General features: G+C 31.1%; 15 protein-coding genes, 2 long non-coding RNA genes, 2 other non-coding genes and 2 pseudogenes across 29 annotated transcripts; 11 read left to right on the forward strand and 10 right to left on the reverse strand.

The window, feature by feature from the left end:
- Positions 1-2,568: 2,568 nt before the first annotated feature.
- Positions 2,569-4,414, reverse strand: LOC107935141 (aldehyde oxidase GLOX). Its single transcript, XM_016867695.2, has one exon. It carries the CDS (start codon positions 4,389-4,391, stop codon positions 2,745-2,747), a length of 1,647 nt encoding a protein of 548 aa, XP_016723184.2. The 5' UTR covers positions 4,392-4,414; the 3' UTR covers positions 2,569-2,744.
- Positions 4,415-7,658: 3,244 nt separating this feature from the next.
- Positions 7,659-13,996, forward strand: LOC107935127 (aldehyde oxidase GLOX-like; annotated as a pseudogene).
- Positions 9,898-11,012, reverse strand: LOC121206421 (uncharacterized). The gene is made up of 2 exons (XR_005901472.1): positions 10,927-11,012; positions 9,898-10,105 (listed from the first exon to the last, which is right to left on the reverse strand). It is a non-coding gene; the product is annotated as an uncharacterized lncRNA (long non-coding RNA).
- A 350-nt stretch (positions 13,997-14,346) lies between the features above and the next one.
- Positions 14,347-16,819, forward strand: LOC107935157 (alanine--tRNA ligase). The gene is made up of 8 exons (XM_016867717.2): positions 14,347-14,641; positions 14,754-14,900; positions 14,983-15,095; positions 15,724-15,816; positions 15,944-16,046; positions 16,131-16,205; positions 16,341-16,436; positions 16,644-16,819. The coding sequence occupies exons 1-8, from the start codon at positions 14,555-14,557 to the stop codon at positions 16,701-16,703; spliced, it is 774 nt and encodes a 257-aa protein (XP_016723206.2). The 5' UTR covers positions 14,347-14,554; the 3' UTR covers positions 16,704-16,819.
- An 898-nt stretch (positions 16,820-17,717) lies between these two features.
- On the forward strand, positions 17,718-20,589 carry LOC107935156 (probable protein phosphatase 2C 40). Of its 3 annotated transcripts, none has more exons than XM_016867715.2 (5): positions 17,718-17,999; positions 18,204-18,253; positions 18,781-19,877; positions 19,951-20,215; positions 20,278-20,589. In XM_016867715.2, the coding sequence occupies exons 3-5, from the start codon at positions 18,789-18,791 to the stop codon at positions 20,403-20,405; spliced, it is 1,482 nt and encodes a 493-aa protein (XP_016723204.2). In that variant the 5' UTR covers positions 17,718-17,999; positions 18,204-18,253; positions 18,781-18,788; the 3' UTR covers positions 20,406-20,589. The 3 variants fall into 3 exon arrangements, with proteins under 3 accessions (XP_016723204.2, XP_016723203.2, XP_016723201.2); XM_016867714.2 differs by having other exon boundaries at positions 18,207-18,253; XM_016867712.2 differs by lacking the exon at positions 18,204-18,253 and adding an exon at positions 18,305-18,528.
- Positions 20,590-21,322: 733 nt separating this feature from the next.
- On the reverse strand, positions 21,323-23,341 carry LOC107935131 (uncharacterized). 2 transcript variants are annotated; one of them, XM_016867685.2, is made up of 7 exons: positions 23,116-23,341; positions 22,944-22,982; positions 22,771-22,824; positions 22,611-22,664; positions 21,932-21,985; positions 21,678-21,749; positions 21,323-21,544 (listed from the first exon to the last, which is right to left on the reverse strand). In XM_016867685.2, exons 1-7 carry the CDS (start codon positions 23,167-23,169, stop codon positions 21,428-21,430), a joined length of 444 nt encoding a protein of 147 aa, XP_016723174.2. In that variant the 5' UTR covers positions 23,170-23,341; the 3' UTR covers positions 21,323-21,427. The 2 variants fall into 2 exon arrangements, with proteins under 2 accessions (XP_016723174.2, XP_016723175.2); XM_016867686.2 differs by having other exon boundaries at positions 21,323-21,554; positions 23,116-23,316.
- Positions 23,342-24,973: 1,632 nt separating this feature from the next.
- On the forward strand, positions 24,974-27,552 carry LOC107935114 (vesicle-associated membrane protein 724). Its single transcript, XM_016867668.2, has 5 exons — positions 24,974-25,340; positions 26,461-26,602; positions 26,701-26,821; positions 27,055-27,117; positions 27,195-27,552. The coding sequence occupies exons 1-5, from the start codon at positions 25,151-25,153 to the stop codon at positions 27,342-27,344; spliced, it is 666 nt and encodes a 221-aa protein (XP_016723157.2). The 5' UTR covers positions 24,974-25,150; the 3' UTR covers positions 27,345-27,552.
- A 1,978-nt stretch (positions 27,553-29,530) lies between these two features.
- LOC107935134 (flowering-promoting factor 1-like protein 3) lies at positions 29,531-30,333 on the reverse strand. The gene has a single exon (XM_016867688.2). It carries the CDS (start codon positions 30,035-30,037, stop codon positions 29,696-29,698), a length of 342 nt encoding a protein of 113 aa, XP_016723177.1. The 5' UTR covers positions 30,038-30,333; the 3' UTR covers positions 29,531-29,695.
- Positions 30,334-39,841: 9,508 nt separating this feature from the next.
- On the forward strand, positions 39,842-39,912 carry TRNAG-CCC (transfer RNA glycine (anticodon CCC)). The gene has a single exon. It is a non-coding gene; the product is annotated as a tRNA-Gly (tRNA).
- Positions 39,913-40,647: 735 nt separating this feature from the next.
- On the reverse strand, positions 40,648-41,960 carry LOC107935138 (flavonol sulfotransferase-like). Its single transcript, XM_016867692.2, has 2 exons — positions 41,528-41,960; positions 40,648-41,372 (listed from the first exon to the last, which is right to left on the reverse strand). The coding sequence occupies exons 1-2, from the start codon at positions 41,937-41,939 to the stop codon at positions 40,753-40,755; spliced, it is 1,032 nt and encodes a 343-aa protein (XP_016723181.2). The 5' UTR covers positions 41,940-41,960; the 3' UTR covers positions 40,648-40,752.
- A 1,249-nt stretch (positions 41,961-43,209) lies between these two features.
- Positions 43,210-44,507, reverse strand: LOC107935158 (protein SRC2). Its single transcript, XM_041077344.1, has one exon. The coding sequence runs from the start codon at positions 44,193-44,195 to the stop codon at positions 43,329-43,331; it is 867 nt and encodes a 288-aa protein (XP_040933278.1). The 5' UTR covers positions 44,196-44,507; the 3' UTR covers positions 43,210-43,328.
- Positions 44,508-51,080: 6,573 nt separating this feature from the next.
- Positions 51,081-51,686, forward strand: LOC107935145 (nuclear transcription factor Y subunit B-5). Its single transcript, XM_016867700.2, has one exon. It carries the CDS (start codon positions 51,083-51,085, stop codon positions 51,512-51,514), a length of 432 nt encoding a protein of 143 aa, XP_016723189.1. The 5' UTR covers positions 51,081-51,082; the 3' UTR covers positions 51,515-51,686.
- A 13,128-nt stretch (positions 51,687-64,814) lies between these two features.
- LOC107935107 (sucrose nonfermenting 4-like protein) lies at positions 64,815-68,500 on the forward strand. The gene is made up of 13 exons (XM_016867664.2): positions 64,815-65,349; positions 65,457-65,544; positions 65,629-65,799; positions 65,881-66,015; positions 66,106-66,165; positions 66,306-66,395; positions 66,507-66,641; positions 66,749-66,887; positions 66,968-67,141; positions 67,240-67,303; positions 67,403-67,469; positions 68,009-68,123; positions 68,231-68,500. The coding sequence occupies exons 1-13, from the start codon at positions 65,219-65,221 to the stop codon at positions 68,320-68,322; spliced, it is 1,461 nt and encodes a 486-aa protein (XP_016723153.1). The 5' UTR covers positions 64,815-65,218; the 3' UTR covers positions 68,323-68,500.
- Positions 68,501-69,250: 750 nt separating this feature from the next.
- On the forward strand, positions 69,251-71,785 carry LOC107935111 (uncharacterized). Of its 4 annotated transcripts, XR_005901475.1 has the most exons (4): positions 69,251-69,813; positions 70,064-70,650; positions 71,243-71,365; positions 71,533-71,785. XR_005901475.1 is itself a non-coding variant. In XM_041077346.1 (3 exons), the coding sequence occupies exons 1-2, from the start codon at positions 69,447-69,449 to the stop codon at positions 70,630-70,632; spliced, it is 936 nt and encodes a 311-aa protein (XP_040933280.1). In that variant the 5' UTR covers positions 69,251-69,446; the 3' UTR covers positions 70,633-70,650; positions 71,243-71,785. The 4 variants fall into 4 exon arrangements, 2 of the variants coding, with proteins under 2 accessions (XP_040933280.1, XP_040933279.1); XM_041077346.1 differs by having other exon boundaries at positions 71,243-71,785; XM_041077345.1 differs by lacking the exon at positions 71,243-71,365.
- A 1,194-nt stretch (positions 71,786-72,979) lies between these two features.
- On the reverse strand, positions 72,980-74,047 carry LOC107935142 (ethylene-responsive transcription factor ERF086). Its single transcript, XM_016867698.2, has one exon. The coding sequence runs from the start codon at positions 73,937-73,939 to the stop codon at positions 73,100-73,102; it is 840 nt and encodes a 279-aa protein (XP_016723187.2). The 5' UTR covers positions 73,940-74,047; the 3' UTR covers positions 72,980-73,099.
- Positions 74,048-84,291: 10,244 nt separating this feature from the next.
- On the reverse strand, positions 84,292-87,206 carry LOC107935106 (serine/threonine-protein kinase-like protein ACR4; annotated as a pseudogene).
- Positions 87,207-89,300: 2,094 nt separating this feature from the next.
- Positions 89,301-90,926, forward strand: LOC107935099 (probable serine/threonine-protein phosphatase 2A regulatory subunit B'' subunit TON2). Its single transcript, XM_016867659.2, has 2 exons — positions 89,301-89,540; positions 90,529-90,926. The coding sequence occupies exons 1-2, from the start codon at positions 89,398-89,400 to the stop codon at positions 90,629-90,631; spliced, it is 246 nt and encodes an 81-aa protein (XP_016723148.1). The 5' UTR covers positions 89,301-89,397; the 3' UTR covers positions 90,632-90,926.
- On the forward strand, positions 90,320-90,439 carry LOC121206945 (small nucleolar RNA snoR104). The gene has a single exon (XR_005902115.1). It is a non-coding gene; the product is annotated as a small nucleolar RNA snoR104 (small nucleolar RNA).
- A 130-nt stretch (positions 90,927-91,056) lies between the features above and the next one.
- LOC107935098 (acyl-CoA-binding domain-containing protein 6) lies at positions 91,057-95,923 on the reverse strand. Of its 5 annotated transcripts, none has more exons than XM_041077347.1 (16): positions 95,774-95,923; positions 95,443-95,521; positions 95,223-95,304; positions 95,002-95,142; positions 94,730-94,912; positions 94,450-94,516; positions 94,290-94,351; positions 94,075-94,214; positions 93,855-93,981; positions 93,659-93,773; positions 93,144-93,232; positions 92,903-92,986; positions 92,505-92,825; positions 91,532-92,047; positions 91,404-91,463; positions 91,057-91,317 (listed from the first exon to the last, which is right to left on the reverse strand). In XM_041077347.1, the coding sequence occupies exons 2-16, from the start codon at positions 95,484-95,486 to the stop codon at positions 91,237-91,239; spliced, it is 2,112 nt and encodes a 703-aa protein (XP_040933281.1). In that variant the 5' UTR covers positions 95,487-95,521; positions 95,774-95,923; the 3' UTR covers positions 91,057-91,236. The 5 variants fall into 5 exon arrangements, with proteins under 5 accessions (XP_040933281.1, XP_016723144.1, XP_016723145.1 ...); XM_016867655.2 differs by having other exon boundaries at positions 94,290-94,354; XM_016867656.2 differs by having other exon boundaries at positions 94,290-94,354; positions 95,651-95,777.
- Positions 95,924-103,137: 7,214 nt separating this feature from the next.
- Positions 103,138-103,696, forward strand: LOC107935140 (monothiol glutaredoxin-S10). Its single transcript, XM_016867694.2, has one exon. It carries the CDS (start codon positions 103,231-103,233, stop codon positions 103,537-103,539), a length of 309 nt encoding a protein of 102 aa, XP_016723183.1. The 5' UTR covers positions 103,138-103,230; the 3' UTR covers positions 103,540-103,696.
- A 13,920-nt stretch (positions 103,697-117,616) lies between these two features.
- LOC121206426 (uncharacterized) lies at positions 117,617-119,576 on the reverse strand. The gene is made up of 3 exons (XR_005901478.1): positions 119,543-119,576; positions 119,014-119,096; positions 117,617-117,701 (listed from the first exon to the last, which is right to left on the reverse strand). It is a non-coding gene; the product is annotated as an uncharacterized lncRNA (long non-coding RNA).
- Positions 119,577-127,928: the final 8,352 nt, after the last annotated feature.

Raw genomic sequence — 127,928 nt, forward strand, 5'->3', positions numbered from 1 at the left:
TAATTGCAATCGACACATTGTTGACAAAATCATATAAATAAATAAAGGACGTGCAAATGAAAAATAAAATAAAATATTAATGGATTAGATATATTCATGTATTCAGTCCGTGGTATTGAGTTGAAAAAACAATATTAATTATAATTATTATATATAGTAATAAATAATGAACATTCCAAGATTCTATCTATTGAATAAGACTATATTTCTCATCAAACATTCTTTTGCTTATAATCGCTTTTCCTCACGTTTATATATATATATATATAAACACGAGGGATTAATATTTAAAAATTAATTATGCTTTTCTCAATCAAATTTTTTTATTCATGGGAGTTCAATGTATGTTCATAGTTTGTTGCCATCGACACATAGTTGACAAAATTATATATATAAAAAAAAATAAAGGACGTGCAAATGAAAAATAAAATGTAGGAAATAGTGGCTCATAAATAATTAAAATGTTTGGGAATATTGCTACTCAATATTCTTTTGTATTTTCTTGTTTTAAAATATTCCGACATATCTCATCTACTAGCAAGGTGTATATATTAGTAGTTTGTTGATGATGCTCAAATTAGTATATTTTAATTTGGTACAATATAAACAAAAAAAAATTAATCGTAAATGCATGAATTTAAATTTATATAAGTTTTGTTTTGTGATTTGTATTTAGAAATCTCTTTAAATAGATTACTAATGTTAATGAAAGGAAATAAGAGATTAGAGCATTCCAAGATTCTATGCATTGAATGAGCTAAGAGTTTGACTCTCTCTATTTCTCACCTTATATATTTAAAATTAATTATGTTTCTCAACCTAATTATTTAAAACATAAAATTATTAAGTGTAGGTGGATCAACCTAATTATTTAAAACATAGAATTATTAAGTGTAGGTGGATCAAGAAGTAAATTATAAGTGTTTGAAGGCCAAAAGGCAATTATCTTTACAATAATTTATAATCCTATATATATAAACACGAGTTTGAATTAATGAAAATACTTTTTTTTCTATCATATTACTAAATTTACATTATAATAAAAGTTATGATAATTATATATTTAAAAATAATTATAATTTTATTTATAATTATTGATTAAAATGTTGGGCTAATTTTATTGATGTAAAATAGAATTATTTCTTGATAGAGTTCCAAACATCTTAATTACCACTTAATTATTAGTAGAGTTTAATTATGCTAATTAGTTATTATTTTGAATAATGTTACTTTGTATTAATCACATAAAGTAATGTTAAATATGTTAGAAATGTTTTGTTTCTGATTTCAAAAATTTTCTATTTTAATATGTTAGAATTATTATTGGATAAAGTTCTAAGTATCTTAATTAACACTTAATTAATATTAGAGTTTAATTATGTTAATTCTTGAACTTGGAATTTTGGTAAGATGTGATGATATAGTACTTTGAGATTGTCCTATATCATCATCGGAAAAAAAATTATTTTTTATTCAGGTGATGAAGTGACACAATCTATGAGTGCCACACCATCATATCTTAATCAAATTCAAGTTTAGGGACCAAATTGGGGAAAAATGTCTAATTTAGAGACTAATATGGACTAAAAAAAGTTGAAATTCCAATGTGAAAAAAGTTGTCATGCTTAGGGACTAAATGTTGTTTTATCCCTTTGAAACAATACTCTTATAATAAATACAACAATTAATAATTAAAATCAACAAATGGTTAGATGTAATGGTAAGGCATATTATATTTTCAAGGGAAGAATTTAGGTTTAAACCTTAAAAACAACTTTGTTGGGAGAGGTATCCAAAAATCCCGAATATAGACTGTGAAACAAATATACATAATACAAAATAATAATAATAATAATACAAACATGTGAAGGACCTTGGTTGCCCTCTGCTCCGCAATCGATTAATCACCAAAAAATATAATTTTGATTTATTTTATGACTTTAATCAGCAAGTGTAGGATTAATGAAGTTGGCTAAGTTATTATTTATATTAGAGATAAAAGTAATATTTAATATTTAAATTTGATAACTTTTTAATTTTTTTTAAATCCACATTGGTATTGATATTTAGTATTATTTTTAATTTCATCCTTAAATTTGAGCTTTCGTGAGGTAGAATTTTGAGATTATATAAATAAAGTTATCATTCAACCTTTGATTGCTTCTGCAAGGATGGGAGCTTTCAACCTTAAATACGCAAAACTGAGTCCCATAATAGTTTTGATTAATAGAAAGAGTGTGATTCTTTTTTATTTTATTCTTTAAAAGAATTTAAATTATCCATATAGCCCTAATAGTATATTAATATTGTTTTATAAATTTAGCTTATTTATCTTTTTTTTTTCAATCGAGTCTATATTCAATTAATATAAAATTGTGAATTGAAAAAAAATTAATTTCTCATTATGTTTCCGTTTATTTTCATTATTTTTTTAAATATATCTTTCATGTTTTTTGGATTTTTAAATATTTTTATTTATAATTTTAAACTATTTAAAAAAAATTAATGCAATTGATTTGTTTATAATAGCAAAGCGACTAAAAAAAATTAAAGACAACGAAATCCAGCTTTATTGAACCACCTTACGATCATCAAATCTTTTAAATACATACAAAGCACCATGTGTTTTGGGCTTACAAGTGAACTTGGATCGAATATCCCTTATAAGCACAAATCACAAACCTTATTTTTGCAAATTTTAATGAATGTTTGTGTGTATCTATATATTCATGTTTCTTTTATTATTAGTACAACCTGACCCAAATGCCTTGACTAGGAATGCCTTGATGAACCACAAACAATAGATAAAATCCCGACGGCGCTACATTTCCCGACCGAGGCGTCGTCGCCTCCATGTTGTACGTCGAGTTACCCACCGCTGTCACTTTGTCGTTCCCAAGAACAAGCAACCTTTGATTCATTGAGAACGAATGCGTGTTGAAAGCTGGTACAAACATTGTTACTGACATCGAGTTTTCATCCACTTTGTCGCCATTAATCACCACTTGGATTGTATATTTCTTCCGGTATCGAATCCCTGACATCGACTTAGGTGCAATGATGGTTGGTCGTAGGTTGTCAAATTTAGCATCCAAATATGCTGGCGAGAATGCCTCTAAGCTTAGTTCGCTCGGAAAAAGCACACCGGTGAAGTTGTAAAACGCATGGGGATTGCTTCCACCGACTAAAACTCTTCCGTCACGAAGTAATGTCGCTGTGGAATGGTACATACGAGGGATGGTGGTTGGGTTTTGAACCTCGAACCGTGAGTTAATATCGTTGTCGGGTTGGTACAAGACCGGACTCAAAACAGGGTCCCGACCTTGTTCCCATCCTGCCGTCCCAGACCTTGCGCCGTTGATAAGCAAGACATTGCCGTTTGGAAGCAATATCATGTCACCCATGACTCTAGCTAAAGGCATAGTCTCCATGACCCATTCTGGATTCGGGTCAGTTATTTTGATCCTAGCACATGTATCCAAAGCAGCCAAGAAAGTACCTTTTAAAGATTGAAGGTAGGATCCTTTAGGAGCACCACCACATACTAGAACTTCAGCTTCAATGGCTGCAGCTTTCAAGTTCTTTAATGGAAGCAAAACGGCCGAACCAGTGCTCGGATAGCTTCGAGGTTCGCCGCCAGGGATCATCGGATACTTTTTGACAACAATGTTGTTCACATAATCGAACAAAATAGCTCGATTGTTGGCGAAAATGAATAAGTTTCCATCAACGTTGAGGAAAATAAATGGGTAAAGATTGTTCTCGATTCCTTTGTCATTAGTTTCTGACAAGAAAGGCAAGTTAATCTTATTAGCGACGATGTTTTTAGGGATGAACTCATAGTTAAACTGTCCTCGACCACCAACGATGATTTGTCTCCCATCAGGTAATAAATGATTACTTGCATACCATCTTTTGGCCGTCAATCCATTTGGTATTTCATTCCAATCGCATGTCCTGCATGGGCTGAAAACCCTGACCCGACGTTCGCCGTCGTTGAAACCGCCGGTTTGGAACAAGTTACCATCGGGCATGACGGCACCTGAAGAGCACCAAACATCGGTTTGGACCATAAGAGCTCGAAATTTATTGGCAAAAACATCGTACTCTACCGAATGAGCAGTGCAGTCCACTTGGAGTGCCGTGTCGGTTGGGTCATTGCGGCATTTCCCGTTTGGTAACGATAGATTCGATGGTCCAAAATCGGTTCTATCAAACATTACCACACGGTCATTCCTAAGGAGTTGCATGTGCATGGCGGAGATTCCGATACTTTTTTGTAAGAGTTGCCAACTGCCATCAGCGGCGAAAGTGAGGGTATGGTGGCTGGGCAATGATGCAAAGAGAAGCTGAAGAAAAATGATTGAGAAAACAAATGAAAGAGATGCCATTTTTGCTTTGATAGGGTATTGTAATTTTTTGGCTGATAATGAATTGTGTTTCAATTTGATCCTATTTATAAGTGCTTTGTGAAGGTGGGAATGCCATTTAAAAAAAAAATCAATTGAAGTTTTATGTTTGACATTATGATATGATTAGATTCTTTTCATATAAAAAAACAATAATTTTGAGCTACACTTTTTTTTACGTAGTAATTTGAATGAGTTGGTGGTTAAAATTTTTGTGTTTAGTATGAGTTTGTATCATATTATTCTCGTCTTTATTTTTAATATTGTATAAAAAAATTATTTCTTTTATTTTTTAGATTATTAAATTAGATTATAATAATATTTTTGATGTGCAATTCATAGTATGATTTTTTTGTCCAATTTATTTTTGAATTTAAACAGCTTCCCATGTTTTGAAAGTTTGAACATGATATTGTGTTAAATTATATAAAATATGTAATGGGAATTTAGATCTCAAATAATTAAGTTTTTATAATTGTCGAAAAATAAAGAAATAAAATTATGATAATTATTATATAATAAATTTATGCGATTTAATTACTTATTGTGGATCAAATGTATTAGGGATTTGGGACATGAACCTTCTCAATTCTTAGTTTCTCATAAATAATTGCCCTCCGCATATTGCTCACAAATTAATTAAATAAACAAAAGACGTGCAAATGAAAATGATAAAGAAAACTCCAGTATTCGTGGTTCATGAATAATTAAAATGTTTGATGATATATTGGTACTCAATATTCTCTTATATATTTTTTGTTTATAATATTCAGACTAACAATATTTATTTATTTATTTTTTTTAATGTCTTTCTCTCATCTGTTTATTCTTGATCGAACTATATCAAATTAAAAGAATAAAAACACTATAACAATAATTAAACATCAATATCTATTGAATATCAAATTTATAAAATTAAATTCTTAAAAATAAAAATATAATAACTAAATTTTAAATTTATAAATAATAATATATTTTAACCTTTTTCTATTTTAAAATCTTGTTTTTGTCCTTTTTACCTAATTCATGATATTAATTCAAACCCAGTTTTATAAATAGTGTAGATTAATTATTAATGAAACAAAATAAGAGTTAAGGACATTCCAAGATTCTTTAAATTGAATGAGATAAGGGTTTGACTTTGTAGTTCTGACCGTTTTCCTCACGTTGGTTGTCTCCCACAAGTTTGGGTTTCTGGAATGCAGAATGTTAAAAATATCAATCCGGTCCTTCTTCATTTTGAAATTGCATCAATTGGTTTGTCTAAAAAAATTTGGAACAATTTAAATTCTTATCAATTTCACAATTGACGATAATTAAACATAACATTAATGTTTTCCATATAAGTTTAACTAATATAATAACAAATCTCAATATTTATATATTTTGTGTAAATATTGACGACATGTGAAAATATTTATATATAAACCAAATGGGACTTAAAATGGAATATATGTGACTTTTAAAAGTGAAATTTAAATACTCTAGTGATCATGTACCAAAACATTTTCCATATATATTCATGTTTTGTGATGAATAATTTAAAATTAATTATTTTTGTCAACCGAAATATTAAAAAGATAAACCAACCAAATGAAAAATATTCTTAAAGAGATTAAGTTATGGAGTTTGATAAATATTGTTGAATGGGAACTGAATTTAAACTTTTAAAATTGTATATATTATCTTTATCATCATTAGAAGTCAAATTCTAATGAGATGTCGGATTAAAATGTTATAATTGAAAACAGACTAAATAAACTAATTAAATCAAATATAAAAACAGATTAAACCTATAAATTAAAAGAATTCAGTTTTTCGATTCAGTTCATTTTGGCTTACAATTTTTTTGCACACCCCTACAAATTAGTCTCTAAAATTGTCAATTATTCCAAGGTTTGAACTTTACAATTGTTTCCATATTAAGACTGAAATTTAAGGTTTTAAAAAAATAAAAGAGTAACTTATACTAAAAAAATTTAAACCTTAATATAAAAATAATCGCAAGGTTTAAACTAAAAAATTTATTTAATTTTGGGTACATCTACTCAATTCATCAGCAATTGACTTAATATCTTCATGGAATATTTATTTGGTTGGTTTATCAACTAAAATTCTATGTTTTAAATATTTGGGTTGAAAAAAATAATTAATTTTAAACATTAATCCCCTAATCATGTTATATTTTGTGAGAAAAATGGAGAGGGAAGCAAAAGAATGTTTGGTGAGAAATAGAGGGTCAAACTCTTATCTCATTCAATGCATAGAATCTTGGAATGTTGTAATCTCTTATTTTGTTTCACTAACGTTATATATTATTTATTCATCATTATATTTAATATTTAATATTTTTAAAGTACATTATTACAACTATAATTCCAATACAAATTATAAATAATTCGTGTTTTGTGTATTGAAATTGGAACCATAACTAAACAAAAGTTAACGTATTGAAAACTAAAATATATTTAAATTTATCTTGGAATAAAATCTAGATTGTATTTAAAAAAAAACTTCCAAATTAATATTTTAATCCCAACATATAATTAACCGTGTTTGATATAAAGTAAAATCATTATAATATAAATATTAAACCTTAAATTTAAATATGAAAAATTATATATATATACCTTACATGGGACACATATGAAAGTATATTATTTGTTGTCCCGATAATTTAGAACAAGAAAATACAAAAGAATATTGAGTAACCAATAATACATTTTTTTCCCTGGCACGTCGTTTATTTATTTTTATGATTTTGTCAACAATGTGTCGATTGCAATTATTTATGACAAACCATCGACAAAACATTGAACTTCAATCCACCCAATTTCTTAAGAAATTCCTTAATATTCTTAACCCTTTTAATTTTTTGATAAAATTGAGTGATTATCCGTCAGCATAATTTAATTATAATTTTCATGATTTTATTTCATAAATACATTACATTATATATTTTATAATATTATATAGTGTGGATTACGCAAAGGATCCCAAGATTTTGGATTTATGCACTGACCAACTCATATAACAAACAATGGACAACACAAGATTATGATAATTTAATTTAATAATCCAAAAAATAACGGACATGTTAATTAAAATGATTATATGAAAGGAATCTATCATATCATAATGCCAAATATAAAAACTTATATTAAAATTTTTCAAAATGGCTTTCCAACCTTCACAAAGCACTTATAAATAGGAATAGACTGAAATACATTTCATCATCAGCCAAAAAATTACAATACCCCATCAAAGCAAAAATGGTAGCTCCTTCATTCATCTTTTCTATCATTCTTCTTCTTCTTCAGCTTCTCTTTGCATCACTGCCCCACCATCGCACCTTCACTTCTGCCGCTGACGGTAGTTGGCAACTCTTGCAAAAAAGCATCGGAATCTCCGCCATGCACATGCAACTCCTTAGGAATGACCGTGTGATTATGTTTGATAGAACCGATTTCGGACCATCTAATTTGTCACTACCAACAGGGAAATGTCGCAATGACCCGACCGACACTGTTCTCCAAGTGGACTGCACAGCTCATTCAGTCGAGTATGATGTTTTCGCTAATAAATTTCGTGCTCTTACTGTCCAAACTGATGTTTGGTGTTCTTCGGGTGCTATCATGCCCAACGGTAATTTGTTCCAAACCGGCGGTTTCAACGACGGTGAACGTCGGGTCAGGGTTTTCAACCCATGCAGGACGTGCGATTGGAATGAAATACCAAATGGATTGACAGCTAAAAGGTGGTATGCAAGTAACCATATATTGCCCGACGGGAGACAAATCATTGTCGGTGGTCGAGGACAGTTTAACTATGAGTTCATCCCTAAAAACATTGTCGCTAATAAGATCAATTTGCCTTTCCTGTCAGAAACTAACGATAATTTGCTGTCCGAATTTTTTAGAACAAGAAAATACAAAAGAATATTGATTGACCAATATTCCCAAACATTTTAATTATTTATGCAGACGTCGTTTATTTTTTAAATTATAAAATTTTGTCAACAGTGTGTCGATGGCAATTATTTATGACAAACTATCAACCAACATTGAAGTTGGATAAAAGAAAATTTTGAACCAATTTCTTAAGAAATTCCTAAAATTAAATAGCATGTCGTGATTTTATTTCATAAATGTACATTACAAGTATGAATTATGCATACATCTCAACAATTTTTATTTATCCACTAATAATACATCCAAGAATTATTTATATAATAAACAATGAGAATAAAAGATTATGATAATTTAAAATTTAAAACAATGACTGTTTAAATTTTTTTTATTTGAAAAGAATGTCAAACATAAAAATTTCAATTAAAATTTAGAAAAATGGCATTCCCTCCTTCCCAAACCACTTATAAATAACACCGAATTTAAACATATTTGATCATCAGCCAAAGTAAAACAATACCCCATCAAAGTTAAAATGGCAGTTCATTTATTTTCTCAACCCTTTTTCTTCAACTTCTCTTTGCATCATTGCCTAGCCACCGTACCCTTACCTTTACTGCCGATGACAGTTGGCAAATCTTGCAAAAAAGTATCGGAATCTCCGCCATGCACGTGCAACTTCTTAGGAACGATCGTGTGATAATGTTCGATAGAACCAATTTTGGACCGTAGAATCTATCGTTACCGAACGGGAAATGCTGCAATGACCCGGCGGACATGGCTCTCCAAGTGGATTGCACTACTCATTCAGTAGAGTACGATATTTTTGCCAATAAATATCGGGCTCTCTGTAACGCCCCCATGCTCGAGACCGTCGCCAGAGTCTAGCTTGAGGTGTTACCGAACATAATTTATCGAATTAAGAACTTCGAATCATTAATTTCTACATTCACAGCTTTCTAGCTACCTGCGTTACAGTTACAAGAAAAATCATATCTCGAGTTAAAAAACTCGAAATCAAGATCCGTAAATTTTCCTTAAATCTAGCCTCATATATATATTTACTAATTTTTTTCTAGAATTTTTGGTTGGGCCAATTAATACAGTTTATTAGTTAAAGTTACCCCTGTTTCAGGACTTGACTGGACTGACCTCTGTTTACTACGAACCATATTTCTCTTTGTGAAAAGTTTATATGACTATGACATTTATTTATTACGAAACTAGACTCAATAAGGATTCCAATAATATAAAATACACCACCTAATTATTTTTGTACAATTTATGGTAAATTTCTAAAGTTGGAACAGGGGATCTAGAAATCGCTCTGGCCCTGTTTCACTAAAATTCAAATATCTTATAACATACAATTCCTTTACTTGTTTCATTTGTTTTATATGAAACTAGACATACTAGGCTTCAATTTCATATTTAATCCATCACCAAATTCAATTTCTATGATTTTAGTAAATTTTCAAACTCATGTCAGTGTTGCCGCAATATTCTGTTTATGGCAAATTTCATCTTTTCATGAGTTTTTATGATCTAGATAACATATTAAACTTCCATGACATCAAACATGATCCAACTTAGCATTTTCCATGACTTATCATTATTAAGCATTTTCTCAGCCAAATCATGGCCATATCACAAAATTATTTACACAAAATAGGTGTATTGCTATACATGCCATACTTAAGTTTTACAAGCCGTTTACCAAAAAGAGTCCTTCGGATAGTGTGATCGAATCTCCGACCGGTCCCAATTCTTAAGCCGGCTTGTTCAAAACTACAGTGAATGAAAAGGAGGGAGTAAGCATAAATGCTTAGTAAGTCATATGCAAATAACAAGTAACATAACAATACAATTATACCAAACAACCTTAGCATGGTATCACCAAAACATATATCACATTTCTAAACATCATTAATCATCTTACCACCTTATCGTTGTTGTATCTATTTTCAACCCGAAGGTTAAGTACATACCTGTCCAAAGTGTCAATTTCACAATACTTACCAATACATCACCTGCATCTTAAGTGTTCTTCCATTTCACTAGAAATTTTACCCGTTGAACACATCGGAGTATAACTCGGATACATGGATAATTTGCACATAAGTGCCACATTTGTAGCCAAGCTACCATGTAACCCGCCCATAAGTGAACTCGGACTCAACTCAACGAGCTCGGGGGTTCGCATCCATAAGTGAACTCGGACTCAACTCAACGAGTTCTGATGCCTAGTTACATCTCACGAACTCGGACTCAACTCAACGAGTTCGGACATTTCACATCCATAAGTGAACTCGGACTCAACTCAATGAGTTCGGATGTTCAACCGTCCTAGTGACATGTCACTTGTATCCTAATCTATTCCTAAGGTTCAAACGGGATTTTCCTCGAACACATCTCCTTGCCATCTTCCGTAAAATACCGAAACCAATACTCGGTAGCACTTTATATTTAACAAATAATACACTTAATTTGCATTTTATTCGAAAATAACCACAAAGCATATATTTCATGATAAAAATCAGCATATCATATATTTAACATTAATAACTTAAAAATAACAATTATGCTACCTTATTTACACATGAACTTACCTCGGTACAAAATTTTAACAATCGAGCCTATTCCTCGTAAACTTTGTTTTTTCCTCGATCACGACTTGAATCTCGTTTCTCTTGATCTATAATACCAAATTAATCTTATTTAATACATACATTCATTAAAACAGTACTTAATACGAACTTTGGAAAAATTACCATTTTGCCCCTAAACTTTTGCATAATTACACTTTTTCCCCTAGGCTCGGGAATTAAACTTCATCCCTTATTATTATGTTTTATGACATTCTGATCATTTTTCCCTTCTATGGCAACATCAAATTCTCACTCTAACATGTATTTATGACTACTAAATATTTTTACCGATTAAGCCTTTTTACTCGTTTTTACTCAAAACCGAATAGCAAAAGTTGTCTAACAAAATTTAAAACCTCATATTCTATCATAAAACACCAAAATACACAAATTTCACCTATGGGTATTTTTCCAAATATGAACCATAGGTTGAATTATTGTTAACATAAGCCAAATCGAGCTACCGGGATTTCAAAAACATAAAAATCATTAAAAACGGGGTTTGAAATCACTTACTATGAAATTTGAAAGTTGAAGAAACCCCAGCTATGGAGGAGAGAAAAAATCAGCAGAACAATATGGAGAAGATGATCATTTTGGGTTATTTTTCCTATTTTTATTTCATTTAATATCCAAATAACAAAAATGCCCTTACTACTAAACTTTCCAAAAATTCCTTCCATGTCTTAATTTTGTCCATGAACTTAAAATTGGTCAAATTACCATTTAAGACCTCCTAATTAATATTTCAAAGCAATTTCATACTAAAAACTTCTAGAATGCAAGTTTTACAACTTATTCGATTTAGTCCCTAACTTTAAATTAAACTCGTTATGCCAAAAATTTCTTCACAAAATTTTCACACAATTATGCAATCATATCATAAACCTCAAAATAATTATAAAATAATTATTTCTATCTCGGATTTATGGTCACAAAACCACTATTCCGATTTGGCCTTAATTCGGGATATTACACTCTCACGGTCCAAACCGATGTTTGGTGCTCTTCAGGTGCCATCACGCCCGATGGTAACTTGTTCCAAACCGGCGGTTTCAACGATGGTGAACGTCGGGTCAGGATTTTTAGCCCATGCAGGACATGTGATTGGAATGAAATACCAAATGGATTGACGGCCAAAAGATGGTATGCAAGTAACCATATATTACCCGACAGAAGACAAATCATTGTTGGTGGTCGAGGACAATTTAACTACGAGTTCATCCCTAAAAACATCGTCGCTAATAAGATCAACTTGCCTTTCTTATCGGAAACTAACGACAAAGGAATCGAGAACAATCTTTACCCCTTTGTTTTCCTCAACGTCGATGGAAACTTGTTTATTTTCGCCAACAATCGAGCTATTTTGTTCGATTATGTGAACAACATTGTTGTCAAAAAGTATCCTATGATCCCCGGTGGCGAACCTCGAAGCTATCCACGCAATGGTTCGGTCGTTTTGCTTCCATTAAAGAACTTGAAAGCTGCAACCATTGAAGCTGAAGTTCTAGTATGTGGTGGTGCTCCTAAAGGATCCTACATTCAATCTTTAAAATGTACTTTCATGGCTGCCTTGAATACATGCGCTCGGATTAAAATAACCGACCCGAATCCAGAATGGGTCATGGAGACTATGCCTTTAGCTAGAGTCATGGGTGACATGATAGTGCTTCCAAACGGTAACATTTTGCTCATCAATGGCGCTAGTTCCGGGACGGCAGGATGTGTAATGACCCGAATTTTACCGATACTGAAAAAGTGTAATTTCGGATCTCTGTTTATGAAAAATGGATTCGAAAATATTTATTAAAAATATTTACGAAGTAAAATGAGTGGTTAATTAGAGTTTAATTAAGTAAATTTAACTTAATTAAGAGTGATTAGGAAAAATGATTAAGTTGAATGAAGTGTAAAAGTTTAATTACAGAATTAAAAAAGATAAGGGGTACTAAATAGGAAATTAAGCCTATTCTAAAGAATGAGGCGCAAAACTTATTATTTTATTATATTACAAATTAAATTAATTATATTATTATATTTTGAAATAAGTTAAGAAAAGACAAATGTATGGTGCATATGGATAGGGTGACATGTGTAATATTAATATACATACAATTGTAAAATACATGTATATTTACTTATCATATAAGTATATTATTAAATTATATATTAGTATTAAGTAAAAGATATTTATCATGACATGTAAATATGTGATTATCTTTAATACGTTGATACAAGGAAATTAAGTAAATTGAGACGAGTAATAAATTCATGTAAAACATATCGAGAAAAATAAGTATGTTAAGAGACAATATGTTTGATTTTAATTAGTTCTAAATATGATCGTTAGATGAAATGAAATATCTGATAAATAAATCGGTAACTCCGGTAATGCTCCGTAACTCTATTCCGGTGACGGATTCAGGTTAGGGGCGTTACAGGATGGGAACAAGGTCGGGACCCAGTTTTGAGTCCGGTCTTATACCAACCTGATAACAATATCGGCTCACGGTTCGAGCTTCAAAACCCGACCACCATCCCTCATATGTACCATTCCACGGCAGCTTTACTTCGTGACGGAAGAGTTTTAGTAGGCGGAAGCAATCCCCACGCGTTTTACAACTTCACCGGCGTACTTTTTTCGACCGAACTAAGCTTAGAGGCATTCTCGCCGGCATACTTGGACTCTAAATTCAACGAGCTGCGACCAACTATCATTGCTCCTAAGTCGATGTCAGGGATCCGATACCAGAAGAAATATACGATCGAAGTGGTGCTTAACAACGACAAAGTGGATGAAAGTTCGGTGTCGGTGACAATGTTTGCACCAGCTTTCAACATGCATTCGTTCTCCATGAATCAAAGGTTGCTTGTTCTCGAGAACGAAAAAGTGACAGTGGTGGATAACTCGATGTACAATGTCGAAGCGACCACACCGCGATCACGGAATATAACACCGTCAGGATTTTATCTATTATTTATGGTTCATCAAGACATTTCAAGTCAAGGCATTTGGGTCAGGTTGCATTAAAATTAAAAGAAACATGAAAAAAAATTACAAACATTCATTAAATTTTCCAAAAGTAAGGTCTGTGATTTGTGCCAGAGGGGTTGATTGATCCAAGTTCACTTGTAAGACCAGAAAAAAAAAAGAATGTTGGTGCTCTATATGTTTTTAAAGGATTTGATGATGTAATCAATATGTAAATTTTTTATATTATTCTTCAAAAATATAAAGATGGTTCAATAAAAAAGGAATTTGTTGTTATTAATATTAATTAAAAATTGGATAAATAATAGAGTGTTGAATCCGATCCCTATCATGTACACGTGGTATGCACTGTCACCTCTTTTTTAATACAGTAAAGAGCCAAAAACAATGGGCAAATGACCAACGGGGCCACCACCAATATTGAAATTTAAAAGGACAGTGCGGTTCGATGACCAATGAACAAATTGACTAGAAACGCTATAGTACCGGTGAGGCCGTCGATCAAATTATAAAACTTTAGCTCCTTCGTCTTGGAAGACCAAGAATTTTAAAACGAGGTTGACTCAGCGGGAAGGAATACAGTGAAGGTGGGCTGCCATGAAACTCACGAAACCAACAAAGCTCGAATTCTATGATCAAATGTTGAAGCTTCAATCCAAAGCCATACTCGTTCATTACTTCAAGGTCACTTCTTTACCCGATTTCCACTCTGGGTTTTTGTTTTTTTTTTTCCCATGCATTGATGAGAATAGATCTTTTCCCTCTTTTTCGATTATGGGGTGGTTGTTTTTTTCAGGGCGATGATGGAAGGAAAGCTTTGATTTTAGATAACACAATTTTCCATCCACAAGGTGGTGGTCAACCTTCTGATACTGGTTTCATTTGTGTTACTGATTCGAACGTTAGATTTTGCGTGCAAGATGTTCGATCAAAAGACGGAGTGGTAAATTTACTTGTATAAAGTTTACAACATTAATTTTTTTTCCTTTTTTTTAAGGAATAGATTTGTGGTTTTTTTTTTTCAGGTGTTCCATTATGGAGTTGCTGAGGATTCTAGTATGGAAAATGAATTAGAGCAAGGAAAAGGAAAAGAAGTGATTTTTCAAGTGGATGAGTCACGGCGGAGGCTGAATTCTAGGTATCTGGTATTCAAATTTATGTGATTTTGAAGGTTGCTTTGTGTATATAATTTCAAACTTGCTATGAGTTACGGTTTTCGTTGAGGGATTTTCGACTATTTCGGGATAATTTTATAGACCCTTCAACGGGCCAATATTGTTCCTGGTCGAGTTGGGATTGTCTCCCGATTCTGTTGAGAGCCCGAGTCAATGGCAGGGTTAACAAAGTGGGAGCGCCTCCTCGAATCAAACCGTGTCTGCACGACTACAACATGAGCTTCCCTGTGTTTCATGTTTTTACTATTTATTAGAAATCAAACAACTAGATTATGTAGTGGCACTGGCTTAATTGTCTGGCTACGTTACTCCAAAAACTCGTTATTTTTCCTTGAGGTACCGAAACATGCTTAGGCATAGGAGTAAGATCCTTCAAATATATGAAAAAACGTAGAGAAACATTGAGCATACCTCTGTTAAACATGTATTCATATCCAACACATTACCCCTAAGTCCGAGCTACATGGTTGTCTGTGACAGATTTCTGGAAGTTCTATTTTCGGTATAAAAGTTCATAAAATATTAATCATTTCTTGAGATTTGCTGGTTCAAGTTCATTTTTGGGGGGCATAAACTACTGTTGTTGAGCAGGCTGCACTCAGCTGGGCATTTGCTTGATGTTTGCATGAGAAATGTTGGTGTGGGGCATTTGGAGCCTGGGAAAGGCTATCACTTTCCGGATGGGTATGCATTTCGTGCCAGCATTTGCAAATTAATTAATAGCAGAACTGCTATGAGCATCTTTCTGCTGAATCTTGCATTTCTGCTTAGAACTAGCATTCATGAAGTTTGTTTTTATTTCTTTTTCCAGGCCCTTTGTGGAATATAAGGGTACTGTTCCACTGAACGAATTGCAAAACAAGCAAAGGGAAATAGAGATAGAAGTTAATGCCTTGATATCGGAAGGAGGGAAAGTAAGTATCGTTTAGATTAGATCTGCTTTGTGAATTTTAGTTACAATGCGGAGCGTTTTGTAAGTTCGTCCCCATTTCTTTCAGGTTTACGCCACGGTACTACCATATCAAGAAGCTGCTGAGCTATGTGGTGGTTCTCTTCCTGATTACATTCACCCGGTAAGTGGCGGTTATAAAGCTTACTTTTGGACTACATTTGTGTCAAGCACCGGCAATGACTGGAAATCCCATGGAAATTCGGAATTGGATTCTTTTCGGTTGCTAACGGTAGCCTTATTTTCTCGTCCCGTCCAGGGAAGCAATCCTCGTATCATAAAGTTAGGGGACAACCCCGGTTGCCCTTGTGGTGGCACCCATGTTTCCGATATTTCAGAGATCTTAAGTATGAAGGTATACATCATCAATTTGCTTCACTTAGAAAATGATAATTTGATTGATGATCCCCATGTTAGTGAGTGCCAGATATAGGTATGTGTCAGGCACTTGTATGCTCGGTTTTTTCATATGTTTGGAGAATCATGCCCTCTCGTACCCATATCCGAATATCTGGTAGATACGAGTGCTCAATTCCATTGATATGTTTGATTTATGTTGCAGGTCTCTAAAATTCGCACTAAGAAGGGAATGACAAAAGTGTTCTACACCATTGGCACCTAATATAAACGGCATGAAATGCTTTGGTTGGGTAAAAGTACCATGGAAGCTCTTATACGAATATCAGATTGTATTTTACTCTCTTTATTCAATAAATGGACAAATTAATCTTTACACGATATGCAATCTGACTTCTAGTACAAAAATTCTTATAGTATTTTTACTGCTTTTATTGATAAAAGTATTATTGCATATATCAAATGATGTATATCTCTACCATGAAGTTGGAACCGTAAAACAATCATTTCACTAATAACAGGAGATTTTATGTTCTGTTCGGGTAATAGGCTGCTTGTTTCTGAATATTAAAGTTGGAAAAATGTCTTGGTCCATTCACTTTATTTCTCTGCAACTGTAAGGCCAAATTGAAATGTTCACTTTAGGGCTAACCCTCGGTTGGATTTTTGGTTTTTAATTGAATCCTTTGAAAAATAAAGAAAATATAAATTACAAAAGAAAGTAAAAGAAATTACCTAACAATGAAAATGAATAAATCAAAAGTAGATGAAGTTTTAAATTTAATCTTTGAATATTTGGTTTTTAGTCTAGAAACTTGTCTAATTTTAAAACTAATTTAAACAAAAGAAAAATTAAAATGTTATTTTATATCTGTTTGTGTCGACGAGAGCTAACAAGTTGCCTGTCTCTCCAATGACTCAAAGAGACAGTGAAAGTTTGATCTTCCCAAGAGGTATTTTTGCTACGAATTTGGTATTTGAATATTATTTGTATTAGTGCTCTGAGTTATGAAATTATGCAAATTCAGTTACAATAAAAATGGGAATTTTCCGAAATGATGAAGAGATAACAAATGAATTTATTCATTTCTAGCATTAAATGTTCAAGCAGTAAGAATAAGAGGGGATTGGTTTTTTTTAGAGATAAATTTACTGAGAAAATCTTTTGTCAACTAAGCAAAAAGATTTATATCTCAGAACACGGTCAACTATAGAATGATTTTGAATGCTAGTAAACAAGTGGCTATTTATATACATACATATATACAAACCCAAAGAAAATGACGGCAATGGAGTTCAAATGGGACTCTGAAAAACGACACGGTAAATAGTGAATCTGACACGGGAAAAAAATGAAAGGCTAAAACCAGATTCCTCCAAAATTTAGCAGACACCCTTTCTTTCTTAACCATCCAATTGTTTCAGATTCTCCATTAAAGCTCCTTCTTTTTGCCTTGCTTTCCCCAAAGTTCACACCTTTGTTCACTGCCCCTGTTGATACTTATGGTCTTTTTTCTGGGTTTTGTGAACTTCTTCTTCTCTTTTAGATCATAAAACTGAGGTGGGTTTTTTCTTCTTTTACTCTGTTTCCTTCAAAGTTTTGATTTTTATCACCATTTCAATGCTTATGATTATGTTTTCCTCATACCCTTCTTGTTGATTTATTGTCAATACATTATGTTTCATATCGATTCAAATAAGCCCTTTTATTTATCTGTTTCTGCTATTTTATTGCTGAATTGGAGGTCTAATATTATATGTTTAGCAGCCTATTCCAACTTGGGTGTAAGAGTCTAAATACGGGTATTTATCCGGGTACGATTAAATTTCTTTTTGAAGTTTTTTAATATATTTGAACCATCACAGATATTGGATACGGATACTTTAGTTTTTTGTTTGGATTTTGTTGAGGGGTCAGCCCTTTTTCCGTCGAGCAGCCGATCATATTGTCCCCGGAGACTCTACACTTGGTTTTATCCGAAGGTTTGATCTCCCAACTTCGAGGAGAACCCAATGATTTCGTGGAGTTTGGGGGAATCACCAAATAAATATTTAGCATTTGACCTCATGCCTTTATATGGCATTAGTGGGTAAGAATACTAACACTTGGTTAGAGTTGGGAGACAAAACCTAAGAATAAAATCGAGCATAAACACCTCGAACACAATGTCTCTACTGTTTGAGGATCCGATGGCCTGCTTGGCGAACGAAACTTCAAAAACCTAAAAGAGAGCCGACCCCTTAAACAGACTTTTTCTTGTTATTACAAGGCTATGCTCTTTTTCTTTTATATGAAACTTAACATAATGAAGATTTTAATGGTTATGTTTCGTATGTTTCAGCCTATATAATGCTGGGTGAAGATATTAATGATTCTGAAGGGGAGATTAAGGTGAGTTTCGGCTATCAATGCAACAGTGGCGGCAATGGTATTCCAAGTGGGGCTGTGAAAGGGGTCGAGTCCAGAAGTGATATACCGAGGAACGGTAGTTTCTCGTGTTTGTCTGGTGCTGCCTTAAGTGCCAATGCTACATTGGCCAACACAAATATCTGCAATGGTCTAATAGGATCTGATATTCTTCCCAGTCTAGATTCCCCTAACTCATTTCGTAGGGTTCCGTCTTCTCCATCTCTTTCGAGATTGGATATATTATCATCTTCCCTACAAAGCAGTATGTCGAATTTAAGTTGTAGTCCACCGAGTCCGGTCGGTTCATACGAAACCGATTCATATATATTGAAAACCATGAGTGTTCCCACTAGAAGTGATAGTTTCCTTAATGCTGTTGAAGTTCAAGTGGCGGGTGGAGCTGCAGGTGAAGATCGGGTTCAAGCTGTTTGTTCCGAAGAGAACGAATGGCTTTTTTGTGCTATCTATGATGGCTTCAACGGGAGGGATGCTGCTGATTTTCTCGCTGGGACGTTATACGAGACCATTATGTTTAACTTCAATTTACTCGACTCAGAATCAAAGCAGTATGTTCCCAGTATCGACACTGCAAGTGATGAAAGCTCGTATTTGGAAATGGAAGTGTCTTCTCGTTCATTTAGGAATGGAGTACTTGATATCCTTCATCGAGCTTTAAGTCAAGCGGAGAATGATTTCTTGTACATGGTAGAACAGGAAATGGAAGACCGTCCTGATTTAGTTTCAGTAGGATCTTGTGTTTTGGTTATGCTTCTTCATGGAAATAATTTGTACACGCTCAATTTAGGTGACAGTCGAGCTGTATTGGCAACATTTGATGAAGGCAACGACATGGATCAGTCTGGAAGATTAAAAGCTATTCAACTCACCGATAGTCATACCGTCGATAACGAACTTGAAAAAACTAGACTCTTGAGTGAGCATCCTGATGACTCAATGCCCGTAATTGCTGGAAAAGTGAAAGGAAAATTGAAGGTCACTCGTGCTTTCGGAGTAGGTTACTTGAAAAAGGTCAGCACGGTTTGAATATGTGCCAAATACGGGTATTTAATGAAAATTATAACATCTTTGTTATTCATTGCAGAAGAAACTGAATGATGCATTGATGGGAATTCTTCGAGTTCGAAACCTCATTAGCCCCCCGTATATCTCCACCGAACCATCACTAAACGTGCACGAAATATCGAAATCCGATCACTTCGTAATAATTGGCAGCGATGGCTTATTCGACTTCTTAAGCAACGAAGAAGCAGTGAAGCTCGTCCATTCTTACATCTCAAGCAATCCTTCTGGAGATCCTGCAAAATTTCTCGTGGAGCAGCTTGTAATAAAAGCGGCTCATTCTGCAGGTAATTATCTTTTCTTCTTCGACGTCCTACGTTGTTCGTTTTTTGAACATTTCCATTCACAGGTTTCAGTAAGGGAGAATTGTTGAACATTCCGGCTGGTAGGAGGAGGAAATACCACGATGATGTTACCGTTATCGTGATTATTCTCGGAACGAATCATCGAACTTCAAAAGCGTCAACCTGTATTTGAATCTTATGTATTTCATTCAACAACCCTAAATCATTGTATATATAAGCTTAAATTCAGATAATTTTCATCTTGATTTGTTGTAAAACAAATTTTGTGTCACTTAAAATCATGCATTAGTCTTTGGTGTATGTTTACAACAGTGCAAGTGATACAACTATGCTCGTAATTTACTTGGATTTGATTATATGATCTAATTATGAATTTCATCAATTCTTTACATTCTCATCTCCTCTTCCTCCAATACCATTTTTTTAAATTGATTTGATAGTCAAACTAATCAAATCATCAATTCGCCAATCCAATTAAAATTTTTTTATTCAACCATCGATTCAATTAAATTTTAGCCAATTCAACCAAATTTTTAGTCAATTCAACCGGTTCTCGATCTAACCGGTTCAAAGTCACTTTTCAAACTGATCTCTCGGTCAATTTTCAATCTAGTCTAGTTCAAACAACACTACCATTTTCATTTTCGTTTAAAACTCACAGACCAGAACAGAGCTTGGAGCCTCTAATTTGAAATCTAACTTCTTATAATCCCAATTTTCCCACTTAATAAAAAAAGTAAAATTACCGTGGACGCTCCTATATTAGGATTTAAATTGCATTTTACTTCCTTTACTCAAAAAATGAGCAAATTAATACTTATATTTTAGATAGAAAAGCAAATTAATCATTTATGCTAAAACAATCATCTATTTACACTATTAAAAATTGACATGAGTGACAATAACCAAACAATTATAAGTGGTGAGCTCCATATGTCTCATACTACTATATAAGGACCAATTTACTCTTTAATTTAACATTGAGTGACTAATTTACTCATGTTTTAAGTGAAGAGATCAAAATACAATTTGACTCCTAGTACAATGATACTTTTACCAAAAATACCCAATGCTCCAAAAAATGCAATGTAAATTAAATTGTCAATACCATATATTAATCTTGGAATTTGTAACCTAAGAAACATGATAATATAGTTCAAAATACAAGAATGGTCATTTTCATTCATAACCAACCTAGTTCTCCATTTCCTTGCCATTTTCCTTTATGGCTGGTGTTTGCATTTCCTCGTCTTTTGCTTCAACCTTGGGTTGTTCTTCACCATCTTTAACACCTTCTGAAACATCCTGCAGCTGCAAAACACTACTTTTCGATATTTGAAAGAACTTGATAATAGCCGTACCAGACATGTATTTGTATATGACCCTCGTATCCCAAGTCCGAGTGAAACATGGAATGCAAAACAAAGGTTGTTAGTTAACTTACCCCCAAATTTCTCAAGCTTGCAGTAACATCTTCATGTTGCTGGTGGAGTGTGTTCCTTAGATCTTGAAATTCCTTATTTCACAAAATGAAAACATTCTAGGTAAGTTATCTTCCCCATTCAGAATGAAATACAAGAGGCAACTACATAACATGAAGTCTGAAACATATTCAGACAACAGATACCCATGTCGGGCACGTAACCGTATCCAACACTCGCGTCTAAGTCCAAGTAAACAAAGGAAGCAAACACTCACAGTACGGAGTTGATCCACTTCAACATTAAGTGTTTTCTTCAGGTCTGTAAGCTCCTGCAAGAGGCATGCATATCAGCTTATGAAATAAACAGCAAAGAAGGCAGGCATTTATTACTTCAAAATATACAAAAAGTAAACCTCAACTGCATTTCTTAATTCAATTGCAGCTCCCATGTTAGGAGTGAGATTACAGTTTCCTTTTTTTTTAAAATGGATAAATTAATTCTTATATATTAAATCAAAGAATAAATCAGTACTTCTGTTAAAAATTACATCCATTCTTATGACTAAAAACTGATCCCTGTGTATTAGGGTACGTGTCACTGTCACATCAATTTTTAACTATACAAATGTACGGAGACTTCAAACCAGGTTTCAAAGCTGTATCTTCGGCAATCGAGGTTAGCGTGTTAGAAGTAAATGTCGGACACGAGTACTTAAAAGAAAAATGAAAGAGCCTGAAGTTTCCCCACACTATGATATTTCATTTCATGGTAAAAGATCCATTAAATTACCTAATTAGCTTGAAATGAATCAGAAAACCCAACAGATTTCCTTTCCAACTCTAAACCCTTTTCTATCTCTCTATGATATAATCCCAATATGAATAAACAAAATAAAAAACAATGTATAATCCATTGAAAAGAAAACAAGGAACTTAAAGCAAAAATGTACTTACATCGCGGTAAATTTTAACTTGGGTATCCAATTTTGATCTCCAATTTTGCAGATCCTAGCGATAAAAATAAAGATAATCAGCTCTTTTCTACTCGAAATTGAAAAAAAATATATAAACAAAAAAATTGTAAAAACAAAGGGGATATATTTTGCGTAATTACCAGTTTCAATCCTTGAATTCTACTGAGTAGCTCAGCCCTTGATTCATTCAATTCCTAAAAGTCACCAAAAATTACAATAGAACCTAAATGAATCGAATCAAACTATTTTTTCTTGAAAAAAAGAAACAAATAGTAATTAAATACAGAGAACAAATTAAAAATCTAAAACTTACAGCAATTTTTGAGCCGACGGGAGTGTTGTTCTCCTTCTTCTGTGAAATGGGTAAACAAATATTTGGTTAACTTTTCTAAACAAAATCCATACTTTGCAGAAACCTAAAAAGAAAACAGAACTTTAAGACTTCAACTACAATTTTAAAAAAAAAATGAAATTGAAGAAAGTACAGGAGCTAGAGGTGCAGAGATGGGAACAGCAGGAGTTGAATCAGATGATGCCATTTGCAACAATTTAGAAACAGAGATTGTTATTTGATTGATTTGAATTCAAGCTTCGTTTTTTTTTTCTTTTTTATGTGTAGAGATGGGAAAGAAAAAACTTTCTTCTTTTCTGTTCTTCTTTATATTAAAGAAATGGATTTTGATTTTATTTTATTTGAACTGAAATTTGAAATTGGTAAATAGGGGAGTGTTTGGGCGGGGAAATTTATGAAAGGGTTTCTTTATGGGATTTTCACCTTAATTATTTAAATATTTTTTATTTTGGTCCTAAACTCGAATGCCACATCTAAAATTTTTAAGATAAATTATATTAATAGTCACTTAACTATTAATATTTTTTAGTTACAAAACAATCAATTAACCATTAATAATTTTCTATTTTGGTCATCTAACTATTCAATTTTTTTTTGTCACGCTAAAATAAAAATGAAATCACCCAAAAATTAAAATAGTTGAGTGACCAAAAAACAAATTTACTAATAACTAGGTGATCATTTTGTAACTTTTTATAATTAAGTAACCCAAATAATTAATGACTATTAGTGTAACTTATCCAAACTTTATTTATATTTCTTGTGTAGTTTTTAAAATTTATATAAAAATTTTAAAAATTTCAGAGCAATGATGTTACTTAAACCCTTTGCTTTAAGATAGTAAACTCGAACATTGATCTCACCGTCATTATTCAAATTTTAAAACATTCTAATTAAATCTTTAAAGTATCAATATTATATTTCATTAGCCTAATCATCCGATTAAATGTCAAATATCAATTTAAATAAAAAATGTAGTATTTATAAAATATGTAAATCAAATTATAAACAGCTATATTTATTATATATACAATTTAAATTTAACGTGCTTAAAAAATAATGCATATATTTTAAACATGTTTAATATCAAATTTGAACTAACATTTAATGCCTATAGTCAAATTGGTAAAAAAGTTAATTAATTTAATTAATACAATATTAAGAATTTAAGAATTCAATTAAAATATCAACAATAATTTTTACATTAATCAACAATAATTTTTACACTATGTAAATGAATCCTACATTTAAAAATATATTTTTAAAGTTTTCTTTTAGAAATAATTTACAAAAATAATTAAAAAAACAAGAATCTAGAAAGTTCTGTACTCATTCACAAGCTACAAACAAAATCATTGCTTTTGCATGCTTTTCTTTGTGTAATTATTTAATATTTCTCTTTCTTTTTTATTATTTCCACAAATTAAATTTGTGGGCCTAAAGCAATTCTTTTTATTTATTTATTTTTTAAAGTAACAAAAATAAAATAATCAACAAGACAAAATACTATTTTCTCTAGCCTCAATCATTTTCCCACTTTAATAAATCTTTCCCTTTTCTTTAGTTAAATTAACTAGAATAATCCCATTTTGATTTCATAATTTCCATTAATCTAATTTCAATTCCATTGTTTTTAATTTTTATTATTTTGATATATGTATTTTTAAATTTAATGTCAATTTTTTTTGTTAATATGTAATTTTACATCACTTATTTTTAAACATGTAATAATATGATCACAAAAACGAAGTTTTAGGAATTCAAGATTAAACTATATATTTTAACTCTCAGTTAAAATATAATTACTTTTTATAATTTTCAAAAAGATTAAATCAAAATACCAAACATAATTTTATTATATATTAATTTAAAATTTTATAAATTTTGAGGGTGCAAAGTAACAATTTACTATTCTAAGGAGTCATGACCACTACATGTCCTTCTTTCCGAAATAGCTAAAATACATAAAGAATAGGAATTAATAAATTGCAAAAGAGGATTAAACTCACACAAAATGCAGAACAAAGAAATGGCAGACTCGGTCTTAAAAATATGAAAAAGGGGACATTAACGTTGTTGTCGAACAAGCAAAGCTCCCTTGTCTTTCTCTGTTTTGTCTCTGTGATTAACTTGTGAACTAACTCAGTTTAGCTCAAGAGAGAAAAAGAATGAGTCAGGAAGCGTTTATTTACAGCTTCGTTGCTCGAGGAACAACGATCTTGGCCGAGTACACTGAGTTCACTGGAAATTTCCCAGCAATCGCAGCTCAGTGTTTGCAGAAACTCACTTCTTCCAACAACAAGTTTACTTACAACTGTGATCACCATACCTTCAATTTTCTTGTTGAAGATGGTTATGGTAATTCCCAGAACTTTGATCTTTTTCTTTCTTTCTCTGTTTTTTTTCTCGAGAAACAAACAGCATTGTGGAAGGTAAAGCTGAATTTGGAAGTTAAAGTTGGTAGATCTAGATAAATTAGTATAAAATGGGATGTGGGATTTGCTGGGTTTTTGTTAAAACACTAGAAAGTTAGCTTCTTTTTGTTGTATGGATTCGTTTTATGCTGTTTGGTTGATGAGAAAACTGAAGAAAATGGTGGCGTGCATATAAATGTGTGCATCAATGTGCTTTGTATGCCAAAAAATTGACTCAATTGAGATTGAATTGGAGAATATATAATCAACAATTCATAAATAAATATAAATATATATATACATCTATATTATGTTTTAATGGATTTCATTAGCTTGCATGCCCTTTTGGATGTTTGTTGTATGCCATTTCATTAACAAAGATGTGTTGATTAGAAAAAACTAACAATTCTTGGAGGCCTGCAAGTCAGATTGCATTTTGTTCTTTCTATCTAAAAAATGGATAAATTAGTCTTGTAGGTTAAATCATCAAAGGGTAAATTGGTGTTTTTTTCTTTTGGTTAAAAACTCCATTCATTTGTGCTGTTAAAACAGGCGCAACTGATGTACAAGGGCCAGTTTTTAATAGTAGAACTAGATGAAATTTTTAACAGATTGACAAGTTTGTTTTTTTACTAACATAGAGGGATTAATTTGGACCTTTTTTTAATAGAGAGGCAAAATGAAATCTGACTCCTAGTACAAGGGCCTCCATGGTACTTTTACCCTCTAGAAGATTAAAATTTTGGGAGCTCATGTTGTAAGTTTTTCAATTTGGTATCTATAATGAAAGGGTATAGGGAGGAGGGGAGCTTCCGATATCCAAACAGCACGACCGTTTCCTAGCGAAGTTGCACTCACTTGTGTTAACCGAAGCCTATTCCGAACATTAAGGTTACTCCAAAGTGCTATAACTATCAGTGATGCTAATAAAGTTACCACTGTTGTATGCTCAAGTATCATATACCAGTTCTTAGCCGACACCGAAGCTGATGATGCGCTTTTCTTATTGCTTCATCGATCGGTAACCCTCGAGGCCTTAACTACACGGCTTTCATTGTATGCAGTGTATTGTGTTGTTGCAAAAGATTCTGTTGGAAAGCAAATCTCTATTGCATTTCTCGAACGAATGAAAGTGGACTTCAAGAAACGATATGGGGGTGGAAAAGCCGATACAGCTATGGCAAAAAGTCTCAATAAGGAGTTCGGGTTTGTTCATCCATCCAACTGATGAATTGGTAATCTTTTAATTAGTTTACATAAATATCTATTCTTATTTTGTTGAAACGAAACATTACAATTCTCAGGCCAGTTTTGAAGGAACACAAGAAATATATCATTGAACACGCTGAAGAAATTGAGAAGCTATTAAAGGTGAAGGCTCAAGTTTCAGAAGTTAAAAGTATAATGTTGGAGAATATTGACAAGGTATGTAGTTTTACTGTTCTGTCTCGGGTGAATTCGCATTCTTTTCCCTTCAGACGTTTCGAAACATGATTGTAACATAACTGGAATGCTGGAATTTCTATGATCATATAATCGGATAAAAGATAGTCTTCGAACAAAAGGGTGCCTGAAATGATACTTGAACTACGGTTTTAACTTAGCGAGGGCCATTGGTTACCTGCTGTGTTTACATGACTTTCAATTCTATATCTCAGGCAATCGATAGAGGAGAAAGCCTAACAACTCTGGCTGACAAAACCGAGAATCTACGTGATCAGGTAAACCCCATTTTTGAGCTCTATCGGGAATTTTTTTTATGTGCATTAGGTTTCATATTATCGAGTCCTTTCGTCAGGCCCAAGCTTACAAGAACCAAGGGACGAAAATCCGTCGTAAAATGTGGTATCAAAACATGAAGATAAAGATGGTAGTTCTCGGAACCTTGCTACTTCTAGTACTCGTAATCTGGGTTTCGGTTTGTCACGGATTCCATTGCAGTGACTAGCGGCATCCAAAGTAAAGCTTGTGACACGCATATATATACCAAATGAGCCATTCATCGATTGTGTTTTATTTCTTACCATGTTTTCTGGAACACCAAAACAGGAACAGGAAAGTGCAATGATGAATGTATGACACAAAAAATGCACTATCATTAGGCCTGCTTATAGAGTTGAAAATCTTTATGCAATATAATATTTGGCTCTTAAAAAGGAACATTTAGATACCATCTTTCAAGGGACCTGGGATTTAACTTAGCAAGCAGATGAGAATTAGATTTCATATTTGCTTCATTCTTAAACTGTTAGGTTGAGAATTTAAAAGAATGTTCTTAAGGTTGTTTTAAGGTTTTTTTCTTTTTGAGGGGTTTTATTCAATTTCCCCTCTAATTCACTCTGCTATATTGCCACACGGGCAAAGATGGGTGAAGTTAGGAATTATTATTGGGGTCAAAGTTTAAAATGAATTATTTATTTTTCATAAAAGCCATATATACATATTCATTTAACAAAAGTGCTAAAAGATCAAATTGAATTTTCTAAGTTTAAGAGGGGGCTAAAAGTGAAATTAAATTATTTAATCTAGGTCAAATTCTACTATTAGTCCTTATACTCTACATAAGTTGTATTAATCTCTATAATTTAATTTGGTCAGTTTTAGTTCATATATTTTTTCCTAATTTTGAAATTTTAGTATTGATCCAAATGGTAGTAATTAATTCTATTTGGTTAGGTACTGCTATTAGTCTTGTATCATGTGCAAAGTTATAAATTTAGTCAATATTTTCCATGTGAATCATTTTTAGTATTTATATTTTTTTAAATTTCTAAATTTCAATCTTGACACAATTGATGGCTATTAAATTTGTGAATTAACCTTTTCATGAATAATATATGAAAGCAATAAGTTGATATTGTATTACACATGTGATAATATGTTTACTATATCAAATTTTAAAAATAACAAAAATATAAAAAAATTACGATTTGGTCAGAATAGACATTTGAAACTTAGAAAAATACACAATCGAATTGAAGTATAGAAACTAACAATGGAATTTAAGCTTGGCAAATGTTTTGTTAGCATGTCTACACTTGGCATGCAAATTGGAAACCTAGGAGGGGGCCCTAACAAATAACTCGGGGAAGAAATAAAAAGAAACATTGTCATTGGTCCACTTGAGTAAAACAAGATTGAATTTAGACCAATTTCTCATATACATATTATATATATATATAGTTTTCAGACATGTTCATGCATGTCTCATTTGTTTGTCAGAATGGTAACACAAATGCTCCCTTGCTTCAACAATTGTGGTTCATAAATTCTTAACTTGAATTTGTTATATATATGTGTGTATATATATATTCTCTGGTTTAGAATTTTAGCTCATAGATGGGGTCTCTATCCATTTCACAATATTGTGGTTTACATTGTTGATATTAGAAGTATGATTTCCTCCTTCAATTATATTTATTTTTTACATTTTGGTATTTAAATTTTTCTTAGTTTCATTTTAGTATTTGAATTATCGTTTTTGTCAAAAAAAAATTCAAAAATTTTCAACATTTTATAAGAATGCATCACATACTCAGATGTCATGTTCTTATTAACAATTTTTTTTTAAGGTAAATCAGAATGAAAATGATAGTTCATATATTAAAATGGGACAAAAAAATATTTAGATATCAAAATTGAAAAATGAGTATATATCAAGTGCTAGATCATGACACAAGCCTTATTAGAATGCCATAAATGTTAATTGGGTATTAACTCGATTGAATTGACATTCATAATTTTAAGTAAACTATAAAATAATTAAAATATATATTTTACTATCATACACAAAACAACTGTATTGAAATTAAACTTAGGTACATTAATTGTATCATTTGAATTAATGTAAGATTTATTTAACTCTCATAATTCTTGATCCAAGAATTTATCAAGGTGCCTAAAGAAAACTATTGTAAACAACATTTATTTATAACACATAAGGAGAACATTAATTCGCATCCACATTACAATAATTTATATAGAAGCATAACACAAAGCAAAGTCACACCAAGCAAACCATTTTTAAGTACATTAACTTTTTTTAACCTTAAACCGCATTTGCAGTACGATGTTACGATGGTTATTTTATTGTTTCGTTTCTCTTCATCTTCAATATAACTGCAATAAATGCGATAGCGACAACAATTATATATATTGATCTATTTTGAAAACTAAAACCCATGTATCACAATACTATAATCTTAAAAACAAATGCATAACATAAAAAAACCAAACAAGTAAAGATAGATGAATTTTAAGACAAAGTAGAGTGCGCTATTACAAGCACACACTACATTTTTACATATCCCTAACTTCAAACATGTTTCGATTTTTGACAACGATATCGTACATGTGAATGGACTTGAACTTGTTGAAATCTCTAGGGAGAGAGATCAGATGGACCGTGGATCGTTTGTGAAATTGAAGAAGATCAGGGTCATCATAGTACCTCTCCCACCCGAGAGACAATAGCTTAGACTCGAGATCTTCATAGCAAGTGATCACTTCGTTGGAAGGAACATGTACGAGCACCTTGCGACGTGCACTACTCGAACCTTGACGGTTACCATCCAATGGCTCCGCCCCAGGATTCTCTACCAGACGAACCACACCGTTCTTGAAAACCCAAACACCTGACATTCTTATTTTTTTTAACAAAGGCTCTTAAGGAAGTGATACATGGGAGGTGAATGGGATTGTAAGGTATATATACACACATATGTGTAAGTGAGTTGAAACGAGGCCTTGAGAGAGAAATAGAAGAAAAAAAAAGGCTATTAAATTAAGGTTAGGGTTGCAAGGGACAAGGACACACAAAATATTGTACCATGGATGTGGGCATAACAAGATTGAAGGGAATCCCTGTTTCTTTTTTTTCTTTAGTCTTTTAAATCAAACCCCACCATGGGAATCTTTGTCTTTGTTTTTGTCTTCTTTTTTTTTCTAAGAAATAAAAATGTATTGTAAGTAAGTGAGAGTGAGACTGGTTCTAGAGAAACCTAAACGAAAATGACTTTGTACTTGTATGTAACAATACTTACTTTCATATATATAGATATATATATATACACGGATATCGAGTTACATAGGGGCAGGCAGGGGTTTCCCCTCCAATATTGAAATTTTTTATTTTAATTTCCTAAATTTTATAAATTTATATATTAATACTTATGGTTTGATATTAAAAATAATAAGATTTAGATTTAATCTTAAAAATTGTAAAAACATAAGTTAATACAATAACAAAATTATATTTTAACTTCCAGAAAATGAATTTAACTTCACATTTGATTGTACTCTCAAATAAAAAATTCGGAATCAAACTTTAAAAATAATATTATTAAGAAAGTTAATTATAAATTTAAAAACCTTAATCTTTATATATTTTGTACATAAGTGTGTGTATATATACAATATAAATTCTATTTGTAATTATTGAAAAAGAAAGAACCCAAGGTTTATTATATTATGCAAAGTCACCGATGGTTTATATATATAAATATGTATGTATATGCCACATGAGTAAATGCTGTCTCACCATTGAAAGTAGGATGGAATATTGGTTTTTTCCTTAAAACAAATTTTCTGTACGAGTGAAAATTTTAGATTTTATAAATAAAGCTAAAGGTTGACAAATATTTATAAGAATATAATAAAATATTAAAAAATATAATAAAAAATATGTATTAATTTTTCAAAACTAAATTTAAAATAAAAAATATAATAATAATATACCAAATATTAACTCATATTATAAATGCATGCACGCATATAAAATTTATTTTCTTTCATTTCTTTTATATTATATAGAGTTTAGGGTATCTTTTTAGGTTTTTGCATCAATTTTATCCCTTTTAATTATTCGGATAATTATTTTCTCCCCTTAAATCTATTACATTGAAAAGAAAGAAAGTTACTTTCCATTATCAATTGAATTTTCAATGCCAATATCATATGCACAACAATTTTTTTTCCCGAGATTATGTAATATTTGGTAATCACATGATGTTTTTGAATAAATTTGGATTCAAGTAGAATCCAACTTAGATGCAAAGCCAAAATATTTTTCTAGAGAGGTTGAGAATTTTATTATTTTTTAAAAAAATTTAAAATTTTATAGGATTAAATCAAAATTTTATCATTTTTAAAATCAAATTACAATCTTAACATATACTAATTTTAAAGTTCATAAATCTTGAAAGGCCAAAAATAAAATTTCTCATTTTAGGGGTCTGAGGCCCTTACCTGCCCTAGTGCCACCCCTAGTCGAACCCCTGATTGGATGCAAATTAAACTATACTGGTATTTTTTTTTCCAACACCAAAATTCAAACCTACAACATTACCGAAAAGACATTAAACTCCTTATCACTCGACACTATAAAAATCAGTATTTCGAGTAATATTTATTATACACTTTCTTTAACAATATTCTTAGCATGTATTAGGAATATGAATATATATGGCACTTAATTATATCATTATCTCTCTCCTTTTAAACTTTTCCTTGTAGTATTAATATTCTCTTTTTATTTCAAGAATTATACAGAATTTTGGTTACAATAATGAAAACAAATATTAATACTTATGAATCAAGTAATGTTATTTAAGGAATAGAATTTCCAATAAGGGAGATGGTGAGGGTATGAAATATATTTTGTAATTAAAGGACTGATGTCCTTTCCCAAAATTTGTGAATGGTTTGTATTAATACAATGATGAATAATATTTAGGGGGTGGGACCAAATTGGAAGATTCTCTCAATATTTTTCTCTAGTTTTGTTGGGAATTGGAGAGTTCTGTTGCGTTGGGACTTTTACCTTGTGGGGTTCTCATATTTATTTATTTATTTTAATTTTGTGAGCTAGGTTAATATATATATATATATTTGATGCAACTATTGGTACATAAATCTCATGCATCATTAGTAAATAATAATATAATATATCGTCAATAAATAAAATTTTAAAATAATGGAGGGCTTATAAATAAATAGTAATAGCTTTATTTAAACATAATTAAATAATAATTAATTATAAATAAATATTAAAACTCTAAAATTTAAACCTTTAAACCTAAGATTCTAAATCTAGAGTTATTAAGATTTATTTATAATAATTATGATTAATATTTAATTATGTTTAAATAAAATTATTAGTATTTATTTACAAATCTTCCTTATTTTTGTTTAATTTAAAGATGATTAATCATGTTATTATTCACTCATGGTGCATGAGACTTATATATAGGTGGTGCATTAAATATTATTCCTTAAAATATTATTATATATCTTATTAATTTTTTTAAACATCGATTAAAGAGTTTTTTAATTTTACTTCTTTAAATAATAAATTTAGAATCAGAACCCAAATTTGGTGAGTACAATTCTCTTTAAGGTTGCATTACTTTAACATCAATTTCATAGAAGCATTGCTTTTTTAGAAAAAAAATAATTATTTTAGGTTTATTAAAAAATGTATTAGCAATATTGATTTGATGGGATATTACAATCAATTTATTAGTAAATATGGTATAGGTGTAAATATATGTCTGAATAACTATAATGTAAAATTAAATTAATAAAAATAATATAATGAATGAAAAATAAAAAGAATTAAATTAAACTAAAAAAAATTAAACAAAACTCACACATGATATAAAGATTAGTTTTAGGGAATCACACATAACTCCCCTTGGCCATGTTTGATTAAATTGAATAACACCCATTTAGCCCCTCCTAAAATATAAACCATTCATATTAAACCCTTTAGTTTTTGAAGCAAATGAAAATTTTACATTTTGGATCCCTTAAAAAATGAATAATGTAATTTAAGTATTTAAACACAAAATTTTTAACCTTAACCTCTCCAAATTTTTTATAATTTTATTTCAACCCCTCCAAATAAAATTTTTAACTTCATCCCTGCATAATAAAAATGGACTCATGTTGAATAATATAACAAATTATTTTTTATAAAGAGAGTTGAAGAAGTTATCCGAATTTAAATAAAATTAATATCAATTAAGACTTGATTTCAAGAGATAATATATCCCAATTAGCCATGTTGAATCATGTGTCGAAGTTCAACTTTGACAAAATTTCCTCACATTCTCAAAGTTTCATTTCTTCCCCGTCATTCAACCACAAAAAGTGCAACTGTAAGCTTTTCTTTTCTTCTTTTTTTTTTTAATTTGCAAAACTAAAATGAATAAAAAATTAAAGTGCCTGGTTTTATGGTTCCTACACAAAGCAGAAATCCGGAGGACTGTCGATGAAGAAGCACACTATAGCAATAACAACATTGAATGTACATAAAAATAAATAAGTAAATATCAATTAAATAACAAGTATACTGATTTGTCATATTATATTTTTAATAAAAAAATATTCACATTCAAATAATAAAGATAACAATATTGAAAATAATAATCACCAATTCCATAAATCTCTAAAAAATAATACTCATAAATTATAATATGAATACAGAAAATACATTAATTAAAATAAATAAATAAAATGAAAAGATTTTAACAATCAATTCACCCCAACCAACCCCACAAACCATGAGGCATGGGAATGTAAGCCTTTTGGGCACAAAAATTTTGCTTTAATCCAGCATCATGGTCACACCATTGGTCTACATGCAGTGTCTGCAAACACCCTCCTCCTCGTGACACATGGTCCTATAAATAAAAGTTAAAATATATTATAAATTTTTATACCATTCGTAAATTTAAAATTTAGTTTTTATAATTTTATTTTTAAAAATTTAATCTTTTTACTTTTCAGATTTTAAATTTTAAATTTAATTGTTAACACTATTATTATTTTTTTATTAAATTTGTTGGTGTAAAATTTTAAAATAAAAAAACACTCACTTTAATAATATAACTAAAAGAAATGACGTTGTAATAATTTAAATTTAATAAATTAATATTAATAATATTAAAAATTTAACTTAAATTCTAAATTCCTAAAATTTAAAACATATAAATTAAATTCTGAATTTATGAAAAGTGTAAAAACTTATAGCATTTGTAGCCTAAAGCGAGCATTGGCCTTCACACTTCACATGATCCAAGATCTCCTCCTAACCCTACATTTTTTTCCCTTCTCTCTCGTTCTTTTCTTTTGGTTTTTTTTATATAATTTATTTGTCATTTTCCTTAAGAAATTCATCTTTTTATTGGACCACCATCCAAATTTCTCCACCTATTTTCTATCAAGAATTTACTATATTAACCTAGTTTTAGGTATACTTGTAGGCCCACTAGTGCTTCGACTTGTTAATTTATTTGATCCGATTTAATTCAAATTATCATTTTTAAAAATAAAAATTATTTTTTAAAATAAGGGTTAGAATTACAAACCCGTCTAAATACAAATGTAATTAAGGATAGATAAAAACTTTAGTCTTAATATTAAAATTTCTTTTAAGCACTCTCTTTTAAAATTCAAATAATCAATTTAAACCCATTAGCCATTAGCCATGAATCAAATGAAAAGTTGAATGTAAGTCTTTTTAACTTAACTCTCTCAAATTTTATGGTTTCCAAAGTTCTAAGGATGCGACTATTAAACAAATTAAATTATATTTGGAATTGATGTTGATATATACTAAGTCTTTCAAGATAATTTGTATATGTTGCAATTGCTCACGGAAAGAATAAGGAATAAATTTCCTTCAAACGTAGCTTTATGGAAAAATGATGAGGTGAGCCTTGGGTCAGTTCGGATCTGATTAGTCACGATTTATATTTAAAATATTAATTTTTAAATTGACTCGATCCAATATCATAGATTATTTCATTGTTTATATATTAATAAAAAATAATTAAATTTGAATTTAAAATATTTTTATTATTTAAATTAAATTTCAATTTAATCAAACCGATTCAAGATTAAAAATGCCATAAAAAATAAATTAATCAATTCATGGACAAATCTAATTCATATATGATTCTCTATAAAAAAAATAAATTAGATTAAATAATATTAAAATATGATACGAAAATAACATGAAAAATAATTAAAATATAACATAATATGAAATTGTAATACAAACATCAATAAACGAATATAATACAATATATTAACCTCTCCACATAAATAGAAGAGATTTCAAACACGAAATTACGCAACTTCCCGTGACATGGGTACATATGTAAATTTATCATATTATTATTATTATTATTATTATTATTATTATTATTATTATTATTTCTATGGTAAAATAAAAAAGATATTGAAAGAGAAATACATTTCTTTTTAGACCCAAAAATTCAACCACAACATGAAAAAAAGAGAGCTTAAGTTCCTCTCTCTCAAATCTCAATCATCACCTTATTACAAGCCCATGTGATTGTCCCATAAGACAAAGCCAAAATTTTGCCAAAGTTACATTTATTTAACCAAACAATATACCTCAATTAATGTCCCTGTTTCCTATACATATATATGTGTGTGTGCATATGCCTTTTCATATTAACCTCTTCTTTTTTTTTTCTTTTATGTAAAAAGCAATGCATGCATCCATCTTATTCATTAATGTCACTTATCATGGGGTTTCCTCTTACATCACCAACATTCACAATATCAATTTATGTGTTTGTTTTAGTTTAATAATATGTCCATCAAATTTGTTTAAAGTTTGAATTTTTTATCCGAAATTTGAAAAAATTAAAAGATAAAAATATTAAGTTTGATAAATGAAATTAGACAATCTTATATTTATTTGTGAATGATACAATATCATATGATTCAATGGCAATGTTTAAGCTTATACAATTCAAGCTTATTCTTTTCATAAATGGTTAATTTAAACTTGTTGAAGTCTATCATACTTTTTTTTATTAATCTACTAATTTTATATACTTTCTCTTAAACGTTTGAAACTTTTTTTTTAGTACAATAGTAATTTGAACTCAAGTTATCTATGAGGTAAACGAAGTTTTTTTACTATTTATATCATAATATTATACATTTAATTTTTAATATGATATAAATTGTATAACATATCATAAAATAGAAAAAATGAGTAGAGTTAGCCTGACTCAAACTCGAACCTTAAAATAGTTTAACCTATATTTTTTTTAAAAATTAGATTTTTGTTCAAACCTTCTCTAAATATTAAATGAATTGTCATGAGTAGCTTAAACCTTCCATACGTCGAAATATAAACCCTTTACAGTTGAATTTATTTGATACATTATTATATACAAAAATGTACAAGCCAGTGGTACATTAATTAGACCTTGGCACTAATGGAGAAGGTTTAGATTTGACTCTCGCATTCGTAAAATATATATGGGTTGTTTTTAAATTTATTTTGTGGTTAAGTTTTAAAAAAAAAATTTGGTTTCACCTCAGATGTTAATTTAGGTATTATTTAAAATGGCATATGTAATTTTAAAGTTAAAAATAGCTTTACGTGAATTGAAAAGTAAAAAATAAAGTTTTTAATGCAAAAGGCTTTTCAAAGAGTCCTTCTACACTTTGAACACTAGAATTTATACGTTAATTTAATCTGAAATAAAAATAATATCAATAGATGGATGAAAATGTTAATGCGCTGTATGCATGGGCTTATTATTATTATTATATGTATTTCCTAAGTAATTATGAGCTAGATCCCACTGAAAAACCAAAGTCAAAAACTTAGTTTTCCAATAAAATAAGAAAAGAATCAAACTATAAAAATTGAAATAAAAGGGGTGTTTATGAAAATCTTTTATATATAAAAAAAGATACTTAATTTGAGCTAATTCCATACTTGCCTATCATTGTTTAGGTACCAAAAGGAAAATTCTCTCTTTTTAAAAGGGAGAATTTCTGAAACACGCAATTAATCCACCTTAATTTTATTTTATTTTTACTATGATCCAACTTAATCTAATATATATATATATATATATAAAGAGAATCTTCAAATTAAATTAAATATTGATGGACCCTCTTATGAAAAATGAACTTATTCCCCCTACAATCCTTGATTACTTGAATAACTAAGAGATTAAATTCATTGGGCGTATCAAAGTTTTTTGGAGTCTATTTCAATGGCAATTGTGTGGAGATGTAAATAGGAATATTTTGTTCTTGAGAGAGAATTTTTTGCTCGGGGAATCAAATAAAAAGGGTCTAATTCTGGTTTTAGTCTTCAAATTCGGAATTTATATATTTTAATCCCTTTACTTTGATTTCGTAAAATTCCGTTTTCTACTTTTAAAAGTAATTTTAGTCAGGGGCATAGTTAGTGGAGGCACCCTTTTTAGTTAAATGGTATAACTGTCTTATTAGCTCCTCTTAAAATTAACATTTCAATTTAATCCATTTTAGCTCCTTAATTAAATAAAATAATTGCATTTTTCGCCCCTCCCAAAGATTAACAATTTAATTTATACCATTTTAATACTTTTTTCCTTTTTTTTTTTCTTTGGCCCTCCAATTTTTCTTTTTAAAAAGATTATCTTAGTCACCCAACAAAAATTCTATGGTTTCACAATCAGTCGAATGCTTGAGGTTGTTTTAGAAAAAAGAACTTCCACATCATTCAACAACTAACTGCACTGTTAATAACTTATAAAATTAAAGGGACCAAATTGTGCCAAATCAAACTTGAGGTATTAAATCTAAAATTTTAACATAGTAAAGGGTAATTAGATAATAATAAAAATAAAGGGTAAAGATCTAGAAAGGTTTGGTTATTAAGTATGATATACTACTGTTAGGATTATGTCAACTTTGATTAAAATAAGAGTAGAATTAGGCCAATATTACATATATGTTTATTTTGAGAATAAAGTACTAAAGATCTTGGAATGTTAGGATCAATTCCTAATCCATATATAATAACAAAATTAGGGTTTCATCATATTCCATCATGATTTTAATCTACAATGAACGGATCAACCAATTCATAAAAGTTACTTCCTATGCAATTATTCCATGACACAATCAAATCAAAAAAGCCATGTAGTCTTATATAGGTTTAAATATCTACTTTTTCATAAATTTGGAATTTGATCCTTAGAGTTTTATTTTTAGGAATTTGTCAAATTTTAGGTCCAGTTATTAAATTTATTTTTTTATTAAATTTAAGTTCATTACAACACCATTTTTTTAATTACATTCCTACCAAGTGATTTTTTTTTAATTTTAAAATGTCACATTAACTAATTTAACGATATCAACAATTGAACTTAAAATCTTAAATCTAAAAAGTAAAAGGACTAAACTTTAAAAAATAAAATTATAAGGATTAAATTCTAAATCTATGAACAATATAACAACATATTTTAACCTTATAAATATTAAAACTCAACATGATCCAACATCAATACGATCCAAATCCCTTTGCACAATTGAAGCTCCATGGCTAGAGGGTAAGCATATGATATTTCAATTAGTTTGTCTAACTAAATCAATCATAACTTAAAATAACCAACTCAATTAAATTTTAAAACATAAAATGATTTAACCAAGTCGACTTAACCTCAATTGATTAGGTCGGTTAATCGACTAAACATATTATAAAATATATTTAAAATAATAAAGGTATAAATATTTTAAACTGATTTAATCAACTTATATATTATAAATTAATTAAAATATTTTAAAAAATAAATATTAAGTTAGCTAAATCAATTAATTCAATAACTAAAATTAAATAAACTGATTCTACAGTCAATTTAATGATTAAAATTATATAAAGCTAAAATCGATTCAACCGAATAGATGGATTAAACCGATTAAAATAGAGTTATGCATACCCCTAACCATATATGTCACTGCCCTACATCCCTCCTTTTACCTAAGAAAGTATAAACCCAAGTTTTCTATCAAAGTCAATTTGGGGTTTTATATGACCATTTCCCAAAACAAGCCCAACACCTATAATTTATATGGCCAAACTTTAAAGCATATGTGTTTTGTACTGTAATTTTTTTTATTTTGGTATTTCTAATCTAAATTTTATTGCTTATATTTAGAATTTGTGATTGTTGTTTTTTAATAATATCGTTTTCAAAATTCAAAGCATGCGTTCTCTCTTAAGAATATAACGCTTATTAATTTTTAGTTTCGTTTTTACAAACTACTAATTATGTTATGGAAATAAAATTTTAATTTATATAATCAATCAAATCAAAGTTGATACATAATATTATTGATAGGATTAAAGTTTATAGATAGTTTGGTGTAACAGTAATGCACATTACACTTTTAAGTGAAAAGGCAAGTTCAAACATTGGAGATGACATTATTGAGAGAGACAATCATGAACCTCAAACATGGACTGTGAAACTGGTATGAAGAATTTAATTAAAAAAATAAATTAAAATCAAATTTTTTTGAACACATTGCACTTTAGACCAAAAATTATCTATAGTTTTGAGAATTTTTGAAATGATGTTTTAAATAAAAATTTTGTAGTTTTCAGAACAAGAGGCGCATCTAGTGTAGTGGTATCATAGTACCCTCCCACGGTACTGACCGGGGTTCGATTCCCCGGATGCGCAGCAAAGAAAATTAAAAATGGTTGCTTGAACGGTTATTATCTTTTTTACAAAAAAACGTTATAGATTTTTGAATTTGAACAGGGACCAAAATAGTAATTTGACCAAAAATTTTTATATGTTTTAATATTCATCTTCCAGATATGTTACAAAGAAACATGATTTTACGGACACCAACATCGTTAACCAAAAGTTGAGAAAACAACAATAATTATAAATTCAAAACTAACCTTTATATTTCTAGTGATTCATAGACAGAATCTGAAATTTAAATCCTTACTCAAAGTGTTATCAACAATGGAAATATTTTGGTGAAATATGATTTTGGTCCCTTTCTTATGTTTAAATTTGATATTTTCATTTATATAATTTAGTGTTCTACAAACGAATTTTTTCTTGAAGCCACAATTTTCGACGTAAATTAATATGAATATGATGAGTTGAAAGTAATGCTTTTAATGAAAAAAGAAAAAGTTAATGTCAATATTTTAATAAAAATAATTAATAGTATTACCAATTTGAATTATTAAGTAGTTTACTCAATACTGGGTTGCGATTCAAGAATGCATAACACACCATAACTTAGAGCCTTGTAAAACTAAAGAAACTAAATTATGTTAAAACTAGAGTGCAAAGATTCACTAAATCTCACATTATCATTTCATTATTCCTTAACAAAATCTAAAATTTATAAAATTTCAATTAATATCTATTATTATTAATATAAGAAAACATAAATTGAAGTGAAATTAATTTATTCTTTAATTTAGAAAAAAAAAAAAACTAAATTCGTAATTAAAATAATTGAGAAACGCAACCCAATATAAATCTTAAAATGGTTTCTCAGAATGTAAATCCAGAACCCATCAACTTCTCCTCCATTATCACATCAATCTTCTTCCCCATCTCATCAGTCAAATGATTTCGCCAGTCCCCAACGACACCTTTCCTAAAATACGCACTATTCTCAATCGCCCTCCCACGCTTCTCATGTTTCCCACTCCTATTCACCTCCAAATTCCTCAAACTCTCAAAGCTACATTCCTTCACCACCCTTTCCACCACCCCTTCCCTCTCCTCCTCAGCCGAGAACGGGCAACCGAAGAACTCCGCCAGTTTCTTCACCCACAACTGAGTATCCTCCACCAAGTCTTCATATTTCAAGAACAGAATCTTCTCGGGACGTCGTTTGCTTGCTTCCCAATACCCCAATATGTGTTTCCAATAAGGTCCGTGGGAAGACAAGCCTTTGCAGAACAACTCAAAAGCTTCGTCTATGGAGGAGAAGCTTTCGACGTCGGTCGAGTTTTTTCCAGCTACGAACTTACGGAGGAAGAACCACATGGAGACGAATGTGTCTTTGGGGTCTCTGCAAATGTATGCGATTTTACAATCTGAATCGATTATGGATTTGGGCAAGCATGTATATGGAAGATGTGATGCAAAAAGTGGGATTTCGGACCCTGCAGAAATATTGAAAACAAGTAATTCGAAAACAAATAGATTCTTTTTGAAAAAAATATTCAGTTATTTTTATTATTAAAAATAATATGACTGAAAAAATAACCACGTGTATATCCACGAGAATGTACATATCTACATTGCAAACTATTAATACCTGTGACCGCAGTTGAGTACTCATTGAATTCCAAGAAAGGAATGCAATCGTGAGGCACCGCCGTTCGAAGGGAGACCGTCGTCATGTCAGAGCCATCGTCAGTCGGAAGATGACCCCTGGTTGCGATCGTGAAACTCAAGGCCTTGAGCCAAGTGGTGCCGGTTTTCATCGAGCTGCATAAGAAAATATCAGTAGGCTGTGCTTGGAAGTGATCTCGTGCATGGAGGGCTCCTTCTAAGAAGACAGGGTAGAGCCAAAAGTTTTTGTACAAGAAAAGTTCCTGCAAGCCTCTCCATCCTTTTTCTTTGGGGAGTTGCGATATTTCTTCGACGTATTTTTGCGGGGATTCTGGCGAGATACCGGATGCTGGAATCGGTTTCGAGGTGGTGGAGAACTCCATTTCTAAGCTCATTGCTAGAAGGGAGTTGAGAGCTTTTATGGTTGTGATATTTGCGCGTGTGTATATATATTTGTTGCACATTATTATTATTATTATTATTATTATTATTATTATTATTTGTCTTTTTTTGGCTAATTCCATAGGCTGTCGGTTATCTTCAAGCCATTAAATGCATGAACAAAATGATGTTCCACGATTTATTAATTAGCTTATAGCATTTAAATGGTGTAGTCAAGTGGATTCGTGATTGAAAATCGGTAAGATTAAATATTTAAATTCCATTTATTTTTAAGTTCATGTACAGTTCAAGAGAATTATTTGATTAAGTTTATACATCTTTAAGAGCGAAGGAAAAATAAAATATTGGGTCAAATAAAATTTTAATTTTTAATAGCCTATATTTTTATAACTTTTAAAATATTAAATTAAAATTTTATAATTTTAGGGGGAGTAAGTAAAATTTTATTTTTACTAATTTAAAATTTTTAAATTTTTTTAAAGGGCTTAAATAATAATTTTTTATTTTAAGAGACTCGAGCTCCTTCCGACCTCTAGATTTGCATTTGTACATGTTTAGACTCAAATTTAAATTTGACTCGATAATTATATTTATGAGTAAGAATATATATTAAGGATAATATTTAAGGATAAAATATTAAAAATATATTAAAAATGAAAAGTAAATATTTTCTCGAGAATTGAACTAGTTAATTTTACAATATTAATTTAACTATAACAGGGGGACCGCCTAGCATAAATTTGGACATGGGCTGAATTTTCAAACACCGCCTTTAAGAAGAAAAAAATTAAGTTGATGGGTTCATAAATAAAAAGTGATGATAGGATAAGGTAGGAAAGTAATCTATAATCAATCAATATGTATATAGGGATAAAAAAATATTGAATATCCCAATATGAAAATAGCGTTTTTTTTAAAAAATCCTGCCTTAATATTATATTTATTAAAATCCCATTACATTAACTTAATAACTATTTTTTATAGTTTAAAGTATAATTTATAATATTATATATTATATATTTATTTACTTAGAAAAAAAAAACCCTATCCTACCCTGCTGTCATCTCTGACTGTATTCCTCGGGGAGGAATTGAGTTGTATTGAATTTCTCCTCATAAAATTAAAAACATATTTTTCTTTAAAAATAGTGAAATTGGAGCTCTCAAAATTTCTAACATTGCCCCACTACCAAGATCTAATAATAATGATAAAAGATAAAGGTCTAAAATCCAAATCAAGTTAGAATTGAAAAGAATAAGAACCTTGAAAACCTTATTATACTTTTGCTTTATATTAAAACAAGGAAATAAAATACATTCTTTTATCAGTTTCTTTGTAATACAAAACCCAAAAAAGGCCCAAATAAAATACATAAAAAAATATCAAAAATCAAAGCCGCCGTCAAAGCCGCCATCATAATCCGCCGCATCAGACACCATATCTCCGATCAACATCCCACCAATCGCTCCTCCAACCAACCCGGCACCCAATCCCAATCCAAACTTGCTATTCTTCTTCGGTGGCTGTTGCACCGGTTGGTACCCGTAAGCCCCTGGTGGTGGAGGAGGATACGCATACCCCGGTGGTGGATGTGGATATCCATACCCAGGCGGAGGCGGTCCCTGTGGTGGATACCCACCACAACCCGCCACTGCATGCGGCGGCGGAGGAGGGTATCCATACCCAGCACCTTGTGGTGGTGGTGGATAAGCCCCCGGACCACCATACGGAACGGCAGAACTCGATCCAGCCGCCACATACGCCGCTGGATACGCAGTAACAGGCTGATGATGAGGATGATCGTCACCCTTATTCTTTCCGACAGGCTCCGAAACTTTGTCCCCAAACTTGTAAGAAAAATCAAGTGTCCCTTCAGGTTTCCCCGACGGTTTCCTCACCTGAAAACTAACGAATTTCATTGACCCACCATCGCCCGGCGAATCCAAAAGCTCTTTGACCGGAACGTTGACTACACCAAGTTCTTTATCACCGAATATACGTTCACACATGATCTTGAACTTGATGCTAAGCTTATTGTTTTTAGCCAATGATTCATCGACGGTGAACTTGACCGGAAAATTCCAATTCGGGGTTTTGCCACAATCTTTATGCACCAGCGTCTTCAATTTTTGCTTCGATGAATCACCCTTGAGTGAAACGACGGCGTAAACGTCCATTTTATCGATGAGGTTGACGTTTTTCAAGCCTTTTGCAGAGATAACGTTGATATCTAAGGTTCTAAACGCCATAGCTACGAGAAAGGAAGGTTTTTTTTTTTTGGTTGAAAAAGTAGGGAAAGTGGCAAAGGAAATGAAGAGCTTTGTTTTTTATTACGAGGGAAAAAGAGAGCTTTGCGTCAACGCTAAATGGAAGAGCATTGGAGAAGAAAGAGAAGGTAACCATGGCATGGTTAAGTAACCATGGTTTATGTATGTAACTTTCAAGGAATGGTTTGTGGAATAGTTTCTCATTGGGAACATATCGGTTGGCTGAATCCATTGTTTTGAGAATAAAATCGGATCGAGAGTCATTTGAGATACTTATCTAATAAAAAAAGTAGATTAGTTGAATTGATAGATCGGATTGGTTAGATCAAAAATTAATAAAAGTGTCGTTTTGGAATAAGAAGTCATACTTATTGACTTGTTAATAGGTTGAATTAATTTTCTCTAATTTTTAATATATTTTTTATTTTTTAAAGATTAATTGAATCGAATCAGACAAACCAATTAAATTAATTGAATCATGAATTGATAGTCTGTTCGGCTCAAAAAATATTGGTTGAATTAAGAATCAAAATTATAACATTGACTTTTATGTAGTTATAATTTCTAAAAGGTTTTTTATGTTTATTGAGTTCATTGCACCAAACATACCCATGAGCCTCATTCTAAATTGATTCTTAAAATTTAAATTATTCTAATTATATCATCAAACTATCAAGATTATATCAATTAAGTCCTCCTGCTACTAAATTCATTACATGTCTAGTTTTTTGTGATATGATTTAAAATGAATACGGCAAATATGAATGTTTTAGAAATATTTGTTTTGAGGTTTTTGAAGTTTTCACAAAAACTTTATCATTCACTTTTTTTTAGTTTTACTTTATTTTCAATTTTTACTTTTAAAAATTATGCAAAAATGTTTTATTTATTAAAATTTTTATTTTAAATTTAGTTACATAAGATTTGGTGTGTCATTTAATGTTTAAATTAACAATTTTAATATCGAAAGGACATGATTGATATAACATCGATAGTTTAAGGATGTAATTAGAATATTTTAAAATTTAAAGATCAATTTAAAATAAGTGTCATAACTTGAGGATGTCTAGTGCAATTAACTCTTATTAATTATTTATATTTATGAACTTTTTCCTTGTTTTTTTTATTCTGAGGCATTTTATAATTATTTTATGAATTTTTTATTTTTTTTAATTTTGTAATGATTGTACTGTAAGCCTATTCACTAAAAATTTAATGATCTTGTTCATTTAATTATCGATTCAATTTTTTACAACATCAATTTTCATGAACGCGATTAAGTGAAAGACGATTAATGCATTTTAAATATGACACTACATATTTATTTTATTTTTTAGAAAAAAAAAACTAAAACAACAACAAGTCAAAGTTGAAAATTTTAACATTAAAATTCAAAATTTAATCTTTTTATTTTAAATGAATATAAATTGGTCATCCTGATGTTTTTAATATTATTAGTAGATTCAAATTGATAACGTTGTTAAAGTGATAATAGTATTAATTTAGATTTTAATCCCTCTATTTTGTTGAAACTTAATACATTTAGTTTGTCTCATAATCTAATCTCTCTACTTTATAATATTATTAGTAGGTTCAAAATGATAATACTATAATCTATTGTCATTAAAGTGTAACAATATTACTTATGGTTATATTCTCTCAGCTATGCTGAAATTTAAGATTTAACCTCTCAACTTTAACTTAACATAATTTAATCCATCTACTTTTATAATACTATTATAATAAACATAATTTAATCCATCTACTTTTATAATACTATTATAATATCCAATTTTATATCATTGTTAGCTATTTTCTTTAAAATAATAATGTGACTAACACCCTTAGCAATTAACAATCAATACTATTTACACATTAACACCAACCAATAACATTATAAAAATAAATTAAAATAAAATAATTAAATTTTAATTTCAACACAATAGAGAGGGACTATAACCAAAAATAGACTCTTTTTTTTTTATTTTTTCCTTTGCCGGAATAGAGGATGATTGACTTTGGAATAATATTAGTTGGTCAAATTTTGCATGTTGATTTAATCTAAGATTCTTATGCAAGTAGAACATAAGATTTCATTTCTTTGGTTGTCACGTTCACAACATTACAAGACTGAATCATCCAATAGAGCTTCAACAATTAGATTTTTATTCATTTATTTTTTAAAAAAAAAATATATGTATATATATAAATAATAGAAATCAAACTGTTTGTGAACACTAATTCACCGTATAAAGCAAAAAAACAAAGTGATAAAATTCATTCAAGGAGAAGACTTCAATCAAAGTCTTCAAAAGTAAACTATCCTAAAAAAAAAAGAGCTTTAAAATGTATCTTTATCAAACTAAACTCAAACCCAAGTTTGGTTTGCCTTCACTTTCATCCTTAGTTAAAACATCAAGGTTCAAACTTTGTTATTAGCCTCCTATTTTTCAATTTGTAATATCTACTTAAAAAAAATGGTTCAATTAGAGTTTTAATAGTAAATTGACTTTTAAATTTTATCCTATTTTTCATATTACTATTTTACCTCTTGTCGGCTGAGTTTTAACTTAATTGGTATATGCATTATTGTTAGTCTAGAAAGACATGTGTTTAATCGTGCTCAAACATATTTTATCCTCTTATTTACGGGTTAAAAATGAGTTATGGATAACCAAAGGTGAATTAGTCTCTTCTTAAATAGTGGAAGAGGGGCAAGTAGGGGCCTTAGTCACGTGCCAAAATGAAAAATATTCAATTTTAGTCCCTTCTTAAACAATGAAATTTTACTTTAATATATGGTAAATTTTCATTTTGACCCCTTCAAAAAAATGAAAAAAATGTTTAATCCCTTTAGAAATGATAAGTTAATAAATGATACCTCACAAAAAAAATTTTAACTTAATTCCAGCCCCACTAAAAACTTTTCTAAATTTGTCATTGTAGATAGTTATAGGTGTTGTATTGAAAAACTATTATTTTATCTCTAATGGTATACTACATTAAATAAAAATTATACCAAAATGTCAAGTTTTTATTGGTCGATATTGTATTTTTTAGGTAAACTAAGATAAAATTATGAGTAAACTACAAAAATAGGCAATTTTGTTTGCATCAGATTACATTTTAGTCACTTATATTTGAAATGTTACATTTTAGTCACTTACGTTATTATTTTATTATGAAGTGGTCACTCTACCGTTAAACTCCGTTACCTCCCTAATGACAGTTCTATGTGGCAGTCCAAATGGGTTTTAAATGCCAACTTGGATGTTTAGTTGCTGGGATGAAAATAGGTTTTTAATTAAATAAATTTAATTTGAACTGATACGTAGGACATCCAAGTTAGCATTTAAAACTCATTTGGACTACCGCGTAGGACCGTCATTGGGGAGGTAACAGAACTTAACGATAGAGTGACCACTTCGTAATAAAACGATAACGTAAGTGATTAAAACGTAACATTTCAAACATAAGTAACTAAAATATAATCTAAAGCAAATAAAAGCAACTATTTTTATAGTTTATCCAAAAAATATAGTTAATTTACACATCACTTTAAATTAAAAAAAAACTTATAAGTGAAGATAATATTATTAAAAAGAATAACCAAACACACCATACACGGACTGTAAAATGAACATAAAAAATCTTAAAAGATAAATTTTTTAATAAAATTTAAAATTAATCATCAGTAGCAAAACATTTAAAACATAAAAAAGTCAACCCTTTAATTGATCTTCCCTAGTATGCCAGAAAGATTGCCAATGTGATATGAACACCAATTTGGACCACCATTTGCAATTGCAGGCAGAAAAAAGTTTATAAATTTATGAGTTCCACTAGTTTTGAAGATCCTCTATTTTGCTAATAGTTGTATTTCAATAAATGGTAATTAACACAAATTTGCATCATCTTAGCAAAACTTTAAAATGGTTTGAACTTTTTCGTAGTTGTACTCGATTTAGGGTATTTTTAAATGGGTGTTTATTTTCAGTGTGATGTATTTATTTATTTTTTGTTTCACGTTGTAGTAATATTACCGTATTTAATTTCACCATAACCATTGTTTTTACACTACTACAGGTAAACGCATCATTCATCCAAAGGGACCTGAGTAATTAAAACTCAATTATTTGAATTCATTAGACTTAATACTGAAGTTAATCTAGTTTGGAATAATTCGAATAAGCAATTCAAAATTACTTAAACATGAAATGACAATAATTGGAACTGTTGTTGTTAAAATCGAATCTGATTAACTGGTTAAACCAAAGATCAAATCCAATTTGTATAATAAATTTGGAGAAGGATTGTTGAATCTGTGCAAAACCGATTAAACTAGTAAAAAAGGACTCAATTGGTAAAAAGAGGGTGAAAAATCCGTTTGAACCGGATTTAAACTAACTTAAATATTTAATCTTGTTGTTATAATTTATAAAATGAACTTTTCGATTATTATTATTATTAATTATTTTCATATTTTTATTTTGTAATGGTTGAATTAATGATTGAATCAATTGTTTGATTAGTTCAACCATCAATTCGATTTTTATAATATTGATTCGAACTCATATTGACCCAACCAAAATAAATTAAACTTTCGAAATAACTCAAGCTGAAAATAATTCAAGAATTAAAAAAAAATTGACATCTAACTCAAAATCATGGAGTTTGGTAGAAAAGTTGTATTTAAAGGAGTTTTCCTAAGAGTAGCTCAAGAACCTTTTCCGAGGGATTGTCGGAGATACATAGAAAATGTGGTGAACTTATCCAAACTTTCTTTTATTGGCAAAAGAAACCAAATACTTAACGAGATATGGCAAGACCATACATCATACATAACAAAATGTAATGGCCAATTTTATTATATAAGTTGTTTTTTAATTCAGTTTCCACATCACAAGCATCATGAACATGGGATCACATTTTCATCATCCTTCTTCATTTTATGGACCATAACGAGATCATGCTTCTGTCTTGTCACTTTTTTACCAATTTCAACACTTCAACAACCCTATCAAAAGCTGCCAATCTAAAATTATAATAATGAAATTATTTTTATTTAAGTAAGGTGCTAAAATAACTTAATTACATGAATATTTTTAGTTAAAATATGCTCTACACTTTTATATTCTTAGTAGATTTAAGATTTAGTTTTTTTTTTTCAAAAATTTAGCCCGTTTAAATTTCAAGTTCAATTATTAACATGGTTAATATTCTTCTGTTAAATTTGTTAATGTAACATTTTAAATTTTAAAAAATACATTTAGTAATCATATAACGAAAAAATGACGCTTTAGTAAACTTAAATTTAACAAAAAAAAATCTAACAATCTTAACAAATAAACTTACATCTTCAAATCTAAAAAAAACAAAATTAAAATAAATGAACAAAATTCCATATACTCGATCGGTATATATTCTCAGGCTAAGACTATTGTTTACCCTTGATATACCACTATTCATAAAATTAAAAAATTTAATCCCTATTCTTTTTTCGTTTGGATTCAAAGAAACTTTTTTAATAAGTTTTTTTCTATTCCTTTTCCAATAAAATATTTTCGTTGAATCCACTAGGACCATAATACAACTAGTATAAAATTGCCACCTTTAAACTTTTTTTGCTAACCATATGCTAACCCCATAGCTCATTGGTTGAAACATAAAATATTTAAAGCTTAACAATTGAGAAAGGTGGTTAATTTTGTACCAAATTATGAATTGTATGAGCTTTGTTTATTTGAAATTGCCTCATTGGCCCTCTCAGCATCCAATATTAATGTTGCATTCCAATGAACCCTTATGGCTTTACATGGAAAAAGTTTATAACCATGCTTGGTTGTCAACAACACATGGTGCACTTAGTCAACTTAAACAACTAACATATTATCTATTTAAGGTCTAATTCTATTTTTAGTCCTTCATAGGTGGTTTATATAATTAATGTTATACACTACACAGTCATTTTTCTTGTGAACTTTGCATGCTGTATTTTTACCAATTGAAGTACTCTCCCTTCGTGAACCATTTAGAGCATTTGGTGGAGGAGGGAGACAAAACGTTGACATGGAACAATACCTACATTGTAAGAGTTTAGTTGGCTATATGGTGAATGACAGTTTGAAGACTTTTCCCAAAGGAATTGCTTATAAATCCCTTTACTTTAATTTGACATAAATTGCTTCTTTTATTTTTGTAATTTTATTAAAAATTTTAAATTCATGACATTGTAATTGCTATCGTTAAAATCATGATGTAAGGTTTTTTGGTTGATAATTACTTTCTTACAATAAAAAATAGCACAAATAATTAAGGTCAAATTATGTTAAATTAAATGGATTAAATCCTAAATTTTGACATAATTTGGTCTTTCTACATTTTTTACATTATTAATAGGTCCTAATCGATACCATTGTAATAACATAGAGACCAAACCATGCCAATTTAAAACAAAAAGATTAAATCTCAAATTTCAGCATAATTTAGTCCTTTTACATTTTTAATGTTATTGATAGATCCTAATAGATAACATTGTAATAACATAGAGACCACCAAATCATTACAAATTAAAATAGAAGGATTAAATCCTAAATTTCAGCATAGTAGAGGGACTAAAACCAAAATTAGACCTATATATTAAAAATCGTTTCGGCCAGAAAACATGGCCCCAAACATTGATGTCAAACTGGGTCAGTGTCAGCACATGTAACATCGATATTGAGAAAGACATACTTACATATGTATGTATACACACATATACATATACACATACATATAATTATATATTTGTTGTGTGTGTTTTTATATAGAGCTTTGAAGTATTTATAACCCTTTAGGGGACCAACAAGTGATTAAGGTTTTCAATAATGGCCGAAAATGCTGGAACGAGTGGTACTACTTCAAACAACGGCAACAATATCGGCTTCAAAGAACAAGACCAGTTACTTCCCATAGCTAACGTCGGTCGTATAATGAAACAAATTCTCCCCCCAAATGCAAAAATCTCGAAAGAAGCCAAAGAAACTATGCAAGAATGTGCTTCAGAGTTCATTAGCTTCGTCACCGGAGAAGCATCGGAAAAGTGCAAGAAAGAACGGCGAAAGACCGTCAACGGAGACGACATTTGTTGGGCTTTAGCTACACTAGGTTTGGACGATTACGCTGTGCCGTTGAAAAGATACTTGCTTAGGTATAGAGAGCTTGAAGGTGAACAAAAACCAGCAGCAAATCATGATAAGGTCGCCATTGTTGATAATTGCAACGTTGAAGATGGTGATAGTATGGGGCCATTCATTTGAAGGTTCATACAGGGCGGATATAGGGTTTTACTTAAAACGAAATATCTTTTTTTTGTTTTTTTTTAGATTTTGGGTATTTGATTTTAGACTTTCATTTGTTGAGTTTTGCTTTAATTTCATGTATGGAGTACTTTTCTTTCGTTCTTTCAATTAGTTGAACATATATCTTATAGCTTTTGGGAATCAGAAGAGGAAACTAAATTTATATTCTTTGGTTTAATGTTGATTCTTTTAGCTAGTAGAATAATTTTATGATTGAATTTTTAAATTGTTTATGTGCTTCAGCTCTGCCAAGAGCTCATAGCCCTAAAGGTTGAATCGTGAAATCTTCGAGCAAAGGAAGGAGATAAAGTTAGAACCTGAAATAATACCTTACTTGTATGATGTACTCTTCGGCCTCCCATCATAGTTTTAAGCACGTGTATATACGCACACATATACATGTATATATATATCATATTGAATCTGGGGTTTCAGCTTCAGATAATTACTGTGAAAGCTAATTTCTTCAATTACCCGTATACATAGATCAGAAATGAAGGGTAAAAGTATTATGAAAATTTTTGTACTAGGAATAAGAATGTATTTTACTGTTTTTACTAAAAAAAAAATAAATTAGTCTTTATACGTTAAATCAAATAGCAAATTAGTCATTTTATTATAAGTTTCATCTATTTCTACTCTTAAAAATTGATTTCTATACATTGACATGAGGTACATGTGACACATCATATATACCTATCTAGTTATTTCGTCAGTCATACCAATTTTTAATAGTAGAAATTTATGAATTTTTTATCTAAAAAGACTAATTTACTCTTTTATTTAACATATAAAGATTAATTTGTTAATTTTTTTATTAAAGGAAGCAAAATAAAATCTAACTAATATGCTACTTCTGCAAGTGAAGTCAAATTTTAGCCTACGTCCAAATTTTCTTTTATGCAATCTTTCAAGCTGATAAACCCACATTTTTTAGTTAATATTGACCCTTAACGGATCACGCTTTACAGAATTCTTCTCTATCAAAATCCCTTCAACCTAAACTATTTAGGGCTTAGGGTTCTTCCTAGGAGAGCTAGCTAGGAGAGGCCATTATTTGACGAAGATAGCATTGAAATTAACCAAAAAAAAAAGTGCTGGACCAACTAACCACATTGATATCATTTAATTGAAAATGAAAACTGGGTCTCATTTTGGGGTTTCTCTTATTTTATTGTTGTTGCCATTGACCTTTTTCTTTTTAAGTCTTTGACTCGTTTCAGGATGAAACTGATTTAGGGTTTTCAGTTGTTTCTACACATAATGATGGGCTTTAAATTTGGAAGCATATACACACATATTTTAAGGTTTCACTAGAACAGAAATGTAACAGGATGGGAGGCTGAAAAAAAAATATTAGGTCAAATTCTGCTATTAGTCCCTGTATTATTCTTGAGTTACAAATTTAATTCCTATACTCTAATTTGATCAATTTTAATCATTGTATTTTTTATTTTTGAAATTTCAATCGCGACTGAAATGGTAACAATTAAATTCATAAAGTCAAATTTTGAAATTAATCTTGTATATGTGTGAGGGATTTTGTCCATATTCTCTATTTTGATTATTTTTAATTTCTATACTTTTCGAATTTTAAACTTTCAGTCCTAACTCAAAAGATAACCGTCAAAATCTATTAACTAAAACAACTTAGCTTTTTCTATGAGTATTATGTGAAAATAACAAGCTAATATGTCATTGCAGATGTGATAATATGTATGTTTGCCGCATAACAGTTCGAAAATAAAAAAAAAATTAACTTAACGAATTTATTAACAACCATCATTTGATTAGGATTGGAATTTCAAAATTAAAAAAATATAGGGACTAAAAATAGAATTTGTCCCATATTGCAAACTTTTAAAGAGCACACTAACTCATCATCAATATTATAATGTTTGATTGAATATTCAAGGAATCCCCAATACCCAAAACTAAAAAAAAAAAGCAGAATCTTTTTATATTTAAAAAAACAAAATTAAAAATTATTGCCATGCCCCCTTGCCATTCAAGTATCAAACACTCGGTTGTAAGTGCATATGCCCATCCTATTGTTTTTGTATCTTGTATCCATTAAATTATAAATTACATATAATTTTATATTTTCATGTGTTACTTTTTTTTTAATAATGTTATCTCTGATTAAATTTTTAGCTTAAATTTAGAAAGGGTAAATTATACGCAGGGTCATTAAACTTTTAGTAAGTTTACATTTTGGTCACTCAACTTCAAAACGTTACAAAATGGTTACTGAAGTATTCGAAAGTTTTTTTTTAAGTCATTGAATGATTCAGATGTTCTAATTTAAGTCACTAAGTTGTTAAGTTTTTTTTTTTTTAAAGTTTGGCTAGTGAGCTCTAAGAGATGGTTCAACGATCGGTTCGGTAGATTAGTACTCATTGAAGAGTAGAAGAGCATACCCTAGATCCAAGCTGATATAGTGGTTGGTGTTGAATATCGGAAAGGAAAACTATTTGGATTTTGGTTTGCAGATTCGTGATGTTCAAAGTTGTTTTACAAAAAAAATGAACTATAGAAAAGAAGAGGAATCCGAATTTTTGATTGGTGCAGATGATGAGAAAGTCATACATCAACGATTTTAACAACCTATTAACTTAAATAAAAACTTCCTAATAGTTCAGTAATTATTTTGTAATTTTTTTAAATTAAGTAATTAAAATATAAATTTATTAATAATTTAGTGACCTTTGATACAGTTCGCCCAAAAATATATACAAGAAGGGAGTAACTGGCAGCATGTGATATATGGTGTCCCCCATGCAATAATGAAGTGTTTCATGTGCAAAGGCCAGAGAATTTTCTACTTTTTATGCAATATTTTTGAAGTAAAAGAGAGCCATCGACAACATGTATTAGAGGTGGGAAACCCTACTTATGTGTGTTCCCATTTTTAACTATCATCAACGGACATTAATTAGAGATTTAATTCAGATATAATTTGATGGGTTAATTTTACGAAACGTCCTCAAATTATCATTCAATTTTTTATTTTAATTAAGTTCTCGAAGTAAGTATATGAAATCTACATGTAATATATTTAAAAACATACGCATCAATTTAGATTTAAAATGTCAAGTTATTCATATAATGAGTTTAGAATACACTTCATGTTAGATCTAAATTGATATTTAACGCTTAAGTTTATAGTTAAATCAACAAAATGGCCTAATTGATAAAAAATTAATATTTTAAAAACTACCTTTAAGTGATTATATTAATGCATAAATTAGTCACCTATAGGATAAACTAGTTATATGAATGATAAGTTGGGCACCAGAGGCCACTAGCCAATGAAAAAAACTGCAGACAGCAACAACAAACATTATCCAGATGAACATTTATGTCCTGCATACAACAACGGTTGTAGGAAGACGTTTGGTAATAAAAAAAATCTCAAATAGAGCACACATGGAACAACAAAAACTTGGACCAACATATTTGATTTTTGTAACACCCTAATTTCACTTTAAGAAATAAACTTTATCCATTCACTAATATAAATTTAATTTTTATACTTTAATTTATTCATTTTTAGTTTTCTATAATTTCAAAATTTTGCCTCGATTAAACTGTAGTTGTTAATTGATTAAATTTCCTATTTCTAAGATTTTATATGGTAATTATTTTATCACATGTATAATATCATGTTAGCTTGCAATTTTCACATATTACTTGTATAAAAAATAGTTAATAGATTTAATGGTTGCCATTTACATTCAATATTGAAATTTTAAAATTCGAGAAGTATAAAGATTAAAAATAATCAAATTGAAGAACCTGGACTAAATTATGAATTTAACTACTACTGTTTAGGTTAACATTAAAATTTTAAAATTCAAAAAATATAACAACTAAAATTGATCAAATTAAAAAACAATGACCAAACCCACAATTTACAATAGCACAGACACCAATACCATAAATGCTATTGGGTAATAAAGTAATAAAGCAATCGAGCAATTGTCTTTTTAGACCCATATTCACTTTGATCTCGTGTAAACTTCATAAACTCTTTACATAGGTGAACCTATGCTAAATGTTATAAAAATCTGGTTAAATTAGTTCCTATACTATTAAATGGATTAACTTAGTTCATACACTATTAAAAAGATTCAAATAAAGTTAAATTGGAATAAAGTTATTCTTTATTGTTTAAAAAAATATCATTTATCATTTAACATATTAATATTTTTAAAGTTTTTATAGTTCTGTAAATGAAATCTTTTGTTTGGAATTGAATCGTAATTGAAAAAATAAATTTTAAAATATTTTTTATACAATAAATATTAACTCTATTATAATTTAGACTTATTTAATTTTTTAAATAATAAAGGGACTGAATTGAATTATTTAATAATAGAGGGACCAGTTTGACCTGGTGCTTATAATATAGGGAGCTCTAGGGTACTTTAAACTAAATTAAGGTACACCCATGATTAAAAAATGCAATAAATATATTTATTAAAGTTTAAATAAAAATTAGATAAAGTTTTGATTGAAATGATAATGTTAAAAGGTTTAAATTTTTAACCATGAGATGTGGTGTGATAGTTGTTTACTTCATCCCTTAACTATAAGGTCGGGGTTCGATCCCTGCCCATTAGAATGGATAACATTGCATGATCAGCTGTTTATCTCTTTGGAAAGTACTCGCGAAGAAAGGGTCAATCACTACTACTGACGATAAATACTTTGATTTTGACAAAAAAAAAGTTAAAATTTTTAATATTTCAGCATAGTAAAAGGGATTAAAACCAAAATTAGACCAAAAAATTATGCATTTAATTTTACCTGGAAAAATCCCCATCATTGACATGCAACTTTGAGTTTCATGATTTCTAGTACATGCTCGTCACTTGACATGAGCTTTGAAAGATCAATAATGGGAATGTCATTAGATGACGAAACAATTGCAGCAAGCTTTGGTCTCTCGGCCATATCTAGGACAAATCTTCTAGTGATTACGGTTGGCTCGGACTTGCTAAGTTCTTGAACGTCAGTGATATGCCCAACCTCAACCAGAAAACTAGGCACCGAATCCATAATTCGCAGCACTGAGAAATTAATAATGTGTAATGAGGTTTCATAATTGGAAGCTCTGCTCTTTAGGCAAACTTTCGTACCAAATTGTTGCACTGTTAAATATGTGGTATGTGGGGTCAATTTTTATGCACTTTTATAATTTTAATTAACTCAAATATTTGATTCGCTTATTGGTGCATATAATTCATTCTTCTTTGAATGAGTAGGTTTAAATCTTCCTTTTATGAATATTCTCTGTCTTTTGACACTCTTTCTCTGTCTTTTGACACGCTTTCTGTTTTTCTAGAATTGTTCCTGTTTTATTTTTACTGTTGGGGGTTGGCTATTATTTTCATGTAGAAAGATAATGGATGACTCAATTGCTGGGCTTTCATTGGATGATGAAGAGGACGAAACCCTTCAGTTAGAGGTGGAAGAGCCTAATCAAGAGATCTCGTATGGAAATTGTCTAGTTGGAGTTTTTCTTACTTCTAGTGTTGTGCATTTCCAAGCAATGAGATCGACTCTAGCAAGTGTTTGGGGGTGTTTCTATTTCAGATCTGGAAAGGGGGCGGTATTTATTTTGTTTTTATTATGAAGTGGATGCTGAAAGGGTTATGAAGTCTGGGCCATAGAACTTTAATTCTCACCTTCTTATTCTTCATCGATTGAAACCGAGAGAGGATCATTTAGTTGTTCAGCTACATTGGGTGGATTTTTGGGTACTTATATACGATCTTCCTCTTGTGTTTATGGCAGATTCTGTGGCACATCAGTTAGGGAATTTTATTGGGGTTTTCTGTGAATATGATACTGTTGCTATTCAACTGGGGCATAAACGTATAATGAGAATCATGGTGAAAATAGATGTTCAGAAGCCGCTGAAGAGAAAAAAGAGGATTGCGTTGAAGAATGGTGATTCAGTATTTGTCCGTTTTGAGTACAAAAAGTTGACCTTATTCTGCTTTTTATGTGGTAGATTGGGACATGGGGAAAGCTTTTTTCTGGTACGAGTTACACAACCACAGACAGAATATGTACTTAATTGGAATATTTCTCTTCGTGCTCAATCAAGAAAGAGTCAGTCATGGAAAAGCAAATGGCTTATGGAAGACGATAGAAGGAAATCTCCTAATTTTGGTAATACAATGTTAATAGAGGAAAGGAAAAATGAAGAGATTCTATATTCAAATTACATTAATAAAGGCGGGAATTGGGGTTCAATCCCAAAAGTTCCTGTTTTTGTTGTTACTGAAGATAAAAAAAAGTCAACTGTTACTTTAGGCCCATTAAAAAGTAGGGAACGGGCTCAGACCAATATGGATTTTGATGAGGAAATGGTGGCCCATGAGGAAGACAACACTTCAATAATGTTCAGTGAGGGTCTTAAACGTCCCGAAGTACATGCTACTGTTTCACGAGTTTCTGGATATGAGGATTCGAATAAAACTTTTGGTACTTCTTTGTAGGTACAGAATAATACACGAGCGGCAGGCCTTGCTAAGCAAGCCAACCTGGAATCATGAAACTCTTAAGCTGGAACGTTCGAGGTTTGGGGAGACCTCGAACTGTTAATCGTCTCCGACACATGTTGAGAGACATAAATCTCATAGTGGTTTTTTTAATTGAAACAAAGCTGAAGGGAAGTAGGATGAAAAAAGTTAGGCGTAAGTGCGATTTTTCTAATGGAATTGATGTAGATTCGGATGGTAGTAGCGGGGGCTTATCTTTGGGGTGGAATAGTGATTGTAAGATTACTCTTCGGTCTTTTTCAAGAAGACACATAGATGTCATGATTGAGAAAGATTTGTATGGGCAAACTTGGAGATGTACAGGGTTTTACGGTGCTCCGGTGGAGATAATACGTGAAGCATATTGGGATTTGTTACTCACTTTGAATGATTCTCCGAATATTCCTTGGGTTGTTTTAGGGGATTTTAATGAAATTGCATACTCAACGGAGAAGAAAAGAGGTCTTCCTAGGAGGGAAAAACAAATGGGTCGTTTTCGGGAAGTGATGGAGGACTGTGCTCTTATTGATATTGGTTACAGTGGTTAGTGGTTTACATGGGAAAAAAGGTCGCACAAATCTCAATAATATTCGCGAACGCCTTGATAGAGGAATTGCGAACTCTGTTTGGTGGGATTTATTTTTCGATTTTAAGTTATATCATTTGTAGCATGCATTTTCAGATCATTGTCCTTTGCTGCTGAATACGACTGCTGAGAACCAACACCTGAAGCAGTGGCATTTCAGATTTGAAACTTCGTGGCTTATGGAGGAATCGTGCGAAAGGGAAGTGAGTAGAATTTGGGCTGAGAGTTCAGGGGATGTTCCAAGCAAGGTGAGAGCAATGGGAGTGGGTTTCGAGGGCTGGTTCCGGAGGATTAGGAAGCAGAAGTCTATCACGAAGAAGAAGTTGGAATGGCAGTTGCCTAAGTTGAATGAAGTTATTCCCACTGATGATATTTTGGGAGCTATAATAGAGACCAAACTTGCACTTAACATAGAGTCGGATAGAAAAGAACTGTATTGGGAGCAGAGAGCGAGAGCGAACTGGTTAAAAAATAGGGATAGAAATACAAAATTTTTCCATCAGGTGACAACGAACCGTCGTCGAAGAAATAGGGTGGGGGAGTTGCTGGACGGTGAGAGCAATAGATATGAGAGTAATGCAGAATTATTAGTGCTGGCAAAAAATTATTTTAACTCTTTATTTTCATCAAAAGGTGTTGGGGATCCTAGTTCAATTTTAGATTGGGTTGAACCGTGCATATCTCAACAGATAAATGAGAATCTTGAGAAGGTTTTTACATATGAAGATGTGTGTTCAGCTTTAAAAGATATGAGCCCTTTAAAGGCTTTTGGGGAAGACGGCTTAGGGGCGATTTTTTATCAAAGGTTTTGGCACATTGTAGGCAGAGATGTTACTGATTTCTGTATTGAAATGCTGCAGGGGCGTCATGATATGGCTGTTGTTAATAGTAAAAGAATTGTTTTGATTCCCAAAGTTAGTTCCCCTCTTTACATGACTCACTTTAGGCCTATTAGTCTTTGTAATATGTTGTACAAGATTATTTCAAAGATACTGGCAAATAGATTTCAGAAGATTCTCCACGTATGTATTAACGAAGCATAGAGTGCTTTTGTTCCGGGAAGACTTATTACTGATAGCATTATAGTTGCATACGAAATTTTGCACTCTATGAAGAAAAATCGAGTAGGGCCTAAGGGATCATTTGCTTTAAAACTTGATATGAGTAAAGCATATGACCGAGTTGAATGGTGACTTATGCAAGTTATGCTTAAAAGGATGGGTTTCTCAGATAGGTGGGTGGAGAATGTCATGCGTTGTGTTACATCGATTTCTTATTTTGTGGTTATGAATGGGGAGGTGGGAGATTTGTTTATCCCAACAAAAGGTCTTCGCCAAGGGGATCCTATTAGTCCATATTTATTTCTCATTTGTGGCGAAGGGTTGTCGACTCTCCTCCGAATGGCTGCTTCTAGAGGTGCTTTTAGTGACTTTCAGGTGAATAGGTATGCTCCTCGAATCACCCATTTATTTTTTGTCGATGATAGCCTTATTTTTGGAGATGCAACAATTTCTAGGGCTAATGCGATCAAAGATACGTTAGAGGCTTATGCACAATGCTCTGGACAAAAATTTAATTTCAATAAGTCGGGGATCTTCTTTAGTTCTAATGTTGATCAGAACAGATGTGAGGATGTGTGTAGGGTTTTGGGGGTTGATTGGAATAATAACCCTGAAAAATATCTTGGTCTTCCTTCAATGGTGGGGCGTAACAAACGAAGGGCGTTTAAGGAGCTTAAAGAAAAATTAACTAAAAGAGTTTCAAATTGGAGCTCGAGATTGCTGTCTTTGGGAGGGAGGGAAGTACTAATTAGGGCTGTGCTTTAGGCTATTCCATTGTATACCGTGAATTGTTTTTTGTTGCCATCGTCTGTGTGTAAGGAGTTAGAAGCGATCATAGCCCGGTTTTGGTGGCAAAAGAAGGCTGAGAGAAAAAGCATTCACTGGTGTTTGTGGAATAAGTTGTCTGTGCCGAAAGAAGAGGGGGGATGGGGTTCGAGATTTGTCCAAATTCAATATTGCTCTTCTTGTGAAACATGGCTGGCGTATAATGGAGAATCTGAGTTCACTTATTGCCCGTGTTCTTAGAACTAAATATTTCAATGGCTCTAATTTTATGGAGGCTGCTCTTGGGACGAATCCATCACTTATTTGGAAGAGTATTTGGTGTGCTAAGGGTCTTTTGGGCTCGGGTTTGAAATGGAGGATTGGTTCTGGAATAGAGGTGTCAATTTGGCATGATTACTGGTTGCCAGGAAATGATCAACAACTTATTTCTATAGAAAAGATGGTGGGGTTGAACTGGGTGTTTGATTTAATACTGTTGAATCCTAACCAATAGAATAGAGATATCATTTATTCGAATTTTGCAAAGGAAGAAGCTGATAAGATTGTAAGTATACCTATTCCTACTACTTAGTCAATCAGATAAAGTAGTGTGGTTTAATGATAAGTCAGGCACTTATTCGGTGAAGAGTGGTTATAAAATGCTATTGAATCAGTCCATTGTGAATGTCAATAAGAAAAAGCAATTCAAGCAGATATGGAGCTTAACATGTCCATCTAAAGTTCGTATTTTAATATGGAAATATGTGAAAAATTTTATCCCAAATTTTCAGAACTTATATTTTAGGAGACTGATATTCGATGACCGTTGCCCAGGCTGTCGACAGTTCTGCGAGTCTTCAATTCATGCTATTCGGGATTGTATGACCCCTGCACAAGTTTGGTCAAAGTTGAACATTCAGTGGCCGAGTTCAATGGATAATTCCAATTTTAAGGAGTGGCTAAGTTGGTTGTTTGAAAATTCCAATAGTAATAGAAAAGAAGAAATTGCCATTGCAATTTGGGCGCTTTGGTTCTCTCGAAATAGATATGTGGATGAGAACAAATTGCAAAGTGCTGAAGAATTAGTTACCTTTATTAGGGGTTTTGCTTTGGAGCATCAGGATTGCGCATTGATTCTGAAGCATCCCAAGCCGAGATCCATGGTTGTATGGATGCCCCCTCCATAAGGATGGGTAAAAATCAATGTTGATGCAATGATTTCTATAGCAAATAATTGAGCAGTTTTGGGATTTATTATCAGAAACGACGAAGGCGGTCGGGTTTTAAGGGTCATAACCTGGTTCACTCAGTGGTTATTGCTGAAGCAATTGCAGTTCTTCACGGACTTCAATTCGCCATTGACATGGGTTTTTCAAAAGCGGTCCTTAAGAGTGATTCCAGGTTGGTAGTCCAAAATATTCAAAAGAGAAATGAGGACTATTCAGAAACCAGACCTTTTACCTGGGATGTGCAGAATTTGGCGAGGAACTTTTCTTATTGTCAATTCCAGTTTATTGCGCGGGAAGGTAATAAAGCAGCACATGCAATGGCGGCTAAGGGTTTGCGAGCCGAGGAGGACTTGCTGTGGGTTGAGGATGTGCCTTTGAAAGCCATGGAAGCGGTCGATTATGATCGACGTTTCAGTCGACCACCATAGTCTTTGCTTTGGTTTTGCTGTTTAGGTTGAGAAATTCTGAAATTTGGCTGAGTGTCTCAACTAATCTTCTTTCTCGGGGTGATTTATTACCGAGTTTAGGGGTTTTTTGCCGTTTATTGGGAGGGTTCTTGGACATGAGAAAAGCCTAAAATTTGTTGGCTAGAGAGGATGATGTTTCTGTTTCCTTTTTCTTTCCGTTTTGTTTTTCTTCTTTTTGTTTTTGTTTAGTTCATGTTGTGACTATTTTTTGGATCTTCTCCGGGTGGTTTTTTAGGCTTATTAATAAACGGACTATTTTTCAAAAAAAAAATCTTCCTTTTATGAATATAAAGAAATAGTTGTGGTTAAAAGACGGAAACGAGGAGATTGTAACTATTTGATCAAGCCACGTCAATAATTGAAAAATTATGTTCGTCACTTAGAATTGTTAAATCGGTTAACTTTTCTCTAGAAATCAGTTTATCTTATTTAGTGTTTAAATTTATTGAATTGATTAAAATATAAACTCACATTTTTAAATACAAATCCTACGCATCATGATCAATGGTGGATTAACATTTCTTTTTCTCCCTTTTTATTTCAATCGTTGATCTAAAAAAATCTCACGGTATACCACCTTAAATAGATGTGACGTAAATTTTTTTATTATAGATTTTTTTTTGTGTTAGTAACACTTAGAATCTAAAACATGCAAGTAGAGATATACCAAATTCAAGAATATGAGACAATGGATTGTGAGAATCAGTCGCAGTGGATCGACTACTGGACCAATAGATCCTACCATGAAAACTTGATGATCTGTTTGCATATTAGATTATCATCATATGCATATGAATGAAACATGGTCTATAATTGAAGTTATTGCAAGTTTTTGAGTGGCAATATTAGTGGTAAGTAGGGGCCAATATTTCAACGGTGCTGAAGTAAACATGTCACCATTTATGCAGACCAAATCTAGTGATGTTGGTTCTCAATTTGCCCTTTGTCCCACCCGCTTTCCGGATCTCTCAACAGTCGGGTGGCTCGACTGGCATGAGCTTAAACAAAGAATTTTGCATTTTGAATAGTTAAATTCAAATTCAAATTAAAAAAAAAATCTTTTATATTATGAACAATGAAATAAATTGGGCCAAATTTCAGCTTCAACTTCAGAATTATTTTAGAATGGGCCGTTTTAAAATCTTTTAAGTCAAATTTTGTTATCAATATCTATGTAATGTGTAAGTTGTAAATTTAGTTCTTATATTCTAATTCGATCATTTTTAATTATTGTATTTTTAATTTTTCAAATTTCAATCTTAATTCAATAGAAATCGTAAAATTCATTATATTTTCAAAATCTTATGCTACAAATATATCATATTACTTTGTTATTTTCACATAATATTCATAAAAATGTTAAATCATTTTAGCTAAAGAATTTAACGAATATCATTTAAGTTGGGTCTAAAATTTCAAAATTAAAAAAAAAACTAATAATGATAAAATTAGAAAACAAACACTAAATCCATAACAAAAACATACTACAAAACTAGGCAGTAAAATTTAACATAACTATTATCTTTTAAGTCGGACTGGAATTTGAATGATATCTTCACTCAATTTTGGGAACAATTTAAGGATTAATTTTATTTGGGCCATTGGTGTATTTGTTGGATTTGAAAATTGGGTTGGATTTTGGACCCATGGGTTAAGTTCTGAATTAATTTTGGACTCAAATAAATAATTAAGGCCCAATCTAGTTTGAGTGTTAGGTATTATTTATTTATTTATTATGTTTTTCATATTTTTCCTATATTGGTTCTTCTTCTTTTTCTTTCCACAAAAGTTAAAGAAAATAAAAAGGAATTAAAATATTTTACTTTAATCACATGTGCAAACTATTTTCATTAAAAAAAATTAAAAATTTAGGTAAAATTTTGATTATGGTCCCTTTAATATGTTTAAATTTAAGATTTAAGATTTATATAATTTAGTTATTGTATTTTGATAATATTATTAGTTAGTTTAAATAGTTGACACTCTTAATTATTTGAATTAAAATGCTGAAGGCATATCGTTCCTTAAAAATATTCGTTTTAACTTATCACATCGAAATGTGTTATATTTATTTGTTAAAAAATTATTTTTAAAATAAATTCACATCAATATTTTAACTAAAATAATAAAAATTGTTAACTATTTAAATTAATTAATAATATTATAAAAATATAAAAATTAAATTATATCAAATTAAAATACAAAAACCCAATCTCATACCACATTATAAGCATCTTATAATAAAAATAAAAATGGACAAATGTTGGGGCGTTCTATATATGGAATATAGATGATCTTTTTTATAAGACTTCACAAAATAAAACAAATAAGGTTCCACATTAACAATTAATAAAAAATTAAAATTAAAAACATATATAATCATAATAATGAAGTTAACAAATTTTTATTGGTCCCACCAAACAAGCCGCACGTGGTTAGCAGCACACAAATCCCAAAAATAAACCGAACCAAACAAGCCGCAAGTTTTTGTCGGTTAAAACACCACAGTTAAAAAAGATTGAAAAAAGAAAAAAGGAACTCCAAAAAAAAAAGAAAGAAAATAAAATTATTATAAAAAGAAATCAAATATTCAGATTCGATTATATAGCGCAAAAAAAAAAAAAAACAAAAAACAAAAACGGATCTTCACTCACATTTCTGTCTTTCACATTCAATTAATTACAAAAATTTTGGTGTTTCCTTTTCCCTCTTTTTTCCAATTATTTTTTAGGGTTTCAATTTTTCCCATTTTCCCCTAAATTTGAAGATACCCTTTTTGCCTCCATTGTTTGGTGAGTTTCAAATTCTCTTCTTTTTTTCCCCGTCCATACAATCAAGTAAAAAAAAAAAGGTCGAGTGTTTGATGGTATAATCATAATAGTGGTTGAAAGGGAAAAGGGAAAATTGTTAAAAATATATTTTTTTTTATTAGAAAAGTTTTAATTTTTTCTTTTGTGTGTTTTCGAACAATTAATTCTGTTAAAAAAGTTGCTTTCCCAAATGTTTGCTTCCGATATGAATCCGGCGAGAGATGCCGGCAGAGTAACCACCGTCGGTACGGTACTATTTCCAATTCAATTTACATGGCCTCATGGCGGGAGAAGTGTTTTCTTATCTGGTTCTTTCAATAGGTAACACTTTAATTAATTAATTAATTATTATATATGAAAATTATGATGCTTAGTCTTATAATTAGTATATTTAGATTAATGGTTAAATTGTCTGAATATAATTAAAGGTGGACGGAGCTGGTGCCAATGTCACAGGTTGAAGGTTGCCCTAATGTGTTTCAAGCTGTTTATGCTGTACCACTTGGTTGTCATGAGGTTAGAATGGTCTTTTTAAGCACTTCCGGAACATGTCGATTTTTTGTGTTTAATTTGCTCACTTTTGTTGGTTCTTACATGCAGTACAAGTTCTTCGTTGATGGCGAATGGCGACATGATGAACGACAACCTCACAAAACTGGCGAATATGGTATAGTTAACACTTTTGACGCTATACCTATACCTGCTCAGGTCCCTTTAGTCCATCCTCGTTCGGAAATTCTGAATAACATGGAAGTGGATAATGGTCTCATGGTAAGAATTAGCTATAGTTCGGGGCCTAGTTTAGCTTAGTGTAGTCTGTAATCGGATTTAGCTACGTTTTTTGCAATGCAGCATCGGGTTTCTGCCATTACGTTGAATCAAGCAATGCCTAGGATTTCGGAAGAGGATGTAACGGCCTCTCGTCATCGCATTGCTGTGTACTTACAAGGGCATACTGCTTACGAGTTACTACCTGAGTCAGGCAAGGTTTGGATGCATTCCTATCGGTCTTTCTTCTTGATATATTTGACTCTGACCAGTTCCATTTTGCTAATTTAGACAGATATGTCTTAACAGGTTGTTGCCTTGGATGTTGCTTTGCCTGTAAAACAAGCGTTTCATATTCTGTCCGAGCAGGTATCAATTTAGTTACTGCCTTCGAATGTTAGGCAATCTCGTTATTTTCGTATACGTTTATTGTTAGCCACATAATCTGTCACCATAGTTGCTAATAAAGATCTTGGATTCTTATGTTTACTGAGTCATGCTGTTTTCAGGGCATCCCTTTGGCTCCTCTTTGGGATTTCCGTAAAGGAAAGTTTGTTGGAGTTATTACTGCTTCGGATTTTATATTGATTCTGAGAGAGGTATGTTCATAAATGCAGAATTGAGTTTTCCAGTACCGAGATAGTTTTCTGATAGACGGAGCTTGTTTTTAGTGTATTTCTTTAAATGCATGCTCGTTTTTCGTTTTGCAGCTTGTAAATAATCGATCAAATTTGACGGAGGAAGAGCTCGAAACACACAGTATCGCTGCCTGGAAAGAAGGAAAGGCTTACTTGAAAGGACAAGTTGATGGGCACGGGAGACCGATTCCAAAGGAACTTATCTATGTTAGTGTTCAATATAGTGATCTGCACGTTATTTTCGTGCACGTGCATGTGCATTTTGTACTTGCGTACACAAGTAATGTTATTGACCCCTCTCGTTGATTATGCAGGCTAGCCCATCTGAGAATTTGAAGGACGTAGCTTTAAAAATTTTGCAAAGTGGAGTAGCTATAGTTCCTATAATTCATTTGGAAGATGGTTTGTTTCCCCAGCTATTACATCTCGCTTCTCTTGCCGGAATACTAAAATGTAAGCCCCTAGATAGTTTCGTGAAATTAACTATATTTTGTTCGAAATATGTGGCTTCCTAAATGGAGTCCGGTTTCTAGGCATATGCAGGTATGTTAAACATTGTCCCGCCTCTTTGCCTATATTGCAATTACCGATATATGCAATCCCGCTTGGTACATGGGTTCCGAGAATCGGAGAATCCAGCAGTCGGCCGTTTGCGATGCTGAGACTTACTGCCTCTCTTAGTTCTGCATTAGATATGCTAGTTGAAGGTACGTTTCCTGTTCCGTTAAGCAGTTTTATATTCAAGATATTCGTATATTATGTGTTGTATATCAGTATGATATGGTTTTTTTGTTTGTATTCACAGCTCATGTAAGTTCGATACCTATAGTTGATGATAATGACTCATTAGTGGATGTATATTGTCGGAGGTAAGGTTACATTCTTGAGTATCTTCCGAGAATGCGAAACTTATTGTCAGCTTCTATCGAGGGTGATAGTTATTCGTTAATTCGTTGTCTTTGTTTCAGTGATATTATGGCTTTGGCTAAAGGCAGAGCTTATACGCATAATCTAAATGAAATGACTGTTCATCAGGTAATCATTATAACTTTTAAGATTCTTTTTCCGTAATTTTTGTTGGTAGTCTCGATCAAGGTTCTGCAGTGTAATTGCTTGTAATGACTAGTACATTGCAAGTGTCACAGTGAGTCCTGGCCCGTGACCAGGGGTGTAGGCAGGGCCAGGCAGTGGGTTCCCCCTCCCCCCCCCCCAAATGTAAAATTGCCTTGTAGCCCCTTCAACATTTTAAAAATTACAAGTTTGTATAATGGTAAATTTGCACTTTTGGCCTTTCCCAAAATTTTGTGATTCATCTTTGGCCCCCCTAAAGCAATTTTTTGGCTTCACCCCTGTTTGTGACACAAGCAACACGTGATGTTGCCTTTCATGCCTATTCAATGTTTTCGAAGCCCACAGGTTGAATGATTGGTGGAATCTCATTGAAGAATCTTGGTTTCGAATTGTAAACATGATGGATGGCTTGACCGACATTAAATGTTTCTCTGATTAAATGTACTTTGCATCAACTTGTTTCCTAATCTTTTTGTTTGCCCCTCGATTTTTACTTGTTACAGGCATTGCAATTGGGACTAGACTCGAACCCTCCTTACGGGACAAGAAGTCAGAGATGTCAAATGTGTTTGCGTACTGATACGTTGCTTAAAGTGATGGAACAATTAGCAAACCCTGGTGACTTGCTCTCTCTTTCTTTCTTTCACTTCAAAAACTCCATTAGATATCGATATTTTGGGATAAATCATTTACTACAAACTTGAAAAAAAAATCCGATTTTTCAGGTGTTAGACGGCTTGTTATTGTGGAAGCCGGAAGTAACCGTGTAGAAGGCATCATCTCACTCACGGACATTTTCAGGTTCTTACTCGGTTAGGGATCGGCACCGGGTGATTTTAACCATTGATTTTGGCCTCTTTGCTGCTTCTTTTTTTCTTACCTGTGTTTATTTTTTGGTCCCTCTAAAAAAGAGGCATGTAATTTAAAAGATTTGTTCCATGATTGTAGATGCCATTGCCAGCCATTATTTCACCTCTAATTGGTTTTTTTTTTAATTTGCTTTTCAAAGGTATAAACAGTTTCATGATGTTCTTCACCATGTTTTTTACAAGATCTTAACAGGTTGTGAATATGGATTATTTACTATGCAAACCCCTCCATTGAAAAATTATTACAAAAAAGCCATTTTATTACATGGAAATCAAACTTTTCAATTTGAGGCAACACATTAAAAAAAGGAAAGAAGAAAAATTAACAATACCTGCCTTCTCCAAAACATATATGTGGCTGTTTATATGAATAATTATATATATATCTTAGAACTTAGAAGTTCAATAAAGTAATTGTTAAGTGAATCAAATCAGCCATATTATGTATGGATTTATTCATGTATTATTAAAAAAAATTAAATAAAGTCGAATTGTAAAATAATTAATATTTACTATAAAAGAATGGTATGGAAAATTTTTTGTTTGGTGTTTAAAAAGTTTTTTAAAATATTAACTTTGTAAATTGTAAATCATGGTTGCAGTCGATCCAATAGAAATTGGTCAGTACGTTGATTCGAATAAAACAATTAAATTAATTTAGTAGTGAATCATAGAAATTATATAGGAATTAAATTGATTTTTTAGTGAATCATAGAAATCGATCAGTTTTTATAATTTTTAATTATTTTTAATAATTTATTTAATTAAGATCCAACTAGTTATCAAATTAGGAGTGAGTGATCTGATCAGTTTCAACACCTAACTATTTTTTAAAACCATGTAGTAAATGATATTTTTATTGGTAAATGTTGAGCTTATTTAATTCCTTTTTAACAGTGAGGATCAAATTGATTTAATAATTGAGAGGACTAATCTGATCTCGCCATTATATTGAGAGACCTGACAAGTAAATTCATTCAAATCCCAGTGAAAAAAAGATCCATTATTTTTTCCTTCAAAACAATCAGGTAAGTAAATCCCTTGTCTTTTTCAACTTAAATTACAATTCCCCATGTTTTACTTTCTCTGCAAATCAATTCTCCATGGGAGGAACCTTGTTACAACCCCCCAAAGCCACAAACTTTTATCATCATCACAATCTCTAATCCCCAAATACATATCCTGTTCATCAAACCATCAATCATTCACAGTTTCATTCCTTGAAAACAAATGTGGGTTATCCTCAGAATCAGCTTTAACAGCCTCCAAATACGTTCATTTCGAAACCCCAGAAAAACCCAACGCTGTCATCGCCTTTTTCAACCGCCATGGCTTTACCAAACCCCAATTAGCTCGCCTCGTTATGAGACGCCCAATGGTGTTAACCACCGATGTTGAAAAAACCCTTTTGCCTAAACTCGAATTTTTCCGATCAAAAGGTATTTCAAGCCCTGACCTTGCTCAAATCTTATCTAGCTAGCAACCCAACTATTTTATCATCAAGCTTAGAAAATCAATTAATCCCATCATTTGATTTGCTTAGTAATGTGCTTAAATCCAATAAGAAGATTATCAGTGCTTTGAAACGTCATCCACGCCTTTTGAATTACAATCCTAATGATGTTTTGTTGGTTAATATCAATATTTTGGTTGATAATGGAGTTAATGAATGTCATATCGCTTCAACAGTTTGTTCAAAGCCATCAACATTGACTGTAAGTCCAATTAAGTTTAAATCCGTGGTGCAAGAAGCAAAAGAAATGGGGTTTGATCCTTGTAAAGGAATGTTTATGGTAGCAATCTATGCGTTGGGCTCGATGGCCAAACCGACATTGAAGAGAAAATTCGAAGCTTTTAAGAAATTCACTTGGTCCGATGAAGAGATTTCTGAAGCTTTCCGGAGGTACCCGTCATTCATTAGGTTGTCCGTGGATAATTTGATGGTGACTATGGATTTCCTAGTGAATAAAATGGGGTGTTCGCCTAGTTTTATTGCTAAACGACCCCGGTTATTGCTAATGAGCATGGAGAAAAAGATTGTTCCAAGGTTTCTGTTTGCTTGGGATTTGTTGTCTAAAGGTGTTATCAAGAACATTAACTTGCATGCCTTGTTGGAGACGTCAGAACATTTGTTTATCGAGAAGTTTGTTAACTGTTATAAACCAGAAGAAGCATCCCGGATGTTGAAGCTATATCATGAAAAGTTGGATCTTTCGAAAAACTTGAGAATGGATGGTTACAAGCTGCAGCATTTATAGGATATTGGCATTCAAAAGGTTTGAATTTTAACTCTTTTTTCTTTTTCTTTTTTTTTTTGAATTACAATAACAAGGTAAAGCCCAAACAATCAGCGTCACCAGCACGAGTCTAACCTAGGCTATATACCCTTGACCATTAGGCCATCACATGGGGTTCTTGAATTTTAACTTTTGTTTTCTTTGATCGAGCTCAATTCTTTAAGCTAAAATCTTGCTTGAATTTCGGTTAAGAATGCTTGAAGTTGGCTCTTGCTCTAATGATTTGATGTGCTATTGTGTACGATCATGCCCTGTCTTTGCTAGGAGTGTGTTTAGGGTTGGTTAAGTTACTACTAGATAGCTTATTATGCAAGAAACCTGGTAATGTTCCGACATTTAAGGGTCGAATAGAGTAATAATAGTACATGACATATGTTGGTTTCGTTTTTATGGTCTTTTTGTTGCTATACATTTTTTTGTTCTGTCATTTGAATTGATTTCTTTGCTTCATTGATGAGAACTGCACCGTATTGCGGTAGGATGCTATAAAGCCTACATGCTCGGTGCCGTGTTCTGTCATTTGAATCGATTTATTTGCTTCATTGATGAGAACTGTACCATATGGTGGTAGGATGCTATAAAACCTACATGCTCAGTGTTGTGGTCCATTTTGGGGGCAGTTTTTAGCAATTCAAAAGGTCTGTGAACTACTTTGTTCCGTATGTGTCTCAAGAAGGCATTTGGTCTACAAGAGGTGAGTATTCGACTCGGTAGAGTCGCTGTGATGTTGCCGCAGCTGCTTCTGCAGTTGTTTCTGCTCTTACTGTCTGCAATTGTTGTTTTTGCTGTTGTAGTCATTGTTTCTCTGAAAAATCCTAACTTTATCTTTTTTATGCTTTAACCGTGCATGGTCTACAACAGGTCTACGATTTCAACCAGCTAGGGTCGCCATGATGTTTCCGTGGCTGCTTCTGCAAGTGTTCTTAATTGTTGTGATTAACTATTGTTGTTTTTGCTGCTTTCGATGTTTTAACCTCCGGAACCCCTTTTGGGGTCCAGCAACAACCCTGCGGCAGCTGTGAGACGTGCACTTTGAGCTAAAAGATGTCATGAACCAAAAACATTACTTTTTGTGCAAGTCTTAAAAAATAGGAGGGGCTTCATTTCTTTGTCACCGTTGTTCCGATTCAGGTCAAGCACGTAGCAGCTCCAAAAATTAGTCCAATTTAACACTACAAACATCAATGGAATAAAATTCCTAAAATCTAACAAAATTAACTAATAAAAATAATTAAAAATCCTACTAAAATAAGAAACAAATAACTCTTAAGATATTATTAGAGTTATCAAGCATCTCTTTCGTCTTGAATAAAATGACATGGTAATGTTCACCTTGCTTTTTGAATAACCATTGAAGGACCTACAGTCGAGAACCATAGCCAACCCGTCCACATCTTTTTCGGAGTCGGGTTTTGTTTGTTTGTGATCCAATCTTTACCGAAACGGGAAAAAAAGGTCGGTTCCTCACCGGTACACAGCTGATATGGTATTTATAGTTCCTCTTTAGTACACAGTTTTGTTATCAGATTTTCTTGTCGACGATAAAATGCAAAGATGATGCGTGGTAAAATTATTTTTGTAGTCCTTGATATTAGAAGTTAATATATGGTAAATTATACTTTGGTTCTCCAAAAAAGGAAAAGTTTTCCCTTTAATTCCTTCAAAATAATAAAATTATAAGTTAAGATATAACAAAATTACACTTTGACCTTTCAAATTTTAATAAAATGTTTCTACATATTTTTTCCACAGAAAGAGGTGTTGAACATTTGAATATGTGCTTGTTTATATATTCAAATAATAATAGTTCTATGTTCAGAAATATTATACTTATTTAACTTAGAATATCTGAAGTTCTAACCCATCCCCTTAAAGATCCCATAATGTTGGGTGTGTGGCCTTTGGCCATCCCAAATTGGAAAAAAAATATTGTTTAACCCTTCTATAAATGATAAAATTAAAAATTAATATATGGTAAAATTACATTTTAATCTTTAGAAATATAAAAAAAATCTATTTAATCCCTTAAAAATGATGAAATTATAAATTAATACAAAATAAAACTATACTACATAATTTATAATTCAATCTGAAACTCCAGAAAATTCGGGAAAATGCAACATAATCTGACAGCTCTATTGAACCATTAAAATCATAATGTAATAATTAAGGTAACAGCTATCCATTAGTCCATCTTGGAAATGTATACATGCATTTTTTTTATTTTTTTTTATTTTTGCGTTAAGAACAAGAAAATATAGAACTTCCATTTGATTTAGCAAAAGTTAAAGGTGAAACATATTCCTCGAAACTCACTTAATTCTCCACCTCAAATGATGGGGAAAAAAAGTTTAATTTACAATAACAACCGAAAAAAAAACGAAACTCTCTTAGATGATTGAGTTGCAGAAACTTCAAAAAACAAAACTCAAAACAGTGAATACCCGAAGTCGACAACATCAGTACTGAAAGTAGCCATTGAAGTGGTTTGTGGTGTCACCATGTTGTTGTCATAGCTCCTTGTATTGTCGTCGACATAGTTAGTACTGTAAAAACCCCCCATGCACCCATCTTCAACCATTAATGGAGTCGGTACGTTGTTGATTATAGCCGACAGTTCATCATTGTTCATATCCCATGCTTGCTGCATGTTGTCACCCCAAATGAAACCCTGATTTGGCTCACCAAAACCTTGATTTTGAGGGGAAGTATAAGCATTAATGTTTTGGTTCATGAAGGATGATGAACTGGTTGGATTTGAAGGAGGTTTCAAGCAGTCACGAGGGACAATGCAAGCCAAGTAACCATCATCGACCGAACCGTATGTGGTACTGCCTCCAATCTCACTGTTGGGAACATTGTTTGGTTGAACTTGAAACTGATGATGATGTGAAACATCAAATTGAGGGGACAAAACAGAATGGAAATTATTATCACCATTGTTATTGTTGTTGTTGTTGTTGTTGTTAGAGTATACGAAGTTTGTTCTTGCTTGTGTTCCTTTCATGGAAAGTGCTGCTCTATCATACGCAAGAGCTGCTTCTTGTGCCGTATCGAATGTGCCAAGCCAATGTCTTTCTTTCGTCGTCGGATCACGGATTTCGGCTGCATAACGACCCCAAGGGCGTCGTCTTACGCCAAGGAACCGACCTGGCTCGGCTTCTTTTCTTCTACCCCTCCTTTCATGAGATGGAGGGGTAGTGTTTCTTTGAAGCGAAGCAAAACCAGCTTGGGTTTCAATAGCTTCATAAGTTTTTGATGTGGACATCACTATATATATAGATTGTTGGAGAATTAAAGGACAACGAAGGTGGTATAAGGAGAGTAATATAGGGCGCAGCTGAGTTATATAGGAGAAAAAAAGGGGGAGATGATGGTGTTTTGGGTGGAAGTGGTGAATATATGTATATAGGGGGGAAGTCTTTTAAAAGAGGGCCATTGCTTCTTGTTGTCATTCCATGGAAGACCAGCTTACCTCTTTCTACCTACTTCTATATTTTTATATGTACATAGCTATTGAAAGAATCATTCATCCTCCAAAAATTTAGTCACTATGAATTAGTATAAATATAATTTTAAGTATTAATATCCAACCAGAAACTTGAAATCTTAAATTTAAAAGGTGAATATTTAATGCATTATCATTGCACAAGTTTCATGCATCATTAATAAAAAATATGACACGTCATCATTAAATAAAACAAAAAAAATAGTGAGTGACTTGTAAATAAATATTGATAATTAATAGTTAATTATAAATAAATGTTAAAAATCCTAAACCCAAGATTTTAGTTACTAAACCTTTAAACTCAAGATTTTAAATTCAAGAATTATTATAATATTATTTACTAATAGTGCATGAGAAGTATGCACTGATGAGAAATCAAATATTATTCTAAATTTAAATATTAAAAAGTGAAAAAAAAATTGAGATTAAAATTAAAGGCTAAGACTTGGCCATGTTTCCGAAATAGAATCACGGACTCTTAGCTACCTATTTTCCAAATATATAATAGATAGAGAGATGGGTAAATATAGATAGGATATAAGTTTATTGTGGGAATTTTTTTTTTTTTAAGATTCTCCCATGAACGTGTGTGGAATAAGCCTATCTTCTTAAATTAACTACTTTAATTATGGTTTTAGTCCTTACACTATGTTACAACTTGTGGTTTAATTTGATATAATATTATCTTTATTTTTATTATGTCCTTATAATGTGGTTTTAGTCATTATAATATTATTATATCCAAATTAATAATACCTCTAGTGACTATAGTTAAAGTGATGAAAAAACAGTAAAAAACACACACACACACATATTCTCACTTAAACTGTTATAATTAACAATGTTATAAATTCCAACATATTATTATTAAAATTTAAATATAAAAAATAAATCTCAAATTTTAACATAATAAAAACACAAACGCTAAAATTAAAAATAAAATTAAATTGATATCTAATATAACTTGTTTCTAGCACCGAAAACACGAAAATTTTACCATATATGAATATTTTATAGTTTTGAATGACGCATATATTATATCATACAAATGTAAGCTACTAGGGTTAGTTAGTTCAAGTAAGAAAAAGTAATAAATTATCTCTCCATGATCAAATAAATCCATAAGTTTAACGGTTGTATTAAACAAACCCTAACCTAAAATATCAAATAAATCTTAAATTTTAATTCAGAACTCAAAAAAATATATAATAATCATAATTATTTATGAGACATCGTATTGTTCATTGATATAGTTGCATACATTAATAATGTATCAAATATTATTCTAATAATAAATATTTAATATATTATTAATACATAAATTTTACGTATAGCAAATAAACAGTAATATTACACATAATCACTTATCAAATAAAAATAACTAAATAATTTATAAATTAATATAAATGGTTATATTATTATATGGAAAAAAACAAATAAAGTTGCTGGATAAACACATGTGAATCCGCATTTCGAGAAAAAAATTAATCAATCATTAGAGAAATTAATTAGAAAAATGGTATTCTTCAATTTGTCAGCTTTCATGTATTTTCAAAGGGAGTGGTTAAAAGATAATCACATCTCTTAATAACTAAGCACCAAAATATAATTGCACTTTGCGTTGCCATATATATGTGTGTATCATGGAAACTTAACCAAAGCGGGTCCTTTCACCAATGTCTCATAAAAGTCAAAAACCCTTTCATTTCTTTCTATTTGTCATTTTATATAGCCTGTTAATTTTTTGAATTAATGTATTTATGTATATCTATTTTATGGTTTATTAAAATTATTTTTCAGAGTTTGTGATTAACTTTTGTTAATAATATTATCTTCATATCTAAAGTTGAGAATATAATGTATCTTATCATTACACCAACACTTGTAGGTCATTATATATATATCCATCAAAATTTTGGATTTTCACCCTTAAATTATTATACCTTATTTAAACAGGTCTTTTGTTATTTTTATAGTTAAATAAGCCCCTAACCTATCATATTTATCTATAAAAGCTCTTGAATTTAATACTAAAGTAAAAATATTTGTGAATTTAATAAGAGTGCTTATATAATTTGAAATTATATTAAATAAATTAATACCTTAAATTTTTTTAAAAGTGCTTATATATATAATACACTTAATCATTCTTTTATGAGAAATAAAATCACAGAATAAGAAGAGACTTATTTAACTATAAAAATAATTTAAAATTTTGTTTTCTAATATATTAGTCTATTTATTATAAAGGTGGACCTTGGTCTCATGGCTCAAAAATGGTGTTCACATTAATGCTAACACAAACACATAGATATACAGATATGTTAATATTGAATAGTTTAATATTTGATATATTTTTAACATAAAATTTTAATTTTATAAGTAGTCTTAATGTATTATCACATAATGAAAATTCGTAAATATTCCCGATATAAAATGATTTATTCAAATTAAAATAATTTTAAAAACCGACCTAACCCATTCAAAACCTATGGCATTTGGAAGGTAAAATTGGAGAATATGTGACAAATAAAGATGGTGGGTCATCACTTCCAAACAAAATTTTTTCAAGCTTTGTTGAAAACAATTTCCTTTTTTTACATTGTCTTTTTCAACTAAAAATTCAGCAAAAATCTGGTCTTGAGGAAAACTTTTCATACTTGTCTTTCATCTTTTTCCAAAGAAGCAAGAACACAAAATAACTTAGTCAAAAGGGTAATCAACTTAAGGCTTTTAAAGATCAAATTATAAAAAAAAAACAAGTGTATTAATTTGCCTAACCCTAACCAAAAGCCACTTATAGATTTTTATTTAGCAGTTCCAACAGGGAAAAAAGTTTAATAAAAATTGGGTTCCACATGCTTTGGGAATGGCCAAAAAAAAAATAGTCATAATCAAATGGGTCAAACCCCCCCCCCTCCTTTTTCCTTTGCCACTATTAATTATTATTGTACTCTAAACCTAATTGAATAATGTATCAAATAAATTTTATATGAGAAAAAATGAGCATATGTTAAAATGATGGAACTAAAATAAGGGATGAGAGAATGAGAAATCACAAAGTTATTCTAATATTTATTTTAACTATTTAAATTAATCATTTTTCATTTCTTTTAAGAATGTTCATTTATACATAGAGAATTAGAATCTTTGACTTTTGACTCCTCCACTAAAGATTTGAAAAAAATAAATAATCTTAAATAAGTATGATGTTAATGAGATTTTGGTATTGTTAGATAAATGTTAAAATTTTAGAATTTTAATTTTTATGTTAACTTTTATTTTATGTTATATAATGTTTGATTTTGGTTATAATTTATTCAATCGTAATTATACTTACAAATTTTAAAAGAAAAAGAAATACATGAGATCATAATATTTAATTACAGTGGATTGAAATACAAAAGATTAAAATAATATCTTCTTATGGGATTTTTAAAAGGTTATAGAAATATTTTTATTCTATATGTAGACATAATGATCAATTTAGTCCCTAACGTATATCATTTTTATCATTTTACTCTTAATTTTTTTATTTTAAAAGAATAATTTTGACCCTAACATTCAAAAATTAATTAAATTGCGAAAATTGATTAGAACATGAAATTTTAATGACATTGACTTGACAATTAATGTGTCAATTCTCATATACTTTATAAAAATTCAAAACAAATAATAAAATTTATTAAAAATTCAACAAATTAAAAGAAACTTAAAAGAAAATAAAAACATTGAAATATTGGTCTAAGGAAAACATCTCTTTTTTTCCTCATTTTCTGGTTAGACCAGGAGAAGGCATTTTTTTTCTCCCATGAACATGGCACATGCAAAAAAGGACATTGAAAAAGCATGCTTTGTTTTGTTTTTATTTAATTTTCTCTATAAAAATGAAGCTTTACTTCGCCTTAATGGTTACTTAAGGAAGATTACCATTTTAAAGAGAAGAAAGCTTAGTCAAGCCTCTTTTCTGAAAAGATGCTTGTCCAGTTGGACTATGCTAGGAGAAAATGGGTTAGGATTTGACAGTTACCATGCTTCCATTAAATTTTTGATATTGAATCAGATCATGTACTTAAATAGTAGGACAAATTTTCCGAGTAAGTGATGATACAATTCACCTCGACCCATTGATGCCATCATCGAATTGATTGATGACATAAAATCAAATATAAAATAAATTGTTGTCCACAAGTGCTTTCGGCCAATGATATTAAAATTAGATCAAGTTAATGAATTGATATAGAAACGATCATGTAAACCAACAAAAATCCAAAACTTGAGATAAAAAAATATTGTTGAACTAATTTATGATGTTTTTAATAATTTTTTATTTTATATTTATTTATTAGTGAATCATTCATCACTTAAAACTTTGAATCCAAAATTTTAAATTATTATTTTATACCTAACTGAACTTTTATTTTAAGTCCAAAATTATTGCATAAAGAAATTCTTTTTAATATTTTTTCGCAATTTGGTCTTAGGTATGTAGGGGCCTCACAGTTTCTTTGATTTGATTTCCCTGTTCTTTGAAGGGTGTTATTCTATTTAAATCAATATTTATTATTTATTTTTTGAACAATTTTTCTTGGTTTTTTAAATCAGATAGAGAATTATGCACAATCTCCAAAAACACCCAATTTTTTAATTATTTTTTTAGTATTAAAGGTAACCCGGATTTAGGGGAAAAAGATGAGTGTCTTTCTTAGAACTTTGGACTTTGACTTCAAAATTAAAATTTTATTAAAATATAAAAATAAAAAATAATACCCAGACTTTTGTTTTTATCGTCAAATTCTCCTATTTTTGGTGTGATTTTAATTTATTTTCCAAGACCTTTTTGGTTTAGTTTTAGGGACCCTTTTTGGCTTAGTCAAGCAGTCAACACATTCACTCGTGGCCTGCCACTAAATCAATCATTTTTACTTTTATTATTTTAGTCCCTAAAGAAATCTAAGACACCCTCTTAGGTTTCATAAAATGAATATTTTTTTCTTTCGAAAAACAAAATGAAAATATTGGATAAACTATTCACATTGTTTTTTTTTAAATTTTAACTATTCACTTCGTTAACTCTTTTGTTTCAATTGTGGTTTTTTTTTTTAAAAACATTAAAAAAAAAACAATTGTTAGCGCGATGAATTAGAAATAGCGTCTTTAAAAATTCGTAATAATTATTGAATTAATTTATAAAATTTAATCTTTTTTACTTTTATAACATAGTTATTTATTACCATTAAATGATGCAATGAAATTTGTCTTAAACATTCGAGCTATATGTACATTTATTATTGTTTTAACATGGTTAACTAAATTTCTTTGTGACCCTAATTATGTGATTAAAATATTAGATAAATTATAAAAATAGTTAACTATTGGTGTTTTTTATTATTATTCAAGTTTAAGTTCTTTTCAAAATTTAATATTTTGGTCACTAAATATTAAATTTTGATAGCATTAGTAATTAAAATAAAATAAAATTTAAACTTGAAAGATTGAAATAGAAATATGTTAATAATTAGGTGATTATTTTATAATTTATCCAAAAAGATTCATTCCATCAATATCAAATTGGATTTAGTAATAATATCATAGGGATGAAATTTGAAATTTCAACATAATACAGGGACTGAAATTTTGATATTGATACGCAAGAGAAAAGCGGATTCCACGCTCCAACCTTTAACTTTAACCAATAATGTCATGCCACGTAACCTCGTAAGCCATCAAAATTCTGAAATTGACCACTGCGTAGCATCGCATGATTTGACACGTGGATACTGTTGCCACGGCATCCCGATAAGTGAGATAACGTGTTCGAGCGTAAAGAGTGCCGTTCCTTAAAGCAAAATGATGAACGGGATGACGTTTTCTTTCGGGAAGGGAGGATGGCCACGTGTCGAAAAATGGTTGGGTGAGAAGTAAATCACGGAGGGAACAGCACGTGATGGATACGAGGTTAGATGGACGGTGGGGATTGATTGGGGAATGATGAGGATACAGTGAAAGCGAGAAAAAGGAAAGGGGAAGGTTGGTCAAAGATTCATGGAGAACAGTTTGATTGAGATTGGACGGCTGATACTGACACTGTCCTTTGTCCTCGATTTAGGCCACAGACCACGAGATTTGCTCCCGTGTGAAAGTTGCAAACTTCTTAGGTTACATTTTCAATTCAATCCAAGTCAAGCAAATTTTATGATTAGTGGTAGACATCAAACAAAATATTTGTTTAAGTTTTGATTCTTAAATTTTTTAAAGTTGTTTGATGAGTAAAAATAAATTTATAATTTTTAAATTAAAGTGATTAAAACATAAATTTACAAATAATTTAATAACATTAAGTATAATTTTCTAATAAAAATATAAGAGTACACATAATAGCATTTTAAATCTTGTGGAATTCTTTTTATTCCGGTGATAATAAATAAAAAGTAAATAGGATTTTTAAAATTTTTAAAATTTAATAAATTTAAATATTCCAAAATTTTCTAAAACATTATATAATATTAGAAAAAATGAAAAAATATTTAACAATTTTAAAATTACTTTTTTATCACTCTTTACGATTGTAAATTAGATTTTCTTTTACTTTTGAATTTTTTTAAATTTAAAAAATAGGACGTTTTAAAAAAATTACGAAAATTTTAGAATTGTTTTGTAATTTTCAAAACTCTGGAATTTTTATTATTATTTTCTTTATCTTCCTTTTAATAATATTTAATATTTTGACATTAAAACTAAAAGAAAAAAAGAAGAAGACTAATTGCTTCTTATTATATATAGCATAATAGGATAAACATCTTTTAAGTATTCATATCACTATATATAATTTACAACATTATCATATGTAAATTGTTTTTTAAATTTCTTAAAAAATATGCATAATTCCATGTTTAAAAAAGTTAACCAATGATACATTATATAATGTCATTCCATAGAGATAATTATATGAATACTAGAATTTTTTACATCCATGGTTGGAAGGTTTTTAATAAGTTTGATAGTAGCTTCTAGGGGAAAAAAATATTTTTGAAAAAAATTCAAAATACCCTTACATTATTAACCATATTTTTTATTTCTCGAAAAAAAATATATTTGTATTGTTATTTTTCAGTTGGGCCATTTGACTAATGGGTTATTTCCATTTGAGACATTTGATTAATGGGTTAAGCCCACTTCATCCAAGTTGAATAATTTTATTTTGGGCTTTTTATTTAATAAGCCCCATTTTTTACAATTTAATTATATGTTTTGATTATATTTATTCTTTTTAACACAATACTTAGAACTACTCAAAGTTCCTCCCTAACCCATAAATAGAAGGATAATGTCCTTCAACGCACTTGAAACAATGTTCATGCCAATCAAACTAAGACTCAATCAACGACCAAGTCTTTTTTTTTTAAGCAAAGCATGCATTTTTTTTTACTTTGAATTTCACTTCATACTCCTAAAAAAAATGAAAATGGTGATACTTATTTTTCAAGTGAATATTTCATTATTGTTCTCAATTAAATGGGTTTGGATGCTCTCGAGTTTATGCAAAATAAGTATTAATTTATTATTTTAAAATACATTAAAGAGAATAAACTGAATTTTTATCGTTTTGGAGGACTAAAATATAATTTTACTATAGAATTTTTAAACTAACATGTAATTTTTAATTAAATTTAAATAAAAACAATTTTACTATAAATAACAGTTTGGAGCAGACCAATGATAACTAGTAAAAAACTCTAGAGTTGGTTTTTAGTAGAATTGGTTTTAAGTCAAATCAAATTGTATTTAAAAATTTCGGGTTAATTTTAAATTTAAATTACTTTGGGTTTTAATTATTCGAAATTTAAATTTAAACTTCTAATATCGAATTTATAATTTTTAAATTACTTTGGGTTTTTTTATTTAACTATAACTTAACAAGTGACGAAAAAGATAGGGATTTTTGTGGGGGCCAATGTAAAATGTTTTGTGGACCTTTTTAGCCCTGAATTGTCGCGGAAGATTCGTTGGACAAAGTGGGGACAAAGCCATATTGTGGGCCAAACTAGCTATGCCTATATATCATTTGCTGTTATGTTTGTTTGCTAAAATTCTAGTTTTGCTCCTTCTATTATGATCAAAATTAAAATTTAGTTCATGTATTTTAATTTGGTCTAATTCTATATCCATTTTTATAATTTCATTAATTTAATTTAATATTATGCTTCAAAAGTCACTCGGTAATTAGATTTGATTGTAGTTATTTGTAATTGTACAAGTAGCATGCATCGACAACTATTGTAATTAATAGGTCCCACTTATTTCAACTATTAGGGTAATTAGTCCTACTGACTTTAAAATTTTTTATTTTTTATTTTTATTGATAAAGAAATAAGGGTAAATTACATCGCAAATAAAAAAATGTCACGTCAACAATCCCCGTTAGTGGATTAACGAAATTTTTAACGGTAGTAATTAATTTGAACAATTATCTTAATTAGTGTGACTAAATTGACCAAAAAAATTTAGAATGAGCAAAACAAGAACGACACCATTTTAAAGTGACCTGCAGTAAAATTTACCCAAGAAATAAATACCAAAAAGATGCAATTACACCATGTATGCCGAACATGTATAGGGAACCAAAATTCCTTGCAAATTACAAAGAGATTGTGGTTATTATCTTAGTAACTACATATTCATGCAATTAATTTGCAGTGTCTAAATACACTTGAAATATTGATGTTAAAATGCAGTGTCTTCTCATGGTGCCATGCCTCATGCCGGGAGGAGGGTATAACAAACTGAAATAAATAACGTGATATTTGGATAAATTAATGTCAAATTAAAATATAGGGACTAAATTTTAAAGTGAAGCATAGTAAAGCATGAAAACCATAATTTGACCTTCCATAATGTGATTACGTGGTATATGGTCTAAGATGCAGAATCAACGGTAATTGATCGATGATTTAGCTTAGGAAATCATGTGATTATACAGAATATTCTGCTCATTTATCCTTTTTCTTTCACTTAATAGAACCCCCCCCCCAAAAAAAAAGTAAAAACCATCTTTGCCCCTTTCATTTAAAGGTTAATACTAGTAACTGAGTTTAAATTTAATGTATAATTTAATATTTAAGTTTTTTTATCCACTTGAGTTTAATTTTAATGTTGAATTTAGTACTTAAGGTTTTCTTCCCAGTTAAATACTTATATTTTCTTACTAGAACACATATGTCAAATATTCATTAAGTCATATGACATCATTTAATTTGAAGATCTACTTGAACATTAAAATTAAATTTAAATATCAAATTAAATATTTTTAAAAGTGAATTAATTCATAAATAATGTAATGTAGGCTGCAAGGATTTCACCCCATGGATTCAGGCGTAGAGTCATTTCAAAATCATGGCCTGAAAATGGATCTGAAGGATCTGAAAAAGAAAATGGTCCCTTATTTGCTTAAAGAATGAAATGATATGTGTGGGTGGGTGGGTGGGTGGGTGGGTGGGAAGGGTTTGTCATTATCGTTGTCTTCCCCCGTCACCATCGATGATGGTTGATGTGATGGTCGCTGTCGGAAAAGGTTTTGGAGAAGGGAAATGGTCTCTCCCGAACACAGTTTCTATACCTTTTGCCAGCCATCTGTTTGCAAGATTAAAAAGGTACATTGTAGTAAACTTTTTAAAAAAAAAATTAGGATTAAATTAAAATATATATTTTTAAGGGTTAAATTGTAATTTTACAATGTATTAATTTATAGTTTTATAAATTATAGAGAGGTTTAAAGAGTAATTTTTATTTTAAAGGACCTAGAGACTTAGTAAATGTGATGAAAGTGCGTAAAAGTATAGTAGATAAATTAGTCATTATATATTAGATCAAAGAGTAAATTGATTATTTTTGTTAAAAATTTCATTTACTTGCACTATAAAAAATTGATAGGACTGATAGAATAATCAAACAATAACACATAATATGTCAAGTATACCTCATGCTGATGTACAAAAATCAGGTTTTAATAGTAGAAATGAATGAAATTTTTAACAAAAGAGTCGATTTGGTCTTTCATCTAAGGTACAGAGATTAATTTACTAACTTTTTAAAATAAAAAATAAAATGCAATATAATTTTTAATATAAATGTTTCCATAATACTTTTTTATACACAGAGTACACATGCCACTCTCCGAAAATCTTCTAATCTGCCTGGCTGTTAATAAGCTGTATGATACATTAATATTTATCAATAAAATCCCATAAAATAAATATACACGTTTCCATTAATTTATGATAGCAGCTTCACTACCCCTACTTTATAAACACTTCATTTTTTATCCTAAGCTTTGGCCCCAAGCTTTAATAAAACTACATTGGGATTGATCCTTATTTTGAAGCAAATAGCTCACTACCTAGAGCGATTTTTGCAGTACCTTCACTTTTTACTGTTGTCATTTCCATCTCGTTTTCACGGATCCGTTCGAGTTCGATCGAAACGGTGTTCATATCTGGCCGCCTTTCCCCGGGAAAACTCATGCATTTCAATGCCAACTTGATCATATCCTTAATACCATCCATGGTGAAGCTTCCAACTAGTCTATGGTCCACAGTCATTGCAACTCAGCCTTGATTGCACCTTAAAAAGAACAGTTCAACTATGTTACATCGAGCGTGCCAGGTGTATGTTTGATACGGGTATGGTAATCTTATAGTTCATATACTTACCCACTGAATTAAGCTCTCATTGGATCCCATGTAATTGATATGCATTGCCTCATCCTGTCCGGTTATAAGCTCTAAAAGGAACGCCCCGAAGCTATACACATCGCTAGTTTCGGTGAAACTTCCTAATACTTCCACCCTGACAAAAACCCGAGCATCAGTTTAAGGTTGTTTCTTTTAAAATGAAAATGAGTATCGATAAGAGTTCGGGATTACTCTGGATCTCGGAAAATATTTACACTAGATGTGTAAGATGGACTGGCTTCTTCTATCTTTTCGAGTAACATCGATACCCCCGCATCTGCAACTTTAGCGTTGAAGTCCTCGTCGACCAACACGTTACCCGTTTTGAAATTCTTGTGTATCAAAGGGGGTTTCAGGCCATGTAAATGGCATTAACCTCTAGCTGCCCCTAGAGCAATCGATAACCTCTGCTTGAACTCAAGACGAGTCGGAGCCTCTCGTCCGGTATCTGCCGAAACAAAAACACGAAAAGGTAATGCCACGGTGTCATGCAATGAATCTATGTTGTTTAATGAACCATTACCATATAGGTGATTGCACATGCTACCATTGGGTAAATATTCATATACCAACATTTGGGAACCACCTTCTTGACAATAGCCTAAAAGAGTAACCAAGTTTCGGTGTTGAATCTCGGACAAATACATTACCTGTTCCGAGTTCCGAGCTATTAGAACATAATGCACATGAACTATATATAAAGTGATCAGAACATGTTATAAAATTATAATACCCCTGCAACGAATTCTGGTCGGGGAATACCGGGATGTCTTTTGATGGCAACGACAACGTCACGAAGCAAACCTTTATAAACCAAGCCGAAACTTCCGTATCCAATGAGACTACTCTCAGCAAATTGTTTGGTAGCTTGCTCTAGTTCTTCCAACATGAACTCCTTTGCTCCTTGTGGTCCATATAAAGACGGACCGGCTGATGAACTCGGTCCAACTCCTCGATTCCACTCCGCTGCAACATTCATAGTGTTGCGGAAGCGACGATAATATTAATAACAATATTATCAGAAATATTTAGATAATTATTATGCCAATAATTATACTAAGAAAATTCCCAGTTAAATTGGAGGGGTCACAAATGGTCCCGCTTAAAACCCAACAACTAGACAGAACTCACTTAGATATTTATAGCAATAATAACTAAATAAATATAACCAACATAAAGCTATTAAATATAAGCAAACAAATAAGAAATAAAATACCAGAGATTTAACGAGGTTCGGCCAATTTAGCTTACGTCCTCGGACACTACCAAATCAATATTTCTTCTAGAAATATTACAAAGGAGAAGATTTTGGGATAATACAACCAAAGGGGGAGGGGTTCTATATATAACAAACCAAACCCCCTCCATTTCTATCTTTTCCTAATGTGGGATATTGCCAATATTCAACACATAGTTAGTAAACCATGAAGTACTACAAAAACTGCTCTGTTTCAGTGAAAGAATCTTACTTAATGTCGAAGGATCCGACGAGCCGGTCTCTGAAGCTCTATTCGAAAAACTCTTACATGACTTGAAAAACCAAAAGAATCCCATTATTACAGCCATTAAAGCAAGTGTTCCTGCAGCTCCACCAACAATAGTTGCAACCTTCACCATGTTCTGTCACTGGACTTGATCATTGAACCATCAATGGAAGTATTTAACTATTACATAGTTCACCAAAATGTGTACAACAAGATGCCGAATAAATCCAAATCATAGAATTGTGAAGTTGAAGGACTAGTTTTTAAAAACATTTTTTTACTACCTGTAAAGAACCAGACATGAAGGTGGTCCCTGTGACTATATTATATAGTGTACTTTTAGTACAAACAAAACAACATTCAGAAACCAAACTGGTTGAGGGAGAAACTGAAAAAATCTGAAATATAATCCAAATATTTGTCCAATGATGTTTTTAAGCATCTCATCATAGTGAAAAAGGAAATAGAAATAAACCCTATATATCTAGGTATATATATGTATAAATAAATTGCCAATAGCTGAAACAAGAATGTCTGGTCTATGTCTAGAACTTCCCTGTCATGAAAAAGAAATGGTGATAATAGAGCTTTGGAACTCATCAAGAAAGTTAAAAGAAAAATTATTAATGCCTCGCATGTGAGGGGTGTGTACAAACATAATACGGACTGAACAGGACACGAATACATACATGAACATGTATCGTTTAAAAAATGGGTTTTTAATTTGAGGGATACTGGTGAAGACATAATTATTGAAGGGATGAAAAAGAAAAGGTAATGATCAGTGAATCAAAAAATGAAGTGTTTTTTTATTTCCTGAATTAGCTCTTAAGTTTCCATTTTGCCTTTTTATGATGTGGAAAGGGAAGAGGGGGTACCTAATATAGAGAGGGGATGGGACTATATTGCAAAAATGTGGTCATTGACAGCTGCAGGAAAAAAAACAAGACAAATGCCAGTTTGCCACTGCAAGTATTGCAGGTTCCTCAGTTTCCATGCCAGTACATTCTCTTTTCTTTTCCTTTTAATTTCTTCAACATTGGGATATCAGAAGATATGACCATGCTAGAAGATGCAATCACGGATTCTGAAAGAAATTTTACACATTAATTATATCCACATTGTTGATGGTATTTTGAGACAAGGCAAAATAGACGGTGAGGATGGATGGTTCAACTCATTTAGTACAAGGCAGAGAGCCACTAAGCTAGGTGAACTAATATGAAAAGAGACGAAAGAGTGTTGAGTGAAAGTCGAATAAGGTAAGTAAAGAGGGAGAAGGGTTTAAGTGTTACCCTCAAGCTTTGGGCTTTAATACTCCTAGTGTTAGTTGGGAGATGTCATGTGTAGACTTCTTATATAGAAGTTAAGAGGTAAGTGATAAACTGGTTTATCATTATAGGTCTATCTGGAATGGTCAATGAATTTAACTAATTAAATTAATCAATGTTAAATAATCAATAAACTAATAAATTAAATTATCAAGTTAATTAGTTAAATAAATTTTCTTTTAATTCAATTCACCCAACCTCAGTTATATGAATTTTGTTATTTTAGTATTTTCAAAATGCCTAATTTAAGTTTTATTTTAATTTAGCATAATTTGCTTTTATAATATTGTTAATAAATTTAATTGATTCCCTTTTTCAAAATTAGTCTAAATTGATAACATTATTATTTATTATTAAATATGTGAATTTTAAAAAAAATGCTAAAATTTTAATTCAATATAAATTTAATATTAATTAAATATAATTAATTAAATTTTCACGTCATTTTTAACAGTAAAATCACCAATTGAGTATTAACTCAATTGACATGGGCATTGTTGTTAATATAAGAAGATGTGAGTTCGATTGCGCTGAAGCGCTTTATCGTCCTATTTATAAGTTGGGATGGGATATAGATAATTTTAGAATTTAGGTCAAAAAAGAGACTTGATATAAGCAAAATATTAAAAAAATAAAAATAAAAACAGTGAATCGAATTCATCAAAAAAAAATGAAAGAAGAAAATGGAGCTTTCAATCCACCTCAGCTTGAAAAATATATTTGCGATCCAGTTTTATTTCATGTAAAAATGGTACATCACGTCATTTCTTCTCAATAGGATTTACCAATAATACCATTGTCAATATTCAACCGAAAAATGATATTTAATTGAATATTTAAAATTATAGTTTAAATTTCTTAATTTTAATTTTTTAAAAATATTAATATTATAATAATTGAATTTTTTAAAATCAATTTTACTATGAATTTGGAGCGTTAAAGCTTGCATGCTATATAAATTGTTTGAATATGATATATTTTTTTAAAAAATTTTATCTAAGAAAAAAAAACACGAACTTGATATGATCATTCGATTGGATCAAGAACTGGTCAATATACTGATTCAAACAAAGGGATTGAACCGACCTCTAAGTGAATATTTGGAACTAGTAAAAAACTAAAAATTGGGAGAAAAAAAATATTAAACTAGTTTATAGTTTTTTTAATTTGTTATTAATTTTTATGAACTTTTTAATTATTTATTTAATTATTTTTGGACTGATGATCGAGCCAAAAATCAATGGTTTGATCAATTTCACGGTTAATTCTATTTTTAAAACATTGAACAACTTTCTTAAATTAATGAAATTGTTTTTTTAACATGTCAAATGTAAACTATCAATTTGATCCACGTGTATTAAAAATGCTTCGTATAGATACAAAGTGATATTTAATGTTTAAATTTACGGGTAAGCTAGCGTAAGACCGGTTTGATATACTACTAATATTTTAGGAGCTCACATAAAATAATTTGAAATTTAGGGCCTAATTTAAAATATGACAATAGATTGGGCGACATTTGTTAAATTAACCCTAAAAAAAAGGAGGGAAGCGTTTTTTTTTTTTTTTTTTCTTTCAAAGCAATTTGTTTTTTCAGATATCAGAAAAACCGTGGAGTTGGACAATTAGATTGAAAATCGAGCCGTTGTGAGTTGACTCGGTGTAACTCGGTCATGTACAGTGGATCCAGTGACAGCGATGGCCATAAGGCCGCCACTCAATGGAAGATCCCGCCAGCTTCGTCGATGCTTTGGGCCCCAGAACCTTCCTCGGTACATCGGAACCGGTGCCGGGCTTGGATCCGAAGCTCTAATGAGTACGTTTCTCGTCTCTCTGATCTTCATTGCCCTATAACACTTCCACAATTCTATTCTTCTTATAATTTTTATCAATACATTCAAAGTTTCTCTATTTCACTCAAAATGGAAGCTTATTGTGTTTAAACTTTTTTTTTGTCAATTTTGATAAATTGTGGGTCTTTCTTACTGAAACATTTGATGCTTAAAATTTCATTTGGAAGTGGAAGCCTTTTGGTTAAAGCTGAGATTAAGAATTCGATTAGCAGAGATTAAGAATGCATTAGATCTTGATTTTAGTTATAAATTCTTGGTTCATGCTTATGTAAATTACACCCAAAGTTACTAAAAACTTTAGATTAAGTCATTAAATTTTAAAAAATTACAAAATGGTTATGGAACTCTTCAAAAATTTCTATTTAAGTTTACCTTCAAAGACTTGTTTGCATTTTTTGTTGAAATGATGATGTAATAATAAATTTTATTTTACTATCATAGAGTTGTTATCATATCAATGGTAACCAGTTATGGCGGTGTTTCCGATATGCTGTTAATGATAGTATTCCTTGCAGGAAAAGCAACTGTCTCCAGGGATTAATGGAAACTACATAACGTGCATTATTGATGCATACATCTTCAAGATATACCATCCTTTTTCATAGTCATCAAATTGATGTTTTATTTTTATTATTATGGTCCCTGGTTTTTGTTTGTTATGTGCTTCGACCTGTTGCTAAGAGTTGAGTTCTTTTTCCTTCCTCGAGTTATCGAACGTATATCGAAACATGGAAGCTAAGAAGGGAAGCATCAAAGAGATATGATGTTTCCTGAAATATTCTTCCTATAGAAAATTCTAATGTTTCCTGCTTGTAGTACTTGAGAGCAAGTTTCTGCAGGTCTCACATCTCCAGAGACATGAATGATGAACCATAGTTTTACGACTCGGATTACTGATTTATTTATAAAAGAATCCATCACTGAAAGAATGTTATTTTTCTCTTGAAACAGAGATTCACACCGGAAATGGATTGAAGGCGGCGACTATGGCCTGTGCATCGAGGACGTGAGGGACGAAATATGGGATATGGTGAAGCCAGTTGATCTTCATTGAGGATTAAACCGGCCAACTTCCTGGCTTGTAAACATGGCCAAAAATCTTATCCAAGAAGGAAAATCGGTAAAAATATCATAGAAACCTTTATATTAAGAATTAAATTGTATTTTTTTCCTCTACTCAAAAAATAGACAAATTAATCTATATACATTAAATTAAAGAATAAACTGATCATTCTATTAAAAAATTAATCAATGTACATTAACATAAGATACACCTCACATGACTAGTCATTTATCATTGTTTGATTATTCAATCAACCATATCAATTTTTAATTATAGAAATGAATTATAACATAAAGGACTAATTTGTTTTTAGATATAATATACAAAAACTAATTTATTTATTTTTAAAATTGGAGCAAAATACTATTTGACACCTAGTGCTGAGTAGTCCTTGATTTTTTTTTACCAAAATCACCTTTAGACAAAAATAACGTAGATAGATTTTTAAAAATAATTGAAGTAATGGAATTCATCACAAAAGCATTTCTTCCAACTGCATCCTAGCACTAAGCAGTTGTTTATTCAAACTGTTCCTCCTACCGTATATACACATCTTGCATATGAGATGGCTGTAACTAGTCGGTTTCAGTCTAACACTATACATTGAACGGTTTCCTTGGAGTTGGTGCTCGGTTCTCCATAGATTGCAGTCTTTGCTTGAGGTGGAAAACTTCTACCTACAACAATTGAGTCGTTAATTGAGAAAGCTATTCATTAGAATTCGGCATACAGTTATCTCCAAAGCAACACAAGCCATACATACCTGTAGTTGGAATGCTCTGGCTCTCTCCCCTGCAAGGACTCCTCTAGTCGAGTGCAGCTCCTATAACAAAGTTTCAAATCAGGTACTCTTCGAAAACACTTTCAGTTTTACGAAGAATTGATAATTACCTTTTGAGTATCATCTAGAACTGCTTTAAGGAAAGCCACGTCGTGTTCGAGTCTTACATTATCCGAGTGAACTATGTTAGATATGTTGTTGGCCTCTTCTTGTGCAAGTTCTATACCAGCTAGTTTTTCTTTTACCAAATCCATCTCTTTCACTGTGTCTGCTAGTCTTTTCTCCATCTCCTCTTTGCTCTTCAAAGCCGAAGCTAAATTTCTCTCAATGGAGTCTCGGCTTGCCATTGCAGCTCCCAATTGTACTTCCAAAATTCCGTTTTTTCTACTTAGGGCAGCCAGTCTCATCTCGTAATATATGCTTGAAGGAGCTGATAGCGCTCCTGCTTTACCTTCCACTTCCGGAAATACAAAATTATGATTACCAACAGGAACGCTTGTGATCCCTTCGACCCGAAGGTTTGAATTTTCACATTCATATAGGAATGATTCATCTGAACGGATTTTGGTCCCTGGAGCATTAACCTCAACTCCTGTATCAGTTTGATTTGTTTTTTGTTCTGTTGCCTAAAACCCACAATACCGCAAATGTTAATCATATTGAAAGCATTAAAAGTATCATGGAGGTTACTGTACTAGGAATCAGATTATATTGTCTCCTCTACTCAAAAAATAGGTAAATTAGTTCCTATACCTTGGATTAAAGATCAGATTGATCATTTTTGTTAAAACTTTCATCTATTTGTACTATTAAAAACTGACGTGATTGGGGGAATAACAAGACAATGACATGTGGCATGCCACATATACCACATGTTGACATACAAAGTTTAGTTTTTAACAGTAAAAAAGAATGAAGTTTTTAACGGAATGATTATTTTTTTTTAGGTCTAATGTACAATGACTAATTTGCCCATTTTTTGGTAGAGGGGATAAAATGCAATCTAACTCCTAGTACAGAAGCCTCCATGGTACTTTTACCTACTGAAGGCAATAATTAACTAAGTGAAACTTTTATAATTACCTGCAGAATGGAACTTAAGTCCTCTGAACTCTTTGTTATTCTAACACTCGTGTTGTATTCTTCCTTGTTATGAAATTGTTTTCGTAATGAGACATTTCCGGAAAGAGGATTTTGATCCGCAAGTGACAAATCCGACAATGATCTTCTACCAGAACCATGGTCAATTACAGAGGCTAGATTTTGTCTAACAGCAGAATCAACCGAATGGTGAGACGAAGCATTAATAACAGGTTGGCTAGCCGAACGTTTTCCGGCAGATTTACCAGGATTATATTGCCGACCCATGGATGATTCGTTTTTCTCTATGATCAATACTTCAACCTGTGTAAAAAAACAATGAAGGGATTACAATTTGAACACTATCTAATCATCCTGAGTATACAAATTCAAACTTCAACCTGATTAGATGGCTCTTTCCGGCATCCACCGAACACAACAAGAAAATCCTTATCCTTGTGCTGCACGAGTACTAGGCTAAACCCCTGCAAGAACAACCCCGTTGCGCTCAAACAAAAATCCAACACGGCTTAAATCGATGACCAACCGGAAAAACTGGATGATAGTCTCTACCGGTCAAGTTTGCAAACTTTCCGGCTATATGTATAATTTACATCATGTATAATTAAGCATGTTGTTGACCTTGTTAGTGGTGATAGAAGATGGAAGTGATGCAACGGCCATGGACCACTCAGACTTCAAAATATCGTAGATGAAGGTCTCTGAATGTCCTGTAAACATTTCAGAATCAAATAAGAGAAGTTAAAATGAATGCAGACAGCAACACGTAAAACAATAAAATGAATTGCTAGATTTGTACACGGTATTAGGCATATGCTCAGCACATAAATAGGGAACAGGAAGATGGTAATAATTAGCTTTAATGCAAAATAAGGGTGAGTAAAAGTCGGTTTCCGACCGGCTTAATTAATTGCCTTCAGTCATCTGTTAGGCTAAAGTATGGGTTGGTTGGTTAAAGCCAGTTTTTTGGTTCTTTATACCGTACTGACCGAACAGGCCGATTACTCTCCCCTAATACGAAACAATAATAGTTCAAACCATTTCAAAATATACTATAAAAAAAGGTCGCCAAATCCGTGTATGATGCTTTTTTTCATCGAAGTTTATAATTCCATGCTTTCCTGTATAAGGCATACTTTTTTTCCTACTTCCGCCCCCAGCTATGTACCATTTTGTTCCACATAGAACTCCACAGCAACCAGCTCGTGGTGATGGATGAAAACCACGTATCTTTATTCTCGACCAAACCATCTAAAAATTATGAAGAACAATAGTAAGCATCACAATCAGACCGTAACACATGGCAAGAAAGCTATAAAAGCTTTTACAAACCGTTTCAAAGTCAAGCGAGTACATGTCATTCAGTGTCCTCGACTTCGATGCTCCACCAAATATGAAAAGAGTTTTATCATCATAAAGAGTTGCCACATGATTGGATCTCGGAGATGGTCTTGTTCCCCTGCATAGATAAGATCCGTATTTCTCTGACATCAAGTTCGGAGGGGTTTATAATTAGAAAACAATATCGGAAAATCTTAGAGCTGCTACGCACGTGCATTGAAGAGTGAGCCACGTCAAGGACTTCAAATCAAACATATGTAGGTCATTAAGTTTCTTCTTTTTAGCAGTTTCACCCCCGAAAAGGATTAAAACTGAGTTTGCCCTGACCACAGTGTGACCACTTCGTGCAACCTGGAAGCAACAAAAATGTTTATTAGAATGCTACTTTACAGGTAATTTGGCATTTGACGAGTCAACAAAAAGTACCGGAATTTCTCCTTTAGCTTCCATAACCGACCAACATTCCGTCTCTGTATCAAATGCCCATACTGCTAAACCATAAATTATGAACAGAAAACATATTACATCACGTACCCGCCCAAAAAAAAACGATAATAGCAGACCAAAAAAGAATATAATTTCGAACCTGAAACTCGGTCGTTCCCGGGGTCAGTTCGGCCTCCAACAAGAAGGGCCTTTTTCCCCCACGAAACCTGCGTAACAAAACAACAAACCAGCCTGATGATAAGATACAGTAACACGAAAAACTTCCTCGAAATCAATCAGAAAATACTTAGTCCAGTTGGGAAACACGGCATTGGCATGAGAATGCTATTAACCTCATCCTAGACATTCCTAATCCAATGTACACAATATACATACACTATATCGGGAAAAAACGGACTACATCACAAATAATACTTTACCAGACAATGGCCTTTGCACGAAGGAATCTTCAATGGAAAACTGTTCGGTGACAAGTAAAGCTTCGACGATGCTGTGGTCCAAGAAAAATTATCGAAATTAAGAACCTGCACATCATCTAACAATCCATTCCCGGATTCACCCCCGACCACTATCATCCTATTCCCGAGTACAGCGGCTGCGTGCTACACAAAGAACAAGTTTTTGACATATCAATCATAACACCTAACATACAAAGCAATCAGAAAAACCGAAAAAGGCAACAATGTATTACATTAAACCGTGGCACGGGTTTTTCGCCAGCAACCGATAACACCATCCAGTTCTCGGAATTCCCCGACGAATTAATCTCGGGGGCAGTCGAAGGATCAAAATCATTACAATGACTAGTACCAGCAGGCAAAGCTGATTCCACCTGAAACAAAGTTTGAAAGGTTTAATTTAACAAATTTCCCATTAAAAACAAAACCAAGTATCAAAAAAAAAATGCCTCACAATTGTATTGTTGTTTCTTTTGGATGGTCTTATAGGGCTTCTAGTTCCATGAACAGATTCTGAAAGTTGTACCTTTTTCACTCTAAAAAACACATCAATGCACCAAATAAGGTATAGAAATATAAAGCAAAGTTTGCAAATTTATGTACCAAGTCCCTCAATTTCTTACATTTTTCTTCATTGACGTAAAAAAGAAGAAGAAGAAGAAGAAGAAACTGACCTGTTAAGCTTCATACGTCTACGAGAAAAGCTAAACATTTTCATTTGAGCAGACCCTTTTTAAAGAGATCACTTTAACCCTAAAATTTCCACACAGAAATAAATGAAGCTACATTATCATCAAATAAAACAGCTGAAAAATAAACCCCAAAAAAGCCTAATAGCCAGAGCCATGGATTTAAAACTTAAACTGAAACCAAAGGTTTGACCTTTAACCATGAACTTTGAGATGGGGTAGTTGAGAAAACAGAGGAAAAAAGGAAAATTTTTAAAATATTAGTTTTGAAGGTTTTCAATTATGGAACTGGGTTTTTTGAGGAAATGAGCTGTACCTTCTGCAAGTAGTGTGATGAAAGAGAAAGAGATTGCAAACCATGAAAAAAACAAAGAGAATCTTTAATACTGATTAAACTAAATAATTTGTTAAACATTTGGGCTTTTTTTTCAATTAACATGTATATGGCTTATTTTCTATATATAAATTTAAATGGATTGTCATAGATTTTTTTAGCTTCAAATGGAATGGAAAAGTGTGGTGAAATTGTAAACTATGGCACAGTAGACTGGTTTTTTGACACTTGAGAGTGACAGAAGAAGAGTGAGAAATATCATGGAAAAGTTGACCCCTTCTTCCTTTGCCGCATATAATTTTATGGGTTTAATTTTATTAGATAGTCTTAAACTATTGTTGAACTTTCAAATTAGTCTTTAAATTTCAAAAAAAAAAATTTATAGATAAAATGCTTGTACTATATCAGTCATCATGCTTAATCATGACTTTAGGTGTTTCGTGTGTAATTAAAACACATGTGTAATTACTGTAACAAACTTATATTTACACACACATATTTATATAGATATAATTGTGATATATTTGTATGTATATATTCACATATATATATTTGTACAGATGTAATTATCATATATTTTTATGTATATATAATATAGTATTATTAAAAATCTAAAAATTAGATTATAAAAATGTGTGAAAATATTTAAAAAATCGATAAATTGAAAAATGGTGCATCAAAACATAATGATTGTGGTATGTATCAGCATTAGAATAAAAATAATATGCACATTGATACAGTATTGACTACTTTCTTTGTTTCGTTTTTTGTTATGTTAGATTCAAGATGTTTGTAAAATAAATATACACTTACTTATAATTTAATTTATGTGTTTTTAATATATTCTATATTAAATTTGAGTTGATATTTAAAGCGCAAGTTAATAGTTAGAGTAACAGAAAGATTGATGGATACAATTCTAATACTTTGAGTGCTTAATTAGAGAATTTGAGGTTCGGGACCAGTTTGGTACATAGATTATAATTCGAGGACGTTTTATAGAATTAACCCTAATTTTGTGTGTCGTTTATTTTTGTTGTTTAGTGTGTAATCTTATATTTTCAACAGGCAAGTGGAATTCATTACAAGGACCGGCTTTGTCTCGGAACTTGCGGCTACATGTTACAGTGGATCCGAATCTCTCCCAGAACACGTGTCATTTTCTTAATCAATTGATTAAATTTAAATCCTGAAAAAAAATGCTGTAAATTATTTATTAATATAGAATCCGATGATATGATGTAAAATCAGTTTTATACGATGTTGGATCTATAATGGGGAATGAAAATATATATATTTATTAAAATTTCATACAAAATTTAAATGATATTTTTGTTATAATGGTAAAATTAAAAGTTTGATATACGTTATATTGTTAATTCAAATTTTATTATAAATAATATATTTTATTTATAAAATATAAAAAGATAAAAATATTCTCATAATAATATAACATACTTTGTAAAAAAAATTAGTTTCTTATAAAAAATATTTTTTTTGATAAATTTTCAACTAAATTTAAGATCTAAATGATAAGTGAAGTTCAATCAAGTCGCGGCCTTGTTTCAAAATTCTTTTTAAGCCTAGGTCCGTTAATTAAAATGTTAATAAAATATTAAATATATTTTAATACAAATAATATTTTAAAATTAAGTTTAAAATTTAAATTAAATTAAAAACAAGTTAAAATCGATTCAATATGTAAAAATACTTGTTTAAGTACAATCCAACTCAGACTTGACCTATTGGGCTAAGCGTCCAACCTAAGCCTTTATATCCCCTAATCCCACTCTTCTTGCTTTTCCTTTTTCTTATGTGAATTTTGAGCCCATTTGAAATAATAATAATAATTATAACAAACCCGTTTTAAACTCATAATTTTTAAAAATTTTAAGTTATTTTCAACCTATTCTGTATTTGTTTTAGATTCAATTGAGTTTTTAATTTAGAAACTTATCGATTAAACTCTTTACTTATTATATGTAATAGTTTACCGTTAAATTTAGTGGCTTTCGAAATAGAAAATCTTGTAAATTATTTATTAACACATAATCTGATGATATGATGCAAAACCAGTTTTATACCATATCATATTTATAGTACATTCATAGAATGAGTGAAAATATATATATATATAATTGCTAATAAAGGGAGGAGAATAAGGTGATGTAACAAAAGTCGTTTCACTTATAAAGGTCTAGAGCTAAAATAAAAACAAGAGGATAGGTCACAGGTTGATAAAAAAATAAATGTTTAGAGTAACTTTAGGGTGTTCAACGGTCGATCACTTAGTCCATAGTTTTTCATAGTATTTATAAGAAAAGTCCTCTTATCTACCGGTATGATATTGGCTAGATAAGCGTTTAATCATGTTAAATGCGTAATGAATAATCATGGACGCATATTATGGGATTCTATCATTATGAGATAATTATGCTTAAATAGATTTCTTATTGTCTTGGAAGTGTGTTTACATTAAGATAGCGTTCACTGTTAAACACAGGTGGTGGGTTCTATTTGGAGTGAATCGAATGGTTGTGCTTAAAGGGTCAATACAATGTCAACGATACATTTTGGGCTTGCCTTGTGTTCTTCTTGGCAGAAGGGTATAAAAATAACAAATATATTTATTACAATTTCTTATAAAATGCAAATGATGCTTTGGTTGTAATGGTAAAATTAAAGGTTTAATATGAATTGTGTTTTTTGTTCAAATCTCATTATGAGTTTTTTTTTTCTTTATCTATAAAATATAAAAAGAAAAAAAAATACTTTCATAATAATATAACTTATCTAAAAAAATATAATTTTTTAATTGAATTTAGATTTAATTGATTGACGACACTAGACTTGTTTGGAGTTAAGTGAAGTCGTGCCACGACCTATTTCCAAAAAAAAAATTCTAAGTCTAGGTTCATTTTTAACCACCCAAAAAACTCGTTTTACAGTTTAAAAATCAATAAAATATTAAAATTAATTTTCATACTAATATTTTGCATAATTTTATAATTAAATTAAAAAATATTTTTAATTTTTTAAATTGAAGTTAGGATGAGACAAGCCAACCCAAAAAAATAAAAATACTTGTCCAAACTCAATCCAAGTCTGACTTGACTTATTGAATTGAGCGGACTATTTGACCTATAAACAAGTCTAGATGACACCAATTCAATTATAATTATTTATTATAATAAATATATACACACTTTTATGAGTTACGACAAGTTATTTTCATGTCATAGATTAATAATATAACTTAAAACTGAATAAATAAATAGATAAATAGCAAACCCTAGAAGATTGAGAGAAGGGTAAATGTAATATATATATCTCGAATTAAAAAAATTTAAAATTCTAACTTTATATTTTCGATATTTAGGGAAATAGGTCGATTTTAAAGAGAGAAATTGAAAACCCGTCTTGTAGAGCGCACTTTCAATCACCTCAACTGAAAAAGTATTCAATAGAACACATTTTTTGTTTCTCTCTCTAAAATTTACCTATTTTCTTAAATATTAAAAAATTTAATCTAAAACACTAAACATTTTTTAAATCCGACGCATATCTCAAAATTTATGAAACCAATCTCGTAATCGACTCAATAGGAAAGCCAAGGGCCATTTGCCCTTTCTGTAGGGTCGTTTTGTTTACTTTACCTATATATATACCCTCCCTCATAAGTAACTTAGCATATATGCTACCAAATAAGTTGTATGTATGTATGCTATGCAAGTGTATGTATGGAGAACATATTCATAAATGTGGATACATAGCTGAAAAGACGAGTAGGGCATAATAATGTCAACTTTACGGGACAAAAGAATAATAATAAAAAGAAAGAACTGTAATGTAATGCATGCAAGGACGGATCGCAGAATCCCGTATGTTCGGGCTTTTGGGTTGGTGAGGTATTGCATAAATAAAATAAAATATTTTTTTACATTGAATCGGTTTTAATTTGTTTGATTAGATCAATTATTAGAATACATCAAATAGCATGTGTGTTTTCTCGTGTAGTGTTTGGAAAGTCACCTAATAATATAATAAAATGTTTAGGCAACCATTATAATTAGTGGATCTCACTAAATTGTATGTAATTAGAGCACTCTAATTACATTTTTCAATACTTAAGGGGAAGCAAGAATTGGAGGAATTACACAAGAAATTACACCTAAATTTAATTTTAAATATTTATTTTTTATACAAGTTTAAGCTATAAATTTTTATATTATAAGCATGAACACATATATATGAGCGTTTGGGATGGTCATGATTTATATTATAAAATCTAAAAAATCATCTTATAAAAATAACTTGTGTATTTTATAAAGTTATAACAACAAAAATATTATTTAAATCTTATTTTTTTAAAAGTTATGATAAAAAAAAGTTTATAATTATTTACATATTATAAAAGTGTTATAAAATATTTATTTATAAAAAGTTATGGTCAATAAATATGGGTATAACTTATTTATGTGTTCATGCTATATACTAAAAAAATAATATGCTTATTTGTAAAAAAAATATGTTATAATTTTTTATCATAACTTATTTGTAAAACACACACACAACTTTCTAAAGGTATGACAAAAAAAATATTATTTATAAGAAATATTATGAAAGTTATTAGACAATTTATAAAAACTTATTCATAAGAGAATAGAGCTAAACACAAGCACCAGATACAACTCATGAACTCTTTCAATTTGAGACATTCAAGACTTCGAAAATGTGGTTGAGAAGGCCTTTGTTTTGTTATTCTAAATAAATATTTCTCATATTAGCTACATCACCTTAGTACAGTATAAAAAGACAATGTTAGATCATACTAACATGTTACATATTTCATAGACTCATTCATTCGTAAGTAGGTTTGAGATGATCCATAAGTTGAAGAGTATATGGAAGAAAAAGATTTTGATAATCTTAATGATATAAATTCAAATTTAAATGATGATGAACTTGATCAAAAACTGACATGTGATACATATTAAAGAGGAAATGATCCAATAAATATGAAACATTAAAACAATTAGATAAAATTGTATACGATGTTTATTTTTCTTATTATTTTTATTAGTAATCGCATTATCAACTACATATTCTTACTAGCATAATATATATGATGATATGATTTTAATTTTTATTATTTATTTATAATTTCTTTTATCATGCTAATTATTTTTTATAGGTAAGGAATACTTCTCCATCCAAAACCCCAAAAGTAGGAAAAGAAAGAAAAAAAATATTCTACCAAATTTGTTTGAGGCCTTTCAATTTATTACCAAACAAACAAACAAATAATAATATATTTAATGTATAATATTAGGTAGGAGTATCAATATATCCTTCAGAGTTGCAAAATCTTCACGTGCTTTATTCGTTGATAAATTTATTCCAAAATATTTTCCTTTTAAGATTGGTTATATGATTCTCAAAATTATATTAGTGATTCTTTTGACATCTTATTTAGAATGTTAAAGATAGGGACGAAATTAAAAAAAAAAGAAGTAAATTATAAATATTTGTGGGAATGATTTTTTAACTATTTTTTGGGTGTAAACTTTGGGTATATTCAATAATGTCACATTGAAGTAAGTACTTTCTAACTTATTGAGTTTTTTTAATTTTTTAGAATTTTAGAGTTGAGTTGATTTAAATCTAATTAATAATGTGATTTAGTGTAGTAAATTGTTTGAGTTGGAACAAAGGACAAAAGAGCTAATTAATGTGTCCTGTTGCACTTTGTAGGCTCTAAGAGATCGTTTCATCTCCAACAATTTGATAAAGCTTTGGGAATAAGGATATATAGCATTTATATAATGTAAGATGATTGGACTGTTAATTATATTCTAAAGTGATATATATTATTGTGGTGAATCTACAAATTTTTTTAGGGAGAGTTTTATAGATTAAAATATAAATTTTTATATATTAATTTATAATTTTATTATTTTAAAAGGATTTATATTTATATTTTTATTTTTAGGAGTTAAAATATAATTTTACTATATATTAATTTATATTTTCTTTATTTATAAGAGGATTGAATTAAAAAATTTCCATTTGAGGGGCAAAGTGAATTTCACTATATATATTAATTTCTCTATTTATAAAAGAACTCAATTGAAACTTGTTATTTTGAGACCCAAAAGTATTTTCCAACCCCAAAAAATATAAAACCTTTAAAAATTGTTACTTCTAATAAATTATGTACCTATTAGACTTACTCATGTTAAAGCCTGAGTTTTATCTTAATCTTTTTTCCATCATATCTCCAAATGAATAAATTTAGAACAGAAAATTTAACAAGTCAAAATTTATATACTACTTTTACTATCAAGATAAGAAAACGAGTCATAGATGCTCGGATATGAACATTTATTAAAGAAAAATATTTAATGTCACCTCTTTAAAAATATTTATATGAATCAATTGAGCTGTTGTTCGGATTTTATCATGAAAATAACTTAACTCTAATGCAAATTTTCCTAGGTGTCTGCGTCTATATGTATCATCAGCATCTATATATGTATGTGTGTGTCACTATCCTATCCAAAGTTGACATTCCCCACCTCCCCAACCCCACAGTCACATGAAAAACCAATGGGGCATTTTCTTTCGCAAAAAAAAAAATAAAAATGACAGCATGGACCGTACAAGAGAAAAATGTTAGTCACATATCAATTCTCATTGCTTGCCATACCCTATCATTTTCCACCATGCAATGGCTTATCCATATAGAGAGGGGGTTAAATTAACTTTTATTCCTGAATTTGTCAATTAAGTCTATTTCAGTAATAAGTGCGGAAAGTTTAAGTTTAATCTCAAGCAACTTCATCTCTTGTCTCTAATTATAAAGAAAAAAAGTCTATTTTAGTATTTGTAATTTTTTTTAGGTCTGTTTTGGCCACTGAAATTAACAAATATAAAAATTTAATGACATGACATAATTTCAAAGTGTTAGTTCATCAAATCTTGATAAAATTCAAATTCAAATACCACAGCAGACACAAAAAAATATAGATATTAAAATGGACCAAATTGCTAATTTTAAAGACTAAAAGTTATATTAACATATATATATATATATATATTGAATTTTTGATAGATTCTAAGCGACAACTATTTAGTTAAATAGTTTGAAGAATACCACACATGTCAATATCAAATCAAAAGGGTGATTTTGGGAGGTGGCATCCATCCAAATAATCTCAAAGGAACCTTCACTTTTTTTTTAAAAAATTTTTATTCATTATTTTCACTTACTTTTCCAACATTATAATGTATCATCAATACCCTAAATTTCCATATATATATACATATATAAGTTCATCAAAGCTTCAAATCTATCACAAAGCCAAGGCATATAGTAACAAATTAAGTAGCATTTGCTCCAAAACATAGTCTTCAACTTGAAAAAATATATTGGATCGATGGATCGGGTAGCAAAATTGGCGTCACAGAAGGCAGTGGTGATATTCAGCAAGAGTTCATGTTGCATGTGCCATGCAATCAAGAGATTGTTCTACGAGCAAGGGGTGAGTCCAGCTATATACGAGCTTGACGAGGACGCCAGAGGCAAGGAAATGGAATGGGCTCTGATGAGGCTCGGCTGCAACCCATCGGTCCCAGCCGTGTTCATCGGTGGTAGGTTCATCGGGTCAGCTAACACTATCATGACCCTTCACCTCAATGGTTCCTTGAAGAACTTGCTAAAAAATGCCGGTGCTATTTGGCTTTAAATTTTAAAAGAGTTACAATTTCCCCCACAGCATATAGCCCGGCTTTTAATTTGTATTGAAAATAAATCTATAGAGCCTAATGTATCTTTTATATATATATGTACGTGTATATTTTATGCTTTGAAAATTGAACTTTTATTGGAGTTTACTCTTGAAAGTCAAAGCTTTTGACTTTTTTGACCCAATAATTCTTCAAGTTGTTATAATCCTTGTGACTGGTATCAAATCAAAAATAGTTGGATGAGAGGATTTAGGGTCAAGCTTTTCAATTTCAATCTACAAATGTTATCTTTACCTCCTTTTCAATTTTTGAACTTAGTGATTAAGTTCATTTTGATTCCTGAACTTGATAAATGTAAAAGTTTGATGATACCATACTCCAAAATTATGCCACATCATTAAATTTGGATAGAATCCAAGTTTAGGGACCAAAATAAAACAAATTATCAAATTCAAGTGTTAAAATAAACTAATTTTTAATTCAAGAAGTAAAGAATATAATAACCCTTTCTTTTATAAAGTTACAATTACACCACATTTTGTAGTCATGAATCAATATTCCATTCTATAAAATGGTAAGAGAATTTGGAATTTGAGTTTCTATATTACGTTTTACGTAGCAGTGGAAACAAATATATATGTCATTTATATGCATATATTCCATTTTTTTATAAATAAAATCCCGATTGTTTGCTTGAATTATATTCTTGTTAAAGTGTTGTTCCATCAATGCATATATTTTAGGAATCAAGAAATCAAAATTCTTGAACGTATGGCAATGGAATCATTTCCTCATTTGGTTTTAAAGTGATATTAATTTAATTAAATTCCAAATTAAGTATTTTAAGTGAAAGTTATTAGCACTTAAAACATTGCCGAAATAATGACAAAAGATTGCCTTTTATTATCATCACTTTGGGTTTAGGTTCTTCTTCTTTTCCAAATCAATCAAAGCAATTGCAAACAAATTATGCCCATCCCCATGTGGAGAATATTGCTCATCAACGTCATGCCTTTATAAAGTCTCTTTGTCAATTCATTCAGATTATGGTAAAATCTCATTGTCAACCTAAATTTAATTAATCTCTTTTTTCAAATTATATGTATATTTCATCACCAGCCCTTTTCTTTTCTTTTTTTTTAATTATTATATCATTTAATTTCTAATGAGAATTTTAGAAATTTTAAATTTGGACAATTCATCAAAAACCAATCATATATACGCAGGATTGTACCATGGTGGGAGGCAGCGGTCACGATTCCCTCGATTAAATGGAGTAATAATCATTTTAGTCCCTAAAAATTATTAATACTTCCTTTTAAGCTTATTTTTTTTAAATAAAAATATTAATTTTGGCTTATAATTTTATTTTGGTTCCTTCACTACCAAATTCCTTGCTTACATCCTTGTATATATGTATACGTACATGGGAAAGGTTCTTATATTTAGCTATGAAACTCAAAGGGACATTGGTAGCTATGCTCAATGCTTTTAGTTTATCGTTTCATATATTTAGAGTATCGTCAGACATTCATTTTATGCCAATCTTTGATGACAAAAGGATAAAAAAGTAAACACGGAAAGCTATAGCCACTATTTTGAGAATTTTCTACTTTGGGGGTATATATCCACAAAAAGCAGTTCATCAATGTGACGAGTCCTTCAATTCTTAATTGTTCCGTTTCAATTTCAATACATCTTCTTGGGTCTATGGATTTAGTCCTCCTACTATGCTAAATTTAGAATTCAACCCCTTTAATTTGGCATAACTTGATTGTTATTTGCTTTTATTAGTAAATTGAAATTTATAACACCATTAGTTTCTACCGTTAAAAAACATGGTTTTTTTGAGCAACTTTAAGCATCGAACTCGCACTTAAATTTATCATTTATTGAATATTGTTAATTAAATTTAGACATAGTTTTAATCATTTGACCGAATAACCAGAAATATTTTTTTTACTTTATCATTTTAATAAGAGTAACTAACAATATTATTAATTTGAATATGCTAATCATATTATAAAAATAAAAAATATATATTAAGCCAAAACTGGACCCAATTCTCACTTTGCACATTGGTAGATATTTGGTCGACGAAAAAACTAATGAATTTTCAAGTTATATTACGCAATTTGGATCAATGAATATCTTAATAAATGATTGAATCCAAAAAAAATTACTAAATTTTTTATATCATCTCAAATTTTGTTATTAGTTTGTATTATTTGTAAGTTGTGGATTTAATTTATGCATTTTAAATTGATCAATTTTTATTCTTATATTTTTAATGTAGCACCCCAAACCCGGCCCAGACGTTATGACCGGATCCGACATGCCATATCGAAGCATTCAAAACATTTTATATTGTTGATCCAGAAAAACTTACTTAGTGTTTTAAAAGATAATTTCATTATAGGTTAAAGTGAATGGAAGCTGTGCACCAGGTAGGAAACCGGAAAAGAGGTGGTGAGTCCATCGGACTGCTTAAGTACCAAGCTCCCTTCGGATCCAATCCTAGACATGCATACCGCCATTGCCACACCTTAACGTCATGGATATTTCTAGGAAACCGATTTGATTAAGTCATTTTTAGGAAAAGTGATTAATTTTGGAAAATACTTTCATTGCAGAAGCTTTACTTGTTGTCGTGTTATTTTGAAATCAATTGTTGTTTTTGAAAACGCGCCCTAAAGGTATCCAATTTCAAAAGTTAAAATAAGTAATACTTATCTTAGTAATACATATTAAAACCATCAAAAATAATTAAGCGACCTTATTACATTTAAAAACCCAAACCTCAACGTAAATAATAGGATGTCCAGTTCACCAGAAGAAAACCAAACTTTCAGAACGGGTGGCCACTCCGAATTCCCTCATAGCTCCAAGCCCACTATGGTTGGGGATTTCCTGCGTGGATGAAAATAAAAGGGTGAGTTTGGGGAAACTCAGTGTGTAAGGAAAACCCATTCAAAGCCCAAGTCAGCTCAAGCCTATTGGGCCTAAGCCCATTTAGGTAACAGTGGTACTGGGCCAGAGCCCTTTTCAGATTACAATAAACTGGGCCTTAGCCCCTTATTCAGATAACAGTATGACCCATAGACCCATTTCAAAATACATGCAACATCAGTAAACATATACAAGCCCATTTGGGGAGACTACTCAACCCACCAACCACTACACTCCACCCGTACCAGCCATACACTCCATGTGGGGAATAGCTCAACCCACCCAGCCCAACACTCCACAGTTGCAGCCTTGCTGCTCAGTTAACAGTAAATTGAGGCAAAGCCTCCAGTACGTGGACAAGCCACTTTCAGTACTTCCTCCGTCAATATCCCAATCCCATGCATCAGATAATAACAACATGGCATGCAGTAAATAACAACAGTCAAACATGCATTTAGGTCAATTTAACCCTAGGGGTATTTCGGTAATTTATCTCCTAGGGGTAAAACTGTAAATTTTTCACTTTTAAAGGTATTTCAGTAATTTATCTATTTTAGGGTTTTTCATGCATATTCCTACCTTTCACATACTAACAGAATCACTACCGAGGGTTCTTACCGAATTGGGCCCGTTGGCCCATCATTCCAATTTTGGCCCATTAAGCCCAAAAATATCGAGGGCACAGAAATCATGCACTTTGCAGTCCAAATTTTGCAGCTTACCAAAAACATTAATCGATTTACCTCACGAGCATTCGCACACTCGCAAATCTACAAAATACCAGTTTTCGGCATTTCGGCTTTTCGACTTTTACCGATCCAGACTAAGAAAGAGGGTGTTAGTTACACACTTGTTTGCGACGATATGCTGACGAGATCCACACACGAACTGCCTGCAATTGGATTACTAACACATTAATCTAACTATTCAAATACGAACTACGTATTAACCCCTTACAATATTCGGCCAACCACACCTACATATCATAGTAAGCTTATAAGAAATCAATAAGCAACTCATTAACAAATTTTTGTCAATATTTACCACATAATCATAATTTCACTGCAAGCTGTCTTCCTGAGCAACAGTCACTAAATCATTTATAACTGGAGCTACGAAACTCCAAATCAAGTGTCGTTAATTTTCCCTGAAAATAGACTCATATAACTTCTATCCATAAAATTTTCAAAATTTTTGGTTTGGTCAATCAATACCAGATTTTTCTTAAAGTTTCCCATGTTTCACTGTTTGACTAATCTGACCAGTCTTCATTACGAATCAAATTTCTCATTGTACAGAATTCAAAATATGTTCTTGTTTATTTCATTTGAAACTAGACTCAATAAACTTTAATTACATAATTTATTCAGCTTCTAATTCATCTTCCACAATTTATGGTGATTTTCCAAAGTCACGTTACTGCTGCTGTCCCAAGCAGATTTATTACCAAATCACTCTTTCACACCTAACTTGCTTGCTTGTTATTTAAACATGTATATCACCAATCAATCATCACATATCTATGATTTTACTTAAGTATAATCTCCATTTCATCATTTTAAAGCACAACATGTTAGCCGATTTTTCCCCTTAGCATCTAAGGCACATGCATGCTCATTTGTTTGGCTCAACTTCACCTATCTTCCATTTTTCATCAAAAGAACATGAAACAACAACCATTTCCTTCATTTTAATTCATGACTAAATGCTCACAACACAACTAAAAACCAAAATATGCTTCAAGAGTTAAGGTAGAATCAAGAAGAACTCATGAACATCAAGATAGAAGCAAACTACCATGAACTTACCTTCAATTTTCTTCCCCAAGTGACCGAACATTCAAGAGCTTTCTCCTCTCCTTTCTCTTCTCTAACTTTAGGCTATGATGAACAAAGATGGACAAAACTTTATTCTTTTCACCCCTTTTTCTTTTAATAAAATTTCATATTTCATCCATTTAATTCTTTAATACAAAAGACATGAAATTCCAATCATGGAACATTTACCTAACCATTATCATGGAACATTTACCTAACCCATTATCAATTTGTATCAATTTGTACCATAAATTATGGATATCAAGTGCACATTTTGTCTACAACAACATGATGGCTGGCCACTTCATGTAAAATAGGAGGTTTGTCATGCAAATCCTCCTATTTTGCACTCCTATTTATTTGGCCACTTCAATTTAGCCTATAGCATTTTCAAACATTTTCACATAGGTCCTATTTCATAATTTCACCCTCTTTTTCTTATGGAACAAAAATTAACTAAATTTTCCGGGTTCTATCTTAAGCTTGGGCCTTCTAGAGGCCCACTAACATAATTAAACCTATGCCAACATTCACAGAATTCCTGAAAATTGGGGCGTTACAACTCTACCCTCCTTAAAGAAATTTCGTCCTTGAAATTTACCTGATCCAACTAGTTGAGGGTATTGTTGACGCATACTCTCTTCTGATTCCCAAGTAGCTTCTTCCCTTCCATGATTACGCCAAAGTACTTTCACTAACGGGACAGATTTCCTTCTGAGAACCTTAACATCTCGAGCCAATATTTGCACAGGCTCCTCCTCAAAGGTCAAATCAGTCTGTACTTCAATTTCTGCAACTGGCAGTACATGAGCAGGGTCAGCACGATAACGCCTTAACATGGAAACATGAAAAACATCGTGAATCCTGTCTAACTCTGGAGGCAATTCCAACTGATAAGCCACTGGGCTTACTCGCTTCAAAACCCGGTAAGGCCCAATGAACCGCGGACTCAACTTGCCCTTCTTACCGAACCTTAATATCTTCTTCCAAAGAGAAACCTTTAAGAAAACCATATCACCTACTGAGTACTCAATCTCCTTACGCTTCAAATCTGCATACGACTTCTTCCTATCAGATGCTTCTTTTAACCGGTCCCTAATTATTCTGACATTATCCTCAGTATCAGCTACCAACTCTGGTCCAAGAACTTGTCGCTCTCCTAGTTCGGTCCAACAACTAAGTGTACGACACCTTCGTCCATACAGTGCTTCATACGGTGCCATTCGAATACTCGCCTGGTAACTGTTATTTTAAGCAAATTCTGCCAACGGCAAGTAATCCTCCCAACTACCTCGCAAGTCAATCACACATCCCCTCAACATGTCCTCTAGAATCTGAATAACCCTTTCCGGTTGACCATCAGTCTGGGGATGGAAAGCCGTACTAAAATTCAATCGCGTCCCCAACGCCTCATGCAACCTTTGCCAAAACCTAGATGTAAATCTGGGATCCCGATCAGAAATAATTGAAATTGGGACTCTATGAAGTCGCACAATCCCCGCCACATAAAACTTGGCTAACTTTTGAAGTGAAAAGTCAGTACGAACAGGTATGAAATGGGCCGATTTGGTCAACCTATCCACAATCACCCACACCGAGTCTTTCTTTGATGGTGTCAAGGGCAGCCCACTCACAAAGTCCATGGTTAGCCTCTCCCACTTCCAAAGTGGTATCTTCACTGGCTGTAACAGTCCAGAAGGTAATTGATGCTCAGCTTTCACTTGCTGGCATGTCAGACATTTCCCTACAAACTCCGTTACTTCTCGTTTAAGTCCAGGCCACCAGTACAATTCTCGCAAGTCGTGATACAACTTGTTCCCTCCAAGATGCATGGCACAAAGTCCTCCATGAGCTTCTTTCAATATTGTCTGCCTCAAATCAGAGTCCTTTGGAACACAAATTCTTCCTCGGAAACACAGAACTCCTTCGCCATTTAACCCAAACTCAGAAGTTTCCCCTTCCTTAACTTGTTGGAAACGAGCAACCAAAGACTCATCGTTCAACTGCTTTTCCTTAATCTGATCCACCCAGGTTGGCCTCACTTGCAACTCAGCCAATAAACTTCCATCATCATATAGACTCAGACGAGCAAACATTGCTCTCAGATTAGATACAGCTCTACGACTTAGAGCATCGGCTACCACATTAGCCTTGCCTGGGTGATACTCGATCGAACAGTCATAATCCTTAAGTAACTCAATTCATCTTCTTTGCCTAAGGTTCAGCTCCTTCTGAGTCAACAAATACTTAAGACTCTTATGGTCAGTGTATATAATACACCTTTCTCCGTACAAGTAATATCTCCAAATCTTAAGTGCAAATATCACTGTTGCCAACTTTAAATCATGAGTCGGATAGTTCTCCTCATGAGGCTTAAGCTGTCGTGATGCATATGCAACCACCTTACCCTCTTGCATTAACACGCAGCCCAAACCCACGTGTGATGCATCATTGTACACACTAAAATCCTTCCCAGACTCCGGCTGAATTAACACAAGTGCTTCAGTCAGAACTTTCTTCAACTTCTCAAAAGCTTCCTGCTGCTTCTTAGTCTATACAAACGGTACTCCTTTCCTTATGAGTTTTGTTAGGGGTGCTGCCATCACAGAAAAACCTTCCACAAACCTTCTGTAGTATCCTGCCAGTCCTAGGAAACTCCGTATTTCCGACACTGACCTAGGCGGCTTCCACTCCAAAATCGCTTCAATTTTTCGAGGGTCCATCTTAATCCCCTCAGCAGAGACCATATGTCCTAAGAACCTCAACCAAAATTCACACTTGCTGAACTTCGCAAAGAGTTCCTTCTCCCTTAACACTTGCAGCACTATACGGAGATGCTCATCATGTTTCGCTTCAGTTTCAGAATATACCAGGATATCGTTAATAAAGACGACTACGAACTGATCAAAAATGGTTGGAACACACGATTCATCAGATCCATAAATACTGCAGGAGCGTTCGTCAGTCCAAATGGCATAACCAAAAACTCGTAATGACCATACCGAGTCCTAAATGCCGTCTTATGGATATCGCCTCCTTGACCCTTAACTGATGATATCCAGATCGGAAGTCGATCTTAGAAAATACAGAAGCCCCTCTAAGCTGGTCAAACAAATCATCAATCATTGGCAGTGGATACTTATTCTTAATCGTTAGTTTGTTCAACTGGCGATAATCAATGCACATCCGCATCGTACCATCCTTCTTTTTCACGAATAGCACCGGTGCTCCCCATGGAGACATGCTTGGCCTAATGAAGCCCCTATCCAACAACTCTTGAATTTGTGCCTTTAGCTCCATCAACTCCTTCGGTGCCATTCTATACGGTGCGATAGACACTGGTGCTGTTCCAGGCAATAAGCCGATTCCAAACTCAACTTCTCGGTTCGGAGGCAATCCTGGAAGCTCCTCCGGAAAAACATCTTGGAACTCTTTTACGGTCCTAACCTTATCCACTGTCAGTCCTTCATCTTCTGACTGACTTACAAATACCAAATAGACCTCACAACCTTTCCGAATCCACTTTTCGGCTCTTAATACCGACACCACATTGGACAAATAATCCCTTCGCTCACCTATCACCATAACCTCCTCATCCTTTGTGGTCCTTAACACCATTCGTTTAGCTGCACAATCCAGAGTCGCTTTATGCTTAACAAGCCAGTCCATTCCCAAAATGAGATCAAACTTTCCGAACGGTAACTCCATCAGATCTCCAGGGAAAATCCTGCCTTGAGTTTCTAAGGGTACATCCCTATACAGTTTGTCTACCCTAACCGAGTGACCCAAAGGACTTAGTACAGATACCCCACTCACAATCTCCTCAGAGCAGTCCAAGTTGTCCATAATCCGTTTTGTGGCCTCCAAACACACCCCTAAAGATCTCCGCTCTGTTGGCCCGAAGTCGTTCAGAAATAAATCCCCGAACTCCATTGCCCGCACTTGCCCCAGCAACCCTTTCCAGAACACGAAGCATTGCCTATGATAGGGCATTATCCCCGGCACCGCGGTCATAAGACTCTACCTCTGTTGTCGGTGGTACCGGTGCATCCACCGCCGGCATGTCTCGAAGATGAAGATCTCACTCGATGTAACACCCCTTAACCCTAAACCATCACCAGATCAGGGTTACGGAGCATTATCGGACATATTGGACAACTTAGAAATAATTCATAAATAAATAACATTCATAGCATAGTTTAACTTTTAAGTCTTTATAATAGACCCTCGAGGCCCAAAATACGTATTAGGAGTGGAACATTTTTTTTTTCAAAATTTCGACAGCATTTCTGCTTATTTTGTATAAAACCCCTTGCAAGTTCAAACCAAAAACAACCAATACCATATATACTATATAAACTTTTGTACCATTTCATTAGTATAAACATTAAAAATACTAATTACCATTTTTTTGTTACAACAAAAGTCTTGTAACGTTCTGATGTGATCAAAATAACACCTTTGTACATGCCACTTTTAATTCAAAATATGGTACCTACTTATGAAGCTCTTGAGGATGTGATGAGATGAGAGATCTTCTAGTCGACGCTACCTCTTCGAGTCTAACTGTACCTACGCGTTAAAATTAAACGCGTTAAGCCGGTGAAAGCTTAGTAAGCACTACAAGAATAAATAGGCAAATAAATCCCATTTAAAATATTATAATCCATTTTGATCAATATATATTTATATGCATATAAGTTTCTTTAGTTGTATCTTATAATAACAAAATTTAATTTATTATTAATAAGTTATAAAACTTACCTTAGTACATTGATAATTCGCTTTGATTCACAACTTATAACGTTAGCCTAAAGTAGACTTAATAGAACACACTGGATATACGGAACAAATACAGAAGTGCATTATTATGCACAAACGAACAGAGAGCACTTAAGTGCTATACAGAGAGCACAGATGTGCTAAACAGAGAGCACTTAACGTGCTAATAATAGAACAGAGAGCACTAATGTGCTAATAATCAGAGAGCGCGCTAGAGTTTCTTAATGGCATGCCACTAATATCCTAGTAGTTCTAGATTCATCTACTTGGGCATTAAAACTGAATTTCATACATTTAAATACTTTGCATAAATATCTCGAAAAAGATTTTTCATTTCTTCATCATTACAATTTAGTACATATTACACAATTCACAAATATCACATCTTTTTCACACATATACTTTTGTCACAACATTATTACTTAATGTTCAAACAATATAATTTCTTATATTCTCCACTTATAATTTTATTTTCAAATTTCATAATTCCATAATCTATTATTATTATTATTATTATTTATTTACTTATAAATTTAAATATATACATATATATTACATTTTTATTTCTAAATAATTCTATACTACAATATAAACATCTAAATAAAATTAATTTTAAAAAAATCTTGTAGTACTTACAATAAAAAGATTGAGATGATGTCTTCCTTCACTCCTTAGCCTTCCCTTTTCCTTTTTCTTCAATTAGGTCCTCTCCTTTCTTTTCTCTCTTCAATTTCATATAAAACATATAACATTTATATGTTAGAGAAAATAATTAAATGACTTTCCTATGCTATTAAAAAAAAATAAACATGTATGATATAATAAATTTATCATTTCTTACATTAACTTACATTTCAATTTATTCCATAACTAAAATTATTTCCATTTCTATTATAATCTATGCTTTATTTTTATTTAAATTCTACTTATAACTTAGTTTAACTCCCAAATTTTCACTAATAAACCCCAATTTCAAACTTCTTATAATTTACTCCTTATTGCAATCTATTTCACAATTCAATCTTTTTTTTCTCAATTCTAATTTGAATTTTTCATAAGTTCAATCTCTAATTTATCCATAAATTCAACAATAACTATATATAAAAAAATCTAATAACTCTCAAATTTTCAACATATACCTAATAGTATTTTGTTCTAGGATCATAAAAACTCAATAATTACAAGAAAATGAATTAAATTGACTTACCAAATTGAATTTGAACCCTTGAAATCTCAAAAAAAAATTTCGTTTTTCTTTCTCCTTTTTTCTCTATTTCGTCCCTGCGATTCTGTTTGTTTCTTTTTTTCTATTTTGTTTCTTTACTTTTCTTATGTTTTATATATTATATATAATATAATATAATATAATAATATAATATATTATATATTAATACTTAAATATTAAGTTAATATAATATATAATATATATTTTTATATAAAAAAATATCTTAGATTTTTTTTCTTTCAACATTAAACCGACTCATTTAATAATAAGGGCATATTTACCTATTTAGTCCTTTTTATTTTCTTTAATCTATAATTAAACTTTCACACTTATTTCAATCTAATCCTTTTTCCTAATTACTTCTAATTAAGTCAAATTCACCTAATCAAAACCTAATTAGACACACAACTACTTCGTAAATATTTGTAATAAATATTTACGAATCCGATTTATCGGAACGGAGTCCCGAGAATGCATTTTTTTCTTTTTTTTTTCTTTTTAACAATTTAACTATATAATCAATAAAATTTTCCTATCAAAATTTTTATGCAGTATTCCTATCATAATATAGACTATGCCACAATATTAAAATAATTTTTCTTTCTAGATCGGATTTGTGGTCACGAAACCACTATTCTGATTTTTACTGAAAATGGGCCATTACACTCGAGCACTTCCTCGGCTTCGTCCACGGCCTCTTGTACTCATATCGTATTATCTTGATTATGAATTTTTATGCATCAATTAATATTCCAGTGTTTATTACAAATGTTTTATGAATCAGACAGTAGTTCAAAGTTTGTTTTCGCAGAATCGAAGTCTAGCTACAGTTTCAGTCTCTTATCAAATTTTTCTATGGTTTCAGTATCATCCTATCTAGAGTAACCTAGTAGGATTTTAGTATAGACAGATAATTCAGGAAAATATTCAGAAAAGTTCAGAGTAATACTTACAGGCTTGGGCCGGAGATTCGGAATGCCATCTTCTAAAGATCTAAATTTTGAAAATCGCGTTTTTCGCAATCTTTATAATTTTTTTTATTTTTGAAAATCTTTTTTTTTTGAAAACCCATTCCACAGCCGAGTTGTTGCAACCTAGGCTCTGATACCACTAAATGTAACACCCCAAACCCAGCCGAGACGTTATGACCGGATCCGACATGCCACATCGAAGTATTCAAAACATTTTATATTGTTGATCTAGAAAAACTTACTTAGTGTTTTAAAAAATAATTTCATTATAGGTTAAAGTGAATGGAAGCTGTGCACCAGGTAGGAAACCGGAAAAGAGGTGGTGAGTCCATCGGACTGCTTAAGTACCAAGCTCCCTTCGGATCCAATCCTAGACATGCATACCGTCATTGCCACACCTTAACGTCATGGATATTTCTAGGAAACCGATTTGATTAAGTCATTTTTAGGAAAAGTGATTAATTTTGGAAAATACTTTCATTGCGGAAGCTTTACTTGTTGTCGTGTTATTTTGAAATCAAATGTTGTTTTTGAAAACGCGCCCTAAAGGTATCCAATTTCAAAAGTTAAAATAAGTAATACTTATCTTAGTAATACATATTAAAACCATAAAAAATAATTAAGCGACCTTACTACATTTAAAAACCCAAACCTCAACGTAAATAATAGGATGTCCAGTTCACCAGAAGAAAACAAAACTTTCAGAACGGGTGGCCACTCCGAATTCCCTCACAGCTCCAAGCCCACTATGGTTGGGGATTTCCTGCGTGGATGAAAATAAAAGGGTGAGTTTGGCGAAACTCAGTGTGTAAGGAAAACCCATTCAAAGCCTAAGTCAGCTCAAGCCTATTGGGCCTAAGACCATTCAGGTAACAGTGGTACTGGGCCAGAGCCCTTTTCAGATTACAATAAACTGGGCCTTAACCTCTTATTCAGATAACAGTATGGCCCATAGGCCCATTTCAAAATACATGCAACATCAGTAAACATATGCAAGCCCATTTGGGGAGACTACTCAACCCACCAACCACTACACTCCACCCGTACCAGCCATACACTCCATGTGGGGAATAGCTCAACCCACCCAGCCCAACACTCCACAGTTGCAGCCTTGCTGCTCAGTTAACAGTAAATTGAGGCAAAGCCTCCAGTACGTGGACAAGCCACTTTCAGTACTTCCTCCGTCAATATCCCAGTCCCATGCATCAGATAATAACAACATGGCACAAAATATCAAAGATAATTATATATGTACATGTCACAAAATATATTATTCTCTTACTGTTTCTTCATAAGCATATATCATTCATTTCGTTATATCAATATTTCATGCACCATCATTTCCTTATATCTTGTATATATTTATTTCGGTAATAGTTCTATTAAACTTAACATAAATTAAATTCCATGTACCTATACTTATTTCATTTATCTATCTTCTTAATTATTTCATACAACTATTTTGTACATATATTTCCATATGACCAATTCCTGTAAACATTTCACACAACCATTTCATATAACCATTCCATCTGATACATATTACCTGAATATCGATTGTTCTGTAACACCCCCTAACCTTAAACCATTCCGGAAGAGGGTTATGAAGCATTACCGGAGTTTACAGAATAATTACACACAATTCTATTACTTTCTTATGTTCATGTCAAAACTGTCTTCTTGAGCAACAGTCACTAAAATATTTATATCTGGAGCTATGGAACTCCAAATTAAGTTTCATTAATTTTCCTTAAAACTATACTCATATACCTTTCTACCATAAAATTTTCAGAATTTTTGGTTTAGCCAATTAGTACAGTTTATTTCTAAAAGTTTCCCCTATTTCGCTGTCCAACAGTTCTGACCTCTCTTCACTAAAATTTATTTATCTCATAATTCAGGACTCAGATGATGTTCCTGTCTATCCCTCTTGAAAATAGACTCGATAAAGATTTTAACTATATAAATTAAAACTCATAATTATTTTTTATAATTTCTAATGATTTTCTAAAATCAGAACAGAGGATCTCGAAGTCATTCAGACTCTGTCTCACAACAATTTAAATATCTCATAACATAAAATCCAATTGCATGTACCGTTTCCTCTATATGAAACTAGACTCATCAGGCTTTAATCTCATATTTATTCAGCCCTTAATTCAATTTGCATAATTTATGGTGAATTTTAAAAGTTACACTACTGCAGTAACCCAAAACTGCCAAGGCCATATTTATTCATTCACCACTATTATTCACTAAATCCATACAATATCATTTCATCCTTACATTTACAATTTCAAAATGACACACACATAAGACATCCTAGGTACATGCAATTACCAATAATTAACACACTTTACCTTAATGAATTCGTGATCGAACTGGGATGTTGATTCAACGTTCTATCTTTACTAAACCTGCGCACGGAAACAAACCTACGCTGAGTATGGTATACTCAGTGGTATTTCCATAATCCGAACACTTAATAATATAACAATTAAACTTAAAATCACAATAACAATTATAAGTATTCATTTATTTGTTTTATAGATAAAATTCATTTACGTACCATAAAAATTCTATACAAGTCATATAACAAACACAATAACATATTTGTTCAATTCTTTTCATTTACTTACCGTATAAATTCTATACAATATATTCACAATTCACTTGTTTTCACACTTTATTTCTTAACAATAAACCATTTTAATTCATTCTAACATCAATCATCATCCATTTGAACTTCACTCATTTCATGAACCTTTTGGTTCATGTTTTCAATCTCATATCTCAATTTCAATTCTCAATTCAATTTCTCATTTCATTCCAATAGCTCAATCAATCAAATTCACTCGACTTATCTTTTCACTTATTTACCCCTATTAACAAGACTCGGACTCTGATAGATACGCGGATTCCTCCCAAACACACCAGAATATCCAACCCAAACACACCAGAATATCCAACCCAAACACACCAGAATATCCAACACAAACACACCAGAATATCCAACCCAAACACACCAGAATATCCAACCCAAACACACCCGGATTATTATAAATCCTCCATAACACACCAGTAAATCATATCTTCCCAAACACACCCATAAGGCATTAAATGCCTCTTCGGATAAACCGAAGTATATAATAATAGAAACATCTTCTCGGCCGAACTACAAATCTCCTCATCATATCACAAACCCAATGGCATGCCATTTGTATCCAATCTGGTCCGATACTGTTAATAGGGTATTTGATTCACTTTCTCAATTAAATAAATCTTTCATCAATATACCATTCTAATAATCACATATTTTCACACATTTTCACAATTTCATACATTTTCATTCAATTCAACAAATATATTTCAATTATTCACATTAATTCATAATCCAATATAACTCAATTCACTTTTCAATATCAAATATTCAATTATCACAAATCTCATATATTCATATCAATTCCCTCATATTTCCAATCAATATAATTTTTCAATAAAACATTCAATCAATATTTAAATTTTTACATAGATCATATATATATATTATAATTTCAATCAATATAAATTCAATCAAAATGATTTCAATCAATATAAATTTGATAAATTCACCACATACCAAAATCAATCCATTTCAATTGTAAAACATCATAATTCTAACACTAACAATTGTCATATGTATATAAATATAACAAATAATGACTGAGTTCGGATTATAGAAATACAAACCGTATTTTCCGAGCTTTTCCAAGCTTTTCCTCGTCGACTTTGCTATTTCCTTACTTAGCCGAAACTTCTCGAGACAACATTAGCTACGGGAATTAAAACAATTCATATTTGTTAATTCACTACTAATTTATATCTAATTAATACAATTTTTATTCAATTTCTACTTTAATTTCAATTTAATCTTAACTAGATTCACTTACTTTTTCTATCTCAATTCATACTTCATTTCTATTCAATTTTTAACCAAACTTAGACATAATTATCTATTTTTCATCATAAAACCATAATTTTGAAATTCTTTCAATTTAGTCCTTAAAGCATAAAACTTATGAATCACTTTACAATTTAATCCTTTTTTCATTTCTAACTTGAATTTCTATCAATTTAGCCCTTAATTCATCTTTTTATTCAAAAAGAATAATATCTAAAAATCTAAAAACTTTCAAAATTTTCACTTAAATCAAGTAGTATTCATATCTAGGATTCCATAAACTCAAAATTTACAAGAAAATAGGCTAAATTGACTTACCAAATTAACTTTGAACCTTGAAACCCCAAATTTTTCTTTTTCTTTTTCTTTTTCTTTCTTTCTCCCCTGTTTCTTCTCTGTTTCGTTTCCACATTCTGTTTCTTTTCACTCTGTTTCTTTCTTTTATTTCCTTTTTATTTACTTTACTTTTAATAATAATATATAATATACCTATATAATAAGCAAACATATATGTGTATTACAAGTGTATGTATATCATTGGTACACATAAATTTTTCTTTTACCACACACTTGTCTTACTTTTATGCATTTTATAATATAATATCAATTTAAATAATAATAACAATAACAATAACAATTAAATATAAAACTATAATAAATAATAATAATTTAATATATATTTTAACACATAAAAATCTCAGATTTTTAGGTTTATGCCGCCTCACTTAGGACAAATGGCATAATTGCCATTTTGGTCCTCTTCATTTTCTTTTAATCTACAATTCAACTTTCATCATTTATTCAATTTAGTCATTTTTCCTATTTACTCTTAATTAAGCTAAATTTACTTAATTAAACTCTAATTAACCACTCATTTTACTTCGTAAATATTTTTAATAAATATTTACGAATCCCTTTTTCAGAAACGGAGACCCAAAAATACACTGTTTCGGTAACGGTAAAATTCGGGTTATTACAATTCTCTCCCCCTTAAGAAATTTCTTCCTCGAAATTTGCCTAAAAGACAGGTGGGGGTTTTGCGATCTCACTGTTTCTTTCGGTTCCCATGTTGCTTCCTCGATGATATGACTTTACCATTCAAGCTAATATCTCAACTGACTCTTTTTTTTTTATATTTTACATGGCCCAACAGAACAAGAACTCAATTTCTTTTTCAACCCGATCTTCAAAATTTTCTTCCAAACTGAATCTTTAAGAAATATCATATCACTAACAAAATACTCGATATCCTAACGTTTCAAGTCCACATATAATTCTTGTCTGTCAAAACTCAAAACTGCTTTCAATCTATCTCGAATCACTTCCACTTTTCTTCAATTTCACAAATTAAACAGTTCCGCATATTCTTTTTCTCACTTTATTTAATTAGATCTCATGCAGTTTTACATCATAATCATTCAGAACTTCATACAGTGCTGAAAACTGTTATTACATACCCAGAACTTTTTGTACTTGTTCTATAATTAGAGTATAAACCATGTATCTCAATAAAAAATAATAAAAACCACCATACCATGAAATCTGATAATCTCAGAAACCTATATTTCAAACAATTATTAAGAAATTTATTCATACCTGAATAGAATTTGCAGACTTTACCATACCTTCGACGATTATTCAAATACCGTATTTCTTTTTTTAAAGATCGAGGTAATTCCAATTCAAACCCATAGAAATTATATCCCACTTCCATTCTGATATCCTTTCTAGCTGTAACAGTTCTGAAGATATCTGTATCTGATATAAACATTTATATGTAAATTCAAAGTATTGCTTTTCTTTTCCCAGTCTTCAATACATCTGTCTCAAATTACTGTACATCTTATTCTTCCAGAATGCATAGACATAGTACTACTATAATTTCATGCAAATTCTCCTGTATATGTTCTGAATCTCTCTGTTCAACTTTTATTTTTAAATAGCAAACAACTATCATATCTAATCCGAAATGTTTTTAATCAGAAATCATCTGTATACTATATCCATTTAACCGATAACTCATTACCACATTTCTGAACTTTGCAGACCTGCTATAGAGAAGTAAGTTTAACCTTTATTTCGACTAGAATTGAGCGATCATCAGATAATGACAATAGAGTGTTCATAGTTCATATCACAAAGCAAAACTTTCAATGCTGAGTATTCATAACTCCATTTGCTTTTTTTTCCTGGATGATATTCAATTATCAAATCATGATCTTTTAGTGCAAAGACAACATGTATCAAATAATTATTCTCATGTAATTCTAACTCTCCAAAACATGATTCATTAGTTTTCTTTCTTGCATCAAAACACTGCTATCCCTGTAAATCACAAGTTTCTTCACCGGATTTCAGACTAAACCAGAACTAATGCTTCAGTTAACTGAGCTTTCAACTAATCAAAACCTTGCTAACGTCTATCAGATCATTCCAATTCCACATCTTTCTGTAATAACCGACTAGTTTTAGAAAACCTCTGATTTCAAATATATTTTCACTATCATTTCAGTTACAAAATCTATAGCACATTCAACTTCTTCAATCAACAATAGTTCGGGCAATTCTTCTGGAAACACATTAGAATTCTCTTGCACTATTGCCACTGATTTAAACCTTAACTTAAATACTTTAATATTCAATACATAAACGAGGTAAATATTATGACCCCTTTCCGGCATATATCTGTGTTGGCATGTTCAATATCACAATAAACAATTAGCTCAATCTTCTCTGATTCAACAAAACATTTCATCATTCTATCCTTGTAGTATAATATACTTTTGCTTATAATTTACCACCATATCATGCAGAATTAACCATTCCATTATTGAGATTATATCAAACAGTAAGAACATCAAATCGATCAAAAAATAGTAGTATCATTATCAAACAGTTCTTGCAGATCTTATCAGCCCATAATACTAATCTGAAAAATTTAATGCTTCAACCCAAAAATTTCAGCAAACCCAAAAGGCAAATCTTTAATAGATACTGAACTTATGTAATCATAGGAATAGTCAAACCAAGATCAATTTAAAATAATCATATTAGTGTCGATAAAGAAGGAAATACCTGTAATGATATCCGATAGAGAAACATCTTCTTATATACAATTAATATATGCCCTGACTGATATTCATTCTCTAGATTTTATAGTGAAATCCTTTATCACACTTCGACTACCACTTGCATTTCTGGGTTACAAAGTAATCTACCTCTAATAACTGTAGTATTCTGTCTTGAAATTTAAATAATATATCTTTCAACTCTCTTCAATCAATCAGTAAGATAATGATCAAAAGAATCATATCTAACTCATATTCTGCTCTTTATACTACATTTTTCGACTTTATATTTTCATTTTAAACCATCTTCAAACCACTTGTATCATACAGTTTCTATCGGAATATACCCTCTGATATATTTATTTAATCAAACAAATTCCCTTCATACACAGTTGCAGTTATATGATCCTGTTTAAGCTTCAAGAATTCTGTACGTTTCTGATCAAGAAATCTCTGACTGATATATATATTTTTCTTTCAGAACTCATCTCAGAAAATTTTCAAATAACCCTTTTCTTAATTACAACATAATCAATGTTTTCTACCACTGGTAAGCTGAATCTTTTAACAGGAATATCATACCCTTCTAACATTTAATCGGTGATCAGAACAATTCATTTACAATCCCGAAAATATTCTCTAACCAGATTTCAGTTCTTTCAAGATCATTCTCAACTGTAATTCTCAATTCATCCACACCATATATATACATGTCCAGATCATTAACAGCAGATAACTTACCCGTTCAGACAAGCTCTATACCTTGAAGCACTTCGGGAACCGATTAAGAAACAGGAGGGGCAGATATCATAACAAATACAATTTCTTCTATTTACTGAAGAACATCAGTTATAATTCTAAATAATTATGTATCATTTTTTTTCTATTATTTCATCAGTCATCATTCAGTAATTAATTACCCATTGAGTTTATACCCATTGTTGTTGATTCAGTTTTCATCTAATTCACGAGACTATTCGTCTCCAGTACACATTTCATAATCAATACCATCGATATTTTTGTCTAACATTTTCACTATAAAACAGTACCAAACAAATATATCAGCATCCGATCCCGACTCAATTTCGACTCAATTATGGCATGTACCTCTAGACTCAATTTCGAGCTCGATTTAGTCCGAGAATTAGCTAAACCTGAATAGCTCTGATACCAATAATTTTAACACCCCCTAACCCTAAACCATTTGGGAAGAGGGTTATGGAGCATTACCGGAGTTTACAGAATAATTACACACAATTCCATTACTTTCTTATGTTCATGTCCAAACTGTCTTCTTGAGCAACAGTCACTAAAATATTTATATCTGGAGCTATGAAACTCCAAATTAAGTTCCGTTAATTTTTCTTAAAACTAGACTCATATACCTTTCTACCATAAAATTTTCAGAATTTTTCGTTTAGCCAATTAGTACAGTTTATTTCTAAAAGTTTCCCCTATTTCGCTGTCCAACAGTTCTGACCTCTCTTCACTAAAAATTATTTATCTCATAATTCAGGACTCGGATGATGTTTCTGTCTATCCCTCTTGAAAATAGACTCGATAAAGATTTTAACTATATAAATTAAAACTCATAATTATTTTTGTATAATTTCTAATGATTTTCTAAAATCAGAACAGAGGATCTCGAAGTCATTCAGACTCTGTCTCACAACAATTTAAATATCTCATAACATAAAATCCAATTGCATGCACCGTTTCCTCTATATGAAACTAGACTCATCAGGATTTAATCTCATATTTTATTCATCCATTAATTCAATTTCCACAATTTATGGTGAATTTTAAAATTTACACTACTGCAGTAACCCAAAACTGCCAAGGCCATATTTATGAAAAATTCTGATATTTTATAGAATTCATGGATTGTTATCAATATTTATGAGAATAATAGCTGGAAATAAGGATTAAATTGCAAGAATTTTATTTTCCTGACCCTAAGGATGAAATCGTCATTAATTAAAAGTTTAGGGGCAAAATGGTAATTTTGCCTAGAGCATTAATTAAATGCATTAGAATATGAAATGAATGAAAATGACGATCAAAATTATTTATAAAGATCTGGACGACTCAAATATGAGACTTGATTGTGGAAAAGAAAAGATATCAGATTAATGAAATTATAAATACAAACAAGCAATGAGGTAAGTTCGTGTAACTTGAATTGTATTCTTAAATGCTTGAGATTGTATGTTATTGATGTGAATATGATTTGAATGTTCATTGTATGAAAATTAATGAAATATTGATATATTTGATAAAATGGGAAAAATCCTGGTTGAATGAAAGGAAAATTCGATGGATTTTTAAAAAGGAATTGACGGTAAAAAGGATCTAGCCCGGACGGGTGATCCTATCCTGATATAGCCCTCCCGAAGAATACGTGTAAAACGGATTTAGCTCGGACGGGTAATCCGAATTAGGGTCTGAATTTAGCCTGGGCTGGTAATTCAGATCCAAGCTCATTAGAGTAATTGTTGTTGCAGGGATTTAGCCTGGACTGGTAATCCCTACAATACTCTATGAGTTTATATTACAGGGGATTTAGTCTGGACTGGTAATCCCACTGTAAGGATGAGGTTTGCGAGAGTGTGCTCTCTGATATGAAATGTGTAAGACCATGGTTGAAAGATACCATGGCAACCTGATATGAAATGTGAAAGACCATGGTTGAAAGATACCATGGCAACCTGATATGAAATATGTTGAAAGATACCATGGCAACCTGATATGAAATGTGTAAGACCATGGTTGAAAGATACCATGGCAACCTGATATGAGATGTGTAAGACCATAGTTGAAAGATACCATGGCGACGTGACATGAAAAGAATAAGACCATGGTTGAAAGATACCATGGCAACATGACAGAAAATGAGTAAGACCATAGTTGAAAGACACTATGGCATCACGTCAAAGATAAATAAGACCGTGGATGGGAGACGCTATGACATCTGTTGAACAATTGATATTCAGGTAAAATGTATTAGATGACGAATGGTTATATGAAATGGTTGTGTGAAATGTTTACAAGAACTGGTCATATGGAAATATATGTACAAAAGCGTTGTATGAAATAATTATGAAAATGGATAAACGAAATAAGTATAAGTACATGGAATATAATTTAAGTTAAGTTTGATATAAGCTATTACCAGAATAAATATACATAAAATATATGGAAATGATGGAGCATAAAATATTGATATAATGAAATGAATGATATATGCTTGTGAAGAAACGGTAAGAGAATGATATGTTTCATGACATGTACATATATGATTATCTTTGATATGTTGATACAAGGAAATTATGTAAGTTGAGACTATTATTAAACTTAAGTGCGAAATGTCGAGAAAATAGATATATCAATTTTGAATTTATATGAGATATGTGCAAGTATACTAACAATGTTGTTGTTTGATGCTTATACAAGTGCCAAACTGTTGATTGAATGGTAATATATTTATTTTATATGATGCATTGAATCGGTAAGTATTTTAATTTTTTTAAGTGATCAGCAAATGGTAGTAATGCTTCGAAACCCTGTTCTGGCAGCGGATATGGGTTAGGGGTGTTACAATATTCATATATATTTTCCTCCTCCTTCTCTCCATTCCACATCCTTAATGTATATAACACACTTGTAAGTAACATTATCTATAATCTTTATTATTTACTTTTATGAATATTCAAGCTGTCCATCTGTGTCATAGTCACTAAATTATTTATATCTGGAGCTATATAACTCCAAATTAAGATCCGATAATTTTCCCTGAAACTAGACTCATAGATCTTCTTACCATAAAATTTTCATAATTTTTGGTTCAGACAATAAGTACAGTTTATTCTTTAAAGTTACCCCTATTCTGCTGTCCAACAGTTCCAACTCTTCTTCACTAAAAATTAATTATATCCTCGTACAAGATTCAAATGATGTTGTCGTTTGTTTCTATGAAAAATAGGCTCATTAAGGATTCTAAACATATAAATTTAAGCCCCTAATTGTTTTTCTCCAATTTTTTTATGATTTTCTAAAGTCAAAGCAGGGGAACCCGAAATCATTCTGACATTGTCTCATAAAATTTATTATATCTCATGATTCACAATTCCATTTGTGACAACCCTATTTTAACCCTAGTCAGAAAGTGGTTTCGGGACCACAAAATCGAGTCACGAAAATAATTGCATGTTATATTCTATGTTTATTATTTGTGAAATATCATATGTGAAAATATCGTGTTTTGATTTCTATCATTTGGATGTGGAATTAGTTAAAAAGGATGTGTTTAAGAAACCTTGAAAATGGGATAGGCAAATGTGTAGTGGCCAAACATTTTATGTTCTAGTATTATGGGGGACTTGCATGTCAAATAGACCAACTTTGAATATAAATGGCCGGTCAACATGCATGTAATCATGTGTTCTATTGTCTTTATTTTAATTGGTGGGAATTATATATATAATTAATATAGAAATAAGCATTTTATTATAAAATGACTTTTATATTGTGAAATAATAAATTTATAATAGTAAATGGTGATAAAAACAAAGTTCCATCATCCTTTCTTTCATTTTGCCGAAACCATAAAGAAAAGAAAAGAAAAAGGGGGCTAGGACATTCGGCTATGGTGAATGTATAGATTAAGGTATGATATCATGTAATTCTTTTGGAATTTTTGTGAAGTTGAGTTTGTTTTGATGCTCATAACGTGACCTATGAGTTAATTTTTGAGTTTGTGATTAATGAAACATTCGGTTATGTTCTTATATGTTAAATTGATGATTTTTGTAGTATGTGATTAGAAATAGTTATAGATGAGTATGAACTAAGTAAAAAAAAAATTCTATAAACGATTAAAATGGACAAAAATCTTATTCGGCTATTGTGGAGTAAGGTGAAGTTATGTTTAGCTTTTTTTAACTTAATTGTTAGTAAGTGTTTTATGGATGCCGAATGTGGACTTGAATTGGGAGGTTGATAATTGGTGGTTATTGAGTTATATATATACATTTATATTCGGTCATGGAGGACTTGAGATGAAATTAATTATTGTTTTAGTTAAATAATAAGATTGACATGGACAAACTCAATTAGGTAAATTTTAAAGTCTTAGATTTAATTTGGAGAATTGAAATATTCGAGCGAGTATTCGGTTAAGGTATGGAAATGGAATGTGGAGGTAGGTCGGTTTGCGTCATTGCCGAATGCACTTGATATTAAACATTGTTTAGTTAAATGTAATTGACATGAAAGGAAATTGAGTTGTCATGTATGTGATAGTGGTAAGAGAAAGTAAATTTTGCTTTACTAAAATTAGATGAATGTTCCATTGTTAATATGAAAATGTTATGATAAACTAGTTGAATTTAAGAACTAGGTGCAGTCAGTCATGTTATGTGTATAATTCACCAATGATGAAAGTGTCGTATGATATATGTGTTTAAAATAAATAGAATTTGAGTTATGATGAATTGATAAGAAAATTTAAAATAGTTTAATTGTTTAAATTAAGCTCAAAATCAAAGAGGACCAAGTACGGATAAGGAGAAGGCGAAGGTCGTTGAGTAGCCGATCGAAGCTATTCGTTCGACAATAAGGTAAGTTCTAGGCAATTA

This window comes from Gossypium hirsutum, chromosome A09 (assembly GCF_007990345.1).
Source record: "Gossypium hirsutum isolate 1008001.06 chromosome A09, Gossypium_hirsutum_v2.1, whole genome shotgun sequence".
Lineage (NCBI taxonomy): Eukaryota > Viridiplantae > Streptophyta > Magnoliopsida > Malvales > Malvaceae > Gossypium > Gossypium hirsutum.

Bases quoted from the DNA above. Each gene is read 5' to 3' on its own strand.
- LOC107935157 (XM_016867717.2), top strand. From the start codon at position 14,555: ATGAAACTCACGAAACCAACAAAGCTCGAATTCTATGATCAAATGTTG. The intron at 14,642-14,753 runs GTCACTTCTTTA...TGTTTTTTTCAG, and splicing joins TACTCGTTCATTACTTCAAG to GGCGATGATGGAAGGAAAGC. The intron at 16,047-16,130 runs GTAAGTATCGTT...CATTTCTTTCAG, and splicing joins TGATATCGGAAGGAGGGAAA to GTTTACGCCACGGTACTACC.
- LOC107935099 (XM_016867659.2), top strand. From the start codon at position 89,398: ATGTACAGTGGATCCAGTGACAGCGATGGCCATAAGGCCGCCACTCAA. The intron at 89,541-90,528 runs GTACGTTTCTCG...CTCTTGAAACAG, and splicing joins TGGATCCGAAGCTCTAATGA to AGATTCACACCGGAAATGGA.
- LOC107935134 (XM_016867688.2), bottom strand. From the start codon at position 30,037: ATGTCAGGTGTTTGGGTTTTCAAGAACGGTGTGGTTCGTCTGGTAGAG.
- LOC107935111 (XM_041077346.1), top strand. From the start codon at position 69,447: ATGTTTTACTTTCTCTGCAAATCAATTCTCCATGGGAGGAACCTTGTT. The intron at 69,814-70,063 runs GTATTTCAAGCC...TCGCTTCAACAG, and splicing joins CGAATTTTTCCGATCAAAAG to TTTGTTCAAAGCCATCAACA.
- LOC107935156 (XM_016867712.2), top strand. The intron at 19,878-19,950 runs GTCAGCACGGTT...TATTCATTGCAG, and splicing joins GAGTAGGTTACTTGAAAAAG to AAGAAACTGAATGATGCATT. The intron at 20,216-20,277 runs GTAATTATCTTT...TTCCATTCACAG, and splicing joins AAAAGCGGCTCATTCTGCAG to GTTTCAGTAAGGGAGAATTG.
- LOC107935140 (XM_016867694.2), top strand. From the start codon at position 103,231: ATGGATCGGGTAGCAAAATTGGCGTCACAGAAGGCAGTGGTGATATTC.
- LOC107935114 (XM_016867668.2), top strand. From the start codon at position 25,151: ATGAGTCAGGAAGCGTTTATTTACAGCTTCGTTGCTCGAGGAACAACG. The intron at 26,822-27,054 runs GTATGTAGTTTT...TCTATATCTCAG, and splicing joins TGTTGGAGAATATTGACAAG to GCAATCGATAGAGGAGAAAG. The intron at 27,118-27,194 runs GTAAACCCCATT...TCCTTTCGTCAG, and splicing joins CCGAGAATCTACGTGATCAG to GCCCAAGCTTACAAGAACCA.
- LOC107935158 (XM_041077344.1), bottom strand. From the start codon at position 44,195: ATGGCGTTTAGAACCTTAGATATCAACGTTATCTCTGCAAAAGGCTTG.
- LOC107935138 (XM_016867692.2), bottom strand. From the start codon at position 41,939: ATGAGCTTAGAAATGGAGTTCTCCACCACCTCGAAACCGATTCCAGCA. The intron at 41,373-41,527 runs GTATTAATAGTT...ATATTTCTGCAG, and splicing joins GTACTCAACTGCGGTCACAG to GGTCCGAAATCCCACTTTTT.
- LOC107935131 (XM_016867685.2), bottom strand. From the start codon at position 23,169: ATGGCATCATCTGATTCAACTCCTGCTGTTCCCATCTCTGCACCTCTA. The intron at 22,825-22,943 runs GTAAGTTTTAGA...GGTGACTTTTAG, and splicing joins CCGTCGGCTCAAAAATTGCT to GAATTGAATGAATCAAGGGC. The intron at 21,750-21,931 runs GTGAGTGTTTGC...TTGTGAAATAAG, and splicing joins AAGTGGATCAACTCCGTACT to GAATTTCAAGATCTAAGGAA.
- LOC107935141 (XM_016867695.2), bottom strand. From the start codon at position 4,391: ATGGCATCTCTTTCATTTGTTTTCTCAATCATTTTTCTTCAGCTTCTC.
- LOC107935145 (XM_016867700.2), top strand. From the start codon at position 51,083: ATGGCCGAAAATGCTGGAACGAGTGGTACTACTTCAAACAACGGCAAC.
- LOC107935142 (XM_016867698.2), bottom strand. From the start codon at position 73,939: ATGTCCACATCAAAAACTTATGAAGCTATTGAAACCCAAGCTGGTTTT.
- LOC107935098 (XM_016867655.2), bottom strand. From the start codon at position 95,486: ATGAAAATGTTTAGCTTTTCTCGTAGACGTATGAAGCTTAACAG. The intron at 94,913-95,001 runs GTAATACATTGT...TTCTTTGTGTAG, and splicing joins AACCCGTGCCACGGTTTAAT to CACGCAGCCGCTGTACTCGG. The intron at 91,318-91,403 runs GTATGTATGGCT...CAATTGTTGTAG, and splicing joins CCAGAGCATTCCAACTACAG to GTAGAAGTTTTCCACCTCAA.
- LOC107935107 (XM_016867664.2), top strand. From the start codon at position 65,219: ATGTTTGCTTCCGATATGAATCCGGCGAGAGATGCCGGCAGAGTAACC. The intron at 66,016-66,105 runs GTTTGGATGCAT...ATGTCTTAACAG, and splicing joins TACTACCTGAGTCAGGCAAG to GTTGTTGCCTTGGATGTTGC. The intron at 67,470-68,008 runs GTAATCATTATA...TACTTGTTACAG, and splicing joins ATGAAATGACTGTTCATCAG to GCATTGCAATTGGGACTAGA.